Source organism: Malaclemys terrapin, chromosome 20, assembly GCF_027887155.1.
Source record: "Malaclemys terrapin pileata isolate rMalTer1 chromosome 20, rMalTer1.hap1, whole genome shotgun sequence".
In the NCBI taxonomy this organism is placed as follows: Eukaryota; Metazoa; Chordata; order Testudines; family Emydidae; genus Malaclemys; species Malaclemys terrapin.
Genome location: NC_071524.1, coordinates 5,328,010 through 5,462,223, shown reverse-complemented (window position 1 = coordinate 5,462,223; position 134,214 = coordinate 5,328,010). Strand labels below are relative to the sequence as shown.

Genomic DNA, 134,214 nt, shown 5'->3' with positions numbered 1-134,214 from the left:
GCTGGTCAGACTCAGCACTGAGTCCCTCAGATTCGGTAAGGAGTGCTGTTACTGTACCAGAGTCCCGTCACTGATCACCATCCCCAGTGCCGAAGCTCTCCTCTGCCTGGGTACTGTAAAAGTCAGCACCTTTGACCTCAGAACCTAGGCAGGAACGGTCAATTCTGGTACCAGATGAACCTTCTATATCTGCGGCACCGTGCAGTATTAGTACTATCTTGATACTGACCACACCGGAGATGTTTGCTGCTGCCAGGGATCTTCTCTCGCTGTTGGTATCGGTATCGCTGGCAGTACAGGAGTCAGTGTTATTGGTGCCAGTGGACAGGAGTGAACCCTCTGTGTCATTTCAACATTCAGTACCATGCCCTTCGGTGCTGTCAACATGGGAGCCAGCTATGCTTGCCACGGTGTGAACCTCTCCCCCACTCCACCAGTCTCCAGCACTGGCGGGAATGGCATCCTGGTGGTCACTTCACAGAGACTTGTCCTCTTCTGAATTGGAGATCGGGTCCCATTCCTCCCATCGAAGGAGCCTCTCTCACTACTCCTCCAGGCATTTCAACCCTTCCATGGACCTGGGCACAGGAGTAACATGGAGTGACCAGAAGGTCACTGGGGACCTACACCGTACAGTGTCCCTTTCGGAATCCCTGGGGTTTTCCCTCAGTTTCCAGGCACTCCTGTTAAGTGGCCTCAGAAAGAAGAGTGGCACCATCCTATCACACGGCACCTGGTCCGGACCCTGGCACTGTGAAGGGGATGAAGGGGATCCTGCTAATGCAGAAAGGGAGGAAGAGCATTCACAGCCAATGCTGGCCTCCTCTTCCTCCTCCTCTGATGAGGCAGCCTCAGGAGATGGAGGATGTCGCTTCCCCTAGATGACTATAAAGTGCACCAGGAGTTGTTAAAGAATCATAGAATCATAGGACTGGAAGGGACGTCGAGAGGTCATCTAGTCCAGTCCCCTGCATTCATGGCAGGACTAAGTATTAGACCATCCCTGACAGGTGTTTGTCTAACTTGCTCTTAAAAATCCCCAATTATGGAGATTCCACAACCTCCCTAACCAATTTATTCCAGTGCTTAACCACCCTGACAGGAAGTTTTTCCTAATGTACAACCTAAACCTCCCTTGCTGCAATTTAAGACCGCTACTTCTTTTCCTATCCTCAGAGGTTAAGAAGAACAATTTTTCCCTTCCTCCTTGTAACAACCTTTTATGTACTTGAGAATTGTTATCATGTCTCCACTCAGTCTTCTCTTCTCCAGACTAAACAAACCCAATTTTTTCAATCTTCCCTCATAGGTCATGTTTTCTAGACCTTTAATCATTCTTGTTGCTCTTCTCTGGACTTTCTCCTATTTGTCCACATTTTCCTGTAATGTGGTGCCCAGAACTAGACACAATATCCAGTTGAGGCCTAATCAGCATGGAGTAGAGTGGAAGAATTACTTCTCATGCCTTGCTTAAAACACTCCTGCTAATACATCCCAGAATGATGTATTTGCTTTTTTTGCAACAGTGTTACATGTTTAGCTTGTGGTCCACTATGACCCCCCAGATCCCTTTCTGCAGTACTCCTTCCTAGGCAGTCGTATTCCATTTTGTATGTGTGCAACTGATTGTTCCTTCATAAGTGGAGTACTTCACATTTGTCATTATTAAATTTCATCCTATTTAATTCAGACCATTTCTCCAGTTTGTCCAGATCACCTTGAATTTTAATCCTAACCTCCAAAGCACTTGCAAACTCTCCCAGCTTGATATCATCCACAAACTTTATAAATATACTCTCTATGCCATTATCTAAATCACTGATGAAGAATTGAACAGAACTGGACTGAGAACTAATCCCTGTGAGACCCCACTCGTTATGCCCTTCCAGCATGACTGTGAACCACTAATAACTATGCTCTGGGAAATGTTTTCCAACCAGTTATGCACCCATCTTATATTAGCCCCATCTAGGCTGTATTTCCCTAGTCTGTTTATGATAAGGTCATAAGGAGAGAGTGGCCTTAAATCTGGGCATACAGAAGGAGGTAGTTAAGGAGTCCTCCCACAGCCTACTTGACATTTGAGCCACTGCAAGCCCTTGAAAAATTCCTCTGCCTCTCAATGAGACCATTATGGACCCCGTTAAGAGAGCTCCCTATGTCCCTTTCCCCAACTTAAAATACTTTTTTACTGCCCAGAGTTATGCCCAGAGCTTAAATCTTGAAAGGCCCCGCCTCTTCCGGTTGAGGCCACACCTCTTCCAGTTGAGGCCACCCCCCGCCCAGGACTCCAGAGTACCAGTAAGTCCTTTAAGTTACTTTCACCCCTGTCTGGGGGCATGTGTTACTCAGGGCTCTCAGAATCCACAGCAGTGGTAACTTAACTATTTCACTCCAGATGGTGTCAGCAATAAATCAATCAGAACACAGCAATTCCATCTGATAAAAGATTCATGCATAAGCGAGCTCTATCTAAAACTGCAGTTTATTAGATTTAATCACAAACAGACATAAGCAATAGGTTTAGAACATCCCAAATATTTATCTAAAATCTGGAATGGTATTGAGTAATTAACAACAGGTTCACAGTGGCCAGTTGCTCACCCACCGGGGAGAAAAGGTGTCAGGAAAAATGTCTCTTAAGATGGCTTCAGAGGACTGCTCCCAAGTACACTATATTAGCTCGTCTTTTATAACTAACTTCTACAAAACATATAGGTCATAGTGACCCCAACTAAATCATCACTTTTCCTAACTTTCAATAAACTACTTATCAACAAACATTCCTAACAATCTTAATCATAATAATACTTCTATATCAAAGGTGGCTACATTCAAGGCTTTCCATCCACTTAACTTCTTTCAGGCTCAGTTGTTGACTTTTCTTTCCCTTCCTCCCATTCTGATTAGCAGAAACTGCCAGCTAGTTTTGACCTTGACTCTGAAAGCCTGCTTTCAAATCGACCCTTAACTATGTGCTATTCTATTGCACATAATATGGTTGCAATTAGCTTAATCACATTCTGGTGTACACACATCCTTCAATTCCAGGGGAACACATTCACACACCTAGAGTGGAATGGATGTGTGCAAAATATCTCGAAGAACAGTAGTTATGAAAGGTAGGTAACTTTTATTTGGGGTGTAGGGTATGGGTCAGGCTGGGGGATGGGTTTTCTTTCCTGAAGTCCACAAAACACCTCATGGTTTTATCCTTTCTAGGTTCCCTCACAACAGGAGATGACCAGGGGCTTTTGGTCTGAGTCGTCTGGGACTCGCTCACTTTCCCACACGGCTCTGTCACTGCTCAGACTCCCAGCTCCTGGGCTTCAGAGACAGGCTTCCCTGGAGAACATAAGAGATGGAGAGAATGAGTGAGCCACAGACACACCCATCTGGTCCATAAATATCAGTGTGAGAGGGTCTTCATTCCCGCAACCTAGAATGTGATACACCCCCGCCTCGCTGAGCTGCTAGGCTGGGGGTAAGGCTGGGGAGAGCTCACTGCTGGTCGGGGAAGTGGTGTTTGCACAGGAGACTCTGCAGATGCTCAGAGTGCTGTTGGCTCATCCTGCGGGTGACGGGTCCCTCTCTGTGCGGATACATGGAGCACCTGGACTGTGTGCGCAGAGAGTCACTGAGCAGCAGCCAGTTGCTTTCTAGTCCTGCAGCATCTGGCTCCATCAATATCCCCTGCAGGGCTAGGGTTGGGGGTCTAATTCTGCCCTGGCTGCCTGGGGGTTTGGGCTGGAGGGAGGTAGGCAGGAATCAGCCCATGGTTCAGGAACAGCAGTGGTGGGATGCTGTGGGAGATCAATGGAACCCCTGCAGCCTATTTCCCAGCCTGTGTCTCTGACACTTGCCCTGTGTTTTCAGGTCCATCCCAACCAGGTGCTCCCCACATTGGGACACAAACAGCCCCTGTGTGTTGGCTTTCAGCCCAGAGACTCCCCCAGCTCCCTGCATTGAGCCAATAGCTCGTGTGGGACCAAAGCCTCTCCCAGTAAGGCCTCCAGCCTGGCTCTGATGCCATCAGGCAATGGAGAATCCCCCCCGCACTGGATGGTTTGTCCCAGTGTTAATTACCCGCCCAACTAGAAATTGGCCCCGCGGTTCTCACTGGGACTTGTCTGGCGTCAGCTGGGCCCAGGCTCCCCAAGGCTCAGCTTATTCCCAGCGTTAGAGGGGGGAGGGACGTGATGGGGAGGGTTTGTGGGGGGTGGGAGCTTTGAGTGAATAGCCCCAAGTCACTGGAGCCCTGGGCTGTGGGCTCAGCTCTGACGTAGCATTGTCAGCCCTAGAGCTCAGAGCCCGTTGCTGTGGGAGGGACGACTGTACTGGGGGTGACTGGATGCCCCAAGCACCCCTGCGAGGGAGCAGCAGAGGGGGACAGAGCCCAGCTCTCCAAACACATGGGGACTGGACCGTGCTGCATCCCTGGAGTCAGCAGCGTGTGTCCCCCGAGGTGATGGCTGAGAGCTCCTCGGGAGATATCCAGCCACAGCCACCTTAAGGAGCAGTGAGGGCAGGTCAGAGCAGGGATGACTATGGATTGTCCCCTCCTGACCCCATCAGAAGTAGAAGCTGCTGGGCCATTTGCATCCCTCTTGGTTCCTCCTGTTACTTAATCTTTCATAGCTAATGCTCACAAAACACGTAACTCATGGTAAGCCCTAATGGGTCACCAGTTCTCCTAACTTCAGCAAATTGCTCATTATCTCTTATCAACAAAACATTCCCACCCCTAATAAACTTATATGTCAGAAGCATCCTAATCCAAGGTCACTATCCACTTACTTTCTTCCAGTCTCATGGTACATTAACTCTCTGCCCCATCTTCCCATTCTGATTAGCCAAACTCGAAACAGGAAGCAGTTTGGCCTTGCCTCTCAGGGTCCTAAAAATTATTCTGAGCTGTGTGATATTTGGTTTTCAGCTAGCAGTGTCCGGACAAACAAAATGGCTGACTTCAGTAACGTCAAACTCTGGGGTTACACCCCTGTAGCGGTGATCACCCCACGCCAGCTCTGTAAGGGTGAAGGCAGCCCTGGAGAGGGCGGTGGCTGCGGAAAGGCTGATTGGGGAAGCAGCCTCAGCTGGAGCCATGCCCCAATCAGGCCACAGCTGGCCCTATAAAGGGGCTGCTAGGCTGGAGCTAAGTCAGTCTCTCTTGAGATGGTGAGAGGGATGGGCCTGGCTGCTGGGAGCTGAGCAGGGTACCTAAAGTGGCGCAGGGCTGGGGAAAGGCTAGAGGAGCTGGGGAGCTCTGGCCTGGAAAATCCCTAGGCTGCAGGCCTTGTTAAAGGCCAAGAAGGGTACTGGGGTTGCATAGGGGCAGCCCAAAGGTCGGCAGAGGCAACAGGTCCGAACCCTCCTTGACAGTGATGAGTGGCAATTATGCTGCAGTCTGCCCCAGTGAGCGGGGGCTAGGTGGTGACTGGCAGTAGCCCAAGACTGAGGCAAGGTGGGGATAGGGGTTTGAGGGTTCCCTGGGGAGAGGAGACCCAGTGAGACTGTGGGGGTACTGTAGGGGGCAGAACCCTGAAAGAAGGGGCACTGGGGTCTGGGAGGGACACTGGCCTGCAGAGGGCGCTCATGAGGCTAGCAAGCTGATGACCAGCAGGAGGCCCCACAGCAGTGAGTCATCGCCTCGCTACAACCCCTCCACCACCCCAATGATCCTGCCTCTTTTCCACTTGCTTCCCAGTGAGTATCCTGGAACCCTGTGCCAATTCATAGCAGGTTGGGAGGAAACAGAACCAAGAGCAGCCCCTGGCCCACACAGTCGGCAAATCCTCTTTAGTGGCAGAGAGGATTGTGCTGTTGCAGGGAGTGGGGACTGTCTCAACCAGCACAGGGCCAGCGCTTGGTCTGCTGGGGCAAGCTAGGCTGCAGGGATACCTCTGGGATTCAGTGTGCACCATACATATGAACAACATGCTGTGCAGAGGGGGCTCTGAGCTAGTCGCCTCTGCAGCACGGCCCAGGGGAACGAGCTCGTTGGGGCCATAGGCTGCCCCCAGTGCTGGGGGAGCTGCTAAGTGCTGCTGTCTCGCTGTCTGCCCACCACCGTGTCAAGGGGCTCTGAGGGACCCCTCCCTCTTGTGCATCTCAGTCCCTGAGGTTCCTTTGTCCCACCCTTTGCCTGTAATACCCAGTCCTGCATTGCCATGGCTTAGGGGACTGAGTCGGTGTTACCGCTTCCCTTCCTTCATGGAAAGGACACATCCCACAGAAAGCTCCCATTGGAAAGTGTTCCACCTCCTTCACTGGGAGCTGGGTCTGACCAGTCCTTCCTACCCTGTGCAACTGTGACAACACAGCAATAAGTCCCAACTGACCGTGCCTTGGTGGGCAATTGGTGCCCATGCATTGCCTGTATTGTCAGGCTGAAGGCTGAGATATTTATATGGGGGATATTCTTATCTCTGGGTGTGTGAGGTTCAAAGTATAAATAGAGAAAATCTCTTGTTTAAAAGTCCCCTAAGTGTCTACGGTGTTTGGAAGCCCTGAGTAGTGTCACCTCTCAGAGGGAGATTTAGCCTCCCAAGAAGCGCTGTCATCACCACCTGCCGTGCTTTATTCCACTTAGAGTCTAGGTTGCTAATTTTACATTTTTATATAAAAATGTAAGCCAGTGGATCATTAAATCCTTCACCTGGTTGGAAAACTGGCTTTCTTCCTGTGGAACATTTAAATAAAAATGAATTTGTTTTAGTTTCTCAAAAATTTCTATTGGCAATTTCAACTTTTCAGTGAAATAAAATACCAAAAAAGTCAGCTGAAAAAAGAAAATATTTTGATTCAAGTTGGTGCAAGAGTGCCTCGTGGGAGCTGTAGTTCAGGTGCCTCCTGCTCCTGGTCTCCTCTTTGAGCCGGGCTCACTGGCTCTCCCATGATGCACCATGGGACAGTGTTGGGACTCACCACCTGGTGCCTCCTACTGGTTGTCTCGGAATTAGCTCTGCCCAGTGGAGCGCCCCCTCTTGGTGGTGGTGTCCCATCCATCGTCTCGCCCTCGGTTGGCATCTGAGGGCATGTCGCTTACCAGCTCGCGACCTCATCTTCTGGACCACTGCACTCTAGCAGTGCCCCTTGGTCCATCCACACCCCCTTCCGGGAGGAGGGGTGATCAGCACTCTCTCTACACCCCAGACACCATGTCCAACCACACAACCCAAAGTCTAATCCCTCTTGGCAGGGATCTGGCGTAGTCCATGATGGCCGCTCCCTACAGCCGATGGTTGGGGGTACTGCAAGGGGGGGGGGAAGAGGGGCGGAACCAGGCCCGCCCACTACTCTGGGTCCCAACCCAGGGACCCTCTAGTGGCAGCCATCCGGTCCTCCTTCTCTCCCTCAGTCTGTCCACGTCCCACCCCTGGGCCAATTCCCCTTCAGCCCCTCTCACCAGCTAGGCCCTTCCCCTCAGGGCCTGAAGCCTGGCAGACACCGGGCTGGAGTTACCTTATGCTCCCCTGGGCCTGCCCAGCACTGCACTGTCCCAGGTGCTAGTCTCCCAGCTCTGGAGACAGACCTTCCCCTGTCAAAGGCCTGGGACAGACTCCCTGCTTGCTCCCTGAGCAGCCTTTTATAGGGCTGAGCCTGGCCCTGATTTGCTCCTTCCAATCTGGGCCCTGATTGGCTCCCAATAAGCCCTGCTCTTATTGGCTGCTGGGCTGCCCAGGTGCACTGGCCTGCTGCAGCCCCCCTAGTATGGGGGTGGGGCAGACACCATACCACACACCACTTTATGATAGGCAGTACATCACGAGAGCCCTGGCTGCTGTTCATCATGGGAGATGAAGTCCAGCCACACAGCCCAGCCTGTAGAGGAAAATATCAGCACGAGACTGAACTACAAGTCCGACTGTCCAATCAGACCCTGTCCCCCACGGACACACAGACATGCATCCTGGCAAGAGGAAAACATCCTTCCTGAACTCCACTCCACAGCGATAGGGGAGAATTCCCCCACGGCCTGAAAACCCATCTAGCTACAGAGGAGTTTTCCCCCACCAGCCTCTGCAGTCAAACAAACAAGGCAGAGATGTTCAACGTTTCAAAGTTCCCATTAAAACTCCTGGGAACTGGATGGTCAAATCCCCCAGGCATTTGCTGCTCCAAAATGCTACCCAAGTGGGAATCAGCTCTAGTGAGACGGATCATATTAGTGAAGCCCCAGCACCACTCGCTGGTAACTCCCCACCACAGGCCTCCCATAGGGGAAGAAAGACAGCCAAGGGGCGAAATCCTGGGAGTTGACTTCAGTGGAGCAGGATTTCCCCCAATGGGTCTCCATGCGATGTAGGTGTCAGTGGGGCGTGCACAGCCTCACACCGCTAGTAGCAGCTGCACGGTGGTGCACACACCCTGGGTACCGTGTTAGTGGCAGGGAAAGCTGCTAACACAAAGCGTCTGTCCCCCAATTGCTTCCTTATGGTAATTATTTGTCCACACTCCAACTGATATTGGCAATGAACAATAACCCTAGATTTTTATTCCTCCTCCCCTTATGATACATGGGAGGAGTTTGGGTCATGCAAATTTTACTTTTTATTATCACTTTTAATATGTACCTTTTTATTGAGAGTTTAAAGCAGTGTCATAAAGGAAAGAGCTGTGCGCTGCTATCATGGAGGCATAGCTGGTTTCCCCAGAGTTAAGGTTACAGTTAGCATCCCAACATCAGCCTGAATTTCATACCCCTCCCTCTCTTCTACAAAATCAATCCACTGAATATGAATTTTTCATTGACATGTCTGATCACTGGAGAGGTTTTGTCCTGAAAGCTTGGGGCCAAGAACACAATGTGAATTCTGAAGCTGTCTATCAAAATTACACATTGACCCTTTTGATGCAAGCAGTCAGCCAATATTCAGGGTCTTCTGGTTTGTTCCATTGAGAGGAAAAAGTGATGACAGAGTCAGGTATGTTTGTTGATACAACCCCATTTATTTACATAAGATCTACAAAGTCCTGGCACTTTTCTTTTGATCCCAGATTCAAGCCTCTTTCCAGCCAGTACCCTGCCCAAAAGCGCTGTCTCTCTCTCTCTGTCTCCCTCTTTCAGCTTTTTCTCAGGGTCCTGTTACAAGTGCTCCTCTGGCTGTGTCTGTCTGTCTTGTTGCTTTCTCTGTTTGCTTCTGAGGTGTTTCTGCTGCTTGTGTCACACAGACAGACACACAGCTGCAATTAAATCAATCCCTGCCCCTGTATTTGTTAGCAGACCCTGAGGAACCCCCTTGGACTACGTGGCCTTGCCAGGCCCAGCCTTCCCTGTGGTCTTGTCCTTGGGTGGTGGTTTTCCATTGCTTCTGCTGGAATTAAACAAAGGGGCATTTAATGGTTCACTTATTTAGCCTGAATGGCAGGTGGTTATCACAGCCACCAACTTGAGCAACGTGCCGCAATTGCCCATAGATCAAAGAAACCCTGGTTAGGAGTCACCCAATCTGGAGCATAACAATATTATAATAACAAGTGCAAATAACCATTATAAATATCGCCATTAATAACATCAGAGATTAAAATATGAAATTAGACAGGAAAAAACTACACTGCCTGAAGCACAGAAGAATCCTTATTAGATAATAACACCCCATTGCAGGGAGAACCTGACTCTACCTCGATGGGACTGGCATGGAGAGAAGGAGAAGGGCTCTTCTGCCCAACTGGCAGGTGTCAAGGCAAAGCCCAGATGTCCTAACTGTGAGGGGAGAAAAGGGCCAGACCAAGGCTGAGAGGGAGAAATCTGAGCTGTCTGCCTCAGAGGAGTTGATGTAGGAAGTGTGGCTGTTGGTGTTTCCCAGCCTAGATGCCCATTAGAACTGCTCCTGATGTACGTACAGCAGTGCTGTCAGACGGGCATTTTCTGGCTTAATTTCTCTGGCTTTAGGCTGTCTTAGCAGAAAAGTAACATTACTGTGGTTTATCTGAAAGCATCCACGGCCCCAGAGAGAAGAGAGACCGACATACACGACCATCGGTCTGCAGCGGGACAGATGTCATTAATGAGCTTTTTGTTGAAATGCAGGTCTTGTAAGTGCACAGCCGCATCACAGAACTTCCCCAAATCAGAGGCATCTGTAGGGGCTGTGCAGCTAGGCAGTGGGGGACCTTCTCTGGGGCCACAGCTGAACAATGCACAGCGCCCAAAGTGCTGTTGGACACTGTAATATTCTCAGGGAACAAGCAGCCTCTTCTTCCCTTTGAAAAAAAAAGTTTCTTCTGAATAAAATTGGTGAAAATGCCCAAACACTGCATTCCTTCCCCCTTACTCTTTATATTTACATCTCAGCTCCCAAGTCCTCTGAGCTCTGTTTAGAGACTATACCGCCAGCCCAACATGTACAAAAATCATGAGGAAGGTCCCCCAAAATCCCAAGACTGCCTTAAAATGCATGAGTTTTTTTTATTATACAGTTTGCATCCTTTTAGTTTTCTTCTTGTGTTTGATTCTTTAGGGGTTCCATTTTCCAGCTTTTCTTCACAGGCAAGGGGGCTAGAAACTTAATTTTTCAAACAAAAGTCAAAATTCTCACATAATCCCAACACTCCAGAGCTGAGGTTCAAAGGAAAACAGCAGATATCTTGTGACTCGCTGTAAAATCATGAAAACTGACAACAGTGTCAGGGTCACCTTTGAACTTGCAGTTTCTGTGACCCATGTCTCTTAAATGTCATGTTGGCTTATAGGGAAGTCGCAACCTTTGGCTTTGTGAAACTGGGTTTGTTCCCCTCAGTCAAATACTGCAACCACGTGGTAGCAAGAGAACATCATCAGAACATTTAGCTCCCTGGAAAGCAGTTACTGCATGAAGCAGTTACATTACTTTGATGCATGTGATCCACAGACCTCTGGAGCCAACTAGCAGAGGTCCCGGGAGTACACAAGGGTTACAAGGATCCCCAAGGTCTGGGATTTACATTTCAGTTCATCAAAGTGCATCATGTGAGGTTTCCACTGAAAGCCTGGGTCACACCCGGCCTCATCATTTTTGTCTTGTAGGCAGCATTAATGAGTGACTGGAAACAATAGGTAAGATGGAGTTTTCCAGTGGGATTGGTGCAAAGCCCCATCTAGTGGGTGAGAAGGTGCCTTCACCTAGACAAGTGTGAAGGGGTCAGAGATGAAATATTTCCAGGGGTTTCTTGTTATCTCTGCTCCCCTATTCTAAGAATTGCACATTGTCTATATACCCGATAGTGGAACCCTTGCGCTACCATCAATGTTCCCAGGTGTGAAACGCAGCCAAGTGCATATTGCTGAAGGCCCTGGCACTGTGTAGATGTGAGACATCCAAGAGGGCATGTTTCCTTCCAGTGGTGAGAAACGTCCCGGCACCACATGCAGATTAGCCCCAGTCGCTGTTCTTTGTCCAGTCATCCTGTGACTCACCTGATGGGAGTCTCACACTAATAGGAAAATAAAAACTAGGGAAAGTAACAACAGCAACCCAAATAATTAATAGAAGACAGGACCTTTCTCCCAGACACTGTGCATTGTTCTGATTTAACATTTCTATTGTGGTAGCACCTAGACATCGACCAGTTGTGGGCCCTGTTGTGCCGGGCGCTGAACAGACAGAGAGCAAATGACAGTCCCTGCCCCAAAGAGCTTGTGTAAGTTTTGGGTGGGCTAGAGTTTGCTTTACCTCTCCTCTCCTTGTGCTTTGACACAATTTTTATAGACGAGCACACGGAATTTAGTTATCTGAGGATTTTCAGCAAGGATTGCAGAGGGTTATCTTTGTACAATTAAATTTAAAAAGAATAAAAGGAATGAACTTTTTTTAAGAATTAACTTTATAACATTTTATAATGATAAAAAGATAGCTTCAGTTTTACTAAGTAACAAGGTTATTTTATAATTTACGTATATTATTTTAGTTGGGTATAAGTATAAATAAAAGAAAAATTAAATTTAAACAAGTCAGTTTTCAAAAATAGTGAGACGTAATTAAGAGTTCTAAAAGCTCTGACTGAGTTCACTTGATTTTTAGTTAGTCTGTGTTTATCAACTATATGTAGCTTACTGAGTGAAAATATGTTTTTCTGTTCCTTGCAGAATTTTTTAACTGGAATTCATGGAGACTTTTTCTCCTCCTCTACTTGACTGTGTAATTACTTAGTTAATTGACAAACTAATTAGTATTAATTACATAAATGAAAAATCTTGTTACAAAAAATACAAAAACTTTGAATAGCAAAATATAGATGACTTTTTCTTTATTATTATATTTCAAAAGATGAGAGATGGTGAACCAAGAAGGTTAACATAATTTGACTAAAATGAAATGATATTTATGATATCACTAAACTGCTGCAAAGTCATTCAGAGCTAGAAGAAAGCAGCTTGCTTTTTGCTCCTGTGGCTGAGCTTCTCCGAGCCCATACAGGCCACATGTTTTTTTTCATAAAGCAGTTGCCCCGACTACTGGCTTTCAATGGAGTTTATGAATCCAGCTACAGGGAGCCTATGGAGCCTGCCCAAAACTACTACCCCCAATTTCAAAATCTTCTGGGTGTGCGATGCTAATTGTGCATCTGCCTAGCAACAATGCCCCAGACACAACTTATTCCTTTCCCCCCTTCTCTCTAGATACCCTACAGAAATCTCTCTCTATTAGGCATGCCAGACTCACAGTCTGACAGCTGAACCACAAGGCTCCACTGGAGACAGTCGAATACCCAGCTGGGGTATGGAATATCGAAGCAGGAACAGAGACCTCGTTCCTTGGCCCCTCGTCCAGCACCTGTCGACTGAGCCCCAACTGCATTTTGCCATTATTATATATGTAACAGGACTCACCAGAGACTCCAGCTGAGGTCAGGGCCCCTTTGCGCTGGGGCTGGTCTGCAGGGGAAAATTGACTAGCAGAACTGTACTGTTCTTACTAATCCTCCACAGCTATCCAGGGATAAGTCCCCGTGGGGACACTCTTATTGCACTGTATGAGGGGCTTTGTCCAGTTTAGCTTATGTCACTTTGAAAATGATGTAAACTTAACCCTGCTCAATGCTCTCTGATTCTGGAATTAGTGGTCCCATAAGGAGTTATCCTGGGATGACTGTAGTGGTTTAGGTTTCAGAGTGGTAGCCGTGTTAGTCTGTATCAGCAAAAACAACAAGGAGTCCTTGTGGTACCTTAGAGACTAACAAATTTATTTGGGCATAAGCTTTTGTGGGCTAAAACCCACTTCATCAGATGCATGGAGTGGAAAATACAGTAGGCAGAATATATATACAAAGTACATGAAAAGATGGGAGTTGCCTTACCAAGTGGGAGGGGGGGTCAGTTCTAACGAGACAATTCAATTAAAGTGGAACTGAGCTATTATCAACAGGAGGAAAATCACTTTTGTAGTGGTAATCAGTGTGGCCCATTTCAAACAGTTGACAAGAAGGTGTGAGTAACAGTAGGTGGAAATTAGCATGGGGAAATTATTTTTTAGTTTTTGTAGTGGGTCAGACAGCCCCTGCTTGGAAGAGTTCCCAATCTAAGGGGGGGATTTCAAATGCACCTGAGGGATTTAGGAGCACAGGGAAGTGGGTGCAGAGAACAATCACACACAGCTGCTCATAAATCCCTTTAGGGACTTTGAAAATTCTCCCTTTAGACAAGGCAGAATTAATGTCCCCATTTCACAGATGGGGAACTGATGCACAGTCAGATGAAGTGACAGGCCCAAGGACTCTGGAGCAGAGCTGGGATTTGAACCCCAATCTCCCAGAAGTGTCACTCTTATGTTAAACACTTATGGTTTAACCATAAGCCCAGCCTTAACCCCTTCATTTGCAGTCTCTCTGAATAATGGATTATTTGTACCGAAGGAAGGAGCTGGGTTGGGCTGTCTGGCTGGGATAGTTCATGGCAGGGTTAAGATCAGACAGAGCTCGGTGTGACTCAGTCCTGTCTGGGAGTGAGCAGAGGGCTGCAGGCTGCAGGGCAGAGTGACTGACAGTGTCCCTGGCAGGGGAAGGGAGGAGGGACTGAAGGAGGCTGCAGCAGTTACCTGGGCAAAGACAGTTACCGCAGGGACCTATTGTGCAGCACTGACCAGTGGTGTCTCCCCAACACCCACTCAGAGCTGGGCATTGGTATCTCTCCAGGCAACATCCTTGTCTCCACTGCTCACAGCTGCTAAATGGGGTTCTTCCACTCTTAGCCCCTCTCCCCCCCATGACGCTGTTGCTCCCCTCACGAGTCTCCTCCAGACCTGCAGGCTCAGGCGGGTCCCATTTCTCCAGCATGAAGGTGATAATGGGTGCAGACACCAGGAGGAGGAGGACCAGGACACAGCGAGCGGCCCAGATGGCAGGGGACATGGTCGGCCCTGCAACATGGAAAATGACATGGTGACAGCCTGTGCAAAGCAGCGTGTGGGACTGTAGTACCAGCACTAGACACAGAGCAGCTGCTGTGTATCAGGGACCCCGTGCGAGCTCCTGTAGGCCTCAATCTAAGGGGGGATCACGCTGCAGGGGGGCACATTCCCCCGACGGGAGGCCTGAGTGATGGAGGCTGTTAGGGCCCAGCACAGCCCTGAGGGGTCAGAGGAGCAAGGAATGGCCCAGGTTTGCTCAGACTGCTCTGAGACTCAGTGCAAAGGCCTCACAAGAGCCAGCGACAGACACAGCAGCCCAGACCCTATCACCCCTCTCCAGTGAGCTGGAAGTTCACCGCAGGGGTGATCCTGCCCTGGGCAGAGGGGCAGCACGAGGCCTTGGCACCAGTTGTGTCCTCAGGCAAGGATGGAAGTGGGACATAAGTGATGCCAGGAGAAAATGCCCCAGGAAGCCCTGAGCCAGGATTTCCCTGCCCTCCAATCAGATGCTCTTGTCTGTGGAGCTCCCTTGGGGATCTGAATGTGCGGGAGACCCCTGCACCCTTCAGACAGTCTGGGGCTCGCCTGGTGGGCAGAGCGGGTTGTGTGATGAGGCTGTGTGCACGGGCAACATTCCCCAGCTGCTCCTGTGCCTGGGGCAGCACCAGGCCTAGACCCTGCTCATGCCCAGTGCTGAGGGTTCAGGGGAGTTAAGTCCTGCCTGGCACTGGGGCCATGGGCTGGGTTTCACTACAGAGAGCTGGCTCTTTCCCTGGTGAAACTGCTGCAGGCAGAGGAGTTACCCCAGGGGTGAGTTTGGCACAAAGTGTTTATGCATCAAGGGGTGAGCTATGGGGACAGAACTGGGCTTGGATCCCTGGGGTCTGGCCCAAGAGCGTCTCGGTGAGCTGTGGGGTCTGACTCCTCTCCACTGCTGCTCGCCTGGGCTGTGCAATGGGGACAAGGAGAATCTGGGCCTGTCAGTGCCTCCAGGTGACACTCTTATGCCCAAATAAATTTGTCAGTGTGTGAGAAACGTGGCTGCGATGGCTGAGCCCAGCCCCCTGCACCAGTCAAATGGGACATGACTGTTCCCGAATGGGAACCTCCCCAAAGGGGCTCATTGACCAGCTCTCTCAGACCTGCCAAGTGTCACACACATCACGGGTATTTGGCAGCCCTGGCCTCCTTTGTAGAAATTGTGTGTGGGCATGGACTCCCCACACGGTGTCCTGGAGCCTGGGGGTGGCACTCAGCTATAAGCCAGGAGACCCTGTGATCTAGGCCCAGTTCTTCTACTGAGTGTTACTAACTTCTCTGTGAACTTCACAGACCCAGGTACTAGCCAAGAGCTCATGCCCCTATGGTATAGGTGACAGCTGTCATTCACCCCTTGTATGGATAACAAAGGGTTGTACAATGTCACTTGAGGCAGAGCTGGGAACAGACAATAATGTGGCAAACCCAAGGCTCATACACTTTGTCTCACTGCCTTTCAGAGGGCATGTGCCAGTTTTATGTGCTTGGCTATGCTTCCCTTAACACTACCCACAGTCTGCTCCCAGAACCAAGAAGAAAACCCTGGAGTTCTGGGAACCAACTTCCCACTGCTGTCTCACTAACAGTCGTGTGACCCACCAACAAAGCAAGTGTCATGTTTCCATCTAGGGGCTGGTACATATGAAGGATAACAACCTACTTTTCTGCCTGTCACCCTGTTGCTTAGCTATCTGCATCTGCATTCTTCCTCTGCCATTATATGGACAATTGTACTGGCTCTGCCATTCACCCACATTACCAGTGATGCTGAGGTGCTGGGCAGGGCTGAGCTGGGATCTGTTCATCCGGTTGTTGCTGTCCTTGATCTCGTACCCACAGGCATAATTCCCGGTAGTGCTCCTGGACACCTTGTGGTCATAGTCGTAGGTGACCTTCTCCTCTGAGCCTGTCTGGGACAAAATCTCCTCCCCGTCCTTACAGAAGACGATGCGAGTGGCAGGAACCCGGGAGTACACAGAGCACTGGAGCAGCACGGAGGCCCCCTCATGGGTGGACGTCTGGCTCAGGTAGAGGGTGGGAGCAGGGAGAACACCTGGGAAGGGGAATGGGTAAAAGCCCTCAGTGGGGCTGTCAGAGGTTCCCATTTTAGGGGGAGCCCAGGGAGAATTTTGTCAAAGGAAGTTGGTTGCCATGGAAGCAGCTCACAGGGTATGTCTACACTGCAATAAAAACCCATGGCTGACCCGTGCCAGCTCATTTAGGCTTCCAGGGCTTGGGCTCAGGGCTGTGTACATGGCATGGGCCAGCGTCAAATTGCAGAGCAGGAGAAGCTCTACCTGCTCTAGGGCTAGGAGCTCTGGGCAATGTCTCTGGAGCAGGCTCTTATTTCAGCACAGCTGGGCTATGGGGGGATAATGTCAGATCTGGAGCCTGATCTACACCAGAGAGTTATGTCTATGCAAGGTGGCTTACATCAACCTAATTACCTCAGTGTCTACACTAGAATGCTGCTTCTGCTGAAATAAGTCCCCAACTTCACCGACATAATACTCCACCTCCACAAGAGGCGCAGAGCTTATGTCGATGAAGTTAGGGTGACGCAGTGTCCATGTAGACACCACATTACTTATATCGCCTGTTGTCTTTCAGCCTCGAGTCTGGCTGACAGCTGGAGCCCTCCTCCTCCCACTACTGTGCTGACAGTCCAAGCTGTCAACTGGGCACAGGCTCACAGCTGGGGCTGCCAGTGCCGGTGGAGTGAAGGGGGAGCTCTGAGCTCCACACAGGGCTGACTGGCTCCAATGCCTCATAGCCGTCGGTGAAAGCATTCCTGGTGGGGATGCACACCGCCGACAGAAGTAGCAAGTGTGGACTTGAACCTCCACTTTAATTACTGTGGTGGCTGTATGTCAACTTAAGTCAACTTAATTTTGTAGTGTAGACAAGCCCTGATACTGTCAGCTAATCGGGGGTAGGGACCAGACCTTCACATAGGGGTATACAGAACCAGGCATGATGGACCTTGATCCCTGACAGAGGTGTCAGGGCCACAGTTCAATAGTAATGAATAATAATTTTCTGCAGCTTTCTGTTAATACAAACTTCCCTGGCATGATAGATAGACAGAGGGGTGAGTGTGTCTGGGGATGGACAGACAGACAGACTCACCGGGAGCTGAGCAGATCTCCTGGCTGCTGGGACTCAGCGCTGGGAACAGAAAGGTGCCGTGTGGTTAGTGCTGGAGATAAAATTTCCCCTTTTCTGACATCCCTTTTGAGGGACAAAATCTGCCCTTAACAGATAGGGAAACAATTCCTGGTTCATGTTTTGTGGAAAAAGTGAACCAGGCAGGACGTTGGATCTGGGGCATGGCAGATTCCTTGCGCACACAGACCTTGGCTGACCTGGGACCAGCTTTCCCTTCAGATCTCTAGAGGACCAGATACTCAGCTGGCGTAAGCTGGCATTAACTCCAATGGAGCGACACTGATTCACTGATTCTGACCCAGTTGCTCTCATGCTCAGTGTACACACTGGTTCCCATTTCTCTCCCACTAAAGGGGATTTGCTGGCAGTCTGGTGTTGTTCTTGGCTCTGTTTCCTTGCAACCTGCTACGAATTAGCACAGGATTCTTGGATACTCACCGGAAAGCAAGAGGCACAGAGACAAGATCATCGGTGCGGTGGGGGGAACCAATCTGGATGGAAACAGCCCAGTGGTGTCTACTCCTGAGAGGGTCGGGAGGGGACAATCTGCAGTTGCTTCCTGCTCCCACCTGCCCCCACTGCTCTGTCTGACTTCAAACGAGAAGCTCCAATTTCTCTCTCTGCTCCGATCTGCCACTGTCTGCTCCCCTGGGTTGGATGCTCCAGCCAGCCACTCTCCCTGCTCCCAGGCCCTTGGGGTCTGTAGGCTCAGCCAGCAGAGATGCCGCAGACTCTCTCTGAAATACTCTGTCCCCTCATTGGGTCTGATATTTGTAACCGCTCCCCGTTTCCTGCTCCCCGCCCTGGCCACAGCATCGCTATTTAGGGCTGGAAGATTGAGAACCAAAGGAGACTAGTTTACTTGTTTCAGTCTAAAGATATCTAAAGATATCACTGAGGAAACGCCTCCCGTCCCATCTCACTGCCTGGGGGCTGAGACAGCCCCTGGCTAAAGGCACAGCTGGGCCAGGGTGAAAGGTCACTGGAGGACCTGGGATGTTGGATGAGCCTGAACCTTTTTCCTCCACCCTGGTCTTGAGTCCTTGGTGAGAAGGACCCAGTTCCCCCAGGGGCAAATTCACCCTTTGGGCTTAAGGGGTGATAAATGGGGCTCCTGCCCTGACTGCCCCCTCTCCCCATTCAGGGCTCCCGAGGAGTCTGCTATCCATGCTGAGAGATGGGCACCAGGTCCCTTCCCCCATCCTGGTCCCTTCTGCATCCCTGCTCATCCTGCTGTCTCTGCCAAGAGACGGGCACCAGGGCACTGCTGGATGGGAAAGAACACAAGGCAGTTGAGAAAGAGCATCCAGAAGTGACTTCTGAGCAGGTGTGGAGCTCAAATTAATGTGACTAAGCAAGTGGGGAAACCAAAAGAAAAGGCCAAAGAAACATGTGGGAGTCTTGTGAACAGACATTTACACCTCTGCCGGATGCCAAGCAGCAGAGGACCTCAAGGGAAATGTGTCAGGAGCACAAGGCAGAGCAGTTTTGCAGAGCAACTTTGCAGAGTAATTGATGCATAAGTGGGTAATCCTGGAATGGTGGCTGGGCACATTTCACCACTGGGCTGGAGTCTCCTGTACAGATGCCTCTTCCCCATCCCCAATGAGCTCTCCACAGGCTTGACCCTGAGCTAGCAGCCCAGCGGCGCGGGGGTGTATCACACGCTGTGATGTGGGATTGAATAACCTGCTTTCACAATGTTATTTTTGTCCTCACACGCTAACCTGCCTCATTCACGCTCTTTCTCCATTTAGTCTGTTCTCATGAAGTTTCCAGGGGAGTTTATTTTCATAATCATACATTTAAAGGCCAGAAAGGACTGATGCAGTGTTGCCAATTCTCATGATTTTGTCATAAGTCTCATGATACATTGGCCTCATTAGCACTAAAAAAATGATTTCCACCCCTTCTTGCCAACAGCTAAGAAAAGCCCACTTCCACCTTAATTGAATCGGCTTGTTAGCACTGACCCCCCACTTGGTAAGGCACCTCCCATCTTTTCATATACTGTGTATTTATGCCTCCCTACTGTATGTTCCACTCCATGCATCTGATGAAGTGGGTTTTAGCCCACAAACACTTATACTCAAATAAATGTGTTAGTCTCTAAGGTGCCACAAGGACTCCTCATTGTTTTTGCTGATACAGACTAACACGGCTACCACTTTGAAACATGATAATTACTGTTTTCCTTAAAGCTGCAGCTCCTGGAGTCAAGTGGATATGTGATGATTTCAGCCTTCCTTCTTAAAGAAAAATTAATTTCTAGCCCTCATGATTGTGGAGAAAGCTTCAAAATGTGACCCCAGCACATCCAAAAGGCTCAAAAAGCAGAAGACCAAAAAAAAGAACTCCACATGTATTATTTTTACATAATCTCATTCTTTTAAAGACAATCTCATGTTTTTTGGTGAGTCTGACTCATGATTTTTGAACATTTCAGGTTGGCAGTACTGCCAATGAGATCATCTAGTCTGAGTGTCTGCATAGCACAGGCCAGAGAGCTTCCCCCAGGGATCCCTGCATTGAGCTGCTAACTTCTGGCTGTGCTAGAGAAAGTCTGGTAGAAAGAGACGTCCCTTCTCGGTTTAAAGACTCCGAGCTGGCTCACATTTCTAAACACTGAGATGGTTGTGGCTCGTCAGTGCAAGAAGGCATGAGGAGGAAGGGAGATGCAACAGAGCAACTGGAGATAGGCCATGATGCTTAGCTCCAGCTGTGGGTCCTAATCTGACCTTCCCCAGAGTTGGGAGTGTGGACTTGGGGCCTATGATAGATACAGTCCCAGGCCACAGAGTTAGGATCTAAACTCCCTGAAGGTCTGGGTGTGGGGATTTCCCCTCTGAGACCAGAAGCACAATAGTTACCGGAAACAATGATTCAGAGTCTGACTGAGGAGGGGAAGAGGATGCTAGATCTGGGGTGGTTGGACCTTCTTGATCATCTCCCCATCCCCGGGAAATAAACAAACACTGCAGAGTTGGCAGCTCCGGTTTCAGTATGAGCCTTAACGACAGTTGCAACGCCGCTCATACCGGTCCCAAGCGGTAATAATAAGGCCTGCATGTTTCTGGCTGAAGGGAAAATAACAGTTCAAAGGGAAAGGAACAAGATAACAATTCAAAGAAGAGTTACTAACAAGCTAGCCTTTTAGCCGCCAAGATGACTTAACTGCTTAAATGTAATTGCTACCTGCTTAACATAACTATAGAAGGAGGGAGGGGGAGAAGGGAAGAGCTTAGCTACAAAATGTATAAAAAGAGAAAAGCTGCTTATGATGATGTGCTTGATCTGAGACGTGCCAGTCTCCTTGCACTGCTTTGAGATCTCAAATAAACTTTGATTGCTTCTCCACCCTGTGATTAATAGAGCTTGTTCCTTAGCTCAAATAGCAGAGACCTGTGTTGTGGTATTGAAGATCCTGGGTTCAAACCCTACTGATGATCCCACTAGGAGCATGGATGCACCATCACAATGCTGCCTCCTTAAAAGTCATAGGTGCTATTATACTCTGCACCTTCTGTCCCATGTTCAAGCCCATTGCATTACTTTGCAGTGAACCCTGGACTCCTGTTCTCTGTGCATGGGATGGGGGTCAGCTTGGGGTGGGGAAAAGGGATGGGAGTGGGGAGCAGATCCAGGGGTAGGGTAGTATCAGCACTTAGTGCTCCCATGCTGTGGGCCTCCCATGCAATTGGAGGATGAACAGGAACCCATCGCTGTATAAACTGCTCACTGTGTCTCTGCAGGTAACTGAACACCTGTCCTGGATCCTGGCCAGATAATATCTCTGCTAGGTTAATGTGTGACTGACACCCTGGTGCTTTCACTTTCCCCCAGTTGGGTTCGCAAACAGCTCCAGGATCCCTTTCCCCCTTTGCTCCCAGCATGTCAGTTCGGTTCCTTGGGTGCTCTGTGTAGTGCTGGGACCCCTGGCTTGTTACATGGCATCTCCTGTGACATGCTGAATCTTTAAGGTAGGTCCTTCCTCATTATTACCCCTGTTCCTTCGCTCTTGGGGGCTGCTCACACTCCTGCCCCCTGGGAATATGTCCCCACTGCCATGGCCTGTTCCCACATCCCATCAGTGCTGGGCAAACCCCGATGGCAGGTGTGATTCACTGCTCAGCCTGTTATCCCCTCACTGCATCGTGTTGCCATCTGGAGTTCCTTGTGGCCTTTCCCTGGGAACACAGCCTCTTCAAAAGGGCCTCACAACCCTGCCCTGCTGATACCCCTAGGAGGAGGGGTTGCCAGACCAGACGTGTGTGTGTGTGTGTGTAGGGGTCATTTGGTGCCTCCCTGGCTGTTATTATTATGTGTATTACAGTATGACCTAGAAGCCCTAGCTGAGTTCTGGGTCCCCATTGTGCCAGATGCTGCACATACAGACCATGAGAGATTGTCCCTGCCCCAAAGAGCTCTCAGTCTGGCATGAAGTGTAGCTGAGCCTAGCTGGGCTCAGACCCTTTCAAGCCTCGTCTCCATGGGGCATTACATTGTGTTAGAACATGTGTTAACCCAGCACAGGACACTGAACGCACAGGCCTGGTTTGTGCTGGAGGGATGTGTGGTGTTAGATAACATACTAACTGTCAGACCTAGCAGTTCATCAAGCCATCAGCTCACACTCTGCCAACAATGGCAGCCTGAATATCGACCTGTCGTCTCAAGCACTTCTGTGCTTTCTCCCACACTGACACCATGCACGGGAACAGCTCCCTGCCAATGTTCACAAAGCCACCATCTTCCCCTCCCCGAAATCCCTCCTTGGAGCTACCTCTGCCATGGGGCCTATTGAGCACTTGTTACTAGGAGACTCACCTGCGATGGGAAAGACCTGGGGTCAAATTCCTGCCCCAAATCTGAGGCAGGGACTCAAACCTGGTTCTTCCAAATCCCAGGTGAGTCCTTCAACCTCAGACTCTACCACATGCCCACTCTCCCTGTCTGAGTGAGACTTACTCCCAGCTGTCTTTAGGGCAGGGCCTGAACTGGTAGGTGCTCTCAAAGCAGCTAGCCCTTAATCTGTCTATGTCTTTTTGTGGATCTGGCCCTTAACTCCTATTGAAAGCCAATGGGACTTAGGTGCTTTTTCAGTATTTTACCCTCTGTTATTAGGCTGAATAACAGCCCTGTAAAGAAGCTGGAAACTAGAGCTGGTCAAGAATGTTCCCTGGAAAATGTTTGTAATGAAAAATGGCTTTCAAAAGTATATGAACATTTTCACCAAACAATTTCATTTTATGTGAAAATTTTCAATAAAATGATTCACAACAAAAACATGTTCATTTCATTTCCAGTCTGATGGAATCAAAATGAAAACTGTTTAAGGAGGAAAAGAATAAGAACTGAATTAAAAAAATAATTATGATTGCATTTTATTTTAATTGTATTTCCATTCTTTTTTAAACCATTTTTGTTTGTTTTTTAATCATTGTGTCAGAATATTGGAGGACTTTGGGAAAACTTTTAAATGAAAAGAAAATTTTTGTCCGAAGAAAATTTCCCATTTTCGTAAGCCTCCAAGAATCCCCAGCACCTGCCATGTCTCAGCTCTGTGGCTCTCTCAGAGCCCCGCTTTGCACAAGGGCATACAGATAATAAAATGGCTCAGAAACCTACACTCACCCTTTGCTCTGGGGCTGGGCTGGAGATGCAATGATAACAGAGCAGTTGGCCAGGGGCCAGACTCCAATCCCTCCTTTCTGGGCCAGGAAGGGCTGGGAGCTCTGCAGAGCGTGGGGCTGTATTAAGACAATGCCGGGCCCTAGGCTCTCCCTGACATGGGGCCCCCATATACCTGCCCCCTAGCCAATGGGGTAGCAATGGTAGAGTCCCCGCTTCCACTCCTAGAGAGACAGGGCCAGCACATGGGCCCCCTCTGCCCCCAGAAAGTTTGGGGCATCAACAAGGATTTTTCCCTTCACCCTCACTTCTTCCCTCCACAGTGGGTGTTAGTTTTAGAGATATCTTTGTGCAGGAATATAATTTATAGAGGTCAGTATTAGAGGGACAGTATACCTATCTCATAGAACTGGAAGGGACCCCAAAAGGTCATTGAGTCCAGCCCCCTACCTTCACTAGCAGGACCAAGTACTGATTTTCCCCAGAACTCTAAGTGGTCCCCTCAAGGATTGAACTCACAACCCTGGGTTTAGCACCATTGAGCTATCCCTCCCCGGGAGTATAGATTATGAACATAGGAATTTTGAGCCAGCCTCTGGAAGCAGGGGCCAGTAGAACACAGTGTAGCTGTGCAGAGCAGTTCCCAACAGATGCTCTCTAGTTTGTTTTTAATAAAAGTTTTATTCCTTTCTCACTCACTGGTTTGTTGTTTAATGAATCCCAAGATCATGGTGTCAGAAGTGCTGTCTGAGAGAGAGACTGCAGAAGTCATGTTGAGGTTAATTCCTGTGTTTGAAACTGAAAGCAGAGGCAAGGGGAGCAGGTAGAGCAGGAAACAGAGACAAAACAAAATTTTTATATGTTTTATGAGCACAATAGTAGCCAGACTAGCTTAATAGGGGAAGAATTCCAAAAATAGATGTGTCACAACCTCCATCTAGTCTGCAGTTTTCAGGCAATGTTGCAGAGAACTGGAAGAAATTCCAACTGAGATTTTAATTGTATTTAGCAGCCACAGAGGAGAAAAATTATAAAGTGAAATCATCAGTGTTTTTGCATGTTTTTGGGGAGAAAGCATTGGATATTCATGACATCTTTAAATTTGAAGAAGGTGAAAGGATGAAGTTAAGTAAAATACTGACTTAATTGGAGGAACATTGCATACTAAAACAGGAATGAGACTTTTGAGAGACACCATTTTTTTACGTGTAAGCAGGGTCTGAATGAATGCTTCCCTCACAGCTAGCTGGGAGGGGGAGAGACTTTGCATGTGTTGATGTACCTACAGTTTGCCTCTGCTCTGCTCACATATTCAGCAGATAAAGCAGTGTCAAAGTAATCAACTTTGGCTGGTGTTGGGTACAAATCACTTTAATACTGAATGCAGGGGTAGTGAAATATGGTTACCAATGTTGTAATTATTGTCGGAGTACAGGAAAGCAGGACTGTGCTTAACCTGTCCCAAATGAGGGGTTCACCCTCAGCTGAAAGAACCTCATTAAGCCAGAGGCTCAAATGGCAGAGCCCTGTGAAAGTAAAAGGGGTGGGGACCAGTGTTTTAGCCAGGAGACCACAAACCCTTCCCAAGGGTCCTCCCTGGACTGGTTTAACCTGTGCTTTCCCCCTTCCCTGCCATGCGCGCGCCCCCCCTTCAAAGAAATTGCTAAATAGGTTTCATTGGGCACTTCTTTGTTATATTAAATGCTCAATCACAGATGAAATCAGTTGTGGTAGAACTGTGTTTCTGCCCAGCCTGCAAAGAGCTGAAAATTACTGATGTGCAGAGGTCACAGCAGAGAGGCAGGTGACAGCAAAAGGCAACTGACAGCCAGGTGGAGAGGTGCAATGAGCGGCCAGCAGGGCAGCTGGAGGATAGGCATGGCAAGAGCAGTGAGCAGGTGGCCAGAAGGGCGGCAGCAGAGAGGCGATGAGCAGGCAGAAAGGGGCCGCGAGCAAGTGCCAGAACAGCAGAATGAGTAAGGTACCTCTTTATCCCACCCAGGGGGAGAGATGAACTCTTCAGATCATCTCTGAACTCTGGGTCTGCACTGACCAAGGACGGCAAATGTGAGGGGGGATGCAGAAAAGAGTTGGGCACTTGAAAGAGATTTTTGGGTTGCTGGACGTAAGAACCTGGGGGGAGAAGGACACTGCCCAACCTATTGAGGGTGGGTCTTTTACTCATGGTTTTTGTTTATGAACCCTGTTTTCCCAAATTAATGCCGAGTTACTTTCCTCCTTTTATTAAAAGTTTCTTTCCTACACTCAGACTCTGTGCTTGCGAACGGGGAACTATTGCCTCTGAGGTACCCAGAGGTGGTGTGTAAATTTCCCAGGTTACTGAGTGGGGGCTTGAGCTGGTTCTGTGTTGTATCAATGGAAAGAAACCCCTAGATATTGAATCCGGCCCTGGTTGCTGCTGGCTCCACCTGGCAGAAGGGTTACACATGCATACAAAAACTAATGACACCATAGAAAAATATGTCACGGGATTAAAGAGACTCAATAAAACCTTGACTTTGGTGAGTTGACAGACTTTCTGTTCAGAGGTAGAATCATTTGTACCATTCAAGTCAAGGCATTGAGAGAGAGAGAGACTGCTCTGTGAAGGAGATTTAACTTTAGAAAAAGCTTTCCAGTTACGCAGGGAAGCAGAAACTTGAATAGGGGAATGGTGCATGCTTGGCCCCTCCCACGATGCTTTCATCTTATTGGCCTGGAGCGCTTTTAGGACCATGACTTGGTCACCTACTCTGAAGAAACACTCTCTGGCATGTTTATCAGACCAGGCCTTTTGCTCTTGTTGAGCATCCTGTAGATTTTCTCGAGCAAGGGCTAGAGAGTCTTTGAGGGTGTTTTGCAGTTTGGTTACAAAGTCCAAAATGTTAGTTCCTGAAGAAGATGTAAACCCCTACCATTGCTGCTTCACCAACTGTAAGGGCCACTTAACTTTGTGGCCATAAACGAGTTCAAAGGGTGAAAATCCCAAATTGGGAGGTGTTACAGCCCTGTAGGCAAAGAGCAACTGCTGCAACATTGGAGTTCTCATTCACACATGTACTTATCATGGCCCCCAAAGTCCCATTAAACTTCTCCACTAGGCCATTTGTTTGATGGTGGTAAGAGGTGTCAACCAATTGGTTCACCCCATGAGCTTCCAAAAGACATTTCATGGTCCCTGCCAGAAAGTTAGTTCCTGAATCCATAAGGACATCTGAGGGCCAATCTACCCTGGCAAAAATATCTGCCAATGCCTGGCTCATGCTTTTAGTCCCGCTGTTGCTTAGAGCTACTGCTTCTGGCCATCGGGTGGTAAAATTCATGAAGGTCAATATGTATAGCTTTCCTCTGGGTGGTATCTTAGGGGAAGGACCCGGAAAATCCACAGCTACATGCTGAAATGGAATCTCAATTATGGAGAGTGGCTGGAGAGGGACCTTGACCTGGTCTTGGGGCTTTCCCACCCTCTGGCACACCTCACAAAATCAGACATAGGTAGAAACATCCTTGCCCATTTCCCTCCAGTGGAATGACTTCCCCAAATGGTCTTTGATCCTGTTCACCCCAGCATGGCTACTACGGTGATAGTGGGCTAAGCTCAAGAGCTTTTCCCTATACTTAGTTGGAACTACCAACTGTCTCTGAGGATGCCAGTCCTCCTTGTGCCCACCAGAAAGGGTTTCCTTGTATAAGAGTCCTCCTTCTTCAACAAACCTGGACCTATTGGAAGAGCTGAGAGGCAGTGGGTCATTCCGTGCCGCCATCCAAGCTCCCTTGAGGCTTTCATCGGCTTCCTGCTATGCCTGGATCTCCTCCCTTGACGCTGGAGACATTCTTTCCTTGCTGGGTTGTGGACTTGGGCTTGGTCCCACTGGAAACAATGCAGGCAATGAGGGTGTCTCCATCAACTGTGAACTGATCTCTGCTGGTGCACCAGGTTGTATATTAGGCTCTGGTTAGCTGCTGCTGCAGGGCAGGACCAAGCCCAAGTGCAGGTGCACACTCTGTGGCGCCCTTTGGTGCTGGCTCCCCTGACTCTGGAGTGGTTGCAAGCATGGCCTCTGGTGCTGACTGCTCTGCCAGTTCCAATCCTTGGGTTGGTTCTGGCTGGGTCCCAGGAACTGGATCTACAACTACTGCCATAGCCTCTGGTCTGGGGTCTGGTTCCACCACCTCTGGCTGGGTTCCTTTAGGAGACTCAGGAATGGAGTTAGGTGTCGAGACCAGTTTAGCCTGGTTGCGGGTTACCATCCCTACCCATTTTGTTAGCCTCACATGGTTGGCTAAGTCTTCTCCCAGCAGCATGGGAATGGGATAATCATCATAGACTGCAAAAGTCCATATTCCTGATCAGCCCTTGTACTGGACAGGCAGTTTGCTGTAGGCAAGTTAAAAAAGTGGGCCTTAAAGGGTTGCACCATCACTTGGGCCTCTGGGTCGATGAATTTGGGGTTGGTGGATAGCTGACATCTGTGTTCCAGTGTCTCTCCATGCAGTAATCTTCCTCCCACCCACTCTCACAGTTTCCCTTCGCTCTGGGGGTATTTGTGAGGCATCTGGGCCTGAAGGCTCTCAGTAGGACCCCGGGCTGATGAGTTGCAGTTCACATGCCCCAGCTCATTACATTTAAAGCATCGCCCAGCTGACTGTGGGCTGGGGCGAGGTGGGTGGCTGGAGAGTAGGGTGGTGGGACGAGAGGGCATCTGGGGTTTCCATGGCTCTGTGGAGTGCTCCTCCTTGCGAGGTGGAGCCTTGGGCTGACTACAATGTTGGGGTGTTGTCTCGGGTTGCCCCTTCTGGGATCTGCACCAACGGCTACTAGTTTTTTTCTTCTCTGCCACCACCACCCATTTGGCTCCGATCTCCCCTGCCTCGATTACAGTTTTAGGCTTCCCATCTAGGATGTACCTTTCTGTTTCCTCAAGAACACCCTCTAAGAACTGCTCCATTTGTATTAGGAGAGATAGATCTTCCAGAGACTTAACATTTGCTCCTGATAACCAGGCATCCCAATTTTTTACAATGTGGTAAGCCTGTCGGGAAAATGCCATGTCTGGTTTCCACCTTAGGGCTCTGAATGCCGATGGGCATGCTCGGGTGTTAGCCTCATTCTAATTCTGGCCTTTTGTTTAAAAAGTTTGTATTTGTTCATGTGTTCTTTAGGCATTTCAGCTTCCACCTCTGCTAAGGGTCCACTGAGTTGTGGCCTCAGCTCCACCATTTACTGGTCTTTAGGGGTGTTGTACCCAAGACAGGCCCTTTCAAAAAAATTTAAGAAGGCCTCTGTATCATTGCCTACCTTGTATGTGGGGAATTTCTTGGAATGGGGAGAAGGACCTGGAGAAGGACTGTTAGGACTACCTGGTTGACCCAGCTTAGCCTTTTCCAGCTCTAAGCACTTCAGCTCCATTTTCACCTCCAAGTGCTTCACCTCTTTCCTCTCCTCCACTTCCAAGTGCTTCACTTCCCCCTCCAAGCGCTTTGCCTCCAAGCACTTCACCTCTCTCCTCTCCTCCGCCTCCAAGCTTTTTGCCTCCGCTTCCGTCTCCAAGTGCATCATCTCTAGAAAGAAATTCCTTTCTTCCGTAGTTAGAACTCGGCCTGGGTTCCTCCATCCTGGCACCTGGATTTTGGGTTGAGGAAGGCTGACCCTTCCATCCTGGGAAGTCTCCGGTCCCCCATTCCATCCCTACCTTTCTGTCATTGAGAAGGATGTCTGAGCTTGATCTGGGTCTTTCTTCTCTGTGGCAAGCTGCTTTGAGAAGACTGGTTGCTCTAGAGTTTTGGTGCCCAACTGCAACCTCATGCACAGGGCTGCCCTACTCTAGTCTAGCTGTTTCATTGCCATGAAGCTAGAAAAGAAAAAAAATACATCAGAAAACACAGGCTATTGCTAGATTTAAAAAAACAACAACACAAGGATTAAGGATTAAGCATCAAGAATTACTTTTTAAAGGTTACTAGCAAACAAAAGCATTTGGGTTTAGCACAGAAGAGTCCACAAGCCATAAAGAAATAAAAAAGAGATAAACCTAATTGCATCTTCCTAGACATTTTCTGATCTACTTACATATCTGGGGTTTCAAATAAGTAGTTTCAAGGTATGATCTGATGATGTTTTATACCTGGCCCAAGCTCTTACAGAATAGTCCCATCCCCTGTCTCTGCTTCTCCCCGAGAACAACAATAGACAGATAAAGGGGAAGTTTTTTCCCAATTTAAAAAAGTTCTAGCCTTCCCATTGGCTCTTTTGGTCAGGTGCCCATGTGATGGGTTGGGTCACAGAGACCCCCTTGGGACTGCCACCTGATGTGCGGAGACTACCTCTGATCCCATTTTCTCCGGCAGCTTGGGACTTCAGTACCCTGTTTTGTCAAGCCAGACACGCTAACCTGCTACAAACACAGAACCAGGTCTGAACCACATCCCCCAAAAGCTGTAGGCTTAACTGAAAACAGTTTAAAAAGTGCTCCTGTCTCTAGCACCCAGATACCCATGTCCCAATGGGATCCAAATGCCATAAGAACATAAGAACATAAGAACGGCCGTACTGGGTCAGACCAAAGGTCCATCTGTCTACCAACAGTGGCCAATGCCAAGTGCCCCAGAGGGAATGAACCTAACAGGCAACGATCAAGTGATCTCTCTCCTGCCATCCATCTCCACCCTCTGACAAACAGAGTCTAGGGACACCATTCATTACCCATCCTGGCTAATAGCCATTAATGGACTTAACCTCCATGAATTTATCCAGTTCTTTTTTAAATGCTGTTATAGTCCTAGCCTTCACAACCTCCTCAGGTAAGGAGTTCCACCAGTTAACCGTGGAGTTAACAGTGCTGCGTGAAGAAGAACTTCCTTTTATTTGTTTTAAACCTGCTGCCTATTAATTTCATTTGGTGACCCCTAGTTCTTGTATTATGGGAATAAGTAAATAACTTTTCCTTATCTACTTTCTCCACATCACTCATGATTTTATATATCTCTATCATATCCTCCCTTAATCTCCTCTTTTCCAAGCTGAAAAGTCCTAGCCTCTTTAATCTCTCCTCATATGGGACCCGTTCCAAACCCCTAATCATTTTAGTTGCCCTTCTCTGAACCTTTTCTAGTGCCAGTATATCTTTTTTGAGATGAGGAGACCACATCTATATGCAATATTCGAGATGTGGGCGTACCATTGATTTATATAAGGGCAATAATATATTCTCTGTCTTATTCTCTATCTCCTTTTTAATGATTCCTAACATCCTGTTTGCTTTTTTCACTGCCACTGCACACTGCGTGGACATCTTCAGAGAACTATCCACGATGACTCCAAGATCTTTTTCCTGATTCGTTGTAGCTAAATTAGCCCCCATCATACTGTATGTATAGTTGGGGTTATTTTTCCAATGTGCATTACTTTACATTTATCCACATTAAATTTCATTTGCCATTTTGTTGCCCAATCACTTAGTTTTGTGAGAGCTTTTTGAAGTTCTTCACAGTCTGCTTTGGTCTTAACTATTTTTATCAGTTTAGTATCATCTGCAAACTTTGCCACCTCATTGTTTATCCCTTTCTCCAGATCATTTATGAATAAGTTGAATAGGATTGGTCCTAGGACTGACCCTTGGGGAACACCACTAGTTACCCCTCTCCATTCTGAGAATTTACCAGTAATTCCTACCCTTTGTTCCCTGTCTTTTAACCAGTTCTAAATCCATGAAAGGACCTTTCCTTTTATCCCATGGCAGCTTAATTTACATAAGAGCCTTTGGTGAGGGACCTTGTCAAAGGCTTTCAGGAAATCTAAGTACACTATGTCCACTGGATCCCCCTTGTCCACATGTTTGTTGACCCCTTCAAAGAACTCTAATAGATTAGTAAGACACAATTTCCCTTTCCAGAAACCATGTTGACTTTTGCCCAACAATTTATGTTCTTCTATGTGTCTGATAATTTTAATCTTTACTATTGTTTGACCAATTTGTCCAGTACTGACGTTAGACTTACCGGTCTGTAATTGCCGGGATCACCTCTAGTGCCCTTTTTAAATATTGGTGTTACATTAGCTATCTTCTGTCATTGGGCAGAGAAGCTGATTTAAAGGCCAGGTTACAACCCATAGTTTAAAAGAGAACTGGATAAATTCATGGAGGTTAAGTCCATGAATGGCTATTAGCCAGGATGGGTAAGGAATGGTGTCCCTAGACTCTGTTTGTCAGAGCGTGGAGATGGATGGCAGGAGAGAGATCACTTGATCATTGTCTGTTAGGTTCACTCCCTCTGGGGCACCTGGCACTGGCCACTGTCAGTGGACAGGATACTGAGCTAGATGGATCTTTGGTCTGACCCAGTACGGCCATTCTTATGTTCTTATGTTAAAAGTTCCGCAACTTCACATTTGAGTTCTTTCAGAACTCTTGGGTGAATGCCATCTGGTCCCGGTGTCTTGTTAATGTTACGTTTATCAATTAATTCCAAAATCTCCTCTAGTGACACTTCAATCTGTGACAGTTCCTCAGATTTGTCACCAACAAAAGCTAGCTCAGGTTTGGGAATCTCCCTAACATCTTCAGCTGTGAAGACTGAAGCAAAGAATCCATTTTGTTTCTCCGCAATGACTTTATCGTCTTTAAGTGCTCCTTTTGTATCTCGATCATCAAGAGGCCCCACTGGTTGTTTAGCAGGCTTCCTGCTTCTGATGTATTTAAAAAAAACATTTTATTATTACCTTTTGAGTTTTTGACTAGCCGTTCTTCAAACTTTTCTTATTACATTTTTACACTTAATTTGGCAGTGTTTATGCTCCTTTCTATTTACCTCACTAGGATTTGACTTCCACTTTTTAAAGGAAGTCTTTTTATCTCTCACTGCTTCTTTTACATGGTTGTTAAGCCACGGTGGCACTTTTTTAGTTCTTTTACTGTGTTTCTTAATTTTGGGTATACATTTAAGTTGGGCATCTATTATGGTGTCTTTAAAAAGCACCCATGCAGCTTGCAGGGATTTCACTTTAGTCACTGTACCTTTCAATTTCTGTTTAACTAATCCCCTCATTTTTGCATAGTTCCCCCTTTTGAAATTAAATGCCACAGTGTTGGGCTGTTGAGATGTTCTTCCCACCACAGGGATGTTGAATGTTATTATATTATGGTCACTATTTCCAAGCGGTCCTGTTATAGTTACCTCTTGGACCAGTTCCTGTGCTTCATTTAGGACTAAATCTAGAGTTGCCTCTCCCCTGTGGGTTCCCATACCAGCTGCTCCAAGAAGCAGTCATTTAAAGTATCAAGAAATTTTGTCTCTGCATTTCGTCCTGAAGTGACGTTCCCAGTAAATACAGGGATAATTGAAATCCCCCACTATTATTGAGTTCTTAATTTTGATAGCCTCTCTAATTTCCCTTAGCACTTCATCATCACTATCACTGTCCTGGTCAGGTGGACAATAATAGATCCCTAATGTTATATTCTTATTAGAGCATGAAATTACTAGCCATAGAGATTCTTTGGAACATGTGGATTCACTTAAGATTTTTACTTCATTTGATTCTACATTTTCTTTCATATATAGTCCCATTCCCCAACTCTGCATGACCTGTTCGGTCCTTCTGATATATTTTGTACCCCGGAATGATTGTGTCCCATTGATTGCTCTCAGTCCACCAGGTTTCTGTGATGCCTATTATATCGATAGCCTCCTTTATCACAAGGCACTCTAGTTCACCCATCTTATAGTGCCTAGACTGTCCCTACCCCGGGCACCTGCCTATAATGACTAGGCCTTAATCCTGCCCTCTAGCAATTCAAGTCATTCCCAAGTGACCTTGGATGAGCTGAGAAGGGAGATCTCTTTGCAGGGAGAGTCCCCATTGTTATGCTCCTGGCCCACACAGAGGAGTTAGATAATCCAGAACGATAACACATAAGGATCCAAAACAGAGAGGTACAAAGCAGGCTGCTCCTTAAGTCAGAGAGGCCCAGGTCACCCCACTTTGCTCTAGGCTGCTCTGTGTACAACTGCCTGCTGCTGGACCCAGATCATACACTTCCCTACAGAGCCCCCTGCCTGGGAGCAGGACCAGGACCAGGAAAACCCCCATAGCATTTACAGTGACAGCTTACAATTCCAATACAGTTTTCAATGCACCACACACATGATGGGTGGGCTTGGAGGGAGCTGGAACTGAAACAGAAATAGATTCAGAGATGTTAAGGCCAGAAGAGCCCTTTGTGTCCATCCAGTCTGACCTTGTGTACACAGACCGGAGAAATGGAGGCAGGATGCCTGAGGCTCTGAGCAGAGCTGAGATAGCCCCTCCTGATCCCCACTGTGTATCTTACTGTAACATCTATAGATGTGATTGTCTCCCACTGATGTCAGGGGCGGGGGAGCAGGTATCTGATAGCACCCCATGGTCTCTGTGACAGCCACTGCCCTGTCACTTGGCAATGTCACTTACAGACACAGATGACATCCGGCCAAGCTGACCCTGTAGAAAGGTGCCCAGATGTCACCCATTGGCCAGGATGTGAGATGGGTCCCCTCTGGGCCTGATCCACACAGCACATGAGTCTGTCACAGCCCCAGCTGCACAGCCGGGCTCTTTAGCTCACACTGTAGAACGTCATGCAGTTAGCTGTAGCTAGACCCTCGTCAAGCATCTGCTGTGTTGTCCACGGTGGTGGCAGGAACAGAGCCAGGCCCCTTCTGCAGGGGGAACAGCGGTGTGGGTACCACTGGGGTTACTTCAGAAGTGGCCCTGCTCTGCTGCAGGGTTCATCTGCACTGGAGTCAGGGGACACTTGCACCGGTGGATGGTCAGAGAACTCTGAAGGGAAGGAAATGGGGGTGGATACTCGGCACTTCCCAGGGGTGGAAATTCCTAGTGCCAGGCCTGGGCAGGCAGCAGAGCATCCTGGGTGGGGTGAAATCCTCTCTTGTCCCTGGGGAGCTGCTCTGCCTGGGAGCAGAATGGGTCAGCTGAGACGCTGGATGGCGCATGTTCCCTGCACTGCCGGCCCCTCACACAGTCTGGGGAGTGTTAACCATCCCTGTTCTCTCCTTACAGGTCCCTGCCCAGGGTGTCCCCATGACGACGCAATGGCAGCTCTGTGTGTGCAGCCTGGGGATCCTCCTCCTGGCTCCATGTTCTCTCTCTGGTAACAACATTCAAATCCCAATTATTTCCCTCCCTGTCCCCCATGTACACTGCCCCCTGCAGGGCTGGGGTAGGGACATCTGAGGCCCAGCCACCCACCCCCGGGACCTCCTCAGTCCTGAAGAGTAAAGGGGTCAGGCCCAGGAGGCTGTGGGGTGGGGATGATGTTGGGGTGACTGGGGCGTGTCATAGCTCTGGGTGGCAGGATTGTTGGATCTTTCAGCAAGTCACCCAGCTCCTGCTTCCCCTGAGAGAGGATCCCAGAACCCCCGACACTGATCCCTTCCTGTTCTGTCACGGGACCCAAAGGCACCATATTGCTAGACCTGCCCCACTGGGAACCTGGATTCTCATGGCCTGCAAGGCTGAGATCTTCACAGCTGCCTGAGAGATTGGGAGGCCCAGTTCCCCTTAAGAAGAATGTGAGCAGACATGGTGGCTCTGAAAATCTCACCCTTATCCCTCCCCTTGTAGCCACACGGTGAGTGTCAGGTGCTGCAGCTCTGCAGTAATTGCTCTACCTACCCCATGGTGGGACAAAGGACCGTGGAGACCCCTCAGACACAGCTATGTTGCAGACATAAATCACCTTCAGTTGCTTAATTCCCTCCAGATGCCGATCCCCAGAACGGTGACTGCCCATCTGAGCCAGTTTCTCTTTTGGGTATTGAATCAATGGAAGGGACTAAACTTCAGAAACAGACTTCAAAGAGACACTGCAGAACTAACATTCATTTGCAAATTTAACACCATTAATTTGGGCTTGAACAGGGACTGGGAATGGCTGGTTCACTACAAAAGCAGCTTTGCCTCTCCTGGAATTGACACCTCCTCATCAATTATTGGGAGTGGACTAAATCCACCCTGATTGAATTGACTCTGTCAACACGGTTCTCCACTTGTGAGGTAGCTCCCTTCTCTTCATGTGTCAGTATAACTATGCCTGCATCTGTAATTTTCACTCCATGCATCTGAAGAAGTGGATTTTTATCCACAAAAGCTTATGCCCAAATAAATCTGTTAGTCTTTAAGGTGCCACCAGACTCCTTGTTGTTTTCATGGAAGGGATGTGCATTGGCTCAAAGGTCCATCAAAGATTCAATACCTTCAGGCCCAGCAGAAGTGCTCTGAGATGGCCTCTCAGAAGGCTTTGTGGGGCTACGTGGAGCTGAAACTGATTCATTAAATATCAGAGGGGTAGCCGTGTTAGTCTGAATCTGTAAAAAGCAACAGAGGGTCCTGTGGCACCTTTGAGACTAACAGAAGTATTGGGAGCATAAGCTTTCGTGGGCAAGAACCTCACTTCTTCAGATGCAAGAATCTGAAGAACTTGCATCTGAAGAAGTGAGGTTCTTACCCATGAAAGCTTATGCTCCCAATACTTCTGTTAGTCTCAAAGGTGCCACAGGACTCTCTGTTGCTGATTCATTAAAGAAGTTGCTTGCAGTGAAAGAGCTCATAACTGGGTGCAATGCGGCTGTGCAGGGCACTATGAACTGGCAGGAGGCTGCCAGCTGGGGCCAGTCTTTGCCAATAGAGTGTAGGTAGGTTGCAAGACAAGAATCTTTGGAGGGGTTTCCGGGGGATTGTAGGACAGCATTGTTGGACCAGCTTGTGTCATTCGTGGCATGGCTGCACTGCTCTGCATCCACACTGAGGACAGATCTACACTACACCCCAAGTCGACATAACTTATGTTGCTCTCCCATCAGCATAGTGCATCTTCACCAGACGCGCTACAGTGGTACAGCTGCATCAGTGCAGTTATGCCATTGTAGCGCTGTAGAGTAACTCAGTTGAGCTACATGTGACTCACGACTGAAGGAATTTTGTATTTAGCTCAGTGACGCCCACTCCTCTCACTCACTGTATGTCTGTACCTGGTGGGCCCTGGCTCAGCGCTGCCCTCTCTTCTTTCCTTTCAATCACTCTGCTCCTGGGGTTTTCTGTTCCAGAGGAGTTCTCCCTGGCTGGCTCCCCGCACCCCATGGTGAGAGTAGTTGGCCAGGATGTGGTGTTACCCTGCCAGCTCTCACCCCCAGCCCGACTGTCCAGCATGGATGTCCTGTGGAGGAAAATTGGATCAGGATATATCTCGGTTCATGAGTACTCGGATGAGGGTAGCCGGGACCTGCCAGGGGAGAGTTACCAGACCCGGACAGAGCTGTTCCGGCAGGAGTTCAGCAGTGGGAATGTCTCCCTGAAGCTGAAACGGCTCCAAGTGGCAGATGCTGGGACATACCATTGCCTTGTGAGGAACCCAGAATGGAGCCAGGAAGCCATCATTGAGCTACGGGTTGCAGGTGAGTTGCGGGACTAAGGGGCACTGTGTCTGGGCAGCCAGAGCCTCCTGTACCTTGGGGGGGGGGGTGCCCGAGGCTGATCCCAGCATGGCAGAAGGGTCCTGTGCTGCAGGGAGTGGTGTTTAGGACTCAGCAGGGGGCGCTCTCCCCTGGCACTCAGCGCTGACCCCACTGGGGTGGTTGCAGTATCATCACTGCATTAAACAACCTCTTTTCAATTAGATGTAAAGCTATAGTCCTCAGCCCCCATGCTCATTGTGGTGCTGTTTGTGGGAGTGGGACATTTATCTCCATGTTCTGCTCAAATCCCAGCTCCAGTGATAGTTACATTCGGCCTCCCTGAAACTCCCCCTGCAGTTTCCAAGGGCTGGGATATTGTTTTTTATTCCCTGGGCACTGACCCTATGTTCAGTGCTGCACAAGGGCAGTGGAAGGGACGGTCTCTGCCCATTTAGCTCACTGAGTAAAGTAGCCCCAGACAAATACAGTTCAGAAACATCAAGCCCCAGGTGAGGGGCCTTCCTGTGATAATGCAGAACATTGACATTGTTTTTAAATCATCTCCCATCTTTGGAGGATCCTAGTACAAAGGCTCCGCAGGACACATCTGCTTTTAGGGAGAGATTTAAATGAGGGAAAGGTGGTTGTGTGCAGCACATGGAGAGAGAAATCCAAGCATGAGGGGTGGCTTGGCCTGGGGCAACATTACCAGTGTGAGAAAAGGACAGCAGAGGGCACAGTATTTAGGAGGGTGGCACAGGAGAAGTCATAGCAGTGATGTGTGGGGGGGTCACTATCGCTCACTTCCTGCTCTGTACTGAAGTGCAGTGATTCTGATAGCTGCTGGGCTCCTCCCAGAAGTGGCTGCATTTCATTAGCAGGTCCAGCAATCTCTGTGAGCAGTTTAAGCCTCTGTGAGGTTGCAGGGAACAGTGGAGAGTAGGTAGCTATTAGCCAGGGTGGGCAGGAATGGTTTCCCTAGCCTCTGTTTGCCAGAAGCTGGGAATGGGTGACAGGGAATGGATCACTTGATGAATTCCTGTTGTGTTTATTCCCTCTGAAGCACCTGGCATTGGCCACTGTTGGAAGACAGGATATTGGACTAGATGGACCTTTGGTCTGACCCAGTATAGTCATTCCTATATTCTTATGTAGTGCTCTATGGGAATGCAAGATGGCATTATTCAATTTCCCCAGTTGTCAGGATGAGGGGTCCCAGGGAGGCTCTGCATGTATGGGAATGGAGCTTTCCAGTCACAGCCCCCTATACCCAGCGGTAGCTGGGGAATCACGTGGTGCTACCAAAGACACGATTTCCTGATACACACACTCTCTCTGTCTCTCCCTGCAGCTGTGGCTCCTGTGTTCATTGATGTGCTGGGCCCCCGGGGCCAGGGGATGGGTCTGGCCTGTAGAGCAACAGGTTGGTTCCCCAAACCCGAACTCCAGTGGGTTGGAAAGAACTGGCAGAACCTGTCGATGGAGATTGTGACCGACGTGACTCAGGACAGGGAGAATCTATATAGTGTTGTGAGTCACATCACTGTCACACAAGGGGAAGACAATAGAGACATCAGCTGCATAGTGCGGAATGGCCTGCTGGAGACCGAGCGACAATCTGCCATTCACCTCTCAGGTGAGTCCCCCCATGAAGAACGGGTCACCATGGGAATGGGTGGGGAGGAGGGGGCTGGATCTCTTGGGAATTGCACTCGACTTGGGACTGTTTCTGGTACTGAGACAGGAAATGTCCTTCTAACCTCTTCTGTGAGGCCATTAGTGATGGAGGTTTCTGTTCTGTGGACAAACTGCCTGTCAGCAGCTGGGCTGAGTCTTGTGAAATTAACTCGATATCATTCTTTGAGGAGATGATGCATTTGGTTGATAAAGGCAACTGGGCTGATGTAATAGACTCAGGGTGTGTCTACACTGGCAATGCTACAGCTGTAATGCTGTAGTGTAAACACTTATTCCAGCAACAGAAGGGATTCTTCCATGCAGAGCCATCTCTATGGTATGGCAAATTGGGGTGACAGCCTCAGGCCCCTCACTTTTAGGGCCCCCGCGCTTCATGAGGAGGAGGCGGGAGGGGAGGTGGGGCGCGGAAGTGAGGCAGGGGACAGGTGAGCAGGCAGGGAGGTGAGGAGTCCCCCATCAGTCTCCCCCTCCCCCCAGCACCTCCTGACCACCAGTGGCCCCACCAATTAGTGCCTCCCCCTCCCTCCCTCCTTCACCGACTCCTTAGACAGGACGTCTGTGCCTTCAGCACCCCTGTTTCTCACAGTGAGCTCCATTGAGCGAGTCCCACTGAGACAGACCCTTGAGGGAAACTGACAAAATCTTGGGTATCAAAGCATCTCCTCCATCAGCATTTTCAGTGACACTCAGCCAGTGTTGTAAAACAGAAGAGTTTATTAGTCAGCTGACACACAGCATAGGAAGTCCTTGATTAGCACAGAGCAAAAAAAGTTACAGCGTAGTGTGACGTTCCCCTCTGGTGTTATCTGGACCGACTGGTGATCTGCTAGGTCACTCCAATCCTTGACTCTGGGAGCCAGCCTTATCCTGCTCTGCTGTGAGAACCCCCAGTCCTGGGCTGTTCACACACAGCCTCTGGCATGTAAGCTGCTCCTTGGATTGTACAACTGAATGACACTAGCGAATATCTCCAGTTCCGGACACAACCCTACGAACCTCTGTCTTGCAGTGTCCAGTTATGCCCACTGGATGCTGCAAGCTTATATGAGTTTGTCAATTTAACAAAGGAATTGATATGTACCAGGCTTGTTATCCCAAGGGGAGTCTCTGACACACTTGAGACCAAACACACTGCTTCAGGTAGAATAAACAAACAGATTTATTAACGATAAAGATAGATTTTAAGTGATTATAAGTCAAAGCATAACAAATCAGATTTGGTCAAATGAAATAAAAGCAAAACACATTCTAAGCTGATCTTAACACTTTCAAACTTAGATGCTTCTCACCATAGGCTGGCTGGTTGCTCTTCAGCCAGGCTCTCCCCTTTGATCAGTGCTTCAGTCGCTTGATGTGGTGTCTGTAGATATAGGTGGAAGAGAAAGGAAGAGCATGGCAAATATCTCTCCCTTTTATCATGTTTTCTCTTCCCTCTTGGCTTCCCCCCCCCTTCAGAGTCAGGTGAGCATTACCTCATCACAGTCCCAAACTGACCAAAGGAAGGGGGGGTGACTCCCTCAAGAGTCCAACAGATTCTTTTGTTGCTGCCTAGGCTAGCGCCCTTTGTTCCTGTGAGGCTGGGCTGGATTTGTGCCATACATGCCCTGCTGAGCTGTGAACAGCCTTTCTGCTCTTGGAGAGTTTTTGCCTGGGCTTATTTTAAGCCATGAGGATACATTTTCAGCCTCATAACTATATACATGAAATTACCACCTATAACATTACGGTAACAACAATGCTCAGGGCATCATGAGCCTTCCAAAGACACCTGAAATGACAAACTTTGCATTGGATACCACACAATCATTTTACAAGGATGAACATGGGGGTGCTGGGTGTTCCCCCGAGGTACAGAGCGTCACACGTAGTCCATCCTGGGCAGCACAGAGCCCAACGCTCTGTCCCTCTGACCTCGCTGTCCCAGTTCAGGTGTGTCTCATCTGCTTCCTGCAGCCCACACTTAGGTTCCACCTCACACACCCCAGTCCTTTGTTCCCCAGCAGGGCTAACACTGCTTGGCTTCCTGCCTAGAGGTGGGCCCTCCATGGTCATTGGTTGCTAGGTATTGTGACTGGACAAGGCCAGATGGCTATAGCAAAGTAATGGGAGATATTAGCCCCAGGTTAAACAAATCCCTGGTACCAGGATAAGTAAATGGCAGCTGCTTCAGGTCAATTAAGACACCTGGGGCCAATTAAGATCTTTCCAGAAGGCAGTGGAGATTGCTAGGTTGATTGGGACACCTGAAGCCAATCAGGGGCTGCCTGAAACTAGTTAAAAGCCTCCCAGTTAGTCAGGTGAGCGCATGTCAGGAGCTGTGGGAGGAAGTTGTGCTGTTGGAGAGACTGAGCTGTATACAGCATACTAGGTACAAGGAAGGAGGCCCTGAGGTAAGGGTGAAATGGAGCTTGAGGAAGTGGGGGCTGCTGTGGGGAAGTAGCCCAGGGAATTGTACGTGTCCTGTTCCTAAAAGGTCAGCTACCATAGCTGATACTATTAGGGTCCCTGGGCTGGAGCCCAGAGTAGAGGGCGGGCCCGGACTCCCCCCCTTTTCCACCCTGATTAATCACTGAGGGCAGGTCTACACTAACCCCCCAATTCGAACTAAGGTACGCAACTTCAGCTACGTGAATAACGTAGCTGAAGTTCGAACTACCTTAGTTCGAACTTACCTCGGTCCAGACGTGGCAGGCAGGCTCTCCCGTGGACTTCGCGTACTCCTCTCGCTGAGCTGGAGTACCGCAGTCAACGGCGAGCACTTCCGGGTTTGACTTATCTCGTCCAGACAAGACGCAATAAGTCGAACCCAGAAGTTCGATTTGCTTGCCGCCGAACTACCGGGTAAGTGTAGACCTACCCTGAGACTGGGAGACAACAGAGACTGTGCAAGGGAGGATAGCTTCTCCTCACCTCCCTCCCACTGATCTAGCATATCCAAGAGAAGGCCCTTAGGGATCTACAGTTATAGAGCTTATCCAAGGGAAGGTTAAAAGGTGACTTGATCACAGTCTGTAATTACCTACACAGGGAGGAGATTTCTGACAGTCAATAGTCTCTAATCTAGCAGACAAAGGAAGAACAAGATCTGACAGCTGGAAGTTGAAGCTAGACAAATTCAGACTAGAAATAAGGTGCAGATTTTAACAGTGAGGGGAATTAACCACTGGAATAACTCTCCTATGGACATGGTGGATTCTCCATCACTTAGAATCTTTCATTCCAAACTGGGTGTCTCTTTCTCTAAGATTCGCTCTGGTTGGACCAGAAGTTCTGGGCTGGATGCAGGGATCAATGGAGGAGGGTCTCTGCCCTGGGTTATACAGGAGGTCAGACTAGATGGCCATAATGTCCCCTTTTGGACTTAACATCTATGAATCCATCAACTCATAACACACTGGGGCCAGCTAAGAAAACAATTGTTCTCTGCTGAACTTAACTGGACTGGACGTGGTGACTGAGAACTGGCAGCTGTGTGACAGTGACCATCCGAACAGCCAGCTGGTATGGGCAGGGCTGCGCAGGCTGGGCACGGAGTCTCTGGCTGTCGGCTTGTAGCAACAGGAGAGATTTGGGCAGAGCAGAGTCCTGGTTCTTGTAACTGATGCTGCGCTGGCTTCTCCAGTTTCAGTGGCTCCCATTTGTGACTGTGATTTGAGAATGGAGGGGATGTTCCCTTTATTCCCGTGATTTTCTGGGTGCCCTGAGCTGGGACTCAGGTGTCAAACTCAGTGGCAAACCCCATTCTCCAGCTCCAGGATGGGACCTTGCGCCTCACACACTGCGCTTTCTGTTTGCCAGGTGACATCTTCCCCCGTGTTTCTCCCTGGCGGGCTGCATTCTGGGTATTGTTCACTCTGGTTCTTGTTGCTGCTGGAGCTTGTGCATATCTTGGATACACAGGTAATGGGAATGTGTTATTTGCATGTTTAGAGCCTGGTCCTAGAGGGCACTGGGCTGGGGCATGGGAGTGTTCAGATATTTAACTTGTGTTGGTTTTAAGGAAATAAACCAAACTAACAAACACATGGGGGTCCCCGGCTCCACTTGTATTAGCACATTGCTCAGTGTTTCCCCTTCCTTCCCTGTCTCACTGCAATGTCCAATTCTCTGTCTTACAGCGAAGCGAAAGGCCTCTCAGAAGAAACGCTCTAAATGTGAGACTCTACTAAATCTTGGTAGGTCTGCTGCTCTGTGAGCTCTGTGACTGCTTGGTGTTACCTGGGGGCTCAGTGCAATGAAAGGGATGGAGCTGAGAGGTCTCTGTCAAGTGATTCCTCATCTCTCCCACATTCTCTCACACATTGATGATAATAGTTGGCAAATGTGTATTTTGCAGCAGATACCCAATGGTCAGTGCTTGTGAGATTCCCAGCAGGGAGATGGGTTTGCAGTGACAAACTGCATCAGATTCTGTCCCACTAACCCTGGGAAGTTGTTCAGTGACTCTATTCTCCTTAAAGGAAATGACACTGCAAGTCAATGACGCTCTGTGAGATGATTCCATCCCTGAGACTGTCGAATGCACAGGACATAGGGAGGGTGATTAACCCCTGGCACAAGCTCCCCAGAGTAGTGGTGAATTCTCCATCTCTTGATGGCGTCAGATCCAGACTGGGCAACTTTCTGGAAGCTGCTGTAGCAAAATCTGAGTTATTGGGCTTGGTGCAATGGGAATTGGGTGAGATTCTGGTTTGTGTTGCACAGAAGGTCAGAGTAGATGTTCTGATGGTCCCATCTAACCTTAAACTCTATGAATCTGTGACATTCACTCTCTTGAGCTGTATTAATAGACACAGCAGCACCATTTTTGAAAGTCCACATGTCTAATTTATTCCACTGTGAACTTTTCAATAATTAGTAACAATATTGGTTTGCATTGTGATGGTGCTGAGCAGTGGTGACCCGTTCTGCTGGGCACTGCGCACACATGCAGGGAAATACAGATGACAGGTGCAGACAATGGATACAACATGCCAGCGCAGTGACTGGGGTTCTCACAGCAATCACAGCCTGGAAGAGACCTAAGGATCCCCCTCTTTCATCTCCTTTGCCCTCTGCCATGCCCCCTTGTGGCCACCATTCCTTCAGCTGGGGAGGGCTGGATGAGACTCCCCTAGCAATCAGTGCTGTGCTGTAACTAGCCAGAGGGGTCGCTGTGGAGTAACTGACCCCACCCCACGGTTCTACTAGCCCTGCTGCACTAGCCCAAGGGCTCCTCTACACACAGCCCTGCACCAGTGTAACTCAAGGTGTGTTTTGAAACCTAATTAGTTAAACTGGTTCCGGTGTGTGTGTAGAAAAGGGCTAAGGAGTAGGAAACATTACCATGTCTCCTGAATGTTGGTACATGTCACTAACCGCCAGCCCTGCTCCTGTCAAACCTGCCAGCTCCTGCACTGGGGCTGGGAGTGCGGGTGTGGGATGTCTGTGACTAACCTTAGTCACTAGGGAGTGTACAGCACTACCCAGTGTGTGTCTCTGGGTCTGACTCTTTTCTCTTCCCCATTTCAGAGACTGAGAAGAAGACCTGGGAATCAGGTAATTGGCTAAACCCTAGTAAACATTTGTCTGTGCTTTCATGCTATAATGAGATAGAAATATCACCACATGCACTGTGTGGACCTTAGTCACCTTCGTGATCATCTCCCCCTGCCCTGGAAATAGCCAAACTCTGCAGGGTTTGCAGCTCAGATTTCAGTATCATCCTCAACATCAAAGAGTGAATGTAATGCACATAGGGTGGCAGGACTCAGGCTATATCTACATTGCCCAACAGGTCAGATTACGGGGGTGTGAATAGCAACGCGCACCAAAGTGATGCCTGGTAACTAACAACCCCGTGTGGATGCTGTGGGTGTGAACTGAAAGGTCCCTAGCTTACATTTCCATAGTCATATTTGAAGAGGACCAGCTAGGTCCATTCAGTGTTCAGTTACAGCGCAGCACTTTGGTGTGTGCTGCAAATCACACCCTCACAGGCCGAACTACGGGGCTGTATAAACAAGCCCTGAGTCAGGGGCTGGGCAAACTTCCTCCATGCAGGTCTGTGGTTACATCTCAGTTCTGACCTGCAAAATGGCTGCTATCCCAATGCTGGGCTCCCAACTTGCACACAGCTCTGCCACTGCCCCATAATGCTCACCCACTGTCTGCCCACAGCACCAGTGCACCACCAGTGCCCCTCAATCCCCACCCACTGCCTCCCTGCTATATCAGCCCTGAGCTCCTCAGTCCTGTCCAGTTCTGTTACTCCCGCCACCACCCTTGCACACAGCATATGTGCAAGGTCAATGGAAGGGGTCCTGGAATTGAGCTTTGCAAGGGGTCCCCATATTAGAAACACCACCACTGCCTGCACCGCTCCCCTCCACCCCACACAGCTCTGTTCTGTTGGCATCCCTCAATCCTCACCCACAGCTTCCCTGCTATCCCAGCCCATAGCTCCTCAGTCCTGTCCTGTTTCCCCATATCTTAATCTAGGCCTGGGCCCCAAAGAAACAGAGCCTCCAAATACTAGTACACTCTATATGGGCTCTGTGAGGTGCACTGTGATGGGCCCCACCATCCACATTGTTCTCACAAGAGCTGGGGCAGGACCTGACCCATGTATCTAGTGGTGGATGGAAAATCCAGTTCCACACAGCCCCACGGAGCCCTGCCCCAGCTAAGCTCCTGCCAACCACTAACCCTAGAGTTACACACTTTTGCAAATCGGCACCACAAAGGGATTGGGCACAACTCAGAAATAGAAGGTCTGAGGCTGGGTGACAGGCTGCAGCAGTGCAGGCCTCTCTCTATGTGATACATGTTCTGGTGTGACGCTTCCTCACCTTATTCCCTGCAGTCCCATAAGCTGCCCCCAGTGGCAATTTGTGGGCTCTGTTTAGGGGTTGATCTGGCATCTTGTCTGTTGTTCATTAACAAGAGTTTTGTCTGACGTGTCCTGTCAGTTCTGACACCCTTGGCTCAATGGGTATGTCTACACTGGAGCTGGGAGCGAGCTTCCCAGCTCGGGTAGCCGAACACATACTAGCTCTGCTTGACTAGTGCACTGACAATAGCAATGCGGCTAGGATAGCAGGGTCAGTGGCTCAGAGTAGCCGCCTAAGTCCGTACCCAGGGGGTCTGAGAGGGTCCATATTTGAGCAGCTAGCCCAAGCTGCTGCATGTGCTACCCCTGGCCAGCCCCACAGACAGCACTTCCAGGCCCCAGGGCAGAACAGTCAATGGGCGCTCTTCTGGCATGGCCAGAGCTTCCACATGCCCGCCTGGCTGCCTTCGCCACTGCCCGGGCCCCTGGGCAATTGCGCCCTTTGCCCCCCACCCCTCATCAGCAGGTCTGCCACTGGCTACCCTGCTGCTTTTAGCTCACTTGCTTGAGCAGACCTAACACGTGTCTGCCTGCCCAAACTGGGAAGCTTGCTTCCATCTGCAGTGTAGACATACCCAGAGTTTGGAAAAAACTCACGTCACTGTGCTTCGAACAACCCACACTGAATGACCATAGTCTCCTTCTGTTTTCTCCACAGAGTATCAGGAGCTGCGTGAGACAATTGGTAAGTTTTTCCACCTCCCCATTAGAGCCCCTGGGCAGAGGCTCCCAGCCACACACGGTGCTGAGCAGATCCAGAAGCACCAATACTGCAGGACAAGGCTGAGTGAAGTTTGGGCAAAAATACAAATCACATTACAGTGACCACAGTCCGACAGCAGCACTGTGAGCTCTCTGCAGCAGACACAGGGTTATCGCTCTCATGTCTGGATAAACAGACAGGTGTCACCTTGGCTTGGACAATCCAATGCCAATCACAGTCTTCTGATGGAGCAGGAGGGGGTCAGCCACTTTCTATAGATGACTGCAGCAGTGCAGGCTCTTCTGGGACACTTCCGAAAATGTGGAGATGAGCAAGAGACCAGACTCAGACTCACGTTTCCAGGCTTTATTGCAAAGAGCAGATCGCAGATTTGAGCTCCAATAATCACCATGTCCATCCCCTAGTTGTACCTGGAGAGCATAATTTGGATTCTCCAAAGGGCTGTTAGTAAGACAGAAAAGGAATTCCCCTGAGACAGAAGGGTTGAGAAGGTCAGAGCTGTATCAGGATCCAGACCCACGTCTTCCATCAATGTTAGGGGGGAGGGATAGCTCAGTGGTTGGCGCATTGGCCTGCTAAACCCAGGGTTATGAGTTCAATCCTTGAGGGGACCATTTAGGGATTTGAGGCAAAAACCTGTCTGGGGATTGGCCCTGCTTTGAGCAGGGGGTTGGACTAGATAACCTCCTGAGGTCCCTTCCAACCCTAGTATTCTATGATTAGATGCTTTGCAAATCCCAGGGCTCCTGTGTGTTGGTGCATCTCACTAACCACCAGCCCCACTCCTAACAAAGCTGCTGGTTCCTGTGCTGGGGCTAAGAGTGAGACTGTGGGGTGTCTGTAACTAACCTAGTGGTTATGGGGCACACAGCACCTGTCTCTAACTCTTTTCTCCTCCCTATTTCAGATGTTGAAAGGAAGGCCATTGAATCAGGTACGTCACTAAACCCCCAGTTAATGTGTGTCTCTGCTTTCACACTGTCACAAGAAAGAAAAATCCCCTGTACAATGTATGGACTTGAGTCTCCTTCATGATCATCCCTCCCTACCCTTGGAAGTAACACATGCAGCACAATTTGCAGTATCCCTGGGCTTCCTCCTCCAGCCCCAACTCTGTTTGCATCCCTCAGTCCCCCACCCACCCTGGCTTCCCTGCTATTCCAGCCCTCAGCTCCTCAGCTTCTCAGTCCTGTCCTGTTTCCCCCCATCCTAGTCTAGGCCTGGGCCTTGAATGAACAGAGCCTCCAAAACCTTCTATGCTTTGTGTGAGCTTTGTGAGGTGCACTCTGATGGGACCCACCACCCAGCCTGTTCCACTGGGAGCAGAGACTGTATGTGACCCCATGTCTTTAGTGGTGTAGAGTAAATCCAGTACCACAAAGCCCCATGGACCCTTCCCCAGCTAAGTTCCTGCCAGCCACTAACCCTAGAGTTACACACTTTTTTAGATCAGTACCACAAAGGGATTGCACAGCCTAGAAATAGGAAGTTTGAGGGCAGGTGACAGGCTGCCACAGTGAAGGCCTTTCTCTCTGTGACACGTGTTCTGAGGTGGTGATCCCTCCCCTCATTCCTGGTAGTGCCATCTGCTGGAGGTGCTGCCCCCAGTGTCTATTTGTGGGCTGTGTTTCAGGGCTGATCTGGGACCTTGTCTTGTTGTTCATTAACAACAGTTTTGTCTGACACGTCCAGTCAGTTCTGACACTCTTGGCTCACCAGGTACATCTACACTGTAGCTGGGAGCAAGCTTCTCAGCTCAGGTAGCCAACTCATGCTACCTATGCTCGAGTGTTATGACCAGGGTGTGAGCGGTCAGGCCTAGTGGATGGAACAGGGGTCAGGTGTGAGGAAGCAGCAGATTCAGTTTGCCAGGAGATCGGAGTCAGGGGGTAGGAGCAGGTAACAGAAGGGAAGAAGAACTGGGCAGGGAAAAGCCCATTTTCATGGACAACATCCTGGTCCTGTTCTTGGTTTAAATAGAAAGTTGAGCGTGTAGTTCTGGTAGCTGTCAGCAGGTCAGTGGGTTGGAACTTACAGGGTGAGAATAGACCTGTGGGTCAGGCTTCAAGACATCTGGCATCAGTCCCTTGTCAAGTGAAGCCCTCTGGTCAATGTTAGAGCGGGCATTGTGGGATAATTGTTATGGAATGCTCATACTAGTGTGGGGGTGTCTTTTCGGGAGAAGAGGTGGTGCGGGAATGGCACCTCCATGGAAGGGGTGGTGCAAGAGCACTGGCTCGGTGAGAAGGGGCAGCATGAGGGTAGGTCTTCAGGGGATTGGGTAGCACATGGAGGGGGGGGCCTCAGGGAAAGCAGCAAGTGCGGGGCTTTAGCGGGAGGGGTGGCTCAGTGGGTGGCGTCCATGGTACGGCTACAGGTGGGCCCCCCACTTTTAGGTAGCTTCCGTTGCTCCACCCTCATCACACTCTGCTCAGAACAACCCTTACTGAACCCATGATGGTCTCTTTTTCTTCTCTCCCCAGAATGCAAGGAGCTGCGTGAGAAGCTTGGTAAGTTCATCCACCTCCCCAGCAGAGCCCCTGGGCAGAGGATCCCAGCCACACACGGTGCTGAGCAGACATAGAAACACCAACACTGCAGGGCAGGACTGAGTGAAGATTGAGCAAAAATACAAATCATATTACAGTAATCCCAGTCCCAAGGCAGCACTGAGAGCTCTCTGCAGCAGACACAGGGTTACCTGCTCTCATGTTTGGATAGACAGACAGCTGTTACCTTGCGTTTGAGAATCCAATGCCAATCATATTGTTCTGGTGGAACAGGAGGGGACCACCCACTTTCATTAGATAACTGCAGCAGTGCAGGCTCTTCTGGGCCACTTCTGAACATGTGGAGATGAGGAATAGATCAAACTCAGACTCACGTTTCCATGCTTTGTTGTCAAGACCAGATCCCTGATGTGAGCTCCAATAATCAGCACATGCATCTCCTAATTATACCTGGAGTGTGTAGCTTTGTTGCTACTAAGGGCTGTTAGTAACACAGAAAAGGAATTACCCTTAGACGGAAGGGTTGAGAATGTCAGAGCTGTATCGGGATCCAGACCCACATCTTCCATCAAGGTTAGATGATTTGTAAATCCCAGGGCTCCTGTGTGTTGGTGCATATCACTAACCGCCAGCCCCACTCATATCAAAGCTGAGGGCTCCTGTCTTGGGGCTAGGAGTGAGGTTGTGCAGTGTCTGTAACTAACCCCAGTCGTTACGGGGCACACAGCATCACACAGCGCCTGTCTCTGTCTCTAACTCCCTTCCACTCCCTATTTCAGATGCTGAGAGGAAGGCCTTTGAAGCAGGTACTTCGCTTACCCCCTACTTAACGTCTGTCTGTGCTTTCACACTGTCACAAGAAAGAAAAATCCCCTGTACAATGTATGGACTTGAGTCTCCTTCATGATCATCCCTCCCTGCCCTTGGAAGTAACAAATGCAGCAGAATTTGCAGTATCCTCTGGGCTTCCTCCCGCAGCCCCAGCTCTGTTTACATCCCTCAGTCCCCCACCCACCCACCCTAGCTTCCCTGCTATTCCAGCCCTCAGCTTCTCAGTCCTGTCCTGTTTCACCCCATCCCAGTCTAGGCCTGGGCCTTGACTGAACAGAGCCCCCAGAACCTTCTATGCTTTGTGTGGGCTTTGTGAGGTGCACTCTGATGGGACCCACCACCCAGCCTGTTCCACTGGGAGCAGAGACTGTATGTGACCCCACATCTTTAGTAGTGTAGAATAAATCCAGTACCACAAAGCCCCACCGAGCCCTTCCCCAGCTAAGCTCCTGCCAGCACTAGCACTAGAGTTGCACACTTTTACAAATCAGCACAACAAAGGGTTGCACAGCCTAGAAATTGGAGGTTTGAGTCCGGGTGACAGGCTGCTGCAGTGAAAGCCTCTTCTGTGACACGTGTTCTGATGTGGTGATCTCTCTCCTCATTCCTGGCAGTGCCGTCTGCTGGAGGTGCTGCCCCCAGTGTCAATTTGTAGGCTGTGTTTCAGGGCTGATCTGGGACCTTGTCTTGTTGTTCATTAACAACAGTTTTGTCTGACACGTCCAGTCAGATCTAACACTCTTGGCTCACCAGGTACATCTACACTGTAGCAGGGAGCAAGCTTCTCAGGTCAGGTAGCCGACTCATGTTAGCTCTGCTTGAGTGTCATGACCAGGGCGTGGGCAGTCAGGCCTAGAGGGTGGAACAGGCGTCTGATGTGAGGAAGCAGCAGATTCAGGTTGCCAGGAGATCGGAGTCAGGGGGTAGGAGCAGGTAACAGAAGAGAAGCATAACTGGGCAGGGAAAAGCCCATTTTCATGAACAACATCCTGGTCCTGTTCTTGGTTTAAATAGAAAGTTGAGCATGTAGTTCTGGTAGCTGTCAGCAGGTCAGTGGGTGGTGGGTTGGAACTTACTGGGTGAGAATAGACCTGAGGGTTAGGCTTCAAGACATCTGGCATCAGTCCCTTGTCAAGTGAAGCCTTCTGGTCAATGTTGGAGCAGGAATTTTGGGAAAATTCTTATGAAAAGCTCATACTAGCGCAGGGGTGTGTTTTTGGGGGAAGAGGTGGTGCAGATATGGGGTTTTGGGGGAAGAGGTGGTGTGAGACCACTGGCTCGGTGAGAAGGGGCAGTGTGAGGGTGGGTCTTCAGGGGGATTGGGTAGCACGTGGGGGGGCTCAGGGAAAGGGGCAGAAGAAGTGCAGGGCTTCAGGGGGAGGGGCGGCTCAGTGGTTTGGGTGCACGGTACGGCTGCAGGTGGCCCCCCACTTTTAGGGAGCTTCCGTCGCTCCAGGCCCATGACCCTCTGCTCAGAACGACCCTTACTGAACCCATGATGGTGTCCTTTTCTTCTCTCCCCAGAGTGCGACAAGCTGCATGAGAAGCTTGGTAAGTTCATCCACCTCCCCGGCAGAGCCCATTGGCAGAAGTTCCCAGCAACACACGGTGCTGAGCAGACACAGAAGCACTAACACTGCAGGGCAGGGCTGAGTGAAGTTTGGACAAATCACATTAGAGTCACCCCAGTCCCACGGCAGCACTGTGAGCTCTCTGCAGCAGACACAGGGTTACCTGCTCTCATGTCTGGTTAGACAGACAGGTGTCACCTGGCCTTTGACAATCCAATGCCAATCACATTGTTCTGATGGAGCTGGAGGGGGCCAGCCACTTTCTGTAGATGACCGCAGCAGGACAGGCTCTTCTGGGCCAGGTCCCAGAATGTGGAGATGAGCAAGAAACCAGACTCATACTCACGTTTCCATGCTTTGTTGCTAAGGCCACATCCCAGATGTGAACTCCAATAATCCGCACGTCCATCCCCTAGTTGTACCTAGAGTGGGTAGCTTTGTTGCTACAAAGAGCTGTTAGTAACACTGAAAAGGAATTCTCCTGAGACGGAAGGGCTGATAATGTCAGAGCTGTATCAGAATCCAGACCCACGTCCTCCATCAAGTTTAGATGCTTGGCAAGTCCCAGGGATCCTGCATGTTGGTTCGTATCACTAACCGCCAGCCCCACTCCTATCAAAGCTGCTGGCTTCTGTGCTGGGGCTGGGATTGAGGCTGTGGAGTGTCTGTAAATGACCCCAGTCATTAAGGGGCACACAGCGCCTCTCTCTGTCTCTAACTCTTTTCTGCTCCCTATTTCAGATGCTGAGAGGAAGGCTTTTGAAGCAGGTACTTCACTAACCCCCTACTTAACATGTGTCTGTGCTTTCACACTGTCACAAGAAAGAAAAATCCCCTGTACAATGTATGGACTTAGTCTCCTTCATGATCATCCCTCCCTGCCCTTGGAAGTAACAAATGCGGCAGAATTTGTAGTATCCCTGGGCTTCCTCCTCCAGCCCCACCTCTGTTTCCATCCCTCAGTCCCCCACCCACTGCTTTCCTGCTATTCCAGCCCGCAGCTTCTCAGTCCTGTCCTGTTTCCCCCCATCCTAGCCTAGGCCTGGGCCTCGAATGAACAGAGCCTCCAAAACCTTCTATGCTTTGTGTGGGCTTTGTGAGATGCAGTCTAATGGGACCCACCACCCAGCCTGTTCCACTGGGAGCTGAAACTGTATGTGACCCCATGTCTTTAGTGGTGTAGAATAAATCCAGTACCACAAAGCCCCACCGAGCCCTTCCCCAAGTAAGCTCCTGCCAGTACTAACGCTAGAGTTACACACTTTTGCAAATCAGCACAACAAAGGGATTGCACAGCCTAGAAATTGGAGGTTTGAGGCCGGGTGACAGGCTGCCGCAGTGAAGGCCTCTCTCTATGTGACACGTGTTCTGGTGTGATGCTCCCTCCCCTCATTCCTGGCAGTGCCATCTGCTGGAGGTGCTGTCCTCAGTGTCAATTTGTGGGCTCTGTTTCAGGGCTTATCTGGGAACTTGTCTGTTGTTCATTACCAACAGTTTTCGCTGACACTCTTGACTCACAATGTACATCTACACTGTAGCTGGGAGCGAGCTTCTCAGCCCAGGTAGCTGATTCATGCTAGCTCTGCTCGAGTGTCATGACCAGGGCATGGCAGTCATGCCTAGTGGTTGGAACAGGAGTCAGGTGTGAGTAAGCAGCAGAGTCAGGTTCCCAGGAGATCGGAGTCAGGGGGTAGGAGCAGGTAATACAAGGGAAGCAGAACAGGGCAGGAAAAAGTCTATTTGCATTGACAACATCCTGGTCCTGTTCATGGTTTAAATGGAAAGTTGAGGTTGTAGTTCTGGTAACTGCCAGCAGTTCAGTGGGAGGTGGGTTGGAACTTCCTGGGTGAGAAGAGCCCTTTGGGTCAGGCTTCAAGATATCTGGCATCAGTCCCTTGCCAAGTGAAGGCCTCTGGTCAATGCTGGACCGGTCATTTTGGGAAAATTCTTATGGAATGCTCATACTAGCGCAGGGGTGTGTTTTCGGGAGAAGAGATGGCACAGGAATGGGGTCTCGGGAGAAGGGGTGGTACTAGAGCACTGGCTCGGTGAGAAGGGGCAGAATGAGCGTGGGTCTTCAGGGGGATTGGGTAGCACCGGGGGGGCCTCAGGGAAAGGGGCAGGACAAGTGCAGGGCTTCAGGGGGAGGGGTGGCTCAGTGGGTTGGATCCATGGTACGGCTGCAGGTGACCCCCCACTTTTAGGGAGCTTCCGTCGCTTCAGTCCTGTGACACTCTGCTCAGAACGACCCCTGCTAAACCCATGATGGTCTCCTTTTCTTCTCTCCCCAGAGCGCAGCAAACTGCATGAGAGGACTGGTAAGTTTATCTACCTCCCCCACAGAGCCCCTGGGCAGAAGCTCCCAGTAACACATGGTTCTGAGCAGACAGACACTGCATGGCATGAGTGAAGTTTGGGCAAACATACAAATCACATTACATCACCGCAGCTCCACTGCAGCTCAGTAAGCTCTGTGCAGCAGACATACGTCTACCTGCTCTTATGTCTCGATAGTCAGACACGTGTCACCTGGCCTTTGACAATCCAATGCCAATCACATTTTTTAATGCAACAGAAGGGGACTAGCTGCTTTGTACAGATGACTGTAGCAGTGCAGGCTCTTCTGGGCCACTTCCCAGAACGTGGCTCATGTTTCGTTGCCAAAACCAGATCTCAGATGTGAGCTCCAATCATCTGCATGTCCACTCCCTAGTTACACCTGGAGTGTGTAGCTTGTTAGTAACACAGAAAATGAATTCCCCTGAGACAGAAGGGTTGAGAATGTTAGAGCTCTCCAGCCCCACAGCTCTGCCAGTTACCCTCAGTCCTGACCTGCAGCTAGTGGTGGAATTAGTCATATGCAAGCCGTACACTTTCAGGGAATCCTGAGGCACCGAGGGGCCCCTTGAAAGCCAGATCTCACTCACCAGGTGTCAGCAGCTCCATCTGCCCTATTGAAATCAATAGTGAAGCTCCCATTTATTTCAATGGGGCAGGATTTCATCTGTTACTGTCAATGTTGTAACCTATCCATTAAAAAAAAAAATCATTGTTTACTGGCTCCTTTTACAAAAACTAGTATTGAAATTCTTGACATTGTTGTAAATAAGTTCACAAGAAGAGTGTTAATTAGCAGAGAATGTTTCTCAAAATCTTTAAAGTTAAATCAATTTATGGTGGTCCAGATTGAAAATCTGATTGTTACTGTTGTCTTTGATGAATGCAGCCAAGTTATTCTAGTGGCAGAGCTGGGGGTGGGATTCAATGATAGGGCTAGGTGAGGTATTCATACAGAACATTATGCTTGCGTATCTTCCTAAATCAGGAAGAATCTTGGGTCTGAAAATGACTTTCTGTGAGGGTAACTGTATCAAAATAGGCAACTCTCTTCTTACTTGCCACTTTGTCTTCAGAGAACATGGAAGACAAGTCTAGATTTCAGTCACTCTTCGTACTTTATTAATTGTTGGGTTTGAAAGTACTGAAAATTATCAATGGGGCTTATGACAGACACTGAGGTTATTTAGGGAGAACTATTCAGTGTCACAACTTAGTTCTCAGCAGGAAGCTGCCTCTCTGAGTGTGGTAGGGAGTGGTCAGCCCAATTGTCAGTTCCAGCTAAAGAATTCATTGTTGTAAGAGGATAGATTGACAGGGAAGAACATGTTGTTCACAGTTTGCAGTATTTACCCAGCTCATGTGAAATTACAAGAAAACTATTCCTGATGCTGACACACACTTTTTATATGACCACAGTCAAGTCTCTTCTGCTGCCTGTGCCTCAGTTTACACCTCTGTAAAATGAGGATACAATTTCTTACCCACCTTTATAAAACACTGATACCTACTGCTGGAAGAGCACTATTCACTGACCAAAAGCTTTGTGAATGCAGCCAGCGTCTCATACCATTCCATTCCATGCCATTGCCACGTGCAAATTATACTTAACCAGGAAATACAGATAAGGTACAGAAGCACCATCGGCTTCATATATGGATTTTAGAGCATTTGGAAAAAATTACCTTTTGTTTTAGAAAGTGAGCTTCTCTCAACCCTTAACTATTTTTGAACCAGTGCGCCTCCATAAGAGGAGTGTATGGTGATAATGTTTTAATATTATTTAGTAAAAATCCCCAAAGTATTGTTCGTCTTTAGATTATCATTTAGGACAATTTCTAGTTGACAAAAAGAGGTTACATTTTATAATGACAGTTTGGATAAAGCAATGTGCTGACACCTTCAATGTGTTTCTTTTTTTCAGTATTTGGCAAGACTGGAAGGAGTAAGTCTGCATGGATTTTTCAGCAGTTTAATTCAGAGAAGATCCACAGGATATACACATATTTACATGATCCTGTCCACATAAATGTCTGTAGCATCTTAGGTTTGATACAGCCTAGAGTGTGATCCCATTAACAGAAGCACATATGCTTTAATCCAACACAGTCCCATGGAATACAACTCAACATTGGGTTTTAAAATCAATAACTGTGAATTTTGTTTAGAGGACTAAGGGTCAGTTTTTAAAGTCATTTAGATACCTAACTCCCATTGAAAGCAATGGGAGTTAGGCAGTTTAATATCTTTAAAAATCAAGCCATAAACTGCTGGTGAATCACAAGCTATGGATTTTAATGCAGAAAATTCTACAATTTAATGAAGAACTGCTGTAAGCTTAACAATTAAGTGTGTTATAATGGTTGATTGGGCTGGAACTTATTTCTCAGGACATATGGATTGTAATAAAAATCAGTTACATTTTGTAACTATGCAGTTTCGATAAAACAATGTGCAGATATTTAAAGAACTGTTTTTCTTTTCCAGAATCTCTCAATAAATTAATAGGTAAGTCTGCCTGAAAATTTCAACAGGTTCACTCTCTCTCTCCTTCTCTCTCACCCACACACACAGGAGGTGGACAGTGCAAATGAATCCTCACATCCTGCCCTCTGAAGTGTGCAGAAGCAGCTTGACTCTGAAGCAGCCTAAGGACCAATCTTACAAAATCATCCACACTCAGGCCCCAGTTCTCCATTCTGGTGCACAGTATGTCCTGGCCAGCCCTCGCTGTGGGTGGGAAGGGAGGAAATGGTGACTTAAAGCCATCTTCGTACTTATTCGTATTCTGGATCCAGTCCCTGACACTGACAACAGCGCCCTCAGAACTGCTCTTACCTACAGTCAGTTGCCCATGTTCCCAGGAATAGCTGGAGTGCAGTCCCTCCCCATCTTCCCCATGACATAGGCCTTTACTTTGAACCAGGACCGGGCTTACATGTGGATGATGGGGGCCACTGCCCAGTGCACTGTGGTCGGGGAGGGGTGGTGACGTGGTCAAGAGGCAAGGAGAAGGACAGACCTTGGGTGCAAGGTCACAGAAGGAAGGTCGGGTCAATGCAGTGTGGGCGGGTAGGTAGTGGGGCTCTGGGGTGATGGGGGAGTGGGTAGCCTGGGGAGGCAGCAGGGGGCAGGGATGATGATGATGGGATGGATGGAGAGGTAGCGGAGGCCAGGTGTGATGAGGGGTGGGTTGGGAGCCCAGAGAGGCAGTGGGCACAGGGTGGATGTAGAGTCAGTGGGAGGCAGGGGCAATGGGGGTTGGATGGGGGCCAGGGGAGGCAGCGAAGGCCAGGGGTGATGGAGGGGTGGGTCTGGAGCCCAGAGAGGGAAGCCCAAGGAGGCAGCAAGTGCCAGGTGTGCCAAAATACAAGTTCTCCCAGGGTGACATTTTCCCTAAGGCAGCCTGCTTGGAACTGGGGGAGAGGGAGGGGACGGGAGGGTGAAATGCCATGACTCTTCACACTGATCTGCCTTGTCTGGAAAATCCAAACACGCCTGGGGTGTTTCCCAGACCTGAATCCTTCTGTCCTATTTCTGAAGAGTAAATGTAACACCAGCAGACCCCGGTCGCAGGGGACCTTTGGAGCTTAGTGCATGATCCTCTCTCGCATGAACCAAAAGCCAACTGGGTGTTAGCTAAGGTTGTAGCAGACTCATTTTATCTCTCTCTCTCTCTCTCTAACTGGTCTCAGTGCCACTAGATGGGACAGAACACCACATCCAGGAGGTGTGTGCGTTACACTTTCACTTGCTTAAAATTAGCCAAAACATAAGTTTTAACATTACATATTTATTACACATTTCATTATTTAGTACATTTTGTAGCTGATAAAAACGATTACCAAAAGACAAGAGAGGGATCCAGACAGATGGGGAACACAATGAGATGACACTGGATAGCATGATGAGCAATGGTTTCAGCTCACCAGCAGCCTGGCTGTTAACATTTTTGTAGGAAAGAAAAAAATGTGTTTCCTAAACTCTGTCCCTCCATCTACCTCTGTCAGATGTCTGATATTAGCTGTGCCTTGAAACAGCAGGAATGATCCATTCACATGACGTATTTCCCACACAAAAACTCTATCAAGATAGAGTTAAGGCTGCAGGCGGTGGCCAGTGCTCCCTCATATGAATTCTTGGACCCTCAGGCACATTGTTCCAGAGAATGTAAAACCATTTCTCTGCTCTGGCTGGCTGTTCCCCCCACCTGCTTCTCCCAGGCCCCTGTGGAGAGGACTGTGGGTGTTAACTGTAGCACCCCCCCCCCCCAGGCAAAATCCCTCTGTTCCTTGGGGATTTCTGGAGTCCAGACTCCCCAGCCCCTATAGAAGGTTTTTCAGTTAGACCAGGCTCCCTGTCACAGTCCCCCAGAATCCCACACTGGCCTGAAAGACTTACCAGGTTCTCCAGCCCCCTCACGGCCAGCTCTTTGAAAGCATTAAGGCTGCCCCTTAATGCTCTCATGGGGCGGTTGAAGAGCCAAATACAACTTGTTAGAGTGGGATGAGGAGGGCATTAGCAGCAAGTGAAGAGCCCATCCCCAGTTCCATGCCCCAGCATCCACCCTTATCTGAGGTTACGCTCCCTCCATAAACAAATTATCAGTGAAAATGTTCTCCACACCCTAGGACAGACTTCATGGGGCCCAAGGCTAATCAGGATGCAGCCAGATGAACAAGAAAGTTTTTCTCCTCCCCGTTCCCTACCTGTTGGCTTTTTGTTGCTCCCTGGTCCCAGTGGAGGGGTGTAAGTAATGCAGTAACTCTCCCCATCCCCATTAACTTTAATTATGGAGGTGACATAGCAACTACATACATAGAATGCACCAGGATTTTCCCTTTAACAGGATCTTTATGCTCCTTTCTTTTCAGGAAACAGTTCCATGTAGAAAAAGATCTAGCTCAAGCTTATAATGAGATTCTAGTGTTTTACCTGTACTTGATAGCTCATAGCAGGTTGCTTCCAATACTCCCTTCCTTTGATTTTCCAAATAGCTTATTCCATATCCAACTTCTACAGAAAACTTTAGCTAAATCCTGTAGGGACACAATATTCACACACTCAAATGTTTCCTTCTTTTTGCAGAGGAAGTGAGCAAGAGAAAGGGTAAGTCTACACTGATATTTTTAAACATTATACACTGTGTTGTGTAAGCCCTATACTATTTCATTTCACCACCCATCCCTTTTTTCACATGGTGCCCTGATGCACCAGGATTGTTTTTAAATTTGCAATGGAATAACTGATTAATTATTTGATTGCAAGAAGAGTTAGAAGGCTGTATTTCTCAATCTCTGCATAGGGTCAGACAATAGAGAGGCCACATTTCGTACCATAATCTGAATCTAGCGTTCATGAAAGTAGATGATTTTTTATTTAGATTAATTTTATTACTAAGATAAACACAACTATTGTTAGACTTTACTTTTTGTTATTATTACTTTCCATTTTGACCTGAGTGGTCCGCCAAAGTTTTGAGCTCTGGGAATGTTCCATATGGGAATAGAAATTGATAATGGAGTCTGGTATTTTCTTTGGTGGTATCTTGTTTATTTACAAGGAATGCACCAAGTCCTGCTTCTCCAAATGCAGGAAGAAACAAAAAGAGGAGACAGTTCCTTTGTCCGTTGCTGTCAGCCTGCCTTTCCACCCAGCACTCTGTATGGAAAAAAGTATTATTTCAGAGCCACTTTACTGTGCTTCTAGGCTGTGTTTCCTTGACTTTCTCCTTCTGCTTTTGTCTTACTTGCTGTGACTCTCTCTGCCTCTGCTTGTGTTGTCCCTGGCTATGTCTACACTACACTTTTGTTGGTCAGGGCTGTGTTTTTTCACACCCCTGACCAACAAAAGTTTTACCAACAAAAAAGCGCCAGTATAGACAGTGCTATGTCAGCGGGAGATGCTCTCCCACTGACAAAGCTACCGCCGCTCATTCAGGGGTGGTTTTATTTTGCTGGCAGAAGAGCTCTCTCCTGCCAGCAAAGAGTGACTATACAGGAGCCCTTACAGCGGCACGGCTGTATCAGCATAGCTTGTGCTGCTATAAGGTCTGTAGTGTAGCGATAGCCTCTGTTTCACTGAGACTGGCTCTACACTACAGAGTTAGGTCAACATAAGGCAGCTTATGTCAACCTAACTATGTCAGTGTCTACACTACAGCCTCCCTCCTGCCAATGTAAGTGCCCTACTCGGGCAACTAATAACTCCACTTGCACAAGAGGCAAACAGCTTATGTCAGTGTAGTTAGGGCGATGCAGTGTCTGTGTAGACACTGTGTTCCTTACGACAGCTGTTGACTGTCTTGTCAATTTCATGACTCTGCTGGACATGAAAACTGGCTCCCAGCTCCTCAGCTGGGCTACTGCCACATCTCCACTCTAAGCTGGGCTGCCACCTAGGCTCCCTACTTCCTGCTGGGAGTCCTGCTGCTCCCTGGGGTCCCAGCTCCCCACAAGGAGCACGGCAACTGACCAGACTCTGGGCACAGATCTACCCGCTGGAGGCGAGAAGCCCCGGCCAACTTCCTCCCTGCACTTGGCTATGAGTGCGGGGGCGAAAAGCCTGGAGGGGGGGGCAGCTGGGCTCCTGGTGGGGAGATGAGAGCACTGACTCTCAGCCCCTCACACTGCCCATCTTCAGTCGGTGCAAGTACTTCTGGTGAGGACACACACCACTGACAGAAGGGCGGTAATGTGGACACCAGCCTCCACAATAATTATTGTGGTGGCTGTAAGTTAACCTCACATAGGTCGATTTAAGATGTAGTGCAGACATGCCCAAAGACAGTGAATATCCCTTCGAGCTCTCGGTCACAAAGTCCAAATTACTGGGTAGGCTCTTATACTCCTTTTGTTTTAGGTGGGGCTGTTTATCTGTCTCTCATGGCCATTTTAAATGGGGTGGGGGTGGAGGTCACACAGCTTAGAGTAGGTTTAACACAACACACTATGAAGCTGATAGCTTAGTACAATTTCATATCTAATATAATTCTAGCCCCTCTTTTGAAGATCATTGGGTAATCGGAGAGTCACTGGAGCAAAGGGACTGGAACCTGGGTCTCCCCCTCCTCTAACTACTGGGCTACAGAATCTTGTGGCCTTGTTAGTTAACCTTTTCCTGTCTGCATCGAATCCTGGTCTGCAGATGCAGTGCTTTCTAATCCAGTCAACGTCCATTCTCCCTGCATGCCGTGTCTATGGCATTGCGGCCAGGCACAATGGTAACTGTTAAGACTGGAAGCCTCTGATTCAGGAGGAATCTATCGCTTTTCACATGCCCTAGCCTCACCCTCAGGGACTGTACAGGATGGAGAGTTCGGGGGACTTGTAGAAACCTGTTGCACTGCTTTGGAAAATCCCCCTCAGCACCCAACCCAGCCTTGCACCATGCTGTGAGCACACAGCTGAACATTTTTTGCCCATGCAAAGTGCATTTGTATAAATTTTCACTCTATGTGTTTATTTTCCAGATATTCCTAAGGAGGAAAAGGGTGAGTTCCTATTAATAACTGAAAGGTGGCTTTCAACCTGATGAACAGAGGAGACCAGAAGATTGGGGGATTCTAAATATGATTTCTGATGAGTAGCCATGAAATGTGAATACAAAATATTCAAATTCAGTACCAATTGTTGGGTAGAAACTATTGCCAATTGATGGCAATTGGGTGGTCTATAGAGAGTGGAGTTCATGGGAAGAGTCCAGTTCATGCAGAAAAATATTCAGCTCTCACATCAGACCCCAGCCCGCCACCACAACTGGCCATATTCATATATGTATTGTGGCAGAGCTCCGACCTTGTCCCTGTGGGTCCTGCACTTCCAGGCCGTTTATGCTAGCTTCAGAGGCTCACTGCAACCCTCCACGTAGCCCTTCTCTCTCTAGGGCCAGGGATACAGTCCACTGAGCCCTTTTCATCATAAGCCAGCAAGAAGGTTGGTGAGAGAACTCCCACAGTCTCTGTTGCTCCTACGGCCTCATACCAAAACAGTTTAGCCTCCTGTCCTGACAGGGGCCTGTCTTCCCCTCCCAGGAGATATTTCTGTAGTGGTGGGTTGGGGGGAACCCGGGCCCGCCCTCTACTCCAGGTTCGGGCTCAGGGACCCTAACGGTAGCAGCTGTTAGCAGCCAACCTTTCACTGCCAGAGTTGCTACATTTCCCTGGGCCACTTTCCCACAGCTCTCCTGCTTCTCCACTCTTACCTTAGGGCTCCCTTATCAATGACTTGAGGAAGTCTTCATTAACCAGCCCTTCAGCCACACTTCCTCTCCCCTGGCTCTCCTCAGCCTAACTGGAGTGAGTCATTTTATGGTATCAGAGGGGCCTTAATTAGAGTCAGGTGGTCACATTAGCTTAATGGCCTCACCCGACTCTTTGCAGGTTAATTAGAGTCAGGTGTTCTCATTAGCCTGGCACAGCCTCTGCTCTGGTCAGTCAGGGAACAGAAAACTGTTCATCCAGTGGTCAGTAGTATATCTCCCTTCTGCTCGTCTGCTGTAGGCGCTGTCCGGGGTTCTCTGCTTGGTGTCCCGCAGGAGCCAGGTGCTCTCCTTCCTTTGTGGGGGGGGGTACTCTGTGGTTTTCCTGCAGGAGACCCATACAGATCTGGCCGCCAAAGACAGCTGGTGGCTGGAATGGGGGGACAGGGTCTACTTTAGCCGTCTCACAGTTCGTACGGCTGGAGTGGCGACCCTTTTCTCCCCCGACCTACAGCCCGAGGTGCTGGGGGTCACCAAGGCTGTGCCGGGCCACCTGCTGCACCTCTGGGTCTGCCTGGAGGAGCTTGTGGTCAATCTTGTCAACGTTTAGCCCCGACATCGGGCCCGGATCGGTTGCATTTCTATCAGCATGGGGCCGCCTTCCTCGGCTCCTTGGATCCTCGCGAGTGCCTGATCCTGGGCGGGGACTTTAACACCACCCTCGAGGAGCGAGACCGCTCGGGGACCAAGCAGTGCCCGGCCGCTGCAGACGTCCTCTGGGAGATCATTGAACATCACTCCCTGGTGGACCTCTGGCGCAACCACCACCTGGATGACATCTTGATGTTCACCTTCGTCAGGGTGGAGGCCCATTGGTCATGCCACTCCCGGCTGGACCACATCTACTTGTCACGTTTCCACCTTTCACAGGCCCACTCCTCCTGCGTTCGGCCAGCCCCATTTTCAGATCACCATCTTGCCACCGTGATGGTCTCTCTCTCCATGGAGAGGCCGGGGCCGGCCTATTGGCACTTTAATAACAGTTTGCTGGAGGATGCAGGCTTCGTGACGTCCTTCCGGGAGTTCTGGCTGGCCTGGCAAGGGCAGAGGCGCGCCTCTCCCTCGGTTTGGCGGTGGTGGGACGTGGGGAAGGTGCGCGCCTGGCTCTTCTGCCGTGACTACACCTGGGGCACCAGCCGACAGAGGGATGCAGCGATAGAGCAGTTGGAATGGGGAGGTCTTAGAGCTGGAGAGGCATCTGGCCACCAGCCCCGAGGATCCATCCCTCTGCAGAGCGTGCTGGGAGAAGCAAGAGGAGCTCCGGGCCCTTGTGGACAGTCGGGCCCGGGCTGCCTTTGTTCGATCCTGCATCCGCCTCCTCCGGGAGATGGATCATGGCTCCCAGTTCTTCTATGCCCTGGAAAAAAGGGAGGGGGCTAAGAAGCATGTCACCTGCCTCCTGGCGGAGGACAGCTCCCCGCTCATGCATCCAGCAGAGATGTGTGGGAGGGCCAGGGCCTTCTACACAAACCTTTTCTCCCCAGATCCGACTGATCCTAACACTTGCAGAGTGCTCTGGGATGGACTCCCGATGGTCAGCGCAGGTGACTGTGATCGGCTAGAGCTACGTCTCACTCTGGCCGAGTTCTCGGAAGCCCTCCGTCTCATGCCCACCAATAAATCTCCGGGCATGGACGGGCTGACCGTGGAGTTCTACTGCGTGTTCTGGGATGTCCTCAGGCCAGACCTAGTCACCGTCTGGGCTGAGTCCTTGCAGAGCGGGGTCCTCCCTCTTTCGTGCAGGCGAGCTGTGCTCGCTTCATTGCCGAAGAAGGGGGACCTCCGTGACTTACGGAATTGGCATCCCATCTCGCTCCTCAGCACGGACTACAAAGAGGTAGCGAAGGCCATCTCGCTGCGGCTAGGGTCCATGCTGGTGGACATGGTCCACCCAGACCAGACTTACACTGTCCCGGGCCGCACCATCTTCGATAACCTGTATCTGGTCCAGGACCTCTTAGAGCTTGGGTGTAGGTATGGTCTGTTGTTCACCCTCCTGTCCCTGGATCAGGAGAAGGTGTTCAACAGGGTGGGCCATGGGTACCTCCTGAGCACTCTGCGAGTGTTTGGCTTTGGACCCCAGTTTGTGAGGTTTTTCCAGGTGCTGTACACTTCCGCAGAGTGTCTGATCAGGCTCAACTGGACCCTGACCGAACCAGTCAGCTTTGGACGAGGAGTATGGTAGGGGTGCCCCCTCTTGGGCCAGTTCTACACTCTGGCGATCGAGCCCTTCCTCTGTCTCCTCTGCTGGAGGCTGATGGGGTTGGTGCTCTGAGAGCCGGAGCTGCGGCTGGTCCTGTCGGCGTACGCCGACGACGTGCTCCTCATGGTCCAGGACCCGGGTGACTTGGTGTGGGTGGAGGCTTGCCAGGCCATCTACTTGGCAGCCTCCTCAATCCGGGTCAACTGGGTCAAGAGCTCTGGCCTGGTGGTCGGGGACGGGTGGCAGGCGAACTCCCTCCCACCTGCACTTTAGCCCATCCGGTGGAACGCGGGTCTGCTGCTCTATCTCAGCGTTTACCTTTTTGCCACGCATCCGTCTCCACTGGAGAACTGGCACGGTTTACAGGGCAGGGTGACGGAGCGGTTCCGGAAATGGACAGGACTACTCCAGTGTCTCTCCCTTTGAGGGAGGGCACTGGTGCTCAATCAACTAGTCCTGTCCATCCTCTGGTACCAGCTCAACACCCTGGTCCTGGCCCCGGATTTCCTGGCCAACTTCCGGACGGTGATTCTGGAGTTCTTTTGGCCAGGACTACACTGGGTCTCTGCAGGGGCCCTCCACCTGCCCCTGGAGGAGGGAGGGCAGGGCCTGAAGTGCCTGCACACTCAGGTCCATGTCTTCCGCCTCCAGGCCCTTCAGAGGCTCCTGTATGGTGCAGGTAGTCCAGCATGGTGCATACTGGTGCATGGCTTCCTGTGATGCTTCTGAGGGCTCTGATACGACCGGCAGCTCCTTTATCTCCATCTGAGAGGTCTTCCACGAGACCTCTCTGGGCTGCCGGTCTTCTACCAGGACCTCCTCTGGACCTGGAAACTGTTCTCAACTACCAGGTCCGTGGCGGCCACCGTGGGGGCTAATCTCCTCTCGGAGCCCCTGCTACACAACCCCCAGCTCCATGTGCAGGTGGCGGAGTCCCCCGTGGTGCGCCAGAGGTTGGTCCTAGCAGAAATCTCCAGAGTCAGAGACCTCCTGGACTATGACCGGGGAGACTGGCAGGATCCCCTGGCGCTCGCTTAGCGCATGGGGCTCTCCAGGCCTCGTAGTCCCCAGTGTGTACTTCAGGAGGTGAGGGCTGCTTTCCCGCCCACTGCTCGGGCGTACCTCGACTGGGTCCTGTGAGAGGGCACACCCTGCCCACCCTCCTCCCCGGGCCCTCCAGACCTTTTCGTCGGGCTCCTGCTCCCTAGATCCAACCTGCCCCCCACATCCCTTCACCACGAGCCAGCTGCATGACTTGCAGCCGGTTCATTTCCAGACTGCGCCAAAGAAACATCTATAGACGCTCGTGCTCCATGCCCTTCACTTCCTCACCCTCGCGTTCCACCCTGACACAAAGTGGCGGGACCTCCTGCCACCTCTAGAAGGTGAGGACCCCGGTGGGCCAGCCTGTACTCCACCCTGCTTCCGAGGCCTGCCAGGGATATCAGTTGGTGGCTCCTTCATGGGGCCGTGAGCACAGGCGTCTACTTGGTGAGGTTTACCCCTATCCTGGACACCTGCCCCTTCTGCGGCGTGAGGGAGACCCTGGCACACTTTTGTCTGGAGTGTGCCAGGTTGCAGCCCCTATTCCAGCTCCTCACAGATATTTTGTTATGCTTTTGGCTGCACTTTCCCCCTCACCTCCTTATATATGCACTCCCAATCCGTGGCCCCACAAAGCCACGGGACCTCCTAGTCAACCTTCTCTTGGCCCTGGCTAAAATGGCCATCTATAAAACCAGGGAGATGAGGTTGGCTGATGAGGTATCCTGTGACTGTGGGGCATATTTCCAATCCTCCGTTCGCTCACGTATCCGGGCAGATTTCCTCTGGACGGTGTCCACTGGCACCCTTGATGCCTTTGAGGAGCAGTGGGTGCTGTCCGGGGTTCTCTGCTCGGTATCCCCCTCTGGTTCCCTTTGTTTGACCCTTTTACCACACTCCTGTCCCTGTTATTTCTTTAGTTGTCCCCCGGAATTACTTGGTTATCCTGTGGATCCTCCCCTTAGGCTGGGGGGAGGTCCTTTAGCAGTGGGCGCCCGCTTCACCCGCCCACTTCCTGGCTACCAATAAGGGTACTCTGCTGTACCCAACTGGCCTGGATCTATCCCAGTATCTATACATATACATGTAAAGATAGTCAGTTACACATAGACTCACAAGAAAGTCCAAGGACTGAATGAGGCATGGATTCTGTACTCCCCTCAAACTTGTTGCAGGTGTCCCATAGGACAGGCTAAGGCACTCACTTGGTGGGACTGTCAAAGGACAGCTTACATGTCTCATCATTTTTCCATTCCACTAGTTTCTCTGTAGCAAGTTAAACAGAAACTACTAACATTAGATAATTTCAATCAGCAGATCCAGGTAACTTGCATCCAAGAGTTTTAAAAGAGTTTTTGAGGAGCTCATTGGACAGTTAATGCTGATTTTCAATAAGATTTGGAGCACTGGGGAAGTTCCTGGAGACTGGGAGAAAGCTAATGTTTCAATTTTTAAAAATGGCAAACAGGATGACCTAGATAATTATAATTATAAACTCACTTGCCATGAATAGTCTTCATTCTTCATTTACACATCATTGCTCAGGAGAATGTAAACATATTTGCTGGAATAGTCACAGAAAATTCAACACAAGGGGCAGGGTTACAGCCACAGTGAATGTGTTTATGACCCCAAAAGAAGGTTTGTCAGTAGCTTTGTGCGGTATTTACCCAGCTACAGTCCTGAATAACAAGGTTCTATTTCTGGCTCTGCCAGTGACATGCTGTGCTCTATGAGTTATTATCATTCTCTGCTAAGACAAAAACTAGGAAGTGTTTAGATTTTCATGGTTGTTTTATACCTTCTAATTTAGGAGATGCTTTAATTAATACAGTTAACTAGATTTAGAGAATATACAGTTTTGAGTGAACAAGATGTACACATTTAAATCATTCTCTCTCTCTCTTTCTCTCTCTTTGTCTCCTTTAGAATCATTGCTGGAAAAAATGAGTAAGTTCACCTGGATATTGAAACAATTTTAGTAAAATACAGAAGATTTATACCACATAAATATATTAATTGTATTTTTCAAAATTGCATCCATCTTACTACCCTCAGAAAAAATTGAAGCATTTTGGTTTTGAAACATCCTAATGATTGACCCTGCAAACAGATGTGTAGTCACACCCTTGCTGCTAACTGGAGTTCCACTCAATGAGATTCCACATACAAAGAAGGGTGTGTGGATTTGGAGCCTCTTGCAATAAGTGAGCCAGTAGACTTTTATACAGAACTGCCCAGCAATTCAGCCAGGAGATACTGAAGGCTGACATCCATTGCATGGTATAGATAGTCCAGACTCTAATCTGTTTCTGAGAACATATGTAGTGTCATAGTTTTAGTGGTTCAATATTGTGTCTGTCCTCTCTAGGAAATATAGTTCGTTCATAACATACATTGCAGGAATCATACACAAACAACATTGTAATCTGCAATGTTAACAGAGAAAATGGAACAATTTCTGAATAATTACATTAGTGATAATTACTGTAAATGAACTCATCCGGAACTCTGTGGCTTGTACAATATTTGGTGAAGCATACGGCAGGGAAAAAATATTAAACATAAGAAATCATGCCAACTGCCCTCTCCCCTTCGCCCCCACACACCTCCTCTGACTTCACCCACCACCCAATACCTCCTACTAACTCCTCTTCTCCAGACAAAAACCTGGGAGAAAAGGCGAAGTTTCAGTTTGTCTTTAATATCAACAATTCTGGGTTTTGATGGGTGAAAAGGGAAGCAACTGCTGAAGCTGAGGGTCCTTCACTGAAAATGACCAGTCTCCAGACCCTTTCTTATTAAATGCAGGCAATTGTTAGCTCAGCATTTCAACTAGTTGCAGCTGCTGGGACATCACCCTGGGAAAGAGGTGATTTCTGAGGTCACTCAAAATCTAAATTATTTTAAAGTTTCATCGTTCAAACCCAACACACTGATTTACACATCGAGGCTGTTCCAAGATATGGGACTGAAACTAATGGCAGGTCCCATTTTCTCTTAAACAGGAGAAACCTTCAGAATCTGATCTGAACACTGTGGCTTGGGCTCATTCCTACTAACTCCATCTATTTCCAGTTCAATTGCCATAGGAAATGCAGGAGCTTTCGTGTCTGAACAGGCGGCTGCTAAACTGCTCCAGGCTCAGGCCACCATCCCTTCCCTGTGCTTGATGGTGAAGAGAAGGTTACTTGCAGACATTGAGTTCAACTTCTCACAAGAATCCACAATAGAAATGATAGATCTGTGTCCAGTCTGAAAACTATGCACACAGTGAAATAACTGTTTTTATTTGGCAGGGAAACTAAAACAGGAAAAAGGTAAGTTTCCATTTATATTACTTAATTACACTCTGGGGGCCAAATGGTGCCCTCATTTTCATCTGCACCATCCCAGAGACTTCTGTGGGATTCACTACTGAGTGCAGGACTTTGGTTCAGAGCTCACAACTGTACAGGATTGTGCACTACATGCCATATTGTACCCTGGTCAGCCTCTTTGTGCTACATTGTACAGTCAGGTGGTGTCCTGAAGACTCAGGGGCTGCCCACTGGCAAGAGGAGATGCTCATGCAGCAGCACTAGGCTCCCTCCTCCTTGACCCTGAGGAGCAGGAGCAGAGAGAGGCGAGGCCTTGGAGGGAAGAGGAGAAGTGTGCATGAGCGGGCAGTATTTTTCCAAGATGGGCAGAGACAGGGAGCTGCTGGGCCAAGCCAGCATGTTCATGAAGGGGGAAGAGGGAGCAGCGAGCCTTGAGCTCTTCCTCCCTGTCATAGAATATCAGAGTTGGAAGGAATCTCAGGATGTCATCCAGTCTAACCCCCAGCTCAAAGAATGACTTATCCCCAGACAGATTTTTGCCCCAGATCTCCAAATGGCCCCCTCAAGGACTGAACTCACAACCCTGGGTTCAGTAGGCCAATGCTCAAACCACTGAGCTATCCCTCCCCCCTAAAGCCATTATTGCCATTGGCTGGGAATCAAACCCAGGTCAACTGCTTGGAAGGCAACTATGCGCACCACTATACCACCAATGCACTCTGTCAACCTCAGAGTGCTCAATGTGAAGCAGCTCACATACTCAGGAGCTAGCTGAGTCAGACACAGAGCTAAAGCCACCAGGTGCTTGTGAAATACCAGGGTTCAATTCAGACCAGTGGGGGGCTGTGTCATAACTGCCCTGCAACCTTGGGTGCCTTACAATGCCACCTGGGCTGTCACAAACAGCCTTCCAGCATGGAAGTCACACCCTGAGTGTCTGTGCGTACCTGCTGGCTCTCATCAGGCTTGTTTATACTGCAGGTTGACCCCAACACACCCCCAGTCCCAGATTTCCCCCCAGAAATATATATCCTGTACTGCCCAGCCCCCTCCTGGACAGTACAAATATATAAAGTCCATGATTCCTGTAAGGGAATAATATGCCAGCTGGTTACCTTAAAATAGAGTTACCCAGACACTTCAGCTTAAATACACCGGATTAGATAAAACTGTAAATCGGGTTTATTAATTACAAAGGGATAGATTTTAAGTGAGTACAAGTAATAAGGCATAACGTTTGGAAATGGTTACAAGAAAAATAAAGATAAAACACTTACTTGTGTCTAACTTAGCAAACTATATTAGATATAAGGAAAATTTCTCTCCACATGTTTCCATCAAGGTTACTGACCAAATTCTTCAGGTCAGGAGCTCCCTGAGTTCAATGTTTGTTTTCCTTTGTCTTCTTAAGTGCAATGCCAGAGAAGAGATGGGGGAGGGTGTCTTGGGGTGTTTACACCTTCTTTTTTTAGTTTCAGTCCACTCTTGAAAAAACATTTTTAACCAGCAAAGATTTTATGGGGAAGGATGCTCCCTGATTTTTTTCCCACCTGTTTCAGCTTCCTTTTTTCCCCCCTCCTACTTGATCACTCCATTTACTGCTTAAATGAACATTAAGGCAAGCACAGGTTTACAACAGACATGTTTGCAGAATTCTGCTTGGGCAGGGCTGAGGAGTGTGGAATATGTGTTAATAACATCATACAGGGGAATCTTATAACCTTATGTAAAATGTTGCCACTCATATTTGATCAGGACAATATTGACTATGAAATTATGAGTTTTTTCAAGTGATACCTTACAAGGTATTTTATTATTATTACAATAGTGTGTCGGGTGTGAATCCAGGGGTGTATTCCATCACTGTGCAGTGTAAGGGGTGCATGCAGCAGCCCTTTGTAGGCTGCTCTGTAGTCTGTGCACCCAGAAAACAGTGAGCCCAGCAATAAGGAACACGCCCCTCTCTCATACATGCACACACTAATACATTTATTAGTGTGTGCATGTATGGGGGGGGAGGGATAGCTCAGTGGTTTGAGCATTGGCCTGCTAAACCCAGGGTTGTGAGTTCAATCCTTGAGGGGGCCACTTGGGAATCTGGGGCAAAATCAGTACTTGGTCCTGCTAGTGAAGGCAGGGGGCTGGACTCGATGACCTTTCAAGGTCCCTTCCAGTTCTAGGAGATGGGATATCTCCATTAAGTTTATTTGAAAGAGACAGGATCCTGTATCAGGGAAAGGGGAAGAGAGTCAGCACTGCTGTTGGGGGTCGAAGAAGTTGAGCTGTGGATGCAGAAAGGGCAGGGGCTCATATATCAGGGTTTCAGGGCAGGAATTCACTAGGTGGCTGGTAGGACACAGGGACGAAAGCATCAAGAGGCAGCAGGTACAACATAGGGAAAGGAAGTAGCAGGAAAGGGAGGCCAAGGATCAAAGGAAGAGGCTCCCTCAGCCCATATCAAAATCTATGAACTTCAGAGTCTCTGAGACTGTGATATCTTTCCTCAGTGAGACACAGGTCATTCAAAGCTGCAGACTTTCCCTGAAACCATCCAGCACCACTGAAGAACTGGACCGGGCACACGAGAGACCAACACAGATTTGCTATGCCCTGTCCCTGACATTCAAAGACTCAACATCTGTGTCACGGGGGCCTTTCAAAGGACTATCAGGGGCACTAAAGACTTGAGGCATCCCACTGTCTGCATGAGCCTAAGGAGCTTCTGAAACTCCTCTGATCTGCAGGGTCCCACTGGACCTTGACTTCCATTCTGACTGCTCCACCATCTGCCTCAAATACTCCCTATATATACATATATCTATATATATATATAGAGAGAGAGAGCTAGAGAGAGAGAACCTCATTTAAGGCCTCATAATTCAGATCAAGAATTGACTAAGTCCTGGAGTCTGCACTCCCCTCCAACACTTAGCAGGGGTCTCCCCAGGGCAGGTGAAAGCACATTGGCAGGGCTGTGAGAGGTCCCTGCCCATGCTGCACATTTTCTGTGGATCAAAGAATGATTATTCCAACTCCATGGATATCAGCCTGGCATCCTCATGAGAAGGACATTTACAGAGTGAAATCTCAAATGTTTCTGCATTTCTGTGACTTTTTCACTTTTTTTTTCCAGATGAGTTGATGACTCAAATGGGTAAGTCCACACTGATTTCTCACTCTGGGAAATTATTCTCTTAACTTGACCGATTATCTCAACTTGTACATTAAAATAAATTCCTCTGTTGCAAAGTTCACTTTTGTCTTTCTCAGATAAAGCACTGGGCCGAATGGGAAAATCCTCACTGATTTTTGTCTCTTTCACACACACAGAATAACACTCTGGAAGTGATACCATATTTAATTTTTAGTACTCCCTGTGCACTAATTATGTCAAGTGCATGCTGTATAACCCATGCTGGCTGTATGTCATGCTGACAGAAGGCCTGGAACAGCCCAGCTGCTATAAACCCCATCAGTCTGTGCCGTGTGATTGAGAACTCCAAGTGGGGTTGGTGCTTTGGGGTACGTTGAACATCCGCAGCTGCAGGAAGAGCAGAGCTGGTCAGGGGAGTTGGGGAAAAGATGTGTGGTGGATGGGCAGAGTTGAGGGCGGGGGGGATAACTGTGTGGCTGGAAAGCCCAAAATGAATTGCTGTGGGGCTGGGAGGGAGCACGGAATTAATTATTCTGATTTTTAGGAGAAGCTGGAAGTTCTACACTGTAAAGGAGCACTTTACACCACTGTGTGAAATCTGATCTCAGCTGGGTATTCTGGAAAGCGCTCCTGCAGCAGGGGGACAAAATCATCCTACTCACTATAAATATCTGAGAGTTAGCAACACTGATTGTCACCCACATGAGTGATGGTGGGGGAGTCCAGAAATAAGAAGACAGGCCCCAAAATGTGTTTTTTGTTTTTTAATCCTGTGAGGTTTTGGGGGTTTTTTTTGGCGGGGGGGGGGGAGGAGGAGGGGAGTATTTGAGATTTTTTAATCTTTTGCGTTGGCAATGCCATATTACTTTGATATGCCTATATTATTGTGTGTAATAATAGGGTAGTCTCCCTTTAAATTCTCTGTGAGCCCTCTGGTGGTTCTTGCCATGTTCTATAAATTTGAAGCAACCAAAAACCACTCAGGGCAGCATTATATATGTTATTTGGGACCCAGCTGTGCCCTGTGGTTTCTCAATTCTACAATTGTTATGCAAAGAGCAATAGACACAAGAAATGGCAATGAGGCTGGGCTCCTAATCCAGAAACACAGTGAAACAGAGAGTGACTGGAGAGGCCTAGTGAAAGTAGAAGTAAAAGGAAACTGGAACCACTGGGCATGAAACTGCTCAGTGGGGGGGAAAACGATTAAAAATGCCTGGCTGTTTTGGGAAATTCCAATTGTTTGCAGGCTCATTAAAGGTCCAGTCCCCTATATTGAACAACTGGAAGTGTATGTAATGGTTAATGATTCGGATGATGAGAAAAAGGTGGTGGTTGTACTGAGTTTCATCGGGGTTTAAATTTATAACCTGCTGCCTCCCCTAAGAGTTTATATTAAACCCACAGACAAAACACCTGCTGCATGGAGATGTGTGAATAACAGAGTTTTTGGTACATTGGCAATTCTAAAAATTCCTCCCCCCCAAAAATGGTTTTGAGTCAAAAGAAATGTTTTGCTTTCTTTGACAAAATCATAATGTTCCTTTTCAGATTTTGGCCATTTTTAAATTTCTGATTTTTATAATAACACTAAAGGAATTTTTTAAATGAAAAGTTGTTTTGAACTAAAAAATTGAAACAATTTGATTTTTTTTCAGAATTTTTGTCTGACTGAAAAACTTCAGTAAAATCGACACAAATTCATGAAATGTTTCTGTGTTGCTGAATTTGCATATTTTGCTAAAACGTGATTTGACTCAAAAATTTTGCCCTGTTCTATTGCTGAGACTGTGGAAATTCTAGTAAATCACCTATCCCCAAAGCCACTGGTGATTACAGATCACTTCTGTTTTCATAAATGGAATCTAAACAAAATTGAAGCGATTCCTGAATATGTGGCTGATTTAAGGATATTAACAGAGGATTGCAAATTCAGAGAGAGCTGAAATTTTACATTAAGGGATCACTTATGTATACAAAAGAAAGTGTACGTTTTCTGGCGAGTGCCAATGGCAGCAACCAGGGTTGAGTTCAATCTGTCTAGGTGTCCCTTTCTAAGCTAAATAAAATTGAGCCTTAAGGCCCCACGGAGGGCTCTACTGAAATTTCTGTTTCAGGGAAATTAAAATAAAACTGTCCTGGTCATCTTTATAGGCATTTCCCCACCACTCACAGACACTCAGCAGTCTTTTGAGGACAGGGAAAGCGGAAAACCAGGGCCGGCTCCAGGCACCAGCTTAACAAGCAGGTGCTTGGGGCGGCCAAGGGAGAGAGGTGGCACCTGCGGCAATTCGGAGGTGGCAGGTCCCTCACTCCCTCTAGGAGCGAAGGACCTGCTGCTGCCGATCCGCGATCGCGGCTTTTTTTTTTTTTTTTTTTTTTTGCTTGGGGTGGCAGAAATGCTGGAGCTGGCCCTGCGGAAAACCCTCAAACTCCCACATAATAGATGTCCAGCTAATGGAGTTGGGAAGCATCACGGTCAGTGCTGGAGGATATTCAAAACATATAGACACTCATATATCAGCAACTGTTCCTATGTTTTGGGCTCTGTAGCTGGACGTGTAGGGAAGTTGCCATAAGCTTGCTATGAAGGTGTGAAGATATAGAACCATGGTTATTATATCAACTCTGCTGTATGGCAGTGAAACATGAGATCCAAGGAAGGCTGAAGAGTGGCAGATTGACATTTTTGATTCTTGTTATCTTCATCAGCTGCTTCATATCAAGTGTCAGGATAGGATCAGCAATGAGGATATTTGTAGCTGAACCCAAAAGCTGCTTCCATCATCACTGGTTCGGTTTCAGTGGCTCTCTAAATGGTTGCTGTATTATGGAAACCTGTTGGTCAAATTACCACAAATTTGGATCTGTCACTGAGCCAGCTCCCCCATATGGCACACCAAATTTCAAGGCACTCCAAGGAGCAGGACTGATTCTAGGAGACTTGAGATTAGGGTGACCAGATGTCCTGATTTTATCGGGACTGTCAAAATATTATGGCTTTGTGTTACATAGGACCCTATTACCCCGCATCCATCCATCCAGATTTTTCACAATTGCTATCTGGTCACTATAGTCGAGCTATAAACAGAAACCTGGTCTAAACCTTAACTAAAGGAGACCTTGTGGTCGGCTATAATAAGTATTGTCATTTTGTGTTTATACACTCTAGGGAAGTCAATCCTTTCTAAAAGAAAAGTTTAATAAAAGAATAACAACTTATCTACTTCTAATATTTTACCACTGAAAGAAGAAATGTTTTATATAAATGTTGTTACACTTATTTCCTCTTGACGTTGTTGCACATTGACAGTCTGTGTTTTGTTTGTTTGTCTAGCCTCAAAAACATGGAAATCAGGTAAGTTTGCATTGGCTTTTCAACCGCTACCAGCAGAAGAACTGCTATGCAACAAAAACAGTCCCAAATGTTTTTGATTTTGCTTGTACTTGAGTCTCTGTCACTACCAGGGCCGGCTCTGGCTCTTTTGCTGCCCCAGGCAAAAAAGCCTCCCGCCACCCCCCGCCCCCTGGCGGGGAGCGCGCCAGGGGGAGGGCGGCGAGCCCGGCCGGGGCCCCGCTCTCCCCGACTGGCCGGAGCGCCGGGAGGAGGGTAGCGAGCCCGCTGCGGCTCCGCTCTCCCTGGGTGAGCGCCACCCCCCTCCAGGTGCCGCCCCAAGCACATGCTTGATATACTGGTGCCTGGAGCCGGCCCTGCTCACTACACCGTTTAATGGGGATATGTTATTGCTTAGTAGTTTTATTTTCTATAATTTCTTGAAAATGCCATTACACAATTCACCAAATCTGGAAAAATAAGCATACACTGAATATATTTTTTTTTATTGTGCAGATACACAGAAAATAGAAATGAGTAAATTTTCATTCCTGTTTGAACAGTTACATTGAGAGGGCCACATTCTACCGTAGACTCACCTGTGCTTCAATGTAACTGAGGGCAGAAACTGAACTACAGAGGATCAACAACAATTAGCCATGTGCGATTTCATCTCACCTCTGCTACCCCCCAAATAGTCTATTACTCAGAATTGTTTTCAGTGAAACGCACAGTGCAGTGATTAATGAGTGAATTGTTTCACAAACTGAAGTTAATTTGAAGGGTTTAGTAACATAGTGGAGAGATGGCACACTGATTTTTTTCTAAGATTAGTAAATTAAAATGTTGCTGGTAAGAAAGAAATACTTTGAAATCTGCTGAATGTTTTTCTCAGAATTTGGTTAATATCTGGTCAGGTTTTACCCCCTATCGGTTGGGTAACACCGCGCACCTGGGAGTGGTAGAAGCCTGCATTGTGTCTAGAACTGGTTGTGTGTAGAACACAGTGGGGTGGCAGAGGGCCGGGGGGAGTCAGGGTTACTGTAGGTCTGAGGTGGATTTTACACTTGTATTTCATGGTGGGAGATTCTGCAGCATTTCCAGTGAGGGGAGCTGGATCAGACCATGAATCAAGGGGTAGGGGAGAATGAGAGGGTTCGTCAGTGGGGGCTGAGGGATGCATGTGCAACAATTTTTCACACTGGGAATTGCATCTCAGTTCAAACCAATGTCTGTGAGAAAACTGTAAAGATTATTTGGTGATTTTTCTCTCAGACCATGTCGAAGAAGTGGAGGGTAAGTTTCCATTGCTTTCTGAACATTGACAGCCAAACAGAATAACACTCTAAGAGTGATCCTGTGTGGTTACTTTCAGATGTCACTACTCCACATGCAGCAAGAGCCATTTGTTTTCTGCTGGGTTTTCTTTCCATCCTGATTAGTTCACCTGTAGTAAATCAGGAAGGTGTTTGGCCTCCAGGGTAATTATCCTGGATGCTCAGCCAGCTCTTACAGCCAATGGTATAAAGGCTTTGTTGAGAGCAAGAGTGTGCACTGAGGGAATGGCAGAGCCCACCTGTGCTCCAGCCCTATAGGGCCCCTCACTAGCTGTGTAGGTTAGAGCAGCAATGGCTCTGAGCTAATATTGTGTACGGTTTGCCACATCACATTTGATAAACCCTGTCTTGTGTTGGGTCTCAGGTAGAGGTGGTTCCAAATAGCATTTTTTCCATAGAATATGTCACCTCTATAGACTCATCTCCTCTGATGTACCATAGTCACCCCTCTTGGTAAGCAGAGCCTGTGCATCATGGTCTCACTGACCATGGTGTATCTTGGTATATATAGTCCAGTAGGGGAACCCGGACTGTATAAGAAAATGGGGACATGAGGTAACTGAATCACAGTTCCCACCAATTTTCCTCCAAAATATTTCACATTTCAGTTAAAACTAAATTTTTTGTTTGTTTGTTTTATGACAAATCAATGTTTTCTGTATTAAAAAAAATCATTTTGTTGGAAACCCAATCTTCCACTGAAAACCAATTTAAAGAGAGAATTTTTGATCAACACTAATTTCAGTCTCTAGTTTCTAACTGATGCTTCCAAAATGCGTTGGATTTCAGGAAACTGGGATGTGCATCCACCATCTATTTTGCCCCTTTCAGAAGCTCCCAAGGACAGTCATTTTATTCTGTAGCATACATTTGAAAATAACAGTGTGTAAAAATCTAAACATTTGGATGTTTTTCTTTTTCAGAAATGTCTGAGACAGTTGACAGTAAGTCTGCTTTGATGTTACATTGTTTTCTCTCACAGATGATTTTATCATAATGTCTTTCTTTTCCTGGGATAGTCTCCTTGGTCCTGCAGAGGAGACACAGTCCCATCCCTGAGGTGCTTTCAGCCTGGCAGAAGAGAATTAGATGTACTGTATAGAAGACAATGTGATGCACTTCCCCATCAGGTTAGCAACCTAGGACTTGTCTGGATGAACAGTTAGTGCATGGCAAGCTGGGGTGTGAAGCATTAGCTGTCCATGTGGCCCCTGCTAGCACAAACTAATGATTCCCTAATGTGCTTTGATGTGCTCTGTGTTCAGTGTCCACTATGGAGGTATTAGTGTGTGGCAGCAGGGTGTACACGGACATTTAATACATGGCTGGCTATTGCACTGTGGATTTACATCCCAGCTTGCTGTGCACTAACTGTTCACCTAGACAGAACAACCAGTACATGACTGAGAATGGGTCCTTCCTTCCTTCCCCCCTGCATTGCATCCCCAGAGAGGGCCAGGTGTGTGAGTTAGCCCTTTCTCCTCCCATGGTCCCCTCGTTCTCCAAGACCTGCAGATGTCACAATGGGAAGGGCAGTTCAGGGGTCACATTATTAGGGGCTTCTACAACCCCCACCCTTCCCTGTGATATTTCATGTTTGAGGGTGGTGGGAGGGGCATTAGTGGAAGTAGGGGACTGTTTGTGGAGGTGGGGATGGCTTAAGGGGATGGAAAGGGAAGGTGAGAGGGGATTCTCAACCAGTGAACTGTTGGAGGTTCGCCTGATAAGGCAGCTGTGAAGCCACCTTCTGGTGTGGTGGGCTATTTGCAACATTTGTGCATGTAGCTCCATACGAATCAACACTGAAACAATTCAGTCACAATAACTACTTAGTCCTGAAGACTGAAGGACAATTTGTGATGTTACCTAATGCTCCCCACAGTGGATTGAAGCACGTTTGTGTGTGGATGCAAGGTCATTTCAATAGATTTGCAAGGAGACAAATGACATTCTGTAGTCAAGCCAAGGCCTAAGATGCTACAATACCTCAGTTCATGCAGTTGGGCAGGTCAAGAAGATTTTTGGAACTTGATATTAATTCTTATGTACTTGGGAATGTCTGGAATCTCTACTAGATGCAGTACACTACAGTATTGGTTTGCCCATGTTCTATTAGTAGTAGTGTGGGAATGTACATGAGGCTTTTTTTTTTTTTTCCAGAAGGAAAGGACAATAAGAAGAGTAAAGTTGAACTGATATCAGGACAGTTACATTCATAGGAGAACTATGTACCTTCACTATAACAATAACATTTTACTCACTTTAACAGCTTGAGAGGTTTATGACCTTTAATGGTGCCCTGTATTTAAAATGGAGGCAGGAACATACTAGGGACCTGCTAAACACCTGCCACAGGCATATCTACAGAAAAAGCTTAATGTGACTGATTTCGGCATAGGGAATCTGTGAAACTTATGTGCTGGGTGTACTGGAGGCAGACAAGTTTCCACTCAGATACATAAAATAGAGTATTGCTCAGGGTGAAGAGTTTTCAATCTATTGCCAAGGAAAACAATTATTTTTGGACTTGTCTACATGGGGAGGTTGATTGGCAAAATTATTCTGGAGCAACTCCCCATTTGGACACTTGTATTCTAACCGGAAATGCCTTTTTCCAGGTTATCTTGCTCTATTTTGGAAGTGGATTAAGCTAAAGTGGAAAAGTCATTTTTTTCTGGAAAAAGAGTGTCCACATGGGGAGTTACCCCAGAATAGCTATAGAGTTTTAAATTCATACCTTATGTTATTCTGAGATAACTTCCTCATGTAGGCAACCCCGTATCTGGAAAGGTTTGGTCACAAGGTTTGCTAGCAGGCCATTCTGCAGGCGGGGCGTGTGCAAGTTCTTCTTTGCTTTAAGGAGCAACAGAGGGTCCTGTGGCACCTTTTAAGACTAACAGAAGTATTGGGAGCATAAGCTTTCATGGGTAAGAACCTCACTTCTTCAGATGCAAGAATACTTCTGTTAGTCTTAAAAGGTGCCACAGGACCCTCTGTTGTTTTTTACAGATTCAGACTAACACGGCTACCCCTCTGATTCTTTGCTTTAGTTTCTGCCGGTTTTATTCATTAGTGGAGGAGCTTGTAGAACATAAGGCTACTGTGTTTTGGTCAGACCCATGCTCCTCATGGTGGGAGAAATCTTGTGAGGAGTCCATTACTGGTGGAGATTGTTAATATGTTCCTTAGGGAGGGCAAGTTACCTGCATCTCTCACACAGGCCTCTCTTTCTAGGCCTCTGCTTAACAACCCTTCTCTTTACACTTACAGGTTTATTAATTTGTACCTACGCATGGATCGACAGAGGGGTTTAGGGGTTGTGACACTGAGCATCACAACACCTGACTTTTAGGCACATAGAAACTCACTGGGATAATGATGGGGATCCCCATAACCCTCAGTTAGGCACCTAAGATCCCTACACAATGCTTGGGGAGACATAGGCACTCTAAAATAGGATCCACGAAAGCCAACATGATAGTCAGGGAGTTGCCTAAGCTAGGGTTACCATACATCCTCTTTTTCCCGGACATGTCCGGCTTTTCGGCAGTCAAACCCCCGTCCAGGGGGAATTGCCAAAAAGCCGAACATGTCCGGGAAAATGGCAGCTCTGCTCCTCCCCTGACTCTTTGGCTCTGTTTAAGAGCCGAGCTGCCCGAGCGCTATGGGCTTCAGGCAGCCCCCTTGCCTCCGGACCCTGCGCCCCCAGCCGGGCACTTCCCCTCCCGGGCTCCGGCGGCACAGGGTCCGGAGGCACGGGGGCTGCCCGAAGCTGGCAGCGCTCGGGCAGCCCGGCTCTTAAACAGAGCCGAAGAGTCGGGGAGGAGCAGAGCCGCCGCGGCTGGAGGCTCTGCTCCTCTTCGGCTCTGTTTAAGAGCTGGGCTGCCCAAGCGCTACCGGCTTCGGGCAGCCCCCGTGCCTCCGGACCCTGCGCCGCCGGAGCCCGGGAGGGGAAGTGCCCGGCTGGGGGCGCAGGGTCCGGAGGCATAGGGGCTGCCCAAAGCCTGAGCGCTACCGGCTTCACGGTTTGCCGGGCAGCCTCCAGACCCTGTGCCCCGGGCTGGGCGCTTCCCCTCCCGGGCTCCAGCTGCGCTGGGGAAGCGCTGGCCAGGGGCGCAGGGTCTGGGGGCTGCCCGGCAAACTCTGAAGCTGGTAGCACTGGGGCAGCCCTTTCCCCGTGGCTGGGAGTGGGAGGGAGGAGGGGGCGTAGTTAGGGCGGGGAAGGGGCGGAGTTGGGGCGGGGCTAGGGGTGGGGAAATGGGCGGGGGCAGGGCCAGTGGAGGGTCCTCTTTTTTTATTTATTAGATATGGTAACCCTACCTAAGCCAGACAATGGGGGATGCCAATTAGAGGGGTGTGTGCTAAACCCCACTCCTCTCACAAAGACAGGCATCAAAGTCTAGGCTTCAGGGAGGTGTCAATGTCTGTTTGCAATCTGCAGCCAGCTCTAGCTCTGCTCTCTACTACAAACTGACCTTGGTATTATTGTGTCACTCAGCGGTGTGAATAATCCAGACCCCTAAGCGATGTAGTTAAACTGACCTAACCACCCCCTGTGCACAGCACTATGTTGAGGGGAGGGCTTCTGCTGCTGACACAGCTACTGCCTCTCATGCTATGTGTACACTGCCACTTACGTCGGTATAACTTATATCGTTCAAGGGTGTTGGTGTCCCACCAACATAGCTACCACCGCTCATGGGGGGGCGGATTAACTATGCCAATGGGAGAGCTGTCTCCTGTTGGCATAGAGTGGCTGCACTTGAGGTCTTACAGCAGTGCAGCTGCATTGGTATAGCAGAGCAGCTGTAAGATCTCTAGTGTAGACATAGCCTTAGGGAGGTGGATTAACTATACCCCTGTGAGAGCTCTCTGCCATCAGCCAAGAGCGTCTTTGTTAAAGCACTAGAGCTGCAGTTAAGCCTAGGCACGGAAGCTGTTTGTTGCAAGAAACACCACAGGAGGAGAGAGCAACAGCTCACTTATTACTTCTAGCCCTGTGGTGAGTGTACTCACCTAGGATATGGGAGACCCAGCTTCAATTCCTACTTCTGCCTAATGGGGAGAAAGGATTTGATCTGGGAACTTCTAGCTTTTGGATGAGTGTTGTAACCACTGTGCTATGGGATAGTCTAACTTGGTGCTCTCTCAATCTCTCCTGGTGCAGCTGTTCCACTTTGGAGAACTAATTAAACAGTCACTGGGCCAAAGAAAGAGAAAGAATAAGACTTATTCTGTAACCTTGTGGTTAGGAAAATGGGAGACCCAGGGGCCAGTCCCCTTGTACCATACAAAGAGTCTACAATAAGAAATGAACATCATGGCAGAAAAAAAGGAACTCTGAATGGATTCCTCCTCAATATATTTTTCCATTGTTGTTTCTTTTTTTACTATTTTCTTTCTGTCCAAAACATTCAGCAAATGAGCAGACTCCATTTTCATTTTGGGTCTGCAAGAAATTCCCTTTCAAATCTATTAGAGCATAAGCTTTCGTGGACTACAGCCCACTTCTTCGGATGCATACCGAAGTGAGCTGTAGTCCACGAAAGCTTATGCTCTAATAAATTTGTTAGTCTCTAAGGTGCCACAAGTACTCCTGTTCTTTTTGCGGATACAGACTAACATGGCTGCTATTCTGAAACCTCTCAAATCTGTGACTCAAAACAGTCCTCAGATACCTTTCATATTCTCCTTGGTAGAAATTCACCTCTCCCCTACCCTGAGAGAGAGAGAGAGAGCGCTATGTAGGACTTATCCTTAAAAATATGGGAGCAACATTTTTTTCTCTAATAATCTTTTTTAATTTATCTCATGAGATTTGTTTGAACTCCAGAAACAGGTAACATGTAGGGTCTCTAAAGCAGTGGTAATGTTCAGCATTTCTTCTATTGCTGTAACAGGGGGAGATTTACAGCTGGGAGCTCAGGCTGGTTGGAAATTTTTTACAATGGACTTCACAAGGGTGTCAGATTGGAATTTGCCATTAATCTCTTGAAGGGGTTCAAGATCAGGCACGTTGGGAGAGTGTATGTGTGTGGGCATGGAGCTGACAAACATTTCTGTTTAACCAATGAGAATTTTTCTCTTTCTCCTTCTCTTCATACAGATGGGAAAGAAGAGCATAATGAAGAAGGTAAGGTTTCCCAGAATCCTATTTCCTCTTCAGCCAGGTCAAATCTCACTCAGTCATATGGAGAGAAGAGAAAGGGGCAGGCAAATGGATATTTTTTTAGGACAGTTGAAGACATCTGCCACTGCAGTGGAAGGAGGTGCTTTATGGGAGTGCTGAGCTTTTAACAGAGTGAATCCCTCTGGAACTGGAAATGCATCAGTGTGGCTAATTTTCAAACTATTTTGCTGGATTAGGTTGCTAATTGTAGAACGTTACTTTCTTCAAACACTGTCAAGGCTCCTTCCCCACTCTGAACTTTAGGGTACAGATGTGGGGGCCTGCATGAAAACTTTTAGGCTTAACTACCAGCTTAGATCTGATTTTGCTGCCACTACTCCCAATGTACTAACTCCCTTCCCTGGGTAGCCTTGAGAGACTCTCCACCAATTCCCTGGTGAACACTGATCCAAAACCCCTTGGATCTTAAAACAAGGAGGAATTAATCATTCCCCCCCCCCCCCCGCTTTACCAATTCCTGGTGAACACCGATCCAAACCCCTTAGGTCTTAAAACAAGGAAAAATCAATCAGGTTCTTAAAAAGAAGGCTTTTAATTAAAGAAAGGTAAAAATCATCTCTGTAAAATCAGGATGGAAAATAACTTTACAGGGTAATCAGATTCAGAGAGCCCAGAGGACCCCCCTCTAGCCTTAAGTTCAAAGCTACAGCAAACAGAGATAAACACTCTAGCAAAAGGTACATTTACAAGTTGAGAAAACAAAGATAAAACTAACACGCCTTGCCTGGCTGTTACTTACAAGTTTGAAATATGAGAGACTTGTTCAGAAAGATTTGGAGAGCATGGATTGATGTCTGGTCCCTCTTAGTCCCAAGAGCGAACAACCCCCAAAACAAAGAGCACAAACAAAAGCCTTCCCCCCACCAAGATTTGAAAGTATCTTGTCCCCTTCTTGGTCCTTTGGGTCAGGTGTCAGCCAGGTTACCTGAGCTTCTTAACCCTTTACAGGTAAAAGGATTTTGGAGTCTCTGGCCAGGAGGGATTTTATAGTATTGTACACAGGAGGGCTGTTACCCTTCCCTTTATAGTTATGACAAACACAAATGGTTTAAACCTCTTTGTCAGCATTAATGTTGACAAATTGGAGAGAGTCCAGGAGAGAACAACACTAATTGGTTTACAAAACCTGACCTATGAGGAAAGGTTTAAAAAATTGGGCAGGTTTAGTCATGAGAAAAGAAGACTTGGAGGGACCTGATAATAGTCTTGAAATATATTATAGATTTTTATAAAGAGGACAATCTATTGTTTTCCCTGTCCACTGAAGGTAGCACAAGAAGCAATGGGCTTACTCTGCAACAAGGGAGATTTGGGCTCCATATTAGAAGAAACTTTCTAACTACAAGGGTAATTAAGCTCTGGAGTAGGCTTCCAAGGGGGGTTGTGGAATTCCCATCGTTGGAGGTTTTTAAGAACAGGTTGGACAAGCACTTGTCAGGGATGGTCTAGGTTTACTTGGCCCTGCCTGAACTCAGGGAGCTGGACTAGATGATCTCTTGAGGTCCCTTTCAGCCTGACATTTCTATGATTCAATGATAAAACGTGGCAGTAGTATGGCCTGCTATGCACCTGTTTTTTTGCTACAGCGAAGGAGTATGAGACTCAGTGCCAAATATGATGTACAAATGAGGTAATGTGAGGCTCAGCTTTGCATTTCCCTAGTTCTTAGTTTCCCACATGCTGAGCCAGTCCAGTGCCCTCTCCCTGAGGGTTACTCTAGTTACAACAGCTGCCATTGGCTCCACAGGGCAGATGCAGCAGTTGGAGACAAGTGGGAAAACAAACCCCTGGCCATGCTCCGACTGTCACGAATACACCCCTTAGTGAAGCACTCAAGATTTGGGGTGGTGAGCAGACACTATGCTGGCTCTGTGTTATCAGAGGATCCTCCTACAATGGACCAATCCTCCTGCGTCTGTCAGCCTTGTGCTGAGGGCTCAGCATAGAGCAGCCACACCACAAGGACAAATGTGGGTCTGTGTTGGGAATCTGCAGAATGGCCCGTTTGGCAGAAGTCATTGACTTTAAGGCCCAGTTATGTTTAAGAGATGTAAGAATGAGGATAACAGGTCTTATTGTTTCCTGATCTTTCTGTTTCCTTTCACTCCAGTGGGAATTGGAGCTGGCCATTACAGAGATCCAAGGGGTGGGGGAAGGGTGGGTTATTATGGAAATTGGAAAATTCATAACTGCATTAGACTTTTCTGATCCTGTTACTGCCTTTTTTTCCCCAGAACTACAAACTCTGAAGTCTCAAGTAGGTAAGAAAAAATGAAACTTCTGGTGTTCTTGAGGAAAGAAATAATTAATTCTTTAGTAACCCTATTTAACATCACAACTGGCCCACCAGTGGCAAATAGAAAGAAGGCTGAAAATTCTTTTATAAAGCCCTATTATCAGATGCTCAGAACTTTGTGTAACAGCCTTGTTCTGGTCTAGAGAGGTCTCTGTTTTCTCCCTGCCCAAAGACTTTATTTCCCTTTTGGGAAGATTATAAACAAAAGCAGTTCAGCTCTTTCTGAGAAGAAAATGAATATTTTTTCCCCACATTATTAGAAAAACAAGAAGGAAACTGTAAACATTTTTTGTGCGTGGAGCCATAATGCCCAAATGGCTGAGAGCTGAAATCTGCAATCTGAAACTGCAGTATGTCAATATTCCTCACTCATGAGTATTGTACAGCCTTGCTCTTGAGAAGCCTGCTCTAGATTTAGCCAAGTTCTGAACTGTTGAAAATCACACACTGAGCATGCAGAGTAGTCTATTCTGTTAAAGTGAGATGCCCTGCATTGTGGGCCTAGCTTAGTTTTTAGGTGAATTAATTAGAGTCAGTGATTTACAGGATCTTTCCCTCAGGCTGCATAGTCTCCTGGGAGCACCCCTTTAATGTGCCAGACCCCCAAGGGACTATTCCACAAGGGCAGTGCCTCTGAGACTGAGCCTTCAAGCTCCAGCACTCCTATTTCACACCGAGAGCTCTGACCACCAAATTAAACTAAGACAGACCTCTGTCAGCACCTCAGCAAGTACTTCAATGACAGCCGCATCCTCTTCAAAACAGCATAGGGTTTATTAATCAGCTGGAACACAACATCAGGAAGTTGTTACATTAGCATAGAGAAGCAAAGGTTAAGACGTCATCCAAACTGGCCAAGCCAGGGTTCCATTAAAACATGCTGTTGAAGGAACCATCCTGGGTTCTTCTCTGTATCTCTGTCCTGTTGTTTCCCAGTCCAGAGATGAGCTCCTGTGTCTCTCCAAAGGCCAGGTCTTATCCTCGCCTCCTGTCACCTATCGGTCCATTGTCCTCCTCTGCAAAACCGTGCTGAGATCACACGTTCCACCTGCTGGCGTTTCCAGTTATTAGGTGCCAGCTATTAAATCATTGGGGTTCCCATTGTCTTCCCGGATCCTCCATTGATATGGGTCAGTTTCAGCCTGTCCTCAGTGACCTGTTCATACCACCCCAGACAGTTACATGACACACACATCTCATGTCTCCTGCTCTGTCCCAGGAGCAGCATGTTAATTCTTCTGCAGCCACTGGGTAGCAATCCCAAGTCAAATGAGTCACTTCCACACATATCAGTCATGAAAATATTACAGAAAATCCCCACATTTGTCACACCTACTTGGCAGAATGGCTCCAGACCTCCTCAGGATGTGGCTAAAGAGATCCTTTTCCTTCATCTTCTTCCCTTATGTCCCATATCCTGCAATGGGTCCTGTGCTGTTGATCTTAACACCTGTGCAGACTTCCACTGCCATCAGCTGGACTCACAGGGTTACAGGTTTCATCCACTTAGAACCAATTGCAGACTCAGCACCAAAACTGCCTCCCAGTGCTCTAAAGGACCATGCACAGGGTTGTGAGTCAGGAGGACCTGCAGATAATGTGTTCCTGATACAGCTGGTGGAATGATCTGGAGCTAGTTGGGCCACCTCTAATCTAGTCAATACCACACTTCTGGCCCATGCCTGTGCATCACCAGAATGAATAAAAATAATGAGACAAGGTGGGTGAGGTAATAACTTTTATTGGACCAGCCTCTACTCGGGAGAGAAAAAAGGCTTTTGAGCTTACACAGAGCTTCCTCAGGTCTGGGAAACCTACCCAGCATGTCACAGTTATATACAAGGTGTAGCAAATTGTTTAGCATAAGTGGTTAACACACAGTGTAAGAGACCATTCAAAGTGAAATGGCCCATTAACATTTCTGCAGTCAATAAAAAGGGAGCTTATTAGGTTACAGATTCTTGTAATAAGCTATAAATCCAGTGTCTTTATTAAGACCAGGACTTTTAGTGCCCAGCAAAGTTATGAATTTAAGCTCCCAGGCTTATCTTTTGAAAGTGTTGTGCAGGTTTCCTTTGAGGATGAGGACGGAGAGGTCAGATATGAAGGGATTGTTTAGTAAAAAATGTTCACCATAGGTGGTAAAGTGTCTTTATCATTTTCCCGTGTGAGTTCATTTGAGAATGTAGTGATTGTCTGGTTCCACCCACACAGTTGATGTAGAACCATTTAGTGCACTGGACGAGGTACCCCACATGTTGCGATCAGCATGCCATTAATCTTGCTCACTCCATATCTGACGTCTCAGTCCTCAAAGGAGAGGCATAATATTCACCAACCCAAAAGAAATTAAAATGATGTCAATATTAAAAAGTTATTTTTGCTTTGCAGATGAACTCCAGAGAGAAGTGGGTAAGTTTTGTGTTCATTTTTCAAATGTAAATGTCAATTCAGTTCCATGCTCAAAAAAAGAGATGTAAATAGAAATTAAGTTCTCACAGTTACAAACAGGAAGTGAATGATTTTTCTTGTTAGAATATTATTTTTCTAAAATTTGCTAGGATGTGCAGATCAGTGCTATAGCCCTATTCCTGCTCCCATTGGGTGAAACATCTCCCCTGTGGAATGGGTTATTCATCCCTTAAATCCCAGCTAGCCCTTCAAAATAAGGCATAGGTGTGTACCTTGTGCTGCACAGGTCTAGTCCTTCTCTCTCTCTCTCTCTCCAGGGATGAATTTCACCCTAAATCAGTCATAACATGTCTTTGAATATAGGCAGAGTGAGGTTCTAACAATGTGTCATCAGTTATATGATTTGCGATTTACCATTGACTATGAGGAGAGATTCATGTATGAGGAGAGATTAATAAGACTGGGACTTTTCCGTTTGGAAAAGACGCCTAAGGGAGATATGATTGAGGTCTATAAAATCATGGCTGCTGTAGAGAAAGTAGATAAGGAAGTGTTGTTTACTACTTCTCATACCACAAGAACTAGGGGTCACCAAATGAAATTAATGGGCAACGGGTTTAAAACAAATAAAAGGAAGTATTTCTTCACACAACACACAGTCAGCTGTGGAACTCCTTGCCAGAGGATGTTGTGAAGGTCAAGACCATAACAGGGTTCAAAAAAAGAACTAGATAAATTCATGGAGGATAGGTCCATCAATGGCTATTAGGGAGGATGGGCAGGGATGGTGTCCCTGACCTCTGTTTGCCAGAAGCTGGGAATAATCAGCGGGGGATGGATCACTTGATGAATTCCTGTTTTCTTCAGTCCCTCTGGGGCACCTGGCACTGGCCAGTGTCGGAAGACAGGATACTGGTCTAGATGGATCTTTGGTCTGACCCAGTATGACCGTTCTTATGACTTTAATAATGAAAGTAACAGCACACCCTTTGAGATAGTGAATGTCTGTGGGTGTCCTGCTGACAAAATATCAATCATCTAGTACTCTTTCTGATGGGTTTTTGTGTGTTTGTTTATTTGTTTTTGTTTTACTATATCTCTTAGTTATCTCCTCTCCACCCTGCCTTGTGGTCTGGGGATGGCAAGACACACACTCCTGACAGGATTCAGGGTGTTGGAGCCCCTGCAAGCCCTGTCACCCTGGCCAGGGTGTTCCCCTGAAGGGTGCAGCCATGAATCTCTTGCTCCCACCCTCATGTGTTTGGGGGCAGGTAGTGAGAAGTCTTTCCATTACCACTCCTGGGCTATGGGGCTTGGTGGAGCAAGGGAGGGGGAGACTAGTAGCAGAGCCAACATTGATTGGCTCCTTCCTAGCATAGCACTGAGATGAAAGGGCTGAAGGCATCAGCACATTCCTTATGTGCATCATCAGAGCGTGTAAAACCAGACTCTCCTGCTCCTAACAAAAATGAAAAGGTGATAATGGGCTGTGTGAGAAGTTGGGGACACATTCTTTACTTTTTCACCTCATGCCCTCCATCCTCACCTTACAAGAGCTAGGACAAATGTTTTCAAACTTTATCATATGCCAACCAGCTCTTTATCAATGTATTCTCTTTTATTTTATTCTGTTAGTAGTAGCACTGGGTGGAAAATGGTTTTCCTGTCCCATTAGAATTTTCAACATTACAAAACTTTTTCCCATCCTGAATCAGGATGAACAGTTGAAATCTTGAAATGTTTCACAAACCAAAAGCCCCCTACCCCCACCCAGTTCCCTTTAGGTCAATTGAAAGGTGTTGTTTTGATAAATTTGAAACTTTTTAAAAAAAATTTGAAGAGTTTTCCTTTTTCAAAACCGTTTTAGTATATATTTACTAAAAGTTCTAAACAAAATAAATCTCTTTACTTTAAAATTCAAATTCAAAACTTCTCAGTACAAAATGTTGAAATTGGATGCTTTTAAAATCTCAAGACTTCTTTTATGAAAAGTTTTTTGATTCACAGTTTCAGTGAACAGAACACTATTTCTCAGTTTCAGTTTTGATGAATCAGCATTTTTCAACTAGAAAACATTTCATTGAAAAAATTCCCAGTCAGAATTGTAGAACAACAGGGTTGGAAGGGACCTCAGGAGGTCTTCTAGTCCAACCCCCTGCTCAAAGGGGACTAATCCCCAGACAGATTTTTGCCCCAGATCCCTAAATGGCCCCCTCAAGGATTGAACTCATAACCCTGGGTTTAGCAAGCCAAGGCTCAAACCACTGAGCTATCCCTCCCCCCACACTAAGCTATCCCTCCCCCAATTTCAACTTCCATTGGATCACCTTATACATTTTTCTGCTAATCGGCTCTTCAGTCTAATAGAGGAAGGTATAATATGGTTATGTGGCTATAACTTGAAACTGGACAAATTCAGACTGGAAATAATCCTCAGAGTTCATAGAATATCAGGGTTGGAAGGGACTTTAGAAGGTCAGTACCACACTGTGAGAGACTGGAGTCAGACCCCAGTACCGTAGTGGGACTGGCCTCAGCACTGTGCTCAGTGCCAAGCCCGGGGGGCATCCTGGTACCAAAACTGGTACTGAAGCCAGTACCGACGAGTGCCAGCAGGGAGGACACAGTGGAGCTCTGGAGGTGCCTGCCTCCTCCTCGTCTTCACTTATGGTGGCCAGACATCCCGATTTTATCGGGACTGTCCCGATATTTCCTTGTTTGTCCCGCATCCCGACCGATGTGCGGTCGGGACACTGGACAAACAAGGAAATGCTCCGGCGACCGGAAGTGCTCGCCCCCCCCCCCTGACTCTGCCCCCTCCTCCCCCGATTGGCTCCCTCCCCGAATCCCCGCCTCTTCCCCAGGCTCACCATTCCTCCCCCCTCCACAAGCGCTGGAGGGAGGCCCAGAGACGCAGAGGAAGCGCGGGGCCGGGGTGAGTGCGAGTCCGGCCTGGCCCCGAGCAGGCAGGACTCAGTCGGACGGTAGGGAGAGGAGGTGGGCAGCCCATGGGGCCAGGTGGCGGCTGTTCTCCCCCCTGGGCAGCGGGACTCGGGAGCAGCCGCTGCTGCGGCTCCCACTGCCGTGGGGGGAGGAAGAGGCCGATGGCCAAGCTCGGCGGCTGCGGCTCTGGCGCCCGGGCCTGCTGCAGGGACCCAGTAGCGCGCACGCTGCGCCCAGCCCAGCCCCTGGCCAGTCGCGTCTGGGCCGCTGCCCAGCTGGTGTAATCCCGCGGCGGCCCCGGGGCGGAGGCATCTTCAGCCCAGCCCCGTTCGTTCCCCTGCGGGACCCGAGCGGGACGGGGGGGCTGGGGCCTGCTGCCCCCACTCCGGGGCCGCCGCGGGATAGCACCAGCTGGGCAACAGCCCAGACGCGACTGGCCAGGGGCTGGGCTGGGCGCAGCGTGCGTGCTGCTGGGTCCCTGCAGCAGGCCCGGGTGCCAGAGCCGCAGCCGCCGAGCTTGGCCATCGGCCGCTTCCCCCCCCCCCCCGTGGCAGTGGGAGCTGCAGCAGTGGCTGCTCCCGAGTCCCTCGCCCGGGGGGGAGAACAGCCGCCGCCTGGCCCCATGGGCCGCCCACCTCCTCTCCCTACCGCCCGACTGAGTCCTGCCTGCTCAGGGCCAGGCCGGACTCTCACTCACCCTGGCCCTGCGCTTCCCCTGCGTCTCCCGGGCCTCCCTCCAGCGCTTGTGGAGGAAGGGTGTTTTTTTATGTTTTGGTTTTTTTGCCCCGCCCCCCCACCACGCCTCCCCCGCTTCACCCTCCCCCCACCCCCCCGCATCCCGATATTTGACTTGGATGATCTGGTCACCCTATCTTCACTGGACGATGAGTTAATGGTGAAAGGGACATCCCCACGACAGGATGACCTGAGGGCCCATCAGGATTTATTAAACTGGGTGGCATCCAATCTGGGCCTGCAGGCTGAAGTTGTCAGAGCCTTCTGACAGCTTCTTGGCCATTTTATTGGTGGCAGCTCCTGCAAAGTTCACTCTCCCCTTCCATGAGGCCATTATGGGACCTATTAAGACTCTCTGGCAGAACCCAGCCTCCCTCCCCCCTACTGACAAGAAGACAGCATGGAAGTACTCTGAGCCAGACAAGGGATATGAGTTTTTATTTTCTCAGCCTCCTCCTGGATCACTTGTTGTGGTGGCTGCTAACAAGAAGGACCGTAAGGGCCAGACAGGGTCTGCTGCAAAGGCGAAGGAGCCCCAGAAGCTGGACCTACTGGGCAGGAAAGCCAACTCAACTTGGGGGCTTCTACTTTGCATAGCGAACTGGTTGGCACTGCTGGGTTGCTATGACATTAACATGAGGGAAGCAATGAACAAGTTCAAGGACAGACTTCCCATGACAGCCAGTAGGAGTTCTCAGTCCTCGTGGAGGAGGGCAAGACAGTGGCCAGGGCCTCTCTGCAGGCAGCCCTGGATGCCAGGGATTCCACAGCTAGATCTATGTCCACAGCAATCACCATGCGCTGGAGCTCATAGTTGCAGGCATCAGGGTTCCTGCAGGAAGTACCACAAACCTTACAGGACCTGCTGTTTGAGGGACGATTGTTCTTTTCAGAGCAAACTGATGCCAGACTGCATGGTCTAAAAGATTGCAGGGTAACACTAAAGTCCCTCAGCCTGCATTCTCCAGAACAACCCAGGAGACCATATAGGCCACAGCATTACGGTCATTTCCATGCCCAGCTGGCAAAGCATGATCAGTGGAGAAGGAAGAACAAGAGTTCGGGTGTAGGCCACCTCCGCCATCTTCCTCCTCCACAGAACCTTCAGTCATCCCCACAACACTCCATCTCCTCGAAACACTTTTGACAAGTTGATCGAGGACAACCTACCAATTACTATCCAGAATCCAGTCACCCCTATCTTTTCAAACCACCTTTCACATTTTCTCAGAGCCTGGGAGTGGATCACTTCCGACTGCTGGGTTTTGAACATAATAGAGTTTGGTTACACCCTTCAGTTTATTTCTGTCCCACTTTCCCACCAACCTTCCCCATCCCTCTTCAGGGACTTGTCTCATGAGCTCCTGCTAGAGCAAGAAGTGTGATCTTTCCTCTAGGTGGGAGCCGTAGAAGAGGTTCTGCTGTCATTAAGGGGAAAAGGGTTCTATTGCCAGTACTTTCTGGTTCCCAAGGCCAAGGGAGGTCTCAGACCCAGTCTAGACCTGTGTCGGCTCAATCGCTATCTCAGGAAGCTGAAGTTCTGCATGGTGTCCTTGGCAACAATCATTCCATCACTGGATTCAGGGGATTGGTATGCCACCTTCAACTTAAAAGACACATACTTCCACATCTCAGTTTTCCACAGCCACAGAAGGTTTCTGAGGTTTGTGAGTCATTATCAATCCACTGCCCTGCTGTTCAGTCTTTTGGCCAACCCATGACTCTTCACCAAGTGCATGAGAGTGGTGGCAGCGTTTCTGAGGTAAAGAGGAGTCCATGTGTTCCTGTATCTTGACAACTGGCTCATCAAGGGCCAGTCTCGAGCACAAGTGGAGTCTGACATCGACCTCATACAGTCGACCTTCCAAGCATTGGGTCTTCTCATCAATGTGCAGAAGTCAACCCTGACACCTGTCTAGAAAATAGAATTCATTGGGGTGGTGCTCGACAACCAGTGGCAAGAGCCTTCTTCCCGAAGGAATGTTTTGGGGCAATCTAGATGCTAATACGCTTCCTGCAATCACAATCAATCATGACGTCTGGCTTTGCTTGAGCCTTCTCGGTCACATGGCTTCATGTACTTATGTAGTGCCACATGCAAGGCTGAGACTCAGACCTCTCCAAACCTGGCTGGCACGGTGTAGTGCCCTTCCAGACACCACTTGGACAGGGCAATCATGGTGCCACCTCACATCCTCCACTCCTTGACATGGTGGTTGAATCATCGGATTGTCTGCAAAGCAGTTCCCTTCACAAAACCCCAACCATCCTCTCACTTGGCCTCTGACGCCTCAGCTCTGGTTGGGGAGCCCACCTGGGGCACCTCAGAACTCAAGGTCCGTGGTTCAGGGAGGAGCTTTCTCTCCATAACAACATCATTTTGCTCAGGGCAGTCCAGCTGGCTTGCTAGACATTCTAGCCCCACATTATGAACACAACAGTCTCAGTTCTCATGGACAATGTCAGCCATGTATTACATCAGCAACCAGGGTGGGGCCCATTTTTCCCCCCATAGGCTGAGAGGCAGTTTATCTGTGGGAATTCTTTATCTGTGTCTGATCTGGGAGTGATTTCTTGGATGAAATTCTGCCCTATTGAAGTCAATAGCAAAGCTCCCATTTATTTCAATGGGGAAGGATTTAATCTATTACTGTCAATGTTGTAACCTATCCATTAAAAACAAAATCATTGTTTACTGGTTCCTTTTACAAAAACTAGTATTGAAATTCTTGACATTGTTGTAAATTAGTTTGCAGGAAGAGTGTTAATTAGCAGCAAATTTTTCTTGGAATCTTTAAAGTTAAATCAATTATGGTGATCCAGATTGAAAATCTGATTGTTACTGTTGTCTTGATGAATGCAGCAAGGTTATTCTAGTGGCAGAGCTGGGGGCTGGGATTCAATGATAGGGCTAACTGAGGTATTCATAGAGAACATTGTGCTTAAGTACCTTCCTGAATCAGGAAGAGTCTTGGGTCTGAAAAGACTTTCTGTGAGGGTAACTGAAAATTTACAGTTGAACTGAACAGACCACCAAATAATCCTGTTGCTGGAATATTCACAGAAAGTGTGCACACGAGGCAAAAATGCAGTCACAATAAACTCACGTACAATCTCAAATGTTTGGTCATTATCCTCATACATCATTATTCCATTTGTCTGCAATGGACTGTTGGTTGACCTGGCCTATCAGCATTTACTGAGATAGTCCAACGGTAAGGGGTTTGGCACTGAATAGCTCCCCCCATATAACTGCATCACAAGCCAATAGTTTGCTTCTATATTGGCAAAAATAACTTGCCATTTGGAAATTGAATTTGGTCCTGGAACTATTGATGGAGCAGGCATCTGAACCAGTCGTTTCTGTATCAAAGTGTTTGCTTTTAATTCCAGTGGCTTTTCTTGTGGCAATCAGTTCTACCAGAAGGCTCAATAAATGGAAAGCATTATCAGTTAAAATAATAGAGCAAATCTCTACTTCTTTTTCACTAATGTAGATGCCTCCTCCCCTTGAGATGCTTTGTTTAGTTGCTTGGCCTTGCAGCGGCTGTATTCCTTTGATTCTTTCATGCTTTCTCTAACTCATTATTCTTTGGATTTGGACATTCCCAGTACTCTTCTATACTCAGATTCACTGTATCAAAATAGGCAACTCTCTTCTTACTTGCCACTTTGTCTTCAGAGAACATGGAAGTCTAGATTTCAGCCACTCTTTGTACTTACTTTATTAATTGTTGGGTTTAAAAGTACTGGAAATTGTCTATTGGGCTTATGACAGACACTGAGGTTATTTAGGGAGAATTATTCAGTGTCACAACATAGTTCTCAGCAGTGTAGGCTATAGGACTAACCTGGTTGCATATATATCTTTTTATTTGATGTATTGTATTAGGTTTATAGAATTATATTAAAGTAAGTTTGGCTCTAATGCAAGAGACCTGCAGGCCATATCCTGTATGTTAAGCTAAGGCAAAGTTAGCATATCTATATTAAGACCTTTTACTCAGAAAGCAAAGTTGACCTATAGCTTGTTACCTAAATAGATGAGTACCCACGCCTATGTCTATGACCTTTTATTTAGACTGATAGACAATGACGAATGGCATAGGGGTTTTCCCCACAGACTTAACAAGTACACCACAAGACACTGATGTGCGTACATACCTGTCATCAATACGCACATACATACTAGCCTATGGGGTAAGTGTACGCTAACATTTCTGTGGGTGAGAATGAAATTTGGGCATAAGAGGAAGGATGTCCGGCATTTGCCCTATAAAAGAGGTAACCCACCTCAATAGAGGATCTCCATTTCTTATTATCTCCATTTATCTCTATCTCCATTTTCTCACTTTACTCTATTCTCCCTTACTTCCTCCACTCTGTCTATCTACGATGACTGCTACTATTCGTAGGCTATACTTGTTCTTCTTAAACTTTAAGTTTCAAGGGAACTAGGCTAAGTTTGGTTTCCCTAAGTTTTATTCTCAGTTTATTTATTAGGTTTTGATTTAAGTTTAAGTTAGTCAAGTAAACCCTAGTCAGCTTTGATAGCTCTTAGCATTTTCTAAGCACTGCATCCCTCACTCAAGAATGGAGAAACCTGAACTGCAAGGCTGTTCCTGTGTCTCTTACCACCAGGTTATCAAGGAAGGGTGCGAGTATATTAACCAAAGTTTTGTTGAATATAATACTATATTATCATATGTATCTTTAGAATAGCAGTAATGCATTTGTAACTTTGTAACTCTTGAGTAATTTACCATTTACTTAATATTATTGATTTTAATAAAAGTCTTTAAGACTATATCTGTCTCTGTGTGAGCTTCCTGTCATACCCCCGAGGGTCCTTTGTAAATTCTGTGGAGCCTGATTCAGGACAAGAACTTTTATCTTCTGATCAAACAGATTGGCGAGCCTAAACCCATACTAATTAATACTAATAATAATTATTATTAAGATCAAATAAAATTAAATTAATAAATAAAATTCCCATATTATCCAAATTAATATTATCAGTACACTCTAAATCAGGCTACAGCAGGAAGCTGCCTCTCTGAGTATAGTAGGGAGTCGTCAGCCCAATTGTCAGTTCCAGCTAAAGAATTCATTGTTGTAAGAGGATAGATTTACAGGCAAGAACATGTTGTTCACAGTTTGCAGTATTTACTCAGCTCATGTGAAGGGACAAGAAAATTATTCCTGATGCTGACACACTTTTCATATGACCACAGTAAAGTCTTTTCTGCTGTCTGTGCCTCAGTTTACACCTCTGTAAAATGAGAATACAATTTCTTACCCACCTTTATAAAACACTATGACACCTACTAATGGAAGAACACTGTTCACTGACCAAAAGCTTTGTGAATGCAGACAGTGTCTCATATCATTCCATTCCATACCATTGTCACATGCAAATTATACTTAACCATCTGAAAACCAGGAAAGACAGTTAAGGTACAGAAGCACCATCAGCATCATATATGGATTTTAGAGCACTTGGAAAAAAATCACCTTTTAAAAAAGGTGAGATTATCTCAATCTTAACTATTTTGGAACAAGTGCGCCTCCATAATAGGAGTGTATGGTGATAATGTTTTAATATTATTTAGTAAAAATCCCCAAAGTATTGTTCTTTTCTAGCTCATCATTTAAGACAATTTCTAGTTAAAAAAATCAGGTTAGATTTTATCATGACATAGTTTGGATAAAGCAATGTGCTGACACTTCAATGTGTTTCTTTTTTTCAGTATCTCTCAAGATGGGAAGGAGTAAGTCTGCATGGATTTTTCAGCAGTTTAACTCAGAGAAGATCAACAGGATATACACATATTTATTGTCTTTTTTTTTAAATCGTTACATCATCCTGTCCACATAAATATCTGTAGCAGCTTAGGTTTGATACAGCCGAGAGTCTGATCCCATGAACAGAAACACATATGCCTTAATCCAACATAGTCCCATTGAATGCAGCTCGACATTGGGTTTTAAAATCAATAACTGTGAATGTTGTTTAGAGGACTAGGAGTCAGTTTTTAAAGGCATTTAGATACCTAACTCCCATTGAAATCAGTGGGAGATAGGCAGTTTAATACCTTTACAAATCTAGCCATAAACTGCTGGTGAATCACAGGGACATATCAAACTATGGATTTTAATGCAGAAAATCCTACAATTTAATGAAGAAATGCTGTAAGCTTAACAATTGACAGTGTGTTATAATGATTGAATGAGCTGGAACTTATTTCTCGGGGACATATGGATTGTAATAAAAATCAGTTACATTTTGTAACTATGCAGTTTAGATAAAACAATGTGAATGTATTTAAAGAGCTGTTTTTGTTTTACAGAATCTCTCAAGGAATTAATGAGTAAGTCTGCCTGGAAATTTCAACAGGTTCACTTTCTCTTTCTCTCTCACTTACACAAAGGGAAGGGAGGAAATGATGACTTAAAGCCATCTTTGTACTTCCTCGTATTCTGGATCCAGTCCCTAACACTGACAAGAGCTCCCTCAGAACTGCTCTTACCTACAGTCAGTTGCCCATGTTCCCAGGAATAGCTGGAGTGCAGTCCCTCCCCCTCTTCCCCATGACATACACCTTTACTTTGAACCAGGGCCAGCCTTACAGGTGGGCGACATGGGCCACTGCCCAGTGCCCTGGGGTCAGGGGGTGACTTGATCAAGAGTCAAGGAGAAGGACAGGCCTTGGGTAGAAGGCCACAGAAAGAAGCTCAGGTCAATGCGGTGGGAGGGGGGCAGGGGTAGGTAGTGGGGCTTGGGGGTGATAGGGGAGTTGAGGGCCTGGGGAGGCAGCAGGGGGCAGTGATGATGGTGGGATGGATGGAGAGGCCAGGTGTGATGGGGGGGTGGGTTGGGAGCCCAGAGTGGCAGAGGGCCATGGGGGGATGCAGAGTCAGTGGGAGTCAGGGGCAATCAGGGGTTGGATGGGGGCCAGTGGAGGCAGTGAAGGCCAGGGGTGATGGAGGGGTGGGTTGGGAACCCACAGAGGCAGCAGGTGGGAGGCAGTGGAGGTGATGGAGGCAGCAGAGGCCAGGTGTAATGGTGGGATCTGGGGGCCCCTGGGTGACAGCGGCAGTCAGGTGCAATAGAGGGTAGGAGGGGAGCCCAAGAAGGCAGCAAGTGCCAGGTGTGCCAAAATACAAGTTCTCCCACGGAGATATTTTCCGTAAGGCAGCCTGCTCGGAACTGGGAGAGAGGGAGAGGACAGGATGGTGAAATGCCATGAAACTTCACACTGATCTGTCTTACCTGGAAAATCCAAACATGCCTGGGGTGTTTCCCTGCCCTGAATCTTTCTGTCCAATTTCTGAAGAGTAAATGTAACACCAACACACCCTGATTGCAGGTGAGCAGGATTGAACTGGGGACCTCTGAAACTTAGTACATGATCCTATATCGCATGAGCTAACAGCCAGTTGGCTGTTAGCTTAGGCTGTAGAGCAAATTCATTTAACTCTCAGAGGGGTAGCCATGTTAGTCTGTATCTGTAAAAAGCAACAAAGAGTCCTGTGACACCTTATAAACTAACAGAATTATTGGAGCATAAGCTTTCATGGGTGAATACCCACTTTGTCAGGTGTATGTAATGGAAATTTCCAGAGGCAGGTATAAATATGCAGGCAAGAATCAATCTGGAGATAACAAGGTTAGTTCAATCAGGGAGGATGAGGCCCTCTTCTAGCAGTTGAGGTGTGAACACCCAGGGAGTTGGAAAGCCATTCACAGTCTTTGTTTAATCCTGAGCTGATGGTGTCAAATTTGCAAATGAACTGAAGCTTAGCAGTTTCTCTTTGAAGTCTGGTCCTGAAGTTTTTTTGCTGTAGGATGGCTACCTTTAAATCTGCTATCGTGTCTTACTAAAATAAGACAGGAGATCTACATTACACATTTCACCTCTCTACAAAGGAAAAAGGACGGTAAGCTGTCTAAAATCCTACCTGCCACATGGGGCCACAACAGTGGTACCCCTAACTCACCCAGCAATATCGTCAATTTATCCAGCTACATAGTCAACCTGGCAGAAGAGTCTGTCCTATCTAGGGACTCTTTTTGCCCCACCACCCCCATGAACATGATACAGTTCTGCGGTGATCTGGAAGCCTACTTTCGCCGCCTCCGACTCAAAGAATACTTTCAAGATAACATTGAACAGCGCACTGATACACAGATACCCTCCCACCAACAACACAAGAAGAAGAACTCCACATGGACTCCTCCTGAGGGTCGAAATGACAAGTCTGGACCTATATATAGAATGCTTCTGCCGACGTGCACAGGCAGAAATTGTGGAAAAACAACATTGCTTGCCTCATAACCTAAGTCGTGCAGAACGCAATGTCATCCACAGCCTCAGAAACAACCCTGACATTATAATCAAAGAGGCTGATAAAGGAGGTGCTGCTGTAATCATGAACAGGTCTGACTACCAAAAGGAGGCTGCCAGACAACTCTCAAATATCAAATGCTACAGGCCACTTTCCTCCGATCCCACTGAGGAATATACTAAGAAACTGCACCATCTACTCAGGACACCCCCTACACTAACACAGGAGCAAATCAACATACCCTTAGAGCCCAGTGTGATGTTTTGCAGTCTATATGGTTTTATAAAAACATGATAATAAGTGAATATAATGTAACTGGAATCGTTTTGTAAAAACATGATAAGTGAATATAATGTAACTGGAATATGCTTGATGCAAAAGGTCTCTTGTAAGGTATCATTACAAAGCTTATAATCTACTGAGTGTGATCATCCTATTTGTATAAATGTACAACTCTTGTATCTAAAGCTAGAAATATAAAATGTAACTCTGAGGGCCTATTGTAATTATGTAAAGTGTGGGCCATTAATGGTGGGTTGGAATCTTGATGGCTCCCATTTACCAGGACCATTGTCTGCAGATGGCGGTGTTTACCTGTTAGTCTTCCTGTATATGCGTGTGCTGCCAAGTGGGTAATGAAGTCTTGCAGTGACATGTGATCATGTCACCTGAACTGGAATCCATCTTTAACCTGGTGTTTTTCCAGTGAGGGGGGGTGGAAACCCAGAGGGACAAAGGGTTCCTGCCTTATGCAAAAGATATATAAAGGGGTGGAAGAGAAGAGAGGAGGGAGTGAGAGGAGGCCATCATGAAGAATCCTCTAGCTACCACCTAAGCTGGAACAAGAGCTGTACCAGGGGAAAGAATTGTACCCAGGCCTGGAAGGTGTCCAGTCTGAGAAAAACTTACTGAAGCATCTCTGAGGGTGAGATTATCTGTATTCAGTTTGATTAGACCTAGATTTGCACATTTTATTTTATTTTGCTTGGTGACTTACTTTGTTCTGTCTGTTACTACTTGGAACCACTTAAATCCTACTTTCTGTATTTAATAAAATCACTTTTTATTCATTAACTCAGAGTATGTATTAATACCTGGGGGAGCAAACAACTGTGCATATCTCTCTATCAGTGTTATAGAGGGCGAACAATTTATGAGTTTGCCCTGCATAAGCTTTATGCAGGGTAAAACGGATTTATTTGGGTTTAGACTCCATTGGGAGTTGGGCATCTGAGTGCTAAAGACGAGCACACTTTTATGAGCTGTTTTCAGGTAAACTTGCAGCTTTGGGACAAGTGATTCAGACCCTGGATCTGTGTTGGAACAGACGGGAGTGTCTGGCTCAGCAAGACAGGGTGTTGGAGTCCTGAGCTGGCAGGGAAAACAGGAATAAAAGTAGTCTTGGTACATTAGGTGGCAGCTGCCAAGGGGGTTTCTGTGATCCAACCTGTCACACCCCGACTGGGGTTATTCTATCTAGTACCCAAGATCCACAAACCTAGAAATCCTGGACGCCCCTCATCTCTGGAATTGGCACTCTCACTGAAGGACTGTCCAGATATGTGGACTCTCTACTCAGACCCTACGCCACCAGCACTCCCAGCTATCTCCGTGATGCCACTGATTTTCTGAGGAAACTACAATGCATTGGTCATCTTCCAGAATACACCATCCTAGCCACCATGGATGTGGAGGCTCTCTACACAAATATCCCACACACACATGGAATACAAGCTGTCAGGAACAGTATCCCTGATGATGACACAGCACAACTGGTTGCTGAGCTCTGTGACTTTATCCTCATGCACAATTATTTCAAATTTGGTGACAATATATACCTCCAGACCAGTGGCACCGCTATGGGCACCCGCATGGCCCCACAATATGCCAACATTTTTATGGCTGACCTGGAACAACGCTTCCTCAGCTCTTGTCCACTCACACCCCTTCTCTACCTACGCTACATTGATGACATCTTAATCATCTGGACCCATGGGAAAGAGACTCTGGAAGAATTCCACCATGATTTCAACAGCTTCCACCGCACCATCAACCTCAGCCTGGACCAATCTACATGGGAGGTCCACTATCTAGACACCACGGTACAAATAAGTTATGGTCACATTAACAGCACCCTATACCGAAAACCCACAGACCACTTATGCCTACCTTCATGCCTCCAGCTTCCATCCCAGACACACCACATGATCCATCATCTACAGCCAAGCGCTGAGGTATAGCTGCATTTGTCCAACCCCTCAGACAGAGGCCAACAGCTTTTTGCACAGGGATTTTTACACAGCTACAAGATCTTCACCTAGCATTCTCAAAACTATGATACCCACACGAGGAAATAAGGAAACAAATCAACAGAGCCAGATGTGTACCCAGAAGCCTTCTGCTGCAAGACAAGCCCAAGAAAGAAACCAACAGAACTCCACTGACCATCACCTACAGTCCTCAGCTTAAACCTCTCTGTAAGCTGGTGGACTCACCCCTGCTCCGTCTCCTGCTGGTCCTTCTGGGAATTAGCTCGTTCAGCTCCGGAGCACCCTCTGCAGGCCAGTGATCCACTTGCCGTTGGCCCCCCTTTCCCTCTCAGGACCCCGGTGCCCCTTTCTCTGGGTGCTGCCCCTCTGGCAGTATCCCCTCAGTCTCAGGGTCTCCCCACCAGGGGAACCCCCACCCCCTATCCCCACCTTGCCTCAGTGTAAGGCTACTGCCAGTCACCATCTAGCCCCCGCTCCCTGGGGCAGAGTGCAGTATAAGCCATTCATCACTGGCAAGGGGGGTTTGGACCTGCTGCCTTTGCCTACCCCTGGGATGCCCTCTGCAACCCCCAGTACCCCTTGGCCTTCTGCTAGGCCACAGTCTGGGGCTTTCCATGCTGGAGCTCCCCGGCTCCTCTGCTTTTCCCCCGCCCTGCTCCACTCAGGTACTCTGCTCTAGCTCCCTGCAGCCAGGCCCATCTCCCTCTACAGCTAGAGAGAGACTGTTTGAGCTCCTGGCTCCCAGCCTTTTTATATAGGCCAGCTGTGGCCTGATTGGAGCATGGCCCAGCTGTGGCCACTTCTCCAACCAGCCCAGCTTTTACAGCAGCAGCCTTCTCCAGGGATGCTTTCCAGCCTTCCCAGGCAGGAGCGGGTGACCACCCCTCTACCCTCTCCAACGCATCATCCGTGAGCTACAACCCATCCTGGACAATGATCCCTCGCTTTCACAAACCTTGGGAGGCAGGCCAGTCCTCGCCCACAGACAACCCGCCAACCTTAAGCATATTTTGCGAACAGGGGCTGCTAACAGGGAGTTTCGCAAGGGAGTTTGGAAGGGGGCGAGGGTCCCTTGCCGGTTCTATCTGTTTTCTCTTTATTCCCCTTAATACCTATAAACCAACTACATTCAAAACTTCTTGCTTAAACAACCCTTTCAGCGGACGGGGGGCTGCAGACGGGAGTTTGACAGAGGGAGGCTTACGATGGTTAGGAAGACCCGCAACACCTGTGCCAGCACTGCTTCTGTCTCCTCCACCTGTGCCTGTAGCCAGACAGAGCGCCTGAGCATGGATGCTTCTACCCAGATCCTGGTGTGGTTTTGCAGAGACTGTAACTTGCAATTTCCACTTACTGATATCCAGGCTGGGGGGACCATCCAATGTGAGAGGTGCCTGCTGGTGGAATCTCTCAGGCAGCAGGTGGGAGAGCTACAGGAGGAGGTGGCTAGGTTGAGGAGCATCCAAATCCACGAGCAATTCCTCGACAGTGTCCATGTGGAGACAGCTGAGGTAGCTGTCCCAGTACACAGGACTGCTGATACACCACTGGTGGAGGAGGAGATGGCTCAGGGTGGACACTGGCAGCTGGTTACTTCTGGCAGCAGGCAGTGCTCCACCCCTGCTCCGAACCCTCCTGCCGTGGTAATAGGTAACCGTTATGCTCTTCTTGATACAGGAAAGAAGGAATCACTCCCTACAGTAAAGGAGGAGAAGCCTCGTACCCCTAAGGCTGGGAGGTCTGCTGCCACCACTGCGAATAGGAAACGTAGGGTAGTGGTGGTCGGAGACTCTCTGCTGAGGGGGACGGAGGTGCCCATCTGTCGCCCTGACATCTCATCTCGGGAGGTATGCTGCCTGCCGGGAGCCCGTATCCGAGACGTTACGGAGGCGTTGTCGAGGATTATCCAGCCCTCTGACTACTACCCCATGCTACTCATCCATGTGGGCACAAATGATACTGCGCGGTGTGACACTGAGCGGATCAAGAGTGACTACAGGGCTCTGGGAGTACGGGTGAAGGAGTTTGGAGCGCAGGTGGTATTCTCTTCAATTCTTCCTGTCAAAGGTAGGGGCCCGGGCAGAGACAGATGCATCATGTAGGTGAATGCCTGGCTGCGAAGATGGTGTCGCCAGGAGGGCTTTGGCTTCCTAGACCATGGGATGCTATTCGAGGAAGGAATGCTAGGCAGAGATGGCGTTCACCTTTCGAGGAGAGGAAAGACCCTATTTGGACACAGACTGGCTAACCTAGTGAGGAGGGCTTTAAACTAGGTTCGACGGGGACAGGTGAGCAAAGCCCACAGGTAAGTGGGGAACATGGAGACCGGGGAGATGGGTCGGAAACGAGAGGGAGTGTGGGCTATATTGTCAGAGAGAAAGGAGGGTCAGGACAAAACTGGGAGGAAAGATCAAACCAGTATCTTAGATGCCTATATACAAATGCGAGAAGTATGGGCAATAAGCAGGAAGAACTGGAAGTGCTAATAAATAAATACAACTATGACATTGTTGGCATCACTGAAACTTGGTGGGATAATACACATGATTGGAATGTTGGTGTGGATGGGTACAGCTTGCTCAGGAAGGATAGACAGGGGGAAAAGGGAGGAGGTGTTGCCTTATATATTAAAAATGTACACACTTGGACTGAGGTAGAGATGGACATAGGAGACGGAAGTGTTGAGAGTCTCTGGGTTAGGCTAAAAGGGGTAAAAAACAAGGGAGATGTCATGCTAGGAGTCTACTACAGGCCACCTAACCAGGTGGAAGAGGTGGATGAGGCTTTTTTTAAGCAACTAACAAAATCATCCAAAGCCCAAGATTTGGTGGTGATGGGGGACTTCAACTATCCGGATATATGTTGGGAAAATAACACAGCGGGGCACAGACTATCCAACAAATTCTTGGACTGCATTGGAGACAACTTTTTATTTCAGAAGGTTGAAAAAGCTACTGGGGGGGAGCTGTTCTAGACTTGATTTTAACAAATAGGGAGGAACTCGTTGAGAATGTGAAAGTAGAAGGCAGCCTGGGAGAAAGTGATCATGAAATCATAGAGTTTGCAATTCTAAGGAAGGGTAGAAGGGAGAACAGCAAAATAGAGACAATGGATTTCAGGAAGGCAGATTTTGGTAGCTCAGAGAGCTGATAGGTAAGGTCCCATGGGAATCAAGACTCAGGGGAAAAACAACTGAGGAGAGTTGGCAGTTTTTCAAAGGGACACTATTAAGAGCCCAAAAGCAAGCTATTCCGCTGGTTAGGAAAGATAGAAAATGTGGCAAAAGACCACCTTGGCTTAACCATGAGATCTTGCATGATCTAAAAAATAAAAAGGAGTCATATAAAAAATGGAAACTGGGACAGATTACAAAGGATGAATATAGGCAAACAACACAGGAATGCAGGGGCAAGATTAGAAAGGCAAAGGCACAAAATGAGCTCAAATGAGCTACGGGAATAAAGGGAAACAAGAAGACTTTTTGTCAATACATTAGAAGCAAGAGGAAGACCAAAGACAGGGTAGGCCCACTGCTTAGTGAAGAGGGAGAAACAGTAACAGGAAACTTGGAAATGGCAGAGATGCTTAATGACTTCTTTGTTTCGGTCTTCACCGAGAAGTCTGAAGGAATGCCTAACATAGTGAATGCTAATGGGAAGGGGGTAGGTTTAGTGGATAAAATAAAAAAAGAACAAGTTAAAAATCACTTAGAAAAGTTAGATGCCTGCAAGTCACCAGGGCCTGATGAAATGCATCCTAGAATACTCAAGGAGCTAATAGAGGAGGTATCTGAGCCTCTAGCTATTATCTTTGGAAAATCATGGGAGACGGGAGAGATTCCAGAAGACTGGAAAAGGGCAAATATAGTGCCCATCTATAAAAAGGGAAATAAAAACAACCCAGGAAACTACAGACCAGTTAGTTTAACTTCTGTGCCAGGGAAGATAATGGAGCAAGTAATTAAGGAAATCATCTGCAAACACTTGGAAGGTGGTAAGGTGATAGGGAACAGCCAGCATGGATTTGTGAAGAACAAATCATGTCAAACCAATCTGATAGCTTTCTTTGATAGGATAACGAGCCTTGTGGATAAGGGTGAAGCTGTGGATGTGGTATACCTAGACTTTAGTAAGGCATTTGATACAGTCTCGCATGATATTCTTATCGATAAACTAGGCAAATACAATTTAGATGGGGCTACTATAAGGTGGGTGCATAACTGGCTGGATAACCGTACTCAGAGAGTTGTTATTAATGGTTCCCAATCCTGCTGGAAAGGCATAACGAGTGGGGTACCGCAGGGGTCTGTTTTGGGACCGGCGCTGTTCAATATCTTCATCAACGACTTAGATATTGGCATAGAAAGTACGCTTATTAAGTTTGCGGATGATACCAAACTGGGAGGGATTGCAACTGCTTTGGAGGACAGGGTCATAATTCAAAATGATCTGGACAAATTGGAGAAATGGGCTGAGGTAAACAGGATGAAGTTTAACAAAGACAAATGCAAAGTGCTCCACTTAGGAAGGAAAAATCAGTTTCACACATACAGAATGGGAAGAGACTGTCTAGGAAGGAGTACGGAAGAAAGGGATCTAGGGGTTATAGTGGACCACAAGCTAAATATGAGTCAACAGTGTGATGCTGTTGCAAAAAAAGCAAACATGATTCTGGGATGTATTAACAGGTGTATTGTGAGCAAGACACGAGAAGTCATTCTTCCGCTCTACTCTGCTCTGGTTAGGCCTCAGCTGGAGTATTGTGTCCAGTTCTGGGCACCACATTTTAAAAAAGATGTGGAGAAATTGGAAAGGGTCCAGAGAAGAGCAACAAGAATGATTAAAGGTCTTGAGAACATGACCTATGAAGGAAGGCTGAAAGAATTGGGTTTGTTTAGTTTGGAAAAGAGAAGACTTAGGTCTGGTCTATACTACCCGCCTGAATCGGCGGGTAGAAATCGACCTCTCGGGGATCGATTTATCGCGTCCCGTCGGGACGCGACAATCGATCCCCGAATCAGCGCTCTAACTCCACCAGCGGAGGTGGTAGTAAGCGCCGCCGACAAAAAGCGGCAGAAGTCGATTTTGCCGCCATCCTCACAACGGGGTAAGTCGGCTGCAATACGTCGAATTCAGCTACGCTATTCACGTAGCTGAATTTGCGTATCTTAAATCGACTCCCCGCTGTAGTGTAGATGTACCCTGAGAGGGGACATGATAGCAGTTTTCAGGTATTTAAAAGGGTGTCATAAGGAGGAGGGAGAAAACTTGTTCACCTTAGCCTCTAAGGATAGAACCAGAAGCAATGGGTTTAAACTGCAGCAAGGGAGGTCTAGGTTGGACATTAGGAAAAAGTTCCTAACTGTCAGGGTGGTTAAACACTGGAATAAATTGCCTAGGGAGGTTGTGGAATCTCCATCTCTTGAGATATTTAAGAGTAGGTTAGATAAATGTCTATCCGGGATGGTCTAGATGGTATTTGGTCCTGCCATGCGGGCAGGGGACTGGATTCGATGACCTCTCGAGGTCCCTTCCAGTCCTAGAATTTATGAATCTATGAATCTATATTCTCACCAGCAACCACACACCGCACCATAGTAACTCTAACTCAGGAACCAATCCATACAACAAACCTTGATGCCAACTCTGCCCACATATCTACAACCAGCGACACCATCACAGAACTTAACCAGATCATCTACAACATCACCGGTTCATTCACCTGCATGCCCCCAATGTTATATACACCATCAAGTGCCAGCAATGTCCCTCTGCTATGTACATTGGCCAAATTGGACAGTCCCTACGTAAAAGGATAAATGGACACAAGTCAGATATTAGGAATGGCAACACACAAAAACCTGTAGGAGAAATCTTCAACCTCCCTGGACACACAATAGCAGATTTAAAGATAGCCATCCTACAGCAAAAAAACTTCAGGACCAGACTTCAAAGAGAAACTGCTGAGCTTCAGTTCATTTGCAAATTTGACACCATCAGCTCAGGATTAAACAAAGACTGTGAATGGCTAGCCAACTACAAAAGCAGTTTGTCCTCCCTTGGTGTTCACACCTCAACCGCTAGAAGAGGGCCTCATCCTCCCTGATTGAACTAACCTCATTATCTCTAGACTGATTCTTGCCTGCATATTAATACCTGCCTCTGGAAATTTCCATTACATGCGTCTGATGAAGTGGGTATTCACCCACAAAAGCTTATGCTTCAATACATCTGTTAGTCTATAAGGTGCCACAGGACTCTTTGTTCATTTAACTGTCTCTCTCTAACTGGTCTCAGTACCAGTAGATGGGACAGAACATCACACCCAGGAGGTGTGTGCATTACACTTGAACTTGCTTAAATTAGCCAAAACATAAGATTTGGCATTTCATATTTATTACACATTTCATTATTTAGTACATTTTGTAACTGATAAAAACAATTACCAAGCGACAAGAGAGGGATACAGAGAGACAGGGAGCACAATGACACAAGACAACTCTGGAGAGCATGATGAGCAATGGTCACAGCTCACGAGCAGTCTGACCATTGTCAAAATTTTTGTAGGAAACAAAAATGTGTTTCCTAACCAATATCTGTCCCTCTATCTACCTGCCCCTCCATCTACCTCTGACAGATGTCTGATATCAGCTGTGCCTTGAAACAGCAGGAATGAACCATTCACATGAAGTAATTCCCACCCAAAAACTCTATCAAGATAGAGTGAAGTTGCAGGCAGCTGCCAGTGCTCCCTCATGTGAATACTTGGACCCTGAGGCACATTGTTCCAGGGAATGTAAAACCATTTCTCTGCTCTGGCTGGCTGCTCCCCACCACCTGCTACTGTGGAGAGGACTATGGGTGTGAACTGTAGTGCCCGCCACCCTGTGCAAAATCCCTCTGTTCCTTGTGGATTTCTGGAATCAAGACTCCCCAGCCCCTATAGAAGGTTTTTCAGTTAAACCAGGCTCCCTGTCACAGTCCTCCAGAATCCCACACCGGCCTGAAAGACTTACCAGGTTCTCCAGCCCCCTCACAACCAGCTTTTTGAGGGCATTAAGGCTGCCCCTTAATGCTCTCACGGGGCGGTTGAAGAGCCAAATACAACTTGTTAGAGTGGGATGAGGAGGACATTAGCAGCAAGCGAAGAGCCCATCCCCTGTTCCATGCCCCACCATCCACCCTTATCTGAGGTTATGCTCCCTCCATAAACAAATGATCAGTGAAAAGGTTCTTCACACCCCAGGACAGACTTCATGGGGCCCAAGGCTAATCAGGATACAGCCAGATGAGCAAGAAAGTTTTTCACCACTCCTGTTCTCTACCTGTTGGCTTTTTGTTGCTCCCTGGTCCCAGTGGAGGGGTGTAAGTAGTGCAGTATCTCTCCCCATCCCCGTTAACTTTAATTATGGAGGTGTTGCTGGCACAGAGTGCCCGAGGAAAGCAACAGCGGGGTTCATTGCCCGGTGTGCTTCGCGCCAATGAACACACCAGGGTGGAGAAGCAAACAAAGTTTATTTGAGATCTCAAAGCGGTGCAAGGAGACAGGCACGTCTCGGATCAAGCACACCAGCATAAACAGTTTCTCTCTTCTTATAAATTTTACAACTAAGCCCCCCCTCTTCCCCCCTCCCCTCTCTACCCCTCCCTCCCCTGGTAATAGTTACTAAGCAAATAGCAATTACATCACCTTGGCGGCTATAAGGCTAGCTCATTAGTAACACTTTTTTAAACCATTATCTTGTCCTTTTTTTCCCTTTGAACTGTTATTTTCCCTTCAGCCAGAAACATGCAGGCCTCATTATTACCGCTTGGTACCGGTATGAGCAGTGTTGTTACTGATAACTGGCTGCTTACACATTCCAATTTTTGCACCTGGCCTTTGAGGTCGATTAGAGTTTAAACATGGAAGGAGTATGGTTCATTTCGGCCTAGTGCAGGAAGGCTTCATTGACACTTGTGGTCTTCTACCCTCCCGAGTTACCTAGGGTTATGTCTAGTGACACCAACAGAGGTGACTTAGCAACATCACAGATAAGAATACATCAAGATTTTCCCTTTATCAGGATCTTTCTGCTCCTTTATTTTCGGGAAACAGCTCCATGCAGAAAAAGACGATTTAGCTCAAGCTTATAATGAGATATCCCAGTGTTTTATCTCTACTTGATAGCTCATGGCAGGTTGCTTTCAATACTTACTTCCTTTGATTTTCCAAATAGCTTGTTCCATATCCAACTCCTACTTCCATAGAAAACCTTAGCTAAACCCTGTAGGGACAAAATATTCACACACTGAAATGTTTCCTTCTTTTTGCAGAGGAAGTGAGCAAGAGAAAGGGTAAGTCTACACTGATATTGTTAAACATTGGACACTGTGATGTATAAGCGCTATGCTATTTCATTTCACCACCCATCCCTTTTTTCACATGGTACCCAGATACACCAGGATTGTTTCTAAATTTGCAGTGGAATAACTGATGAATTATTTGATTGCAAGAAGAGTTAGAAGGCTGTATTTCTCAATCTCTGCATAGGTTCAGACAATAGAGAGGCCACATTATGTACCATAGCTTGAAGCTAGAGTTCATGAAAGTAGATGATTTTTTATTTGGGTTAATTTTGTTACTAAGATAAACACAACCATTGTTAGACTTTATTTTTTGTTATTATTACTTTTCATTTTGACCTGAGTGGTCCGCCAAAGCTTTAGGCTCTGGGCATGTTCCAGATGGGAATAGAAATTGACAGTGGAGTGGGATATTTTCCTTAGTCGTATCTTGTTTATTTACAAGGAGTGCACAAAGTCCTGCTTCTCCAAATGCAGAAAGAAACAAAAAAAGGAGACAGTTCCTTTGTCCACCGTTGCCAGGCTTCCTTTCCATCCAGCACTCTGTATGGAAAAAAGCTTTATTTCAGGGCCACATTACTGTGCTTCCAGGCTGCATTTCCTTGGCTTTTGCTCTCTGCTTTTTTCTTGCTTGCTGTGACTCTCTCTGCCTCTGCTTGTCCTGTCTCTGGTTTTTTCACACCCCTGACCAACAAAAGTTGCACCAACAAAAAAGCACCAGTGTGGATAGTGCTAGGTCAGTGGGAGACGCTCTCCCACTGACACAGCTACTGCCGCTCGTTGGGGGTGGGTTTATTTTGCCGGCAGAAGAGCTCTCTCCTGCTGGCAAAGAGTGGCTTACACAGGATACCTTACAGCAGCACAGCTGTGCTGCTACAAGGTCTGTATTGTAGACAGAGCCTCTGTTACGTTACAGAGCTAGGTCAAGATAAGGCAGCTTATGTCGATCTAACTATGTTAGTGTCTACACTACAGCCTTCCTCCTGCCGATGTAAGTGTCCTACTACACCAACTGATAACTCCACCTGCACAAGAGGTATACAGCTTATGTCAATGTAGTTAGGGCGATGCAATGTCTGTTGTGTTCCTTACCACATATGTTGACTGTCTTGTCAATTTCATGGCTCTGCTGGACATGAAAACTGGCTCCCAGCTCCTAAGCTGGGCTGCTGCCAGGTCTCCACTCCAAGCTGGGCTGCCACCTAGGCTCCCCACTTCCTCCTGGGTGTCCTGCTACTCCCTAGGTCCCAGCTCCCAACTCCCCAAAAAGAGCATGGCAGCACTATGGGCGCAGATCTACCCGCTGGAGGTGAGAAGCCCTGGCCAACCTCGTCCCTGCTCTCAGCTGTGAGTGCAGAGGTGAAAAGCCCAGGGGGGCACCTGGGCTCCCAGTGGGGAGCTGTGTGGAGCTGAGAGCCTTGGCTCTCAGCAGCCCACACTGCCCATCTTCAGTAGGTGCAACTGCTTCTGGTGAGAACATGCACCACTGACAGAAGAAGGGTAATGTGGACATCAGCCTCTGCAGTAATTACTGTGGTGGCTGTAAGTCAACCTCACAGAGGCCGATTTAAAATTGTAGTGTAGACATGCCCAAAGACAGTGAATGCCCCTTCGAGCTCTCTGCCCACAAAGTCCCAATTATTGGGTAGGCACTCATACTCCCTTTGTTGTAGGTGGGGCTATTTAGCTGTCTCTCATGCCATTTTAAATGGGGGGTGGAGGTCACACAGCTTAGAGTAGGTTTAACACAACCCACTGAACATTATGAAGCTGATAGTTTAGTACAATTTCATGTGTAATAAAGTCTAACCCTTTGAAGATTATTGGGTAATCAGAGAGTCACTGGAGCAAAGGGACTGGAACCTGGCTCTCCCCCTACTAGAGGAGGACTCTAACTACTGGGCTACAGAATCTTGTGGCCTTGTTAGTTAACGTTTTCCTGTGTGCACAGAATCCTGGTCTGCAGATGCAGCAATTTCTAATCCAGTCAATGTCCATTCTCCCTCCATGCTGTGTCTATGGCATGGTGGCCAGGCAAAATGGTAACTGTCAAGACTGGAAGCCTCTGATTCAGGAGGAATCTATTACTTTTTGCATACCCTAGCCTCACCCTCAGGGACTGCACAGGATGGAGAGTGCTCAGGGGACTTGGAGAAACCTGACACACTGCTTTGAAAAATCCCCCTCAGCACCCAACCAAGCTTTGCACCATTCTGGGAGTGCACAGCTGAACATTTTTTTCCCATGCAAAGTGCATTTGTAGAAAGTTTGACTTTATGTATTTATTTTCCAGATATTCCTAAGGAGGAAAAGGGTGAGTTCCTATTAATAATTGAAAGGTGGCTTTCAGTCTGATGAACAGAGGAGACTAGAAGATTGGTGGATTCTAAATATGATTTCTGATGAGTAGCCATGAAATGTGAATACTAAATATTCAAATTCAAAACCAATTGTTGGCATAAACTGTTGCCATCTGATGGTAATTAGGTGGTCTTGCCCACATGCTCAGGGTTTAACTGATCGCCATATTTGGGGTCGGGAAGGAATTTTCCTCTAGGGCAGATTGGCAGAGGCCCTGGGGGGTTTTCGCCTTCCTCTGCAGCGTGGAGCACGGGTCAATTGCTGTAGGATTCTCTGCACCTTGAGGTCTTTAAACCATGATTTGAGGACTTCAATAACTCAGAGATAGGCTGGGGGTTTGTTACAGGAGTGGGTGGGTGAGATTCTGTGGCCTGCGTTGTGCAGGAGGTCAGACTAGATTATCATAATGGTCCCTTCTGACCTTAAAGTCTATGAGTCTATAGAGAGTGGAGTTCATGGGAAGAGTCCAGTTCATACAGAAAAGCATTCAGCTCTCACATCAGACCCCAGTCCACCACCACAACTGGCCATGTTCATATATGTATCTATACATATACATTACATGTAAAGATAGTCAGTTACACATAGACTCACAAGAAAGTCCAAGGACTGAATGAGCCATGGGTTCTGTACTCCCCTCAAACTTGTTGCAGGTTTCCCCCAGAACAGGGTGAAGGCACTCACTTGGTGGGACTGTCAAAGGACAGCTTACATGTCTCATCATTTTTCCATTCCACTAGTTTCTCTGTAGGAAGTTAAACAGAAGCTACTAACATTAGAAAATTTCAAACAGCAGATCCAGGTAACTTGCATAGAAGAGTTTTAAAAGAGCTCGTTCAGAAGCTCATTGAGCAGTTAGTGCTGATTTTCAATAAGATTTGGAGCACTGGGGAAGTTCCTGGAGACTAGGAGAAAACTAATGTTCCAATTTTTAAAAATGGTAAACAGGATGACCCAGATAATTATAATTATAAGCTCACTTGCCATGAATATTCTTCATTCTTCATTTACATATCAGTGCTCAGGAGAATGTAAACATATTTGCTGGAATAGTCAGTGAAAATTCAACATAAGGGGCAGGGTTACAATCACAGTGAATGTGTTTATGAACCAAAAAGAAGGTTTGAGAGTAGCTTTGTGTGGTATTTACCCAGATACTGTCCTGGATAACTAGGTTCTATTTCTGGCTCTGCCAGTGACATGCTGTGCTCTATGAGTTATTATCATTCTCTGCTAAGACAAAAACTAGGAAGTGTTTTCATGGTTGTTTTATACGTTCTAATTTAGAAGATCCTTTAATTAATACAGTTAACTAGATTTAGAAACTATACAGTTTTGAGTAAACAAGATGTACACATTTAAATCTCTCTCTCTCTCTCTCTCTCTCTCTTTGTCTCCTTTAGAATCATTGATGGAAAAACTAAGTAAGTTTACTTGGATATTGAAACAATTTCAGTAAAATACACACAATTTATACCACATAAATATATTAATTGTATTTTTCAAAATTGCATCCATCTTACTACCCTCAGAAAAAATTGGAAGCCTTTTGGTTTTGAAACATCCTAATGACTGACCCTGCAAACAGATGTGTAGTCACACCCTTGCTGCTAACTGGTGCTCCACTGAATGAGATTCCACATACAAGGAAGTGTGTGTGGATTTGGAGCCTCTTGCAATAAGTGAGCCAGTAGACTTTTATACAGAACTGCCCAGCAATTCAGCCAGGAGACACTGAAGGCTGACATCCATTTTATGGTATAGATAGTCCACACTCTAATCTGTGTCTCAGGACGTATGCAGTGTCATAGTGTTAGTGGTTCAATGTTGCTGAGTTGCTCCTTTCTTGTGTCCATCCTCTCTAGGAAGTATAGTTCGTCCATAACATACATTGCAGGAATCAAACACCAACAACATTGTAATCTGAAACATTAACAGAGAAAATGGAACAATTTCTGAATAATTACAAGTATATTAGTGATAATTACTGTAAATGAACTCATCCAGAACTCTGTGTTTTATACAATATTTGGTGAAACATCCTCAGCTGCAGGAGGAGCAGAGCTGGTCGGGGAGCTGGGAAAAAGTGGAGCTGGGGAGTGCAGAAAAGACGTGTTGTGGATGGGCAGAGTTGATGGGAGCGGGATAGGTGTGTGGCTGGGAAGCACAAAGTGAATTGCTGTGGGGCTGGGAGGGAGCACAGAATTAATTATTCTGATTTTTGGGAGAAGCTGGAAGTTCTACACCGTAAAGGAGCACTTCACACCAGCGTGTGAAATCTCATTTTAGCTCAGTATTCTGACAAGCTCTCCTGCAGCAGGGGACAAAATCATCCTACTCACTATAAATATCTGAGGCTTGGTCTACACTACCCCCCTAATTCGAACTAAGGTACGCAACTTCAGCTACGTGAATAACGTAGCTGAAGTCGAAGTACCTTAGTTCGAACTTACCTTGGTCCACACTCGGCAGGCAGGCTCCCCCGTCGACTCCGCGGTACTCCTCTCGCCGAGCTGGAGTACCGCAGTCGACGGCGAGCACTTCCGGGTTCGACTTATCGCGTCCAGACTAGACGCGATAAGTCGAACCCAGAAGTTCGATTGCCAGCCGCCGAACTAGCGGGTAAGTGTAGCCAAGGCCTGAGAGTTAGCAACACTGATTGTCACCCACATTGATGATGGCAGGGGAAGTCCAGAAACTAGAAGAGAGGCAAAAAAATGTTATTGTTTTTTAATCCTGTGAGGGTTTTGTTTGGGTGGGAGGGGTTGGGTTATTTGTGATTTTTGAACCTTTTGGGTTGGCAATCCCATTTTACTTTGATATGCCTATGTTATTGTGTATAGTAATAGGGTAGTGTTGGTTCTCGCCATGTTCTCTAATTTTGAAGCAACCACAAACCACTCAGATCAGCAATATGCATGCATCTAAACATTGCCTGCATGTTTATATTTCATAAACAGAGTTATTTGGGACCCAGCTGTGCCAAGAACAATAGACACAAGAAATGGCAATGAGGCTGGGCTCCTAATCCAGGAACACAGTGAAACAGAGAGTGACTGGAGAGGCCTAGTGAAAGTAGAAGTAAAAGGAAACTGAACCCACTGGGCATGAAACTGCTCAGTGGGGGAAAAACAATTTAAAATGCCGGGTTGCTTTGGGAAATTGCAATTGTTTGCAGGCTCATTAAAGGACCAGTCCCCTTTATTGAAGCCTGGAAGTGTATATTATGGTTAATGGTTCGGATGGTGAGAAAAAGGTCGTGGTTGTACTGAGTTTCATGTTTGCTTAAATTTAAAACCTGCTGCCCACCCTAAGAGCTCATGTTAAACCCATAGACAAAACATCTGCTGCATGGATATATGAATCATGGTCAACCCGATTGTCAGTTCCAGCTAAAGAATTCATTGTTGTAAGAGGATAGATTGACAGGCAAGAACATGTTGTTCACAGTTTGCAGTATTTACTCAGCTCATGTGAAGTGACAAGAAAATTATTCCTGATGTTGACACACACTTTTTATATGACCACAGTCAAGTCTCTTCTGCTGCCCGTGCCTCAGTTTACATCTCTGTAAAATGAGGATACAATTTCTTACCCACCTTTATAAAACACTATGGCATCTACAGCTGGAAGAGCACTATTCACTGACCAAAACCTTTGTGAATGCAGACAGTGTCTCATACCATTCCATTCCATACCATTGTCACATGCAAATTATACTTAAATGTCTGACAACCAGGAAATACAGATAAGGTATAGAAGCACCATCAACATCATATATGGATTTTAGAGCAGTTGGAAAAAATCACCTTTTTTAAAAAAATGAGCTTATCTCAACCCTTAACTATTTTGGAACCAGTGCACCTCCATAATAGAAGTATATGGTGATAATGTTTTAATATTACCTAGTAAAAATCCCCAAAGTATTGTTCTTCTGTAGCTTACCATGTAGGACAATTTCTAGTTAAAAAAATCAGGTTAGATTTTATAATGACATCGTTTGGATAAAAGCAATGTGCTGACACTTCGATGTGTTTCTTTTTTTCAGGATCTCAGAAGATGGAAATGAGTAAGTCTGCATGGATTTTTCAGCAGTTTAACACAAAGAAGAGCAACAGGATATACATATATTTATTGTCTTTTTTTCAATCTTTATATCATCCTGTCCACATAAATGTCTGTAGCAGCTTAGGTTTGATACAGCCTAGGGTGTGATCCCATTAACAGAACCACATATGCCTTAATCCAACATAGTCCCATTGAATATAGCTCGACATTGGGTTTCATAATCAATAACTGTGAATGTTGTTTAGAGGACTAGGAGTCAGTTTTTAAAGGCATTTAGATACCTAACTCCCATTGAAAGCAATGGGAGATAGGCAGTTTAATATCTTTAAAAATCTATCTGTAAACTGCTGGTGAATCACAGGGACATATCAAGCTATGGATTTTAGTACAGAAAATCCTACAATTTAATGAAGAAATGCTGTAAACTTAAAAATTGACAGTTGTGTTATAATGGTTGATTGGGCTGTAACTTATTTCTCAGAACATATGGATTTTAATAAAAATCAGTTACATTTAGTAACTATGCAATTTAGATAAAACAGGTATTTAAAGAGCTGTTTTTCTTTTCCAGAATCTCTCAAGAAAGTATTGGGTAAGTCTGCCTGGAAATTTCAACAGGTTCACTGTCTCTCTTCTTCTCTCTCACTCACACACACAGGAGGTGGGCAGTCCAAATGTTAACTGTATTTTCTGGAATCCTCACATCCTGCCCTCTGAAGTGTGTGGAAACAGCTTGACTCTGAAGCAGCCTAAGGACCAACCTTGCAAAATCATCCACTCAGTCCCCAGTTCTCCATTCTGACACACAGTTTGTCCCGGCCTGGAATCTCTGTGGCTGGGACAGGAGGAAATGATGACTTAAAGCCATCTTTGTACTTCCTTTTATTCTGGATCCAGTCTCTGACACTCACAACAGCTCCCTCAGAACTGGTCTTACCTATAGTCAGTTGCCCATGTTCCCCGGAATAGCTAGAGTGCAGTCCCTCCCCCTCTTCCCCGTGACATACACCTTTACTTTGAACCAGGGCCAGCCTTATCCTTACAGGTGGGTGACGTTGACCATTGCCCAGTGCATTGTGGTCGGGGTGTGTGTGTGTGACATGATCAAGAGGCAAGGAGAAGGACGGGCCTTGGGTGCAAGGCCGCAGAAGGAAGCTCGGGTCAATGCGGTGTGGGGGGGTAGGTAGTGGGGCTCAGAGGTGATGAGGGAGTGGGGAACCTGGGAAGGCAGCAGGGGGCAGGGATGATGGTGGGATAGATGGAGAGGTAGTGGAGGCCAGGGGTGATGCGGGTGGGTTGGGAGCCCAGAGAGGCAGCAGACCCAGGGGGGATGCAGGCAGTTGGGGCCAGCGGTGACGAGGAGGTAATGGAGGCAGCGGAGTCCAGGTGTAATGGGGGAATGGATGGGGGGCACAGGGAGGCAGCAGGTGCCAGGTGTGCCAAAATACAAGTACTCCCAGGATGACATTTTCCCTAAGGCCATCCTGCTTGGAACCGGTGGCCATGAAACTTCACACTGAACTGCCTTGCCTGCAGGGCCGGCTCCAGGTACCAGCCAACCAAGCTCGTGCTTGGGGCGGCACCTGGTAAGGGGCGGCCAATCTTGGGGTGGCGGGGGGGGGGCAGCGTGGTGCGGTGCTCGGCCGGGGGGGTTTCGGCGGCACAGCACTCGGTGTGTGTGTGGGGGGGGGTTTGGCAGGGCAGGGCGGCGCTGGGGTGGGGGGGTGTTACGGTGGGGCGGCACTTTTTTTTGCTGCTTCGGGCGGCAAAAAAGTTAGAGCCGGCCCTGCTTACCTGGAAAATCCAAACTGCCCTGGGGTGTTTCCCAGACCTGAATAATTCTGTCCAGTTTCTGAAGAGTAAATAAACTTGCACTTGCTTAAAATTAGTCAAAACATAAGATTTGGCATTTCGTATTTATTACACATTTCATTATTCAGTACATTTTGTAACTGATAAAAACAATTACCAAGAGACAAGAGAGGGAAACAGACAGACAGGGAGCACAATGAAACAATCAGACAACACTGGATAGCATGATGAGCAATGGTCACAGCTCACCAGCAGCCTGACTGTTGTCACAATTTTTGTAGGAAAGAAAAAATATGTTTCCTAACCAATATCTGTCCCTCTATCTACCTGCCCCTCCATCTACCTCTGACAGATGTCTGATATCAGCTGTGCCTTGAAACAGCAGGAATGAACCATTCACATGAAGTAATTCCCAGCCAAAAACTCTTTCAAGATAGAGTGAAGCTGCAGGCAGCTGCCAGTGCTTCCTCATGTGAATACTTGGACCCTGAGGCACATTGTTCCAGGGAATGTAAAACCATTTCTCTGCTCTGGCTGGCTGCTCCCCACCACCTGCTTCTCCCAGGCCTCTGTGGAGAGGACTATGGGTGTGAACTGTAGTGCCCGCCACCCTGTGTGAAATCCCTCTGTTCCTTGGGGATTTCTGGAGTCAAGACTCCCCAACCCCTATAAAAGGTTTTTCACTTACACCAGGCTCCCTGTCACAGTCCCCCAGAATCCCACACTGTCCTGAAAGACTTACCAGGTTCTCCAGCTCCCTCAGGGCCAGCTCTTTGAGAGCATTAAGTTTACCCCTTAATGCTCTCACAGGGCGGTTGAAGAGCCAAATACAACTTGTTAGAGTGGGATGAATAGGGCATTGGCAGTAAGCGAAGAGCCCATCCCCTGTACCATGCCTAACCATCCACCCTTATCTGAGGTTACGCTCCCTCCATAAACAAATGATCAGTGAAAAGGTTCTTCACACCCCAGGACAGACTTCATGGGGCCCAAGGCTAATCAGGATGCAACCAGATGAACAAGAAAGATTTTCTCCTCTCCTGTTCTCTACCTGTTGGCTTTTTGTTGCTCCCTGGTCCCAATGGAGGGGTGTAAGTAGTGCAGTAGCTCTCCCCATCCCCATTAACTTTAATTATGGACGTGACATAGCAACGTCATAGATAAGACTGCATCAGGATTTTCCCTTTACCAGGATCTTTATGCTCCTTCCTTTTCAGGAAACAAGTCTATGCAGAAAAAGAAGACCTAGCTCAAGCTTATAATGAGATAGCCCCGTGTTTTACCTGTACTTGATAGCTCATGGCAAGTTGCTTCCAATACTTCCCTCCTTTGATTTTCCAAATAGCTTGTTCTATATACAACTCCTACTTCCATAGAAAACCTTAGCTAAACCCTGTAGGGACAAAAATATTCACACACTGAAATGTTTCCTTCTTTTTGCAGAGGAAGTGAGCAAGAGAAAGGGTAAGTCTACACTGATATTGTTAAACATTGGACACTGCGATGTATAAGCCCTATGCTATTTCATTTCACCACCCATCCCTTTTTTCACATGGTACCCAGATATACCAGGATTGTTTCTAAATTTGCAATGGAATAACTGATGAATTATTTGATTGCAAGAAGAGTTAGAAGGCTGTATTTCTCATTTTTTGCAAAGGGTCAGACAATAGATAGGCCACATTCCGTACCATAATCTGAAGCTAGAGTTCATGAAAGTAGATGATTTTTTATTTGGGTTAATTTTGTTACTAAGATAAACACAACCATTGTTAGACTTTAATTTTTGTTATTATTACTTTTCATTTTGACCTGAGTGGTCCGCCAAAGCTTTAGGCTCTGGGCATGTTCCAGATGGGAATAGAAATTGACAGTGGAGTCTGATATTTTCCTTGGTGGTATCTTGTTCATTTACACTGAGTGCACGAAGTCCTGCTTCTCCGAATGCAGGAAGAAAGAAAAAGAGGAGACAGTTCCTTTGTCCACCATTGCCAGGCTTCCTTTCCATCCAGCACTCTGTATGGAAAAAATCTTTATTTCAGGGCCACATTACTGTGCTTCCAGGCTGCGTTTCCTTGGCTTTCTCTATCTGCTTTTGTCTTGCTTGCTGTGACTCTCTCTGCCTCTGGTCGTGTTGTCTCTGGCTATGTCTACACTACACTCTTGTTGGTCAGGGGTGTGTTTTTTCACGCTCCTGACCAACAAAAGTTTTACCAAAAAAAAAGCGCCAGTGTGGACAGTAATATGTCAGTGGGAGATGCTCTTCCACTGACAAAGTTACCGCCGCTCATTGGGGGTGGTTTTATTTTGCTGGCAGAAGAGCTCTCTGCTGCCGCCAAAGAGCAGCTACACGGGAGCCCTTACAGTTGCATGGTTGTAGCAGCACAGCTGTGCTGCTATAAGGTCCGTAGTGTAGACAGAGCCTCTGTCTCGCTGAGACTTGGTCTACGCTACAGAGTTAGGTTGAGATAAGGCAGCTTATGTCGACCTAACCATGTCAGTGTCTACACTACAGCCTTCCTCCTGCTGATGTAAGTGCCCTCACTACACCAACTAATAGCTCCACCTGCACAAGAGGCATACAGCTTATGTTGGTGTAGTTAGGATGATGCAGTGTCTGTGTAGACACTGTGTTCCTTACAACAGCTGTTGGCTGTCTTGTCAATTTAATGACTCTGCTGAACAAGAAAACTGGCTCCCAGCTCGTCAAGTGGGGTACTGCTAGGTCTCAAGTCCAAGCTCGGTTGCCACCCAGGCTCCCGGCTTGTGCTGCCCCACAGGCTCCCCACTTCCTGCTGGGAATCCTGCTTCTCCCTGGGGTCCCAGCTCCCCACTCCCCACAAGGAGCACAGCAGCTGACCAGACACTGGGCGCAGATCTACCCACTGGAGACGAGAAACCCCAGCCAACTCCCCCCCCACAGATTCAGCTGTGAGTGCGTGGGTGAAAAGCTAAATGGGGCAGCTGGGCTCCTGGTGGGGAGCTGTGTGGAGCTGAGAGCCCTGCCTCTCAGCCCCCCACACTGCCCATCTTCAGTAGGTGCAAATGCTTCTGGTGAGGACACGCACCAATGACAGAAGGAGGGTAATGTGGACATCAGCCTCCACAGTAACTACTGCAGTGGCTGAAAGTCAACCTCACATAGGTCAATTTAAGATTGTAGTGTAGACATGCCAAAGACAGTGAATGCCCCTTCGAGCTCTCTGCCCACAAAGTCCCAATTACTGGGTAGGCGCTCATAGAATCATAGAATATCAGGGTTGGAAGGGACCTCAGGAGGTCATCTAGTCCAACCCCCTGCTCAAAGCAGGACCAATCCCCAACTAAATCATCCCAGCCAGGGCTTTGTCAAGCCTGACCTTTAAAACCTCTAAGGAAGGAGATTCTACCACCTCCCTAAGTAACCCATTCCAGTGCTTCACCACCCTCCTAGTGAAAAAGTTTTTCCTAATATACAACCTAAACCTCCCCCACTTCAACTTGAGACCATTGCTCCTTGTTCTGTCATCTGCTACCACTGAGAAAAATCTAGATCCATCCTCTTTGGAACCCCCTTTCAGGTAGTTGAAAGCAGCAATCAAATCCCCCCTCATTCTTCTCTTTTGCAGACGAAACAATCCCAGTTCCCTCAGCCTCTTCTCATAACTCATGTGCTCCAGCACCCTAATCATTGGTCTGCAAATGCAGTGATTTCTAATCCAGTCAATGTCCATTCTCCCTCCATGCTGTGTCTATAGCATGGTGGCCAGGCACAATGGTAACTATCAAGACTGGAAGCCTCTGATTCAGGAGGGATCTATCACTTTTTGCGTGCCCTAGCCCCACTCTCAGGGACTGCACAGGATGTAAAGTGCTCGGGGGACTTGGAGAAACCTGATACACTGCTTTGGAAAATCCCCCTCAGCACCCAACCCAGCCTTGCACCATACTGGGAGTGCACAGCTGAACATTTTTTCCTGTGCAAAGTGCATTTATAGAAAGTTTGACTCTATGTATTTATTTTCCAGATATTCCTGTGAAGGAAAAGGGTGAGTTCCTATTAAAAACTGAAAGGTGGCTTTCAACCTGATGAACAGAGGAGACTAGTAGATTCTAACAGGGAGGGATAGCTCAGTGGTTTGAGCATTAACCTACTAAACCCAGGGTTGTGAGTTCAATTCTTGAGGGTTCCATTTAAGGAACTGGGGTAAAAGTCTGTCTGGGGATTGGTCCTGCTTTGAGCAAGGGCTCAGACTAGGTGATCTGTTGATCCAACCCTAATATTTTATGACTTCTGATGAGTAGCAATGAAATGTGAATATTAAATATTTGCATTCAGTACCATTTTTTGGCAGAAACTGTTGCCATCTGATGGCAATTGGTTGGTCTATAGCAAGTGGAGTTCTGGGAAGAATCAAGTCAGTTACACGTCGACTCACAAGAAAGTCCAGGGGCTGAATGAGCCATGGATTCTGTACTCCCCTCAAACTTGTTGCAGGTGTCCCCAAGGGCAGGGCTAAGGCACTCACTTGGTGGGACTGTCAAAGGACAGCTTACATGTCTCATCATTTTTCCATTCCACTAGTTTCTCTGTAGGAAGTTAAACAGAAGCTACTAACATTAGAAAATTTCAATCAGCAGATCCAGGTAACTTGCATAGAAGAGTTTTAAAAGAGCTCGTTCAGAAGCTCATTGAGCAGTTAGTGCTGATTTTCAATAAGATTTGGAGCACTGGGGAAGTTCCAGGAGACTGGCAGAAAGCTAATGTTCCAATTTTTAAAAATGGCAAACAGGATGACCCAGATAATTATAATTATAAGCTCACTTGCCATGAATATTCTTCATTTACATATCAGTGCTCAGGAGAATGTAAACATATTTGCTGGAATAGTCAGTGAAAATTCAACACAAGGGGCAGGGTTACAGTCACAGTGAATGTGTTTATGAACCAAAAAGAAGGTTTGAGAGTAGCTTTGTGTGGTATTTACCCAGATATTGTCCTGGATAACTAGGTTCTATTTCTAGGTTCTATCCTTTAATTAATACAGTTAACTAGATTTAGAAACTATACAGTTTTGAGTAAACAAGATGTACACATTTAAATCTCTCTCTCTCTCTCTCTCTCTCTCTTTGTCTCCTTTAGAATCATTGATGGAAAAAATAAGTAAGTTTACCTGGATATTGAAACAATTTCAGTAAAATACACACAATTTATACCACATAAATATATTAATTGTATTTTTCAAAATTGCATCCATCTTACTACCCTCAGAAAAAATTGGAAGCCTTTTGGTTTTGAAACATCCTAATGACTGACCCTGCAAACAGATGTGTAGTCACACCCTTGCTGCTAACTGGTGCTCCACTGAATGAGATTCCACATACAAGGAAGTGTGTGTGGATTTGGAGCCTCTTGCAATAAGTGAGCCAGTAGACTTTTATACAGAACTGCCCAGCAATTCAGCCAGGAGACACTGAAGGCTGACATCCATTTTATGGTATAGATAGTCCACACTCTAATCTGTGTCTCAGGACGTATGCAGTGTCATAGTGTTAGTGGTTCAATGTTGCTGAGTTGCTCCTTTCTTGTGTCCATCCTCTCTAGGAAGTATAGTTCGTCCATAACATACATTGCAGGAATCAAACACCAACAACATTGTAATCTGAAACATTAACAGAGAAAATGGAACAATTTCTGAATAATGACAAGTATATTAGTGATAATTACTGTAAATGAACTCATCCAGAACTCTGTGTTTTATACAATATTTGGTGAAGCATACAGGAGGGAAAAATCATCAAACATAAGAAATCATCCCAACTACCCTCCCCCCTTGCACTCCTCCTCCAAGTTCATTCCACCACCCAATACTACCTACTAATTCCTCTTCCTGCGAGAAAAGGTGAAGTTTCAGTTTGTCTTTGATATCAACAACTCTGGGCTTTGATGGGTAAAAAGGGAAGCAACTGCTGTAGCTGAGGGTCCTTCACTGAAAATGACCAGTCTCTAGCCCCTTCCTTTTTAAATCCAGGCAATTGTTAGCTCAGCATTTCAGCTAGTTGCAGTGACAGGGACATCACCCTGGGAAAGAGGTGATTTCTGAGGTCACTCAAAATCTACATTATTTTAAAGTTTCATAGTTCAAACCCAACACATTGATTTACACAGAGATGCTGTTTCCAAGATATGGGACTGAAACTAATGGCAGGTCCCATTTTCTCTTAAACAGCAGAAACCTTCAGAATCTGATCTGAACACTGTGGCTCGGGCTCATTCCTACTAACTCCATCTATTTCCAGTTCCATTGCAATAGGAAATGCAGGAGCTTTCATGTCTGAACAGGCAGCTACTAAACTGCTCCAGGTTCAGGCCACCATCCCTTCCCAATACATGATGATGAAGAGAAGGTTTCATGAAGACATTGAGTTCAATTGCTCACAAGAATCCACAATAGAAAACTATGAGTCCAGTCTGAAAACTATGCACACAGTGAAATAACTGTTTTTATTTGGCAGGGAAACTTGATAAGGAAAAGGGTAAGTTTTCTTTTATATTATTTGGTTACACTCTGGGGGCCAAATGGTGCCCTCTCTTCATCTGCACCATCCCAGAGGCTTCAGCGAGATTCACTACTGAGTGCAGGACTTTGGCTCAGAGCTCACAACTGTACAGGATTGTGCACTACACTCCATATTGTACCCTGGTCAGTCTCTTTGTGCTACATTGTACAGTCAGGTGGTGTTCTGCAGACCCAGGGGCTGCCCACTGGCAGGAGGGAGGAGGAGGAGGAGATGCTCATGCAGCAGCGCTAGGATCGCTCCTCTTCTCTCCTCCTTAACCCTGAGGAACAGAGGGGGCCTTGGAGGAAAGAGGAGAAGTGCTCGTGAGTGGGCAGTATTTTTCCAAAATGGGAGGAGACAGGGAGCTGCTGGGCCAAGCCAGCATGTTCATGAAGCGGGAGGAGGGAGCAGGGTGATCCTTGAGCTCATTCTCCTTCTTCCTCCCTGTCATCCTCAGAGTGCTCAATGGCTGCTTCCCGCACTCAGGAGCTAGCTGAGTCAGACACAGAGCTACAGCCAGGAGGTGCTTGTGACATACCAGGGTACAATTCAAACCACTGGGGGTCTGTGCTTCGGTGCTTTACAATGCCACCTGGGCTGCTCAAAAACAGCCTTCCAGCATTCAAGCCACACCCTGAGTGTCTGTGTGTACCTGCTGGCTCTCACCAGGCTTGTTTATACTGCAGGTTGACCCCAACACACCCCAGTCCCAGATTCTGTACTGTCCTGTCCTGTACTGCCGAGCCCGCTCCTAGACAGTACAAATATATAAAGTCTTTTATTCCTGTAAGGGAATAATATGCCAACTTGTTACCTTAAAATAGAGTTACCCAGACACTTCTGCTTAAATCCACTGGATTAGACAAAACTGTAAATCAAGTTTATTAATTACAGAGGAATAGATTTTAGGTGAGTACAAGTAATGAGGCATAACATTTGGAAATCGTTACAAAAAATAAAGATAAAACACTTACTTGTGCCTAACTTAGCAAACTATATTAGATTTAAGGAAAATTTCTCTCCACATGTTTCGATCAAGGTTACTGACCAAATTCTTCAGGTCAGGAGCAACTTGAGTCCAATATTTGTTTTCCTTTGTCTTCTTAAGTGCAATGCCAGAGACAGACAGGGAGGAGGGGGAGTGTCTTGGGGTGTTTGCTCCTTCGTATTTTAGTTTCAGTCCCACGCTTGAAAAACATTTTCAACTGAGAACTATCAGACAAGGATTTTATGGGGAAGGATGTTCCCTGATTTTTTTCCCCACCCGTTTGAGTTTCCTTCTTTTCCCCTTCCTGCTTGATGATGCTATTTAGTGCTTAAACGACCATTAAGGCAAGCACACATTCCTTTGCTTACAGCAGACCTGTTTGCTGACTTCTCCTTGGGGCGGGAGGCTGAGGACTGTGGAACATGTGTTAATAACATCATACAGGGGAATCTTATAACCTTACATAAAATGTTGTTACTCATATTTGATCAAGACAATATTGACCATCAAATTATGAGTTTTTTCAAATTATACCTTACAAGGCCTGATTTTCATTATTATTACAGTAGTGTGTCGGGTGTGAATCCAGGGGTGTATTCCATCACTGTGCAGTGTAGGGGGGGTGCATGCAGCAGCCCTTTGTAGGCTGCTCTATAGTCTGTTCACCCTGAAAACAGTGAGCCCAGCAATAAGGAAAACTCCCCCTCTCTCCTGCATGCACACACTGATACATTGGAAAGAGACAGGATCCTGTATCAGGGAAAAGGGAGGAGAGGGAGCACTGCTGTTGGGGGTCGAAGAAGCTGAGCTGTGGATGGGAAAGGGCAGGGGCTCATATATCAGGGTTTCAGGGCAGGAATTCACTAGGTGGCTGGTAGGACACAGGGACGAAAGCATCAGGAGGCAGGAGGTACAACATAGGGAAAGGAAGTAGCAGAAAAGGAGGCCAATGATCAAAGGAAGAGGGTCCCTCACCCCATATGAAAATCTATGAACTTCAGAGTCTCTGAGACTGTGATAATTTTCCTCAGTGAGACACAGGCCATACCAAGCTATGGACTTGCCCTGAAGCCATCCATCAGCGCTGAAGAGCTGGACTGGGAACACAAGAGACCAACACAGATTTGCTATGCTCTGTCCCTGACATTCAAAGACTCAACGTCTCTGTCACAGGGGCCTTTCAAAGGACTATCAGGGACAGTAAAGACTTAAGGCATGCCACTGTCTGCATGAACCTAAGGGGCTTCTGAAACTGCTGTGATCTGCAGGGTCCCACTGGACCTCGACCTCCATTCTGACTGCTCCATCATCTGCCCCAAATACTCCATATAAATATATGAATCTATGGGGGGAGAGAGAGAGAGAGAGAGAGAGAGAACCTCATTTAAGGCCTCAGAATTCAGATCTAGAACTGAATAAGTCCTGGAGTCTGCACTCCCCTCCAACACTTAGCAGGTGTCTCCACAGGGCAGATGAAAATACATTGGTGGGGCTGTGAGAGGTCCCTGCCCATGCTGCACATTTTCTGTGGATCAAAGAATGATTATTCCAACTCCATGAGTGTCAGCCTGGCACCCTCATGAGAAGGAAATTTACAGAGTGAAATCTCAAATGTTGCTGCCTTTCTGTGACTATTTCTGGACAGGGACTTTGGGCAGGAACAGGCAGTTAGTAATGGGGAGGGATGGGGGAACATGACTGGCAGTGGGTCAGGCAGAATGATTTCTTACCCTGGGAAACTAAGCCATTATCTCAATTTCGACACTAAAATCAGTTCCTATTTTTTTTCTTTTTCAGATGAATTGAGGGCTCAAATAGGTAAGTCCACACTGATTTCTCACTCTGGGAAAATATTCTCTTAACTTGAGCAATTGTTTCAACTTGTACATTCAAGTTCCTCTGTTGAAAAGTTCACTTTTGTCTTTCTCAGATAAAGTACTGGGCAGAGTGGGAAAATCCTCACTGATTTTTATCTCTTCCACGCACACAGAATAACAGCCTGGAAGTGATGCCGTATTTAATTTCTAGTAGTCCCTGTGCACTAACTATATCAAGTGCATGCTGTATAACCCATGCTGGCTGTATGTCATGCTGACAGCAGGCCTGGAACAGCACAACTTCTAGAAATCCCATCAGTCTGTGCCGTGACCAAGAACTCCCAGTGGGGTTGGTGCTTGGGGGTACGTAGAACATCCGCAGCTGCAGGAGGAGCAGAGCTGATCAGGGGAGTTGCAGAAAAGTGGAGCTGGGGAGTGAGAAAAGATGTGTGGTGGGGGGGCAGAGTTGATGGGGGGTGGGATAGGTGTGTGGCTGGAAAGCACAAAATGAATTGCTGTGGGGCTGGGAGGGAGCACGGAATTAATTATTTTGATTTTTGGGAGAAGCTGGAAGTTCTACACCGTAAAGGAGCACTTTACACCACTGTGTGAAATCTGATCTCAGCTCAGTATTCTGGCAAGCGCTCCTGCAGCAGAGGACAAAATCGTCTTTCTCACTATAAATATATAAAAGTTAGCAACACTAATGATCACCCACATGGGTGATGGCAGGGGGAGTCCAAAAACCAAAAGACAGGCCAAAAAAATGTTATTTTTTTTAAATCCTGTGAGGGTTTTGTTTGGGGGAGGGGATTATTTGTGATTTTTGAACCTTTTGGGTTGGCAATGCCAGCTTACTTTGATATGCCTATGTTATTGTGTGTAATAGAATCATAGAATATCAGGGTTGGAAGGGACCTCAGGAGGTCATCTAGTCCAACCCCCTGCTCAAAGCAGGACCAATTCCCAACTAAATCATCCCAACCAGGGCTTTGTCAAGCCGGGCCTTAAAAACCTCCAAGGAAGGAGACTCCACCACCTCCCTAGATAACGCATTCCAGTGCTTCACCACCCTCCTAGTGAAATAGTGTTTCCTAATATCCAATCTAGACCTCCCCCACTGCAACTTGAGACCATTTCTCCTTGTTCTGTCATCTGCCACCATTGAGAACAGCCGAGTTCCATCCTCTTTGGAACCCCCCTTCAGGTAGTTGAAGGCTGCTATCAAATCCCCCCTCATTCTTCTCTTCTGGAGACTAAACAATCCCAGTTCCCTCAGCCTCTCCTCATAAGTCATGCGCTCCAGACCCCTAATCATTTTTGTTGCCCTCCGCTGGACTCTTTCCAATTTTTCCACATCCTTCTTGTAGAGTGGGGCCCAAAACTGGACACAGTACTCCAGATGAGGCCTCACCAATGTCGAATAAAGGGGAACGATCACGTCCCTCGATCTGCTGGCAATGCCCCTACTTATACAGCCCAAAATGCCATTAGCCTTCTTGGCAACAAGAGCACACTGTTGACTCATATCCAGCTTCTCGTCCACTGTGACCCCTAGGTCTTTTTCTGCAGAACTGCTACCTAGCCATTCGGTCCCTAGTCTGTAGCTGTGCATGGGATTCTTCCGTCCTAAGTGCAGGACTCTGCACTTGTCCTTGTTGAACCTCATCAGGTTTCTTTTGGCCCAATCCTCTAATTTGTCTAGGTCCCTCTGTATCTGATCCCTACCCTCTAGTGTATCTACCACGCCTCCTAGTTTAGTGTCATCGGCAAACTTGCTGAGAGTGCAGTCCACACCATCCTCCAGATCATTAATAAAGATATTAAACAAAACCGGCCCCAGGACCGACCCTTGGGGCACTCCGCTTGAAACCGGCTGCCAACTAGACATGGAGCCATTGATCACTACCCATTGAGCCCGACGATCTAGCCAGCTTTCTATCCACCTTACAGTCCATTCATCCAGCCCATACTTCATTAACTTGGCAGCAAGAATACTGTGGGAGACTGTATCAAAAGCTTTGCTAAAGTCAAGGAATAACACATCCACTGCTTTCCCCTCATCCACAGAGCCAGTTATCTCATCATAGAAGGCAATTAGGTTAGTCAGGCACGACTTCCCCTTGGTGATTCGTGTGCCGCTGCTCCCCCTCCCTCCCAGGTTTGAGAGCCAGGTTTGAGAGCCTGGAAGGGAGAGGGAGACCCCGAGTGGCCGCGGCCTGCGCGCTGCTTCTCCCCCTCCCTCCCAGGTTTGAGAGCCTGGGATGGAGGGGGAGACCCCGAGTGGCCGCGGTGCACGCGCTGCTTCTCTCCCTCCCTCCCTCCTAGGCTTGAGAGCCTGGGGGGAGGAGGCAGGGCTGGGAATTTGGGGAAGGGGCGGAGTAAGAAAAAAACGGGGGGTGGCCAAAATTGTTTTTGCTTGGGACAGCAAAAATCCTAGAGCCGGCCCTGGTGCTATGTGGTTTTTCCATACTGCAATTGTTATGCAAAGAGCAATAGACACAATAAATGGCAATGAGGCTGGGCTCCTAATCCAGGAACACAGTGAAACAGAGAGTGACTGGAGAGGCCTAGTGAAAGTAGAAGTAAAAAGAAACTGAATCCACTGGGCATGAAACTGCTCAGTGGGGGGAGAATGACTAAAAATGCCTGGCTTCTTTTGGGAAATTGCAATTGTTTGCAGGCTCATTAAAAGACCAGTCCCCTTTATTGAAAGACTGGAAGTTTATATAATGGTTAATAGTTCGGCTGATGAGAAAAAGGTGGTGGTTGTACTGAGTGTCATGGGGGTTTAAATTTATAACCTGCTGCCTCCCCTAAGAGCTCATATTAAACCCACAAAACATCTGCTGCATGGAGATGTGTGAATAACAGAGTTTTTGGTACACTGGCAATTCAAAAAAATCCTCCCCCCCACAAAATGGTTTTGAGTCAGAAGAAATGTTTTGCGTTCTTTGACAAAATCATAATTTTCCTTTTCAGATTTTGACCATTTTTAAATTTGGGGTTTTCGTAATAACATTAAAGGAATTTTTTAAATGAAAAGTTGTTTTGAACTGAAAAATTGAAATGTTTTCTTTAGAAAGTGTCAAAATGAAACATTTTGATTTTTTTTTCAGAAATGTTTTCAATTCTTTTTCCGACTGAAAAACTTCATTACAACTGATACGAATTCATGAAATGTTTTAGTATTATTGAATCTCCATATTTGGCCAAAACATGATTTGGCTGAAAAATTTGGTCCAGCCCTATTGCTGAGATTGAGGAAATTTTAGTAAATCACCTATCCCCAAAGCCACTGGTGATTACAGAGCACTTCTGTTTTCATAAATGGAATCTAAACAAAAATGAATCCATTCCTGAATATGTGGCTGATTTAGGGATATTAACAGAGGATTGCAAATTTAGAGAGAGCTGAAATTTTACATTAAGGGACCAGTTATGTATACAAAAGAAAGTGTAAGTTTTCTGGCAAGTGCCAATGGCAGCAACCAGGGTTGAGTTCAATCTGTGTAGATGTCCTTTTCTAAGCTAAATAAAACTGAGCCTCAAGGCCGCCACGGAGGGCTCTACTAATATTTCTGGTTCTGGGAAATTAAAATAAAACTGTCCTGATCATCTTTATAGGCATTTCCCCACCACTCACAGGCACTCAGCAGTCTTTTGGGGGAAGGGAAAGTGGAAAACCCTCAAAAGAAACGTGTAAACTCACATATAAGTAATTGAGCAACTGCAACCCAAATCAGACAATAGGAATTGGGCCAGTCCCCAACTCCCACATAATAGATGTCCAGCTGATGGAGTTGCAAAACTTGGGAAGCATCATGGACAGCACTGGGAGACACTCATATATTAGCAGCTGTTGCTATGTTTTGGGCTCTTTAGCTGGACGTGTAGGGAAGTTGCCATAAGCTTGCTATGAAGGTGTGAAGATATAGAACCACGGTTATTATTTCAACTCTGCTTTATGGCAGTGAAACACGGGGTCTGAGGAAGGCTGAAGAGTGGCAGATTGACATTTTTGATTCTTGTTATCTTCATATCAAGTATGAGGACAGGATCAGCAATGAGGATATTCGCAGCTGAACCCAGGAGCTGCTCCATCAGCTCTGGTTCAGTTTCAGTGGCTCTCTAAATGGTTGCTGTATTACGGAAACCTGTTGGTCAAATTACCACAAATTTGAATCTGTCACCGAGCCAGCTCCCCCATATGGCACACCAAATTTCAAGGCACTCCAAGGAACAGGGCTGATTCTAGGAGAATTGGGATTAGGGTGACCAGATGTCCGGATTCTATCAGGACTGTCCAAATATTAGGGCTTTGTGTTACATGGGACCCTATTACCCCGCACCCATGCATCCAGATTTTTCACAATTGCTATCTGGTCACCATAGTCAAGCTATAAACAGAAACCTGGTCTAAACCTTAACTAAAGGAGATCTTGGGGTCTGCTATAATAAGTATTATCATTTTGTGTTTATACACTCTAGGGAAGGCAATCCTTCCTAAAAGAAAAGTGAAATAAAAGAATATCAACTTATCTACTTCTAATATTTTACTGCTGAAAGAAGAAATGTTTTATATAAATGTTGTTACACTTATTTCCTCTTGACTTCATTGCATATTGACAGTCTGTGTTTTGTTTGTTTGTCTAGCCTCAAAAAAATGGAAACCAGGTAAGTTTGCTTTGGCTTTTCAACAGTTACAAGCAAAAATACTGTTATTCAACAAAAACAGTCCCAAATGTTTTTGATTTTGCTTGTACTTAAATCTCTCCCACTTCACTGTTTAATGGGGATATGTTATTGCTTAGTAGTTTTATTTTCTACTGATTTCTTGAAAATGCCATTAAACAATCCACCAAATCTGGAAAAATATGCACACACTGAAAATATATTTTTTTATTGTGCAGATACACACAAAATAGAAATGAGTATATTTTCATTCTTGTTTGAATAGTTACATTGAGAGGGCCACATTCTATCCTCAGACTCACGTGTGCTTCAATGTAACTGAGGGCAGAAACTGAACTATAGAGGATCGACAACAATGAGCCATGTGGGATTTCATCTCACCTGTGCTACCCCAAAAAATAGTCTATTACTCAGAAGTGTTTTCAGTGAAACACACAGTGCAGTGATTAATGAGTGAATTGTTTCACAAGCTGAGGTTAATTTGAAGGGTTTATTAACATAGTTGAGAGATTGCACACTGATTTTTTTTTTAGATTAGTAAATGAAAATTTTGCTGGTAAGAAAGAAAGAAATTTCTTGACCAAGGTCAGGGAGTTGGTTTCTGATGGAGGGTGTATATGGGGAGTGCTGCGCAGGCCTTCACTGGCAGAACTGATACCCCACTTTGGTAGGTATCTGTCTCAATTACTCAGGCCTTTTCTCAGGTGGGATATTCACAGTGCTGCAAAACAATGCCAAAGGATGGAGGGGCTCAAGTACAGGGCCTGAGGAGGTCAGGGCAGTCAGGGGACAGGGAGCAAGGAGGGTCCTGGGGGGGCAGTTAGGGTGAGGGGTCTCTTGAGGGGGTGGTCAGGGGACAAGGAGCTGGGGGGTTGGGAGTTCTTAGGGGAGCAGTCACCCAGCCCTCTCCCCTGAGCCCTGACCCCCCCCCCCCACACACACCCTGCCCTCTGCCCTGAGCCCCGCACACACCCCAGACCCCTGCCCTGAGCCCTGTACCTCCCTCATACACACCCAGCCCTCTGCTTGACTCCTTCATCCCACCCCCACAACCCTAGTCCTGACTCTGGTACCCCCACACATCTCCAGCCCCCCCTCTGCCCTGACACCTGCACCGCTCCACATCCCCAGCCCCCCCACACCCCATGCACCCGCCACATCCCCACCCCCACCCGGAGCACCAAACGGGAGCTCCTGCACCCCCCCCCCACATTCCCATCTGCGCCCCTCGCATCAAATGGGAGCTGCCCAGGTAAGTGCCCCACACCCAAACCTCCTGCCCCAACCCTGAGCCCCCTCCCTCATTTTAGCTCCTGGCCCAACCCTTCACCCCCAGCCCTGTGCTCAGTGCACTGCCACCCTCAGCTCAGTGCAGAGAGAGGAAGAGAATGGCCAGAACCAGGGAGAAGGTAGGTACCCACTGTATGTGGGGAGGGCCGGGACCCCAGACTAGCAGCGGGCTGAGTGGATCCGGCAGCCAGGATCCCGGCTGGCAGGAGCCGGCGGATGGAACCCCTGAGCGGCAGTGAGCTGAGCCGCTCAGTCCACTGCCGGTCTGGGGCCCTGGCCGCCGGCCCCACACAGCTCGCTGCTGGTCCCAGTCTACAGTCAATACTACCTCCTGGTGCTGTCCCACTCACCCATGTAGCTTCGTGCCTTCCTAAACGCTGCAAAGGAAGGAAAATGAATATGTTTATGGAAGCTGGATTGCCTGGACATTTGTAGAGCGAAGTGCTGTCATTCTGGAGCTAATTAGAATTTGCATATAAAGACAACTCAGTGCATGACGTGCAACATAGAAACATATCAGTTTACTAAATTCACTGTCAGTCTCTCTGAAATGGAAAGAGATTGTGTTATTCCCTATAAGTTATGCAGAGCTGTGCTGATCCAAAGTCATTCTATCTCTTTAAACATGTTTCTTCTATTCTCTCACCACAACAGAAGAGAAGTCCCAGTCAAACACTGAGGAAGAGAAAACCTTTTCACAGCTGTGAGATCTCTGCTAATAACAATCATTTCCCAGTGATGCATTTGGTATTCTCTGTGTGATGCCGTGGATTTACTCTATCTGCTTGTCACCATTAAAATCAGGGAGATTAAAGGAACCTCACCAGATTAAAATATGTTAAATAAAATTGCTTTCCTCCACTACTGATAATTAAAGCTGGGCAAAATTCTTCAAATAGTTTATTCACCGAAAAAGACAGTTTCAGGTGAAGCAAAACTATTTGAAAATTGATGGAATTAGGTGAATAGTTTTGGCTAAAAAGGATGTTTTTCAAAAATGTTTCATTTTGACATTTTTGAAATGATATGTTTGTTTGTTTGAAAATGATGTTTCATTTTTAAATTTTTAAACTCAATTCCTAGAAAAGGAACAAAATAAAAAGGGTAATTAACACCCAAATATTAAACAATCCAAACAAAAACAAACAAAAAACTCGGGGAAAACAATATTTCAGGTTGAACAAAATGGTTCATTCATCTTTTTTTGATTTTTCATTTTCCCGAGAAAAACTGAAAAATTTGCATTTGGATTTGACCCCAAACAATTTTTTTTGCCAAATTTTTCAGTTCAGC

The 134,214-nt window shown here is 47.3% G+C and overlaps 1 protein-coding gene across 1 annotated transcript; it reads left to right on the top strand.

The window, feature by feature from the left end:
- The first annotated feature begins 34,245 nt into the window (after positions 1-34,245).
- On the top strand, positions 34,246-133,628 carry LOC128826351 (butyrophilin subfamily 3 member A2-like). The gene is made up of 22 exons (XM_054009597.1): positions 34,246-34,315; positions 36,270-36,617; positions 37,969-38,253; positions 42,114-42,215; positions 42,434-42,490; positions 43,827-43,853; positions 45,845-45,871; positions 46,818-46,844; positions 48,394-48,420; positions 49,200-49,226; positions 50,776-50,802; positions 51,564-51,590; positions 53,114-53,140; positions 55,084-55,104; positions 55,647-55,667; positions 58,248-58,268; positions 60,631-60,651; positions 66,595-66,615; positions 67,965-67,985; positions 71,119-71,139; positions 131,593-131,613; positions 133,576-133,628. Exons 1-22 carry the CDS (start codon positions 34,246-34,248, stop codon positions 133,626-133,628), a joined length of 1,299 nt encoding a protein of 432 aa, XP_053865572.1.
- Positions 133,629-134,214: the final 586 nt, after the last annotated feature.

Coding starts and splice junctions, on each gene's coding strand:
- LOC128826351 (XM_054009597.1), top strand. CDS start 34,246: ATGACGACGCAATGGCAGCTCTGTGTGTGCAGCCTGGGGATCCTCCTC. Junction 58,269..60,630: donor GGAAGTGAGCAAGAGAAAGG/GTAAGTCTACAC, acceptor TTTATTTTCCAG/ATATTCCTAAGGAGGAAAAG. Junction 71,140..131,592: donor TGAGTTGATGACTCAAATGG/GTAAGTCCACAC, acceptor TTGTTTGTCTAG/CCTCAAAAAAATGGAAACCA.